The following is a 138,984-nucleotide window of genomic DNA, read 5'->3' on the forward strand; positions in this document are numbered from 1 at the left end:
CCCCCCGACCCCAGTTCTCTCCCCAGGAGGAGCTGCGACCTCTCTGACTGGTGAATTGGGGGCAGTGACTGGCAGGTGCAGCCCCATCTTCCTTGGTGGGAGGAGGGGCCAATCTGCTCTCTGTCCAGGGTTCCATGCATCTCCCAGGGCCCCAGTGCACTGGTTCTCAGTGAGCAGGTCTGCCCAGCTCCGGAGCTGACTCCTGTCTGGGGAGATCTCATTTTTCTGGAGCTGTCTCATGTATGGATCCATCTTGGTTTTTTTTTTTTTTTTTTTTTTTTTTCCTGGAACTGTCTCATTCGGCTTTCACTGTAGGGTTCATCTTCAGCGGGAGTCTCCCAGGACAGGTAGTGATCTGACCTCCCTCCTGGCATTTCTCTGCCTCGTTTCTCAACTGGTTCTTGATACACACCTGCTCCAGGCTCAGGAAGACAAAAAGCCAGCACAGGGAGACTGCAGGGGACGATGTCGCCAACGCAGAAGAGGACTGGGGGAGAGATAACCCGTGGAGAAGGAGCGCCAGGCCGGTTCCAGGCTTCTCGGCTACACTGGACGCTCGGGGTCAGCAGAGCCAGTTCTGGAGGGAAGCAGCTTCATGGCCGTCTGCTGCTCCCCTTGATCTATTACTCTGCCGGGGGAAGAACCGAGCCCGTTCAGACGTGCAGAAGCTCCAGTGTTCGCTGCTGACCCTCTCTCCGCGAGATGCCACCAGGGCACCTTCCCCTCGAAGAGAAGAGGCGCACTCAGCAGAGAGCCAGCCCTGAACTCCAGGAGACAGAGTGCGCCTTGCAGGAGCCCGGTGCCCCCTCCAGGGCTGAGGGGGTGGAGCCTGGGTGAGGTGCAGGGGAGGGCTCTGGGGGGAGGTCCCAGGACAGCAGGAAGTGGAAGAAGAGGTGGACAGCTGAGATGGTGGAGTCTCAGAGACAGTCACTGCTGGGGTCTCTGTAGACTGTTGGCTTCCAGAGGAGGAAATGCAACACTGGCTCACCGTGCAGCTGTGTAGCACACGTGTGTGCATATGTGTGTGTGTGTGTTCTGTATCTCTGTGTAGTGCTGGGGGTGCTTAGCTTTTGGATGCGACATTTTTTAAAAAAAGATTTTATTTATTTATTTGAGAGGCAGAGTTACAGAGAGAGAGAGAGAGAGAGAGAGAGGTCTTTCATCTACTGGTTCACTCCCCAGATGCTCACAATAGCCAGAGCTGGGCTGATCCAAAGCCAGGAGCCAGGAGCTACTTCCAGGTCTTCCACGTGGGTGCAGGTGCCCAAGGACTTGGGCCATCTTCTACTGCTTTCTCAGGCCACAGCAGAGAGCTGGATCAGAAGAGGAGCAGCTGGGACACGAACCAGTGCCCATATGTGATGCCGGCACTGCAGGAAGAGGCTTAGCCCACTAATGCCACAGCGCCGGCCCCTAGATGCAACTTCTGGATCATTTACCCAACGTGGAAACAGCATCGAAGATGAGATTAGTGGTAACCCATTTTTAAAGCTTAGGGAATAAGAGTCGTGATTCCACCAGAGTGAGGTTGGTGGATGGAGGCAAGGCGCAGAGCCGCGATGAGGGCCCGGGGTCCTCTCCCAGGAGAACGGCTCTGAGGCGGGGCCCGGTGAGACGCCGGCTGCTTCCAGAACCTTCTCTCTAGGAACTCAGCCCCTTCTGTCCCGGGAGCTTTCTCCCTTTATTCCTTCCGCTGTCCCCTCTCCTCTTAAACACCTCCATCGGTGGTCCTGTCTCCCCCTCCACGGTCAGCTCCTTTTTTTTTGTTCCACATTTTTTGGAGATTTTCGCAACTTTGCCGCCTGTCCCTTTGCTATTGCTATTTTGTCTTGATCTTTGTGTGTTTTAATGAAAACATTCACAATAGCCTCATCTTGTCGCATCACCAGAGTGTAAGCCACAGTTTCTCTACTTCTATCTTGAACTCCGGTCCTGCCCTCCCAGCCCCCGTTTGCCGATTGGCCTTGGTCTCTGACTTTTGTGTTGGGCTCTCAGGTGAGGGAGGGAGTAAAGGCCCCTAAATATGAGGGATGCGGGTTTCACGGCAGGTGACCGGGCAGCCCACTGGCTTGGTTGCCAGTCCCTGTGGTGTTTAAAAAATTATTTATATGAGAGAGAGCGAGAGAAATTTTCCATCTTCTGGTTCGCTCCCTAAGTGCTTGCAGTGGCTGTGTGGGGCTGGGCTAAGCCCTGGAGCCGGGACTCAATCCAGGTCCCCATGTGGGCGGCGGGAAGCTGCCTCGTTTGAGCCATCACCGCCGCCCCCCAGGGTCTGCATTAGCAGGGAGCTGAAGTTGGAAGCGGAGCTGGGGATCCCACCTGGCACTGGGTGTGGGACTTGGGAGTCTTAACAGCCAGGCCAAACACCTGGTCCTGGGCAGATCTGGTTCTCTGTAAAGACCCTGCAAGGGCCTGCTTGGCCGGGGCGGGGCCGCCGCCATTCCTGGCTGGGGGGCGGGGCCCGAGGCCTTGCCAGTCCACTGCTTCCACTTGCTGGTGTTGGGGGGGCCAAATCTCCGCCTGCTGTCCTGGCAGCTTTGCTTTCTCTGGGTCACTTTCTCCAGGAAGTGAGTCTCCTGCCTCCAGGAGCAGTGGGTGATGAGGCCACAGCCCTGCTCTCTTCCCAGTAACCCCGCCCTGGCCCCCGGGGTGCGTGTGTGTGTGTGTGTGTGTGTGTGTGTCCTGCAGTCCCAGGGGACAGGCAGTCGGCTTCCTCCCTGCCCCTCCCACGGGGCCTCGGGCTCCAGCTCTGTGTTTCCCCTGCTTCTCCCACCTCCTGCTCCACAAGGTGGGAGACTGGGTTGTCACTCTCCAGGTGTCATCCAAGGCGATGTTTGGGGTCCCCTTTGCTTAAAGGTGATTTTTGAGAGACGGTGGGAATGGAACAGTCTCTGCTCCAAGACCCGAAAACAGAAACTCCCCACGCATTTTTTTAATTAAAAATTTAAAACTAAAATATTTCACAGTGTAATTCCCTGTGCTCCTTCCTGCTCATGCCAACCTGGCCCCAAAGTCCCAAGACAGGAGGTCCTTTCTCCCCCCAGTCCAGGCAGGAGTTCTGGGGCCACGACTCACTGGGGTGGGTCTGTGAGGCCTCGATCAGTGCGTGTCAGCCTGGCTGGCCGGCACACAGCGCCGGGGGGTGGCAGCCTGTGGGTCCACTCCCACAGCGACCTTGCAAGTGGTCTTGGGAGGCGGGCAGCCTCCCCGGGCTTGCAGCTCAGGGTCGCTCCGTGGAGTGGCCCTTCTCAGGTGCATGCCCCGGAACTGTCGGCCCTGGGGCTGCCCAAAGGGATGGGATCAGGTGTCTGCTTGTCCCCAGCCCACTGTCCCCCTTGTCCCAACCCTCCCTACTACCAAGTTGAGCCGCTGTCCCCATGGTGGAACGCCCACGAGTGCCTTTCTCAGGTGGTCCCGGGAGCTGCGGTGACAAATCAATCCCCGGCTGCAGGAACTCAGTGTGTCCCAGACACTGGGCAGTGAAGCCCTGGCTTTTGTTCCTAGCTCCTGGCTGCAGCACCAGCCCAGTCCTGGTCTCTGTGGGCATTTGGGGAGTGAACCAGTGGGTGGGAACTTGTTCTCCACGCACTCTCTGTCTCCAAACACATTAAAAAAATCCATAACTTAATCACACCTGCAAACATTCTTTTTCTAAATAGGCTCCCATTCTGAGGTTCAGGCCTTGGAAGAGGGGCCATCTCTTTGGGGCTGAAACCATTTTGCTTATTACTATTTCTTGAAATTAATAAGCTGTGTGCATTCTTGACACAAATTCAGAGAAGAATTCTGAATACTGGTCCAAATAGCCCAGGCAGCATGGTAAGTTTTAAGGATTTTATTCAGTGAGAGAAACGCATAGGAGAGTGAGGGCTCTATCGAAGGGAGACAGGGAAGTCTAGGAGGGCTCTATCGAAGGGAGACAGGGAAGTCTAGGAGGGCTCTATTAAGGGAGACAGGGAAGTCTAGGAGGGCTCTGTTAAGGGAGACAGGGAAGTCTAGCTCCATACGCGCAGAGCGGCCAGGAGCCAGGCGTGTCGAGCGTTAGGTCAGGAGCCGCTACAAGCATCTTAGCACTGGCAGCTAAGCGAGCAGAGAGCGACTGTGTGGCGCTCCTCGGTTTTTATCTGCTTCCCAAAGGGGCGTGGCTACATGGTCTGGTGGGCAGGTGGGCCTTCAGGTGAGATCAGGCAGGGGCAAGAGATCGCACAGGGGTGTGGTGGAGGGTGTGGTCTCCAGCTTACAGACCCGATAGGTTTTATTCTCTCTGCTTGCCTCTATCAGGGCCACCGTCCAACCCACCACCCACAAACTCATCCCTTTCCCACCTGAACCCTCGCGGAGTGCGGGCCTTGCAGAGCCTTCCGGGGCCACAGCCGCCTGCGGGGTCTCCAGGGGGCTTCCTGCTCCACCACACTGACCGGAGAGAGAAGCAATCTAGGAAAGAGGAGGAACTTTTTGTCTGTGACCCGCGGCTTAGGATTTTTGTACTTCGTGATGGTGTAAGAACGTAGGCTCCCGGGAGAAGCCACCACAGCCCTGGAGCTTCCATGGGCTTCTCGCCCCCTGTGCGGTGCTGAGACGCGGGGCAGGGACAGAGAGCCCGGGTCCTGGTCAGGCCCATGGCCCCGAGGGGAAGCACCCCACGTTGGGTGGGCACCCTGCACTTTCCGTTCACGATGTTTTCAGCCCACGGTGGGTGTCTCTGGACGGGCCGCCATGGTGATGTCTAGGCCCCTCTGTGTTTTCCTCTGTGAGCCCCGGCGGGGTCCTGGAGGGGCATCTGGGCCTTCCTCTGGTGCCTGAAGCAGTCTCCAGGCTCACAGACCCGCTGCTGGGCCGTGGCCTTGCCCCGTCCTGGGCCACTGCTCCTCCGTGGTAGACCAGCTGTCTGGCCATCGCCGCTGTCCCTGTGAACTCCTTAAGGGCTGATCCATGAGCTACTGCTGCCCGCACAGGCCGGCTGATCAAGCGTGGATTCCGGCAGCGTGATAACAGTAGGCAACTGGTGAGTCAGAAGGGAGAGTTCTGAGGGGGTGGGTGTTGCTCAGATCACGCTAATAAAAATATATATAAACACTGAGGAGGACGAGTAAAAATAGACGAGAAGAGGGAGCAGGAGCTGCGTAGAGGACGTGGGTGGGGGCCAGGGCCCCAGAGGCTCCCCATCTGTCCCCAGAAGCTAAGGTTTTCTGTTGGGGCCGGTTGCCTAGCAACCTTCCACAACCCGGCGCCACTCCTGCCGCCGGCAGGCTGGTCCCCAAACCTCCCGGCCAGCGGCTGCGCTATTTTCAGATATGGGTCAATGGAAAACACTTGCAAATCTGGTCCTTGGTTCACAGCGCCACTGGCCAGGCCCTGGTTTGAACAGCAGCATGTATAATTCAGTTAATGCCCTAATAAAATCGCACCAAGAGGCAGTGAGAGAATCGAAGTCGGGGGTTTTTATTTTTTTGGGTTAAGAGAGGAGCGACTTCAGGAGGGAGGCGGCTGCTCCCGCAGCGCACGGTGTCCCTCGGCGGTGAGCAGGTGGCAGGACCGGGACCCCTCCTCCGGGGTCCCCGCCTTGTGCCTCGTCAGGGGGTCTCACCCCCGCAAGCCGGCAGCTCTGGCCCGATGGGCTGGGTGCTCCCCTCAGATCTCTGCAGACATGGGGTGGGGGCTGGAGAGGGGCGGGGCGGCCCCCCGCCAGGAGGCACACGGAGCAGTCTCGGGCCCTGCACGGGCGTCCAGGTCAACAGGAGCCAGCGTGTGCGGCATGCACCTGCCTGGTCACGCCCCTGGGACATCGTGGCCACCTCGGCCTGTGTTTGCACATTTGGCGATGTTCACACAGGGCCGGCCCTGCCATGTCCCCATTGTGCAAGGATGCGTGACTCTGTGTGTGAGCACACACGCCACCCAGTCCAGGTGTGCGCGTGTGCATGTGTGTGCACGTGTGCACGTGTGCATATGCATGTATATGTGTGTGCATGTATGTGCGCATGTGCGTGTGTGTGTGGTGCATTGCTGGAAGGAGCCACTGGGGAAGCCATGCCAGCCTGGCGGCCTGGGCCGGGTCTCATCACCTTGTGATGGGGAGGGCGGCAGTTGACAGCCTCAGCCCGCTGTGCCAGGCTCTGAGGCCTCGGGGAGGGAGGGGGGACGTGGTCAGATCCGAGCTGCTGGCCTCGGGTGAGAGCCCAGGCACGCACCTCACAGCTCTAGAGGAAGCACCCCGGGACACGGCTTAGGGTTGCGAGCTGAGCATCTGCGTCCTGCATCCGCGTGTGTGACACGGGTGACTTTCTCCCTGGGGCTGGGGGAGGTGCCTTACAGTCTGCATTTCATCAACTTTCACCAGAATAAGGCACAAGGAGACGTCAGGGAAATGTGTCCGAGGTGGGGCTGGGTCCGCAGAGGGCGTTACTTTGTTTATTTGTGGGGAGTTAGGAGCAGGGGGAGTTGCCGTCTGGCTTCCGGACTAGATTCTTGGGGGTAGCGGTCCTGCGGGAGGTGTTTGGGGCAGGGGGACCCTGCCACCGGGATGTCACATCACCCCACCAGACAGTGTCTGCATCAGAGTGCCAGCTCCACTGCCCCTCCCAGCTCGCTGCTAACGGGCACCCTGGGGGGCAGCAGGTGATGGCCCAAGGCCGGGTCCCTGTTACCCACTGGGAAACCTGGATTGAGTTCCTGGCTCCTGGCTTTGGCTCGGTCCAGCCCTGGGTGTTGTGAATGGTTGGGGAGTGACTCAGAATGGGCGCTCTCTGTCTGTCTCTCTGCCTTTCAAATAAGTAAAATAAAAGAATAATTTTTTTTAAAAGAAAGACAAAGCGGCCTTTGCTCTGCCTCCGAAGAGTCTGGGGGTGGAGTCAGTTTTCTGGGGCCAAGCCCAGGGAACTCCTTCAGTCTTGGGGCCTGGGGGCCAGGGGCACCCATGACACCCCTTAGGGGCACCCCGCAATCACCGGGTCCTGGATGATGTTTCAAAATCCCATCCACCTGCTGGCGACTTAACCGGGATTCCTCAAAGCGTGCACATTTCATCCCACGCCATCACTGGCATCAAGGGTTTGCTACCAGCCCCGAGGCACTTCCGACAGGCCAGGTGTGTGTCCCAGCCACCTCGGTGTGTTAACACATGCGTGTGATCGCATGACACCTTGCGGGCTAGGACAGTTACCATCTTTACTTCACAGAGCAGCCTGGTCCCTAGGTGGGGTGGAGGGGAGTACCTGGCTCGGTGACTCAGCGCAGCTGGGATTGCAGCCAGAGCTCTGGGCTCACACCTGGCTTAGGCCTGGCTCCCTGGAAGCAGAGCCTGAGATGTGTTTTCCCGCAAGCGACTGACCCACAGAGCCCCTGGAGTCGCTGGTAGTGGAGGGGTGGGGAGCAGGCGAGGACAGGTCAGGGAGGCAGGGGACTGGGGAGAAGTGCGGCAGAGTGGGCTCTCCTTCAGCTTGGTGCACCTGTGAGTCTGCCCTGCACCCTGCCCCTGCCGGTCTCTATGGGGGACGTAGCTCCTGGCCCATCTTAGGAGGCGGCCACAGTGGGAGCCTGAATCGGGGCACCTGCCACACCCAGACATGGCCCTCCCAGCCCCAAGAAGTGACCCCAGGGTCTGGTGGGGTCTGGCTATCAGACCCCTCATCTGGGGCTGCGACACCAAGATGCCACCCATCCCCACGGGGCAGTCCTGAAGGGAGTGCTCTACAACCTTGGTGGCCATGGGTGGGGTGTTGGTGGGCGTCTCTCCCGGCGATTGCTAGAGAGGATCCTTTCAGTGCAAGTCTGAAGGCGACAAGAGGGCACAGAGGGTGTCCCCAGCGTCCCGCGCCCTCCCTCCGCTCAGAGCCGCGTGCACCTGTCCATGTGGCGCCTGCAGCTCCTGCTAGCTCTCAGTGATGGCTGGGTTGAATGTGCGGGTGAAGAATGAACGAGTGATGCATGAAGCCGCCAGGTGCCCGTCTCCGGGGTACCAGGCCTGCGGCCCCTCCCATCCCCCGAAGGACGTGGATGCAGAGTCCACGTGGGCCTGGTGTCCTCTGAAGCATTTGTGTGCTCACCGCCACCGTGTGGGTGAGAAGTGACGCTCCCCGGCTGGGGAGGGGGCAGCGGAGGGGAGGGCGAGGTGGGGACGTTCACACATGGTTACCGTTGCTGTTTACGGCGTCTCGGCCCTTCATGGCCGCAGCCAGTGGAAAAACGGCTTCACGCTGCCTGTAAAGGGTGACTCAGGGCCGCCCCGGCTAACGGCTTCCGCGGTGAGTGTCCCATTCACGCTGCGGGGCGGCGGGAACAAGGTGTGCCTGTGCCAGGGCTCGGATGCCTCACCAGCCCCTCATCTGCTCGGCGCCCCCACCCCTCCCGCTCTGTGGCTGGGTGGGGCGGGCTCCACTGCTTTCTTACTCACCGCGGTGTCACTGACCAGGCGCCACCACCCACCTGCGGACGGTCTCCTGGGCCCGGGACAGCCTCCACGGCCCGCCCGTCCACTCCTGGGAGCCACTGCCTCCAGAGAAGGCCTGGAGGGGCTCACTGCCCACCCCAGGCCTGCCGGTCAGGAGCGGATGGGCCCAGAGACGGGAGAGCTCGTGTCCTGTCTGCGGGGGAGTGCGGGGTCACCCCCACGCGTGGGAGTGACGACACAGGGGACGCAGCGGCATCCCAGCAGTGTCTGGGGTGCCAAGGATGGACGACAGAGGAAGCCATCGTTGGAGAAGATGGGAGAGGACGTGCCAGGCAGAGGAGACAGCTGGAAGGGCTACACTCTTCATGTGCTACCTGCTAGAACATTCTGTGGCCTTCAAATCTCAGCCGCTGTGGGGGACTTCTGGCTGCACCACAGGGAAAGTGGGCTCTCAGCTGAGCGGCTGGTTCCAGGCGCCCTGGCTGCCACTGGGAGAGTGATGTCCACAGTCCAAGTCCCCAGCCCGGCCCTTTCCTGTCCCCCGTCTCATCTCACCTGGTCCCCAAAGCCCCGGCTTCAGGAACTGCTGCTTCCGTTTGTCTCTCTGGATTTGCCTTTTCGAACGTCCCTTATACGTGGACTCACAGAACGTGTGCTCCACAGTCTGCCTCCTGCCACTTCGCACGGGGATTCCAAGGTCCGCCCAAGCCGCAGCTGCACCAGTACATCACCGTTTCCATGGGTATTGGGTTGTCCATCCACAGTTGGTTTACCTGTTTGTCAGGTGCTGGGCATTTGGCCTGCTTTTTTCTCACAGTACTGCTAGGAACACGGGTGCACACGGGTGAGGACGCGTGTTTCTGACTGTGGGTGTCTGGGGAGTAGAACTGCTGATCCCAGCGGGGTCCCATGCTCAACCCTCTGAGGACATCCAAACTGCGGTCTGAAGCCGCTGCACCGTTTCACGGTCCCACGCCGAGGGAATGAGGTGCCTGCTCTTACCAAGACGTGTGACACCCGCAGCCTCTAGTGGATGCACAGTGCTGCCCCCGTGGGTCCGGTTTGTCTTTCCTTGATGGTCGACCCTGTCGGGCATTGTTTGTGCCCATTTGATAGATTATGTGCGTGTCTTCTTTAGAGAAACGTCTATTTAGGCGCTTTGCCTTGTAAAGAATTGGATTGCCTTTTCATTACTGACCTGCAAGAGTTCATGCTATATTCTAGGTAAAGTTCCTTCTCAGATAATTTGCAAATATTTCCTCCCAGGCTGTGGGATGTTTTCATTTTTTTTTAAAAGTACCTTCTGAAATACAGCAGCTTTAAAATTGGATGAAATCAAATTTATTTATCTTTTGTTGCTTTTTGGGGTGTCATATCTAAGTAACCATTGATAATCCAAGAATATATAGATTTATCCTTGTTTTTTATTTGCTAAGCACGTTATAGTTTCAGCTCTCACATTTATGTCTGGTTTTGAGTCTATTTTTGTGGCTGAGGGGAGGAGAGCGGTTCCTTCGGTGTGGATCCAGTCGTCCCAACACTGATGATCGAGGGAACCAGTCTTCCCCTCGTTGAAAACCAGAGCGAAGGTGTTCTATCAGCTGAACATAGACGTACAGGTCCATTTCTAGGCCCTGCTCCATCTGCCTCACTAATCTACGTGCCTACGCTTATCACTCTCACACTATTTTGAGTTCTGTTCCTCTGTATTAATTTTGTTTTTAAAAAATTTGTTATTTTTTATTTTTTTAAGATTTATTCATTTTTTTGAAAGTCAGAGTTACATGGAGAGAGAAGGAGAGGTAGAGAGAGAGAGAGAGAGAGGGAAAGAGAGAGAGAGGTCTTCCAACCGCTGGTTCACTCCCCACTTGGCTGCAACAGCCGGAACTGTGCTGATCTGGAGCCAGGAGCCAGGAGCTTCTTCCAGGTCTCCCACGTGGGTGCAGGGGCCCAAGGACTTGGCCATCTTCTGTTGCTTTCCCAGGTGCATTAGCAGGGAGCTGGATCAGAAGTGGAGCAGCCAGGACATGAACCAGTACCCATATTAATTGCTGGCACTGCAGGTCACAGCTTTACCAGCTACACCACAGTGCCGGCCCCTCCCAGAGTCTTTGCCCATCTTCCCCACTTGGGAGGGTATGCAGGGCTCAGCGGCCTGGGTTCAAGTCTCAGCTCCACCACCTGTTAGAAGGGTGGTGTGGAAAAACCTTGTAACTGCTCCAGGCTTCAGTTTCTCGTCCATGGGTGGCCATCACGGCGTCATAATCCCATGGGGTTGTTGGGAGGGGACGTGAGGCACATGGTGCTGTGAGCACTGGGCTGCACTTGGTGTCGGTCACTGTCACTCGAGGTGGCACAGTGCTCCCAGCCTATGGCAAAGGAGGTCCCCAGGCCTTGGGGTCCTCTTCCCAACACCAAGCCCCTGTGCAGGGGCTCAGAGACTGGAGGAGCAGCCGAGAGGTTGAACTTGTTCAATTTTATCAGCAGTGACAGCAGCCCGTTCTGACTTTTTGTGGCCGCTGTATATATTTGTGAAAATGAGAAATTAAATCAGAAGCGACCTGCGCTGTGTTGTGACCTGTGGACCTGGGGCGGCGTCATTACTCGGTTAAAGTTTAGGTGAGCCAGAACTCCTGGACCCCTGCAAACTGAGGCTGACCCTTTAACGTCGCTAGCTACGCCCACCTTCCCAGGATGTACCTGTCACAGCCGGGACCAGTGCACATGCTAAGAAACCCACCCTGTTTGCCTATCCAGCTGTGGTACCACCTCCTCCCCTAAAAACAGAGGCGAGTGTGGGGCGCACTCCCGTTCTGCTACAGAGGGCGCCTGGGGGAGCCTGCCCTGCTCTGGACGCACCTCCCCCACCACGGGTGCCATCTCCAGCTTTGCTCTGCTCCCTGGCGCGTGGGCAGCTCCTTGGGTCACTCCCGTTGGTCTGTCCGTATGGGGTGGCTCGGGAATGGATGTTCATCCCCTCACTGCTACGTCTACTCTGTTCCTGTTTGCACACGGCACCAGTCTCCCATCACCATTTCTATCTCCACAGGGAGCAGAAACCCAGATTAAAGATTAATACATTCTCCGTCCTCGTAAGGTTCTTCCGAGACTCGCCAGTGATACGCGAGGTACTACGGTGGATAACTTCTTCTAGTGAGTCAGTGTGTTTGGTAGAACTTTTCCAGAACTCAACCCAGATTCTGGGGTGCAGGTTAACACTCAAGTGTAGGATGGGGTCCTGAGAAGCGTGAGACTGGACGTGTTTTAGGGGAAGGGAGGGCATGGCCAGGCAAGACGGCCACAGTCTGTCCTCTCTGAACTTACGGGGGCGCGCACTTGTTCTAATCGCACTGCCGCCCTAATCTACCCGTCCGTTCTGCTGTGATAACAAAAGTCCCCCAACTTGGCGGCTCCCAGCGTTTGACACTGACTTCTCTGCATTCTACAAAAGCGAGGTTGTAGGTCGGCTGCAGCCGTCCTGTGGCTCCTGTGGCCGGGAGAAGCAGCTCCTGTTTGCGAGACGCTGGTTTTGTGGCCCGAAGAGGAGACAGCGAGAGCTGCAGAAATCTGTGATGTGATTCTTTTACGAGGGGACTTCAGACAGCGTTTATTCTGGTGAAAAATATTTTGAAATCCAGGCACATTTCCATAAGATGCATTTATGAACTTTTTGAGACCCTTTATATGCATGAATCACGCAAGTTTTGAAGTGCCCCGGTGTTATCACATCGTCTTCCACCAGTCCGAGCCGGTCACGTGATGGAGGGTGGTGGTGGGGTGGAGGACTGAGATCAGCAATGGCTGGGGGGCTGCATCTCCCGCTGGGGTACAGGAGGAAGGCAGAGGCACCGACACAGTCCCCACAGCCTGGCGGCGCTCCACTCTTCCTTAAAATCAGGGTGGAGCTTCCGGCTGACTTTGCGGGTGCGTGGCCATTCACACACAGCATCCCTGTGATTCGTACGGGACCTACTGCCTTCCAGGGTTTGTGAGAGTTAAAGAATCACAGGATGCAGGTGTGGTGATCATGTGTCATGTGCTGTTTTGCGAGTGTTATCGCGTGTATTCTAAAAACCAAAGCTGGAGGTCCGCAGTGCAGTGAGTTCAGCTGCTGCCCGCGACTCTGGCCTCCCATGTGGGCGGCGGTTTGAGTCCCGGCTGCTCCACTTCCGATCCAGCTCTCTGCTATGTTCTGGGAAAGCAACAGAAGATGCCCCAAGTGCTTGGGCCCCTGCACCCTCATGGGAGACCCAGATGAAGCTCCTGGCTCCTGGATTTGGCCTGACCCAGGCCTGATCATTGCAACCATTTGGGGAGTGAACCACTGGATAAATCTCTCGCTTTCTTTCTCTTTATAGCTCTGGCTTTCAAATAAATAAATAAATAAATAAATAAGTCTTTAAAAAACAAAAACAGACATAAAAACACAAAGGCTGCAGTGAATTTCATTGACAAAATCTGGCGTCTTTGGGGAACGACTCAGTTATTTTTCAGACTTCTTCTCTATGCAGAAAAACATTCCTGGCAATGCAGACTGGCAGTTCATTCAGAAGGGATGAAAAGCAGATATTTGCTGCAATGTTTAGAAGTTTTTGGAAGTCTTGCTTCAATAAGCTCTTTGTCTTAGAAGAATGATTAAAAGCACCCTTTTTTTTTTGTAGGCAGCAGGGCGTGGCGCGGTTGATATGTTCAGTACATGTATGTGTCGGGAATGATGTATGAACAGCACGGGTCTCCCTGGCATGCAAACACACACCCCATGTAGTAACCCCCACCACCCCAGGACATCCCCGCAAATCGCCAAGGACGAGGCTCACCTGTTGGTTTGTGACAAGGTTGGAGTCTACTGTGGAAAACAGAGTATGTTTCTTTTTTTTTTGTTTTGTTTTGAACATTTGTTAATTTGAAAGGCAGAGTTGCAGGAAGAATGAGAGACAGAGGGAAAGAGAGAAAGCAAAGGAGAGCAAGAGAGAGAGAGAGAGAGAGAGAGAGAGAGTTCTTCCATCCACCTGTTCACTCCCCAAACGGCTGCAAAGGCCAGGGCTGGGCCAAGGTGAAGCCAGGAGCCAGGAGCTTCTTCTGGGTCACCTATGTGGGTGCAGGGGCCCAAGTCCTGGGCCAGCTTCTGCTGCTTTCCCGGGTGCAATGGCAGGGAGCTGGGTCAGAGTGGAGCAGCCGGGCTGCCAACATCGCAGCAGCCGCTTTACCCGCTGTGCCACGGTGCCAGCCCCACAAGACACGCAAAGCCTGCAGCCAGCAGGGTGAACAGCCTCTGGCAGGTTGGGAGCAAGCATTTACAAGCAGCTTATCTGACAAAGGACTAAAATCCAGAATATATCTGCAACTCAAGAAGTCCACAACAAAAAACCAACCAGTTCGGTTAATGAATGGGCAGAAGACCAGTGTGGACAGTTCTGAAAAGAAGAGATACAAATGGCCAACAAATGTACAAAAATACATGAAAAAGTTCTGGAGACCACAAGTCACCAGGCACAATGAGATATCACTCCACCCTCGCTAGAACGGCTGTTATCAGGGAGACAAACTAACCAGTGCTGCCCAAGATGTAGAGAAAGGAGAACCCTCGAACGCTGTAGGTGGGAATATAAATTAGCACAGATGCTACGGAAAATGATATGGAGATTCCTTAAAAAGCCAAGAGTAGAGGGGCCAGCACTGTGGCATAGAGGGCAAAACCGCAGCCTGCAGTGCCGGCATCCCATACTGGCGACGGTTCGAGTCCCGGCTGCTCCACTTCTGATCCAGCTCTCTGCTAAGGCCTGGGAAAGCAGTGGAAGATGGACCAAGTCCTTGGACCCTGTACCCACGTGGGAGACCCAAAGGAAGCTCCTGGCTTCAGATTGGTTTAGCTCCAGCCATTGTGGCCATCTGGGAAGTGAACCATCAGATGGAATTCCTCTCTCTCCCTCTCCTTCTCTCTCTTCGTAACTCTGACTTTCAAGTAAATAAATAGATCTTGAAAAAAAAAAAAAAGCTAAGAGCAGAACCTCCCTGTGACCCAGCAGTCCTGCTATGGGGCATTTACCGCATAGAAATGAAATCATTTGTCAAAGAGGTGTCAGTTCTTGTGTGCTCATTGCAACACCACTACTCCCAGTGGCCAAGATACAGGTGCCCACCAACAGGGGAGTGGGTAAGGAAACGCGGTGTATACAGGCGGAACTCTACTCGGCCACGGAAAGAGCAGACTGCTGTCCTTGGCAGGAAGTGGGGCGAGGTGAGATCAGCCAGACAGATACCGCGTGTGCGTGGAGTTTGAGACCCAGGAAGCCCCGTGTGAACAGAGATCGGGGAGCTGGGAGGGAATCTGGATGATGGGCGGGCGCTAGGAGTCGGTGAAGGGATCGCTTCCAGGGTCACACAGCACGGTGGGGTGGGCGTGGCTTACCCTGACCTCACTTACCTCTTATGAGAAAGTAGAAGAAGCAGGCTCCATGCCTCCGATCTTACAATCAAGCCGCAGAAGGGGAACTATCCACGGCCGGGATTCGGTCAGCACACAGCGTGCGTGTGTTCAAAGGTTGCACGGAGTCCGTCCACACATACAACTGTTGTCAAAAAATTCATACAAAGCTGTCTGTTTTCCCTGGGCCTGCAGAGACGCCACCGCACACAGGAGTGCATGAGGACAATGGGTGCTGCACGCGGGCTCCGCGCTTCAGCTGCAGCAGGGCGGCGCTTTGGACCGGGGAGTCCAGACACCAGCTCGCTGGGTTCCTGCTCCACGTCCCCCCTGGGGCTGTCCTGGGGGGGCACTGTGGACCTCACGCGAGCGCCAGCGCTTTCCATTTTGCTTTCTTTTAAATCATGAGCACAGAACGGCCGTGTGCACGCAAGTTTCTGTCTGGAAGTTGTAAGCTTCCAGCAGAACCTCCATCTCTCCAGACAGACAGAGCAGCTTTAGATGCTGCTGCTGGAGACCCGGCCGTGCTCCACCCTCCCATCACCTTCAGAACCTGGAAGCGGAACGTGGATTGGGAGCTACATTATTTGACTTTTATCCTGAGTCTACTTTTCTTTCTTTCTTTCTTTCTTTCTTTCTTTCTTTCTTTCTTTCTTTCTTTCTTTCTTTCTTTCTTTCTTTTTCTTTCTTTTTTTTTTTTTTGACAGGCAGAGTAGACAGTGACAGTGAGAGAGAGAGAGAGACAGAGAGAAAGGTCTTCCTTTACCGTTGGTTCACCCCCCCCCCCCCATGGCCGCTGCGGCCGGCACACTGCGCTGATCCGAAGCCAGGAGCCAGGTGCTTCTCCAGGTCTCCCATGGGGTGCAGGGCCCAAGCACTTGGGCCATCCTCCACTGCGCTCCCGGGCCACAGCAGAGAGCTGGCCTGGAAGAGGGGCAACCGGGACAGAATCCGGTGCCGCGACCGGGACTAGAACCCGGTGTGCCGGCGCCGCAAGGCAGAGGATTAGCCTAGTGAGCCGCGGCGCCAGCCTATTTTACTTCTTTTTTTTTAAAAAAGGGATTCCTTCCTTCCTTCTTTTCCTTCCTTCCTTCCTTCCTTCCTTCTTTCCTTCCTTTCTCTCTCTCTCTCTCTCTCTCTCTCTCTTTTTCTTTCTTGAGATTTATTTATTTATGTGAAAGTCAGAGTTATGCACAGAGAGAGGAGAGGCAGAGAGAGAGGTCTTCCATCCGATGGTTCACTCCCCAGTTGGCCACAATAGCCAGAGCTGTGCCGCTCCGAAGCCAGGAGCCAGGAGCCAGGAGCTTCTTCTTAGTCTCCCACTTGGGTACAGGGACCCAAGGACTTGGGCCATCTTCTACTGCTTTCCCAGGCCATAGCAGAGAGCTGGATCAGAAGAGGAGCAGCCGGGACTCGAACTGGTGCCCAAATGGGATGCCAGCACTGCAGGTGGCGGCTTTACCAGCTGTTCCACAGTGCTGGCCCATCCCCTAACCTATTTTAAAAAGAAACAGTTTCCATCTTTAAAAAAATCATTTGTTTCTGTATGAGAGAGAATGAGAGAATGAGTGAACGAGTGAATGAGTGAATGTGTGTGTGTGTGTGTGTGTGTGAGAGAGACAGAGAGAGAGAGAGAGAATATGAGTGAACTCTGACCCACTGATTCACTGCCCAGGAGCCTTCAATGGCTGGGGCTGGGCCAGGCTGAAGCTGGGAGCCAGGACCTCCATGCAGGCCTCCCAGGTGGGTGTTAGGAACCCAACAACTTGAGCCCTGACGGCTGCGCCTGGGCTCCGCGTCAGAGGGAAGCTGGAATCCGGCAGCAGAGGCCGCATCAAACCCAGGCCTCCAAGGCGGGGCGGGCGTCCTAACCCACAGCCTGGCCACTGGGCCACTCGCTGCCCCCCGGGTGGACTCTGCGCGATGAGACACCTGACGACTCTGCGAGTTCTGCCCGGGGGTCTTTGTGTCTTTTACGTCTGATTGGCAGCTGCTCCGGTGGAGACATCTGGGCTTCTTCCCACCCCCGAGGCCCCGCCCCCGGGTCTGGGGCTTTTCTCACGCTGATCCCTGGGATAAACCCTCCGCGGTCCGGCTTTCAACCTCCTGTCTGTGCTTTGCCCCTTGCTCAGGCGTCCTGGCGGAGACGCCTCGTTCACTCTTTCACTGTGCGATCGGAAGGTGCTCCCAGCTCTGGGGCATTTTCTCAGATTTCGTCATTTCCTCCCTGTTATTGTGTTGTTTTCCGTGTCACTTCCGTCTCGTCTATGCTAGCCCTCCTGGACGAGCGTCTAAGTTTCTGGTCTTTCCTGGTTTATTATCTCTATCTTTTAAAAAAAGGTTTATTTATCTTGTTTGAAAGGCAGAATGACAGAGAGACAGAGAGACCGAGGGAGCTTCTATCTGCTGGTTCACTCCCCAGCTGTCTGCCGCAGTCAGCACTGAGCCAGGCCAAAGCCGGGAGCCAGGGACCAGGAGCTCCATCCGGGTCTCCCGCGTGGGTGTCAGTGTCCGGGCTGAGCCAGGCCAAAGCCGGGAGCCAGGGACCGGGAGCTCCATCCGGGTCTCCCGCGTGGGTGCCAGGGCCATCACCTGTTGCCTCCCCGGCAACTTCAGAGCATCCGGGACTCAAACCCGCACTCTGACATGGGTGTGGGCGTCCCGGGCAGTGGCTTCCGCACTGTGCCACAGCTGCCGCTCCTGTTAACTGCCTTTGATTCTCTGCTTTCTCAGGGGTTTTCTCACACCAACGTTCCAAGAAGCTCTACTGGTTCTGGTTTAGTTACGGTGTTCTTAACCGCTGAGAGCTTCCACTCTGTCAATGTCCTCATAAAAGGCGACGTCCTTGTCCCCCGAGTGCAGCATCCTTTCTCGGATCCGGGAGCATTCATGATCACTCTGCAGACACACTTCTCTTCTCCTCGGTTCTTTCTTTCCCCCAAGTTCCTTGCTTGATTCCTCCTTCTTATTTATTTATTTTTTTGAAAGTCGGTGTTACACAGAGAGAGAAGGAGAGGCAGAGAGAGAGAGAGAGAGAGAGAGCGAGAGAGAGGTCTCCCATCTGCTGGTTCACTCCCCAAATGGCCACAACGGCCGGAGCTGCGCTGATCTGAAGCCAGGAGCCAGGAGCTTCTTCCAGGTTTCCCATACGGGTGCAGAGGCCCAAGCACTTGGACCATCTTCAACTGCTTTCCCAGGCCATAGCAGAGAGCTGGATCGGAAGTGGAGCAGCAGGGACTCGAACTGGCGCCTATATGGGATGCTGGCACTGCAGGCGGCGGCTTTACCCACTATGCCACAGCGCCGGCCCCAATATTCTTTCTTCTTTACTCCTGTGGTTGACATGTCTGGCAGTCACTCAGGAATTTCCGTAGGGGGTTCGATTGACGGTTCCTGTGTAAGCCGAGGCACTCGAACGCGAGTTGGAAGCTTTAGGGATGGGATGCGCTGTTCCCCCTCAGGGGAGCCATGGCCCAGGCCATTTCTGCATGTAGGGCTTCCTCCTTCTGCTGGGACAGTGTTGTGGGTTGAGTTGTGTCTCCCTGCGAGGGCAGCCTGGGCCTTGACCCCCAGTTCTCAGAATGTGACCTCACTTGGAAATAGGGCTGCTGCAGAGTGAACTACCCGGGGCTCGCTGTGGCCAGGTGAGCCTGTGGGAAGGTGGAGGCTCAGGGAAGCCCTACAGAGACGCTGGGGAGAGGGGGCGCAGGCACCGCGGGTGGGGAACGCCGGAGCCCCAGAAACTGCGGGAGCGAGAAGGGGCCTTCCCCCGGCCGGTGAGTCCCTGCCTGCCTCTCGGTGTCCGGCTTCGGCCCTGGGACAGCGAGAGCACCTGCTCCAGCAAGGGGGGGGGGTGGCGCCCTGTGTGTGGCCTGTGGTGGGGGCGGCCCTAGCAGACATGAGGGAGGTGTGAGCTGCCTGCAGCTCCCGCGGGGTGCACCGGGGTCAGGACGCGGAGGGGAGCCCCCCTCTGTGGCACGGCCATACCTCCCCCCACCTCTGCTCCCATCTCACCAGGCCCTCTGCAGTACCAAGGTGCCTGGGCGTGCAGCTCCCGCGGGGTGAACTGGGGTCAGGTTCTCCTGTTTAATTGTCTGGAGATGAGCGGTGGGCGGAGCAGCTGGCTTTCCTCCCGACTCCCAGCCCCGGCGCTGTCAGCCTGCCCTCTCTGCCCCTAAGTCTGTGTGCCCTGTTACAGCCACAGGTCACAGTGTCTGCAAATTCCCCCAGGAGCACGTGAGGGCGCCCTCTTCTGGCCTCGCCACGCGTGTGCTCGGGCCTCGGGCCGGGCCTCTCCCTGCGCAGTCTAAGACCCTGGGGAGCTTCCTTCCGCAAGGCCTCTTGGCCGCCTCCACGCAAGGGACCCCTCAGTGGACGTGAGCTGAGCGCAGGGAGCAGCGATGGGCCTGAGGCGCCTTGAAGCTGAAACGAGGAGGCGTCGGCTTCAGGCCCAAGAAGGCTCAGCCCTGAGGCTGTGGAGAGGAGGGACCCACCCTTCCTCTACAAGTGGAAATTTGTGTTTCCAACCGAGAAAACGACTCGGAACTCGGCCTGCCGCTCGGCGCTATAATTACAAAACCACGCCTGCCCCTGCGAAGGCTTTCGAGTTCCCATCGAGGCCGGGGCTGGTTGGGCCGTTCACCTTTGGGGCTGACGCCCTCAGAGCTGAGCAGCTGGGCGTGACTTGCAGCTCACCCAATTCTAGGAGGAATGCGGTATTTTTAACCGGTTTTCCTAGAGCTGTTTCAGTGCTGACGCATTTCTCTGCTCAATGCAGTCTCCTGTCCAGTTCCCCCCCCCACCGGGCCGGGCTGCCTCCTGTACCCCTCGTCCTCCCCGGAGTCACTCATTCTAGACGCGCATGGGGTCCCTGCCCGGCCTTGTCTGCGAGGATGTGTGTTGTTTCGAGGGGCGTCTCAGGTACCGAAGTCAAAGCCCTACCTTAGGGCCCTGGTCCTGCTCTGGGTCTGGCTGAGTGGACGCTGTCGTGGACATGTGTGACACCTGTTCACGTATCGGGCTTTTGTACCAGGCCATGACCAGCACATCTCTCCCTGCCTGTTCTGATGAGAAAAATGGTTTCTCAAGGCAACTCAGGACGGCCTGTTTTTACTGTGGCAGAGGGACTGGTGGAGCGACCTGGGGACCCAGGGCGTCTTCCGGAGGAGTGGGCTCTCTGGACAGTGTCGCCAGAGCTCCAGGTGCAGCTTCCTCCCCGTGAGAGAGGGGCCTCACTCCGGGCGTAGCGGGCGCAGCATCTCTGGCAGACATCACCAAAGGGAGCAGGGATGCCGGGCGGCCGGCCCAGCCCCTGGGCCGTCTGTGCTCCGCAGTCCCCAGGAGTTTCTCCCTCTGTCCTGTCCACCTCTCTGCTTCACTCCCCTGGCGGGCGTCCTCCAAACAGCGGCAAATATGGCGGCTCCTGCTCTCATCTCAGGGAGTGCCCAGGGCCGGCCGGCTCGAGGCACAAGCTGGAAACCGAGCAAGGGCTCTGCCTGGACCGCCTCCGCCTGTGCCCATCCCTGGGTGCCCGGTGGAGGTGATGCCGGAGCCCCTGCAGGAATACGGCCGCTCTCGTTTGTACCACTGAAGAAGGGGGCGGTACGGGCGTTTCCCCAAGTAAGGGACGTGCTGGTCTGGACACGGCCCCGCCACGGGTCCGCCACGGCTCTCGCTGTTTTCCCCATAGCTGTGGGGTCTCGATGGTGCCCAGGGAACTGTCCTTTGGTTGTCGACTCTCAGAAATGACTGAAATGGTCTTCACCGTGCAGCAGAATGATGTGGCGGGATACGGCCATCGACACGCGACACGCGACACGCGACACGTGACACATGTGTACAAAGGCTTGTGGGTGGGGTGAGGCAGCGGTCCCTGAGATTGGCAGGGGTGGATCTACGGGGCAGAGTGGGGGGGCGGCAGACGGGGAGGGAAGGCGGCAGGTGGTTGGCGCTGGATTGCGCCCTGGGCTGCCGAGTGGGCTGTCAATCACGTCGGGGACGAGGAAGCTGAGCCTTGGGACGCTCTGCTGACCCCCCCCCCCCGTCCCCAGGGTTGCTTGGGAGCAAAGACAGCAGGGGGGGCCTCGTGCCCAGACAGGCAGTCAGCTTTCCATGGCACTGCCCGGGAGGAGGGGGAGCTTACAACCGGCCCGGAGTCACCCGACTGTGCGGCCAGGGGAGACCCCAGGTCCTGCTCACTGGCGGGGCCGCAGTCCTTTCTTGAAACAGTGGAGGTGACTCTCAGAGCCGCCTTTGAATCTCACGCGTGCCTCTTCCATGGGGTGAGCCCTGAGCCGGGCCTCCCAGCGGGCAAACTGACAAGCAGAGCTGCTGATGCGGCCGCCAGCTGCGCGCCGGGTGCCGGGCTGAGCCTTCCCTGGAACCTGATTTTTATTTTGCAGAGAGAAAGGCACAGCCATCTCCCGTTCTTTCGCAGTCTTTCCTGAGCCTCGCAAGCACAGAAGAGAATGCACGGGGTCGTCTACACGGGCACGCATGGGGTCGTCCACACGGGCGCAGGGGCTCCACGCTTCCAGCAAAGGAGCGCTGCTCCGGCACCGTTTCGATAGGACGCACTCTCGGACCGAGTGCCCCGGCTCCAGAACCTGCCCCCATCGCACCCCAGGAAGATGCCACCATTTGCTGGTGACCTTGTGAGGGGCAGCGTGAGGCTTACGGTGATGCGCGCCTCTTGTTTTAGGAAGATCGGTGTGGGGTGTGAGCTGGGCTCCTCCTGGCCCTCTCCATAGAGCCATCGTCTTCATACCCGCGTGGATTTGCTCCATCTGCCGGCTTCTGGTGTTGAGCCGTGTCCGTGGGGCTCAGGGGTGAGGTGCTGGCAGCCCCCTACTCCCATGGTGCCTGTCAGCAACGTCTCTTTCCTTTGTAAAGAGAAATTTGTTTTCTAAATTTTCATTTGTTTATTGAGAGGGAGGGAGGGAGGAGAAGAAGAAGACGAAGACGAAGACGAAGACGAAGAAGAAGAAGAAGAAGAAGAAGAGAGAGAGAGAGAGATCTTTCATCTGCTGGTTTACTACTCAAATCCTGCAACAGCCAGGGCTGGGCCAGGCCGAAGCTGGGAGCTCAATCCAGGTCTCCCATGTTGGTGACAGGGACGCAGCTGCTGGGGCCCCACCCCTGCCTCCCAGGGTGTGCATTAACCAGGAGCATAGCTGGGACTGAACTCGGGACTCTGGTGTGAGAGGCAGGTGTCTAAATCACTGCTGCACCGAACACTGGCCTTGGGGTTCCCACCAGCTCCCGAGTGTCCCCCTCAGCTGACCCCGCCTGCAATCCCAGGGCCCCTGAGGACTAATCAGCCGTGTTATCTGCATTTCCTTCTCCGTCAGTGGGGACTTACCCGTTGAAGCAAAATAAAGAAATGGTATTTGAGGAGAAATAATATCACATTTCTTTTAAGAGTGAATTCAGGGGCTGGTGCTGTGGCGTGGCTGGTAAAGCCGCTACCTTCAGTGCCAGCATTTCATATGGGCACTGGTTCAAGTCCCAGCTGCTCTACTTCTGATCCAGCTCTCTGCTATGGCCTGGGAGAGGGGTAGAAGATGGCCCAGGTCCTTGGGCCCCTGTACCCGTGTGGGAGACCCGGAAGAAGCTCCTGGCTCCTGGCTTCAGATGGGCCTATCTCTGCCACTGCAGCCATTTGGGGAGTGACCCAGCAGATGGAAGATCTCTCTCTCTCTCTCTCTCTCTCTCTCCCTGCCTCTGCCTCTCCGTAACCCTGACTTTCAAATGAATAAATAAACCTTTAAAAAAAGAGTGAATTAAAATCCCACGTAAGTGTATTTCTCACATTATGTTATGATATAGAAGGATATTTGCAATTCACTTGGACAGTCTATCTGTATAGCTTGGCTCCTGTGTAGCTAGTTTTATGTGCACTGCAAACACCAGGTGGAATTTCTCAGAAGAAAAGATGAGAGAGAAGTACAAGAGGAACCAGACAGGGACTGACGTTTTAGGAGGACAGACTCTGCAGAAAACCTGTTTGTGGCGTGCTAGGCATGGCTGAGTCCCGAGCTGCACCTGCTGGCCCACTGTGTCTCCTGCTGGGGGTTAACTGAGTGCCGAATCGCAGCTACCGGCCCACGGGAACTCCTCCTGCCCGCTTTGTGTCGGTCACATGAGGATTAGAGCATTGATGATTAGAACCAAGTGGATGGGATGCACCTGCACTTGCCCAGGAGTTCTCTTACCTGTTGGGAGCAGAGAGGGGTTCCCCGCTGGGGAAGCGATGGGAGAGGCTTTGAGCCTCAGGACTTCCCAGCACCGACCCTCTGTCTCAGTCTGGAAGGTGGGGAGGCAGGAAGCTGCACTGGGGAGACCGAGTTTAGGGCTGAGGAGCACGGTGAAGAGCTGCAGCCAGTGTTGTGGGCGCTCGTGGGATACCCAAGGAAGACAGTGTTAGAGAGCGGGCTTTGCTTTGGCTCCTGGTTCTGGGGGTGGCCTTCTTGCTGGCAGAGTCCTGGGCCATGCCGGGCGTGGCATGGCAGGAAACGGGAAGTGTGGCACACGTGTGTCCTGTGGTCTCTCTCATGGTCTAAACCAGCAGGCCTCCGTCACGGGGGCTCCAGCGACGACCTCGTCTACCCCGCATCACCTCCGGAAGACTCCGCCTCCGAGTTGCAGCTCGTGAAGCTGAGGGGACGCAGCTGCGCTCTGCCTCCCCAGGGAGTGGGGGGCCCGGGCACCCTCCACAGCCGCCTGGGCAGGGGGACGGCAGCCCCACCGCTGCCTCCGCCTCACAATGTCCCTCCCACGAGCCGATAACGGGACTGGGATTCTGAGCACCCACCACCCCCACCCACCACTGCGTCCTAGCACCCAGGGGGCCAGAGTCCCATGCCACCCGTCCGGCCACTCTGGGGCTGTCTCTGTCCCCTGGAAGCCGAGCCTGGGGCGGCAGCCAGTGTGGAGGTAGAGCTCCCAGGGGAGACAGCGAGGGGTGGGGTAGGGGGAGGAGGACAGGAGAAGCCACGTGGGGCGGGCTCTGGGGAAGCCTCCCTGATCCAGGGTGAAGCACGTGGGGCATTGTCTGGCCTGGAGACAATGCTCGCAGTGCGGTCTCCGTGGCGGCTGGTCCCAGGCTGTGGTTGGTGCCGGGCTGTGGCTGGCCCTGGGCTGTGGCTGGTCCCGGGCTGTGGCTGGTCCTGGGCTGTGGCCGGTCCCGGGCTGTGGGCCAGTCCAGGGCTATGGCTGGTCCTGGACTGTGGGCCGGTCCCTGGCTGTGGCTAGTCCCGGGCTGTGGCCGGTCCTGGGCTGTGGCCGGTCCCAGGCTGTGGGCCAGTCCTGGGCTGTGGCTGGTCCCGGGCTGTGGCTGGTCCCGGGCTGTGGCTGGACACGGGCTGTGGTTGGTCCCGGGCTGTGGCTGGACACGGGCTGTGGCCAGTCCCAGGCTGTGGGCCAGTCCTGGGCTGTGGCTGGTCCCGGGCTGTGCACCGGCCCTGGGAGAGCGGGAGCCTCCTTGCTACGTCTCCGGCTGCCCCACACCCAGCGCTCGCCACAGCAGACTCCTCCTGAGTCAGGAGCTTGGGCTGGCGTGGTGGGGTCTCCTACTCAGGCCTCGGACCTCTGTGTTCCCTTCTGAGACCCCGGGGTCTCTGGCGGCTCCGGCAGCTGCTGGCGGGGTCCAGAGCCTCGTGGCTGTGGGACTGAGCTCCCTGCCTCCTGGGCTGTCGGTCAGGCAGCTGTCAGCCCGTGGGGGCGCCCGTGTCATTTCGCTGGGTGGGCTCTCGTGATGTGGCAGTGGCTCAGTGGCTTGGGCTGCAGACAGACTGACTTCCAGCCCGGGACGTGGTGGTGGTGGGGGAAGCATGGGTTTAGGTGTGAATATGGAGGGTGTGAGAACTAGGAAACAAGATTCTCTCTCTGGACGGCACAAGGGGAGTCTACTGACAGCTTCCAGAAGTTTCTGGAGCCACAGGCAGTGTTGGAAGCAGGCTGGATGATCCGTGATTAGTGACAGCTGGATAGGCAGGGGTATGGTTGCTTCCTGAGTGGGGTTTTCGGAATTTCTTTAAGTTTGGTTCTAAATGATTAGCCACCCTTGCCATCTATAGTAGTGACTTGTGAGACTCCTTGTATCGTCCCTGAAATAAGGAACCATGGAGTGGGAGCAGGTGCATGGGGCTGGTCCACTCACCCCCCGTGAGCCAGCTGCCTGGGGAGCAAGTGGGCAAGGCGCCAAGAGGCACTGCTGTCCCTGTGCTGGGCCTGCGGACGCTGGCCGAGGGAGTGGCCGTGAGCACCCTAGCACCCAGCAGAAGTGAGCAGGAGGGAGAAGCCGACACCCATGCCTGGACTCTCCTCTTCCCACACATCCTGAAGGCAGTGGGGTTCTGGAGCCCGGGCCTCTTCTCGAATCTCCCTCACCTGGCGGTGGTGTGGGGGCCAGATCTGTACCCCGGGGTGCTGTACCCCTGGGCCCCTCTACGGGTGAGTGGGGATGGGGGAGTGTGCCTTCTCTTGGACTGGAACACACTGTCCACGGAGAGACGCTCGCGGTCCCTTCACTCTTCCAACTTGGCTTTGCGCGGATCTCGGGGTCAGAATGTCCTGTGGGTCACGCTTGGGGTTTGGCATTGCCCGCTGCTCACCTGAGCCATGGCGGGGAGAGCCAGGGCGAGCCTGGGGATGTCCAAGGCCAGGCTTCCCATCTGAGCTCAGCCGCCAACCCAGGTGGGGCAAAGATGACGTCGCGTACGCTCTGAGCATTGTTGTCCTCATCGGTCAACTGGGACATGATGTTGCCTCACAGAAGGGGGCAGATGCCTACGGAAAAGAGCTTAGGACGGTGATGTCTGCAACACAGGTTCTTCTTCGAGAATTTCCTTAACCTCTGAGCGAGGAACCCATTCTCACCCACCTCGTGAGCCTCGCAGGCAGAAGCATTCTATACAGAACTTAAAAAAACGCAGTCTCCTTTTTGTGTGCCTTTTCAGTGGCAAACAGCGCCGGGAGTGGGAAGGCCAGGCTGGTTCATTGCTGGTTTTTATATTTGAAAGGGGAGATTAATAGGAGAAGTCTCAATTCAGAAACTTCAAGAAGCGGAGGGTGTGGTGAGGGTGGAGAGGGGGGATTGCATTTCCTGTTTTCCCTTGCGATGGTGCAGGCCAGCACGGAGAAAACCATGGAGACCCACGGAGAAATTCCAAAATCCGTCTGTCTGCCCGGCCCGAAAGGTGACGCGTGGAAGTGGAGGGTTTGTCTCGGGGGCTGGGGCTTGCAGGGTGAAGCCAGCGTTCACGGGGTGACATCAGGCTGCGAGGGAGGCCAGCGGCAGGAGAGCCAGGAGTCTGGTTTCCATTTACAGTTGGGTCCGTCCCGCGGTGGGGAGGAGGAGGAAGGGCGGGAGGAGGGGGAGGAGGAGGAGCCGGAGGGAGCCCTGACTGTATCCCTGGACCCACTCCAGTGCCGAGCTCAGTGTTCTGGGCTGCAGCCTCTGCGAGGGCTGCAGGAGGAGTCGCCTCCGGAGTCCCCGACGTGGGAGGAGAAGGCCACGGGCAGCGAGCGGGAACAGGATGCGCCCTGGTCCGGCATAACGGAATCTCGAAGCCCGGGGACATAGCCGTCTTGGGGTTTGCTCAGGGTAAGTGGGGGTCCTCCGGGGGCTCCCCGGCTTTGCGGGCAGGGGCAACACGCCGCTCCTGCGTGGCTTGGTGGCTCTGCGGGCACTGAGCTCATCTCACTCGCTGTCTGTGCGTGTGGGAGAGGCTGTGGGGTTTCCTTCTCCCCGGGGGGTGGCCGGGTTTCCTCAACTCAAGGCTGTAGCTGGGTTCCAGCCCCGCGTGCGCCCTGTTTGTCTCGGCTCTGATTTGTCTGTGGTTGTCGCCACCTTCCCAAGTGCAGCCGGGGCTGTGTTTGCAGAACGGGCTTTGCCCAGGGGTTCGGAGCCAGCCGTAGAGCGGCTCCCCCGGGGGGTGCTCCCTGCCCTGTCCGAGAGGAAGCCCAAGTGGATTTTGTGCCCTCGTATGGCAGGGGAGACGCTGACGCCTGGGCTCAGGGCCAAATTCAGAGTTCCTCGGTCATGGCCATCGGGGCTCCGTCTTTTCAGGAATCTGAAGTCCCCGTTGGACACTTTGCCCGTGGGGATTACCGAGAGGAGCTGCAGGGCTCAGAGGGCGAGAAGGCACTGGGGCTTGGGTGTGCCCAGGGGATACGGCAGGGCTCCTGGGACCCCAAGCTGGCCGCTCTGGCCCAGAAGTGAGACCGCTGCCGCAGGGCTGCCCCCTGGCCGGGTGGACGCAGGCTGGGGCTCAGGTCCTCTCTTCCGCCCGGAATGGAAATTGTTGGCTGATTGTGGCCCATTTCAGGAGCTTACTGTTAGAGGATCGACTGGGATGGAGACGGGGTGGGGTCCCTGGAATGGTTCCAAGGAGCCTTGGGTGTGGTTGGAGAAAAAGCAGCATTTCACAGAGGGCCCCCACAGAGACTTAGAGGCTGCCTGGGCCCCGAGAATGGATTCAGAGTGAGGAGGAGCATCCTAACCCCTTCCCCGGCGTGGGGACGCTGGGCGCCGACCTCTGCCACCCAGCTCCTGTCCCTGCACATGGCAGGCTGCAGGGGAGACCCGCGGGCTCCCAGAGCCCATTGGAGAGATTAGTCTTAGCCTGGGGCCCCCACTTCCAGGGCACCCCTCTTCACCGCAAAGCACTGGACAGAAATGGCTATAAAACCCGGTTGTGTCGGGGAGCTGGTTTGCGGCTGAGGACATTGCTGGAACCGGCAGCTCTTTGCCGGACTAGAGATAAGGAAGAGTTTCTCAGTTGGAAGCCCCTATGCAGCGGCTTTGGGTTCTGATATGAGGCCCCGGAGGTCCTGAGAGGTTAAATTACTGATCAGTGGCTGCAGGGCCCCTCACCACCGCAGGGCAGCCGCAGCCCATGAGCCCAGCCTGCGAGGGCCCCCAGCTCACCTACATCTCACCTCGGAAGGAAGGTGTGTGCCCAGAAGAGAATGCGGCCGAGTCTGCAGCAACCCCTGAGCTGTTTAAAAACACCTAACCCAGGGCACCGGTGCTTCCCTGCGCATAGATGGGGCCGGCAGCACTGTCACCGTGCCTTGGGCATGCATGGGGCGATCCCACTGCACCCTGTGAACACATACACATGGCGCGTGCTGATAATGCGGACTGGGGCGATGCGGATCTTCAGCTGCTGGGGAGAGAGGGGAGGCGGCACCGGCTCGGCCGGGAATGCCGGGGTGGGCACCCCTCATCCGGGCCCTCTCAGAGGGACCTGAGCTTTGCGTCAGTGCCGTGTGGGCTCGTTGCTTGGGGTGAAGGTGTCGGTGCGGGGAAAGCCAGGACAGAGGAATGGTCACACGTCTGGACAGCTTCTTGGTGTGGGCCAGAGCTGGGCTCCTCTGAGATGAAGTAGTCCCTTTTCCTCACTCGGGGAAAAAAAAAGCAAGAAGCCACTAAGCCGGCCGTGGGTGGGGAAGAGGACCCGGACCCCAAGGCAGGGTGGTGAAGTGTGGCTCTCCTGGGCTCCCCTATCTGGGACTGGAGGGTGTGGCCACAGCACTGTCGCGGGAGTGAGCGCAGCTGGAAGCTGCTGGAATGTCCTCCTTGGCCTGGGTTTCCTGCTCAGGAGGGTGTGCCCCCCCCAGGCTCCCAGGCGGTGGCTGGGCAGCAGCTGGCCCCTGCTGGGGTCTCCACGGCGTTTGTGATGTTGCTTCCCGTGAGTGCTGGTGGTGATTTTATGCTTTGGGACTTACCACATCCTTGATGGGAGACTCAGAAGAAACCCATCTATTCCACTGCTCATTGAGGATTTGTGGTTCAAACGAGGCTTTGAATCCTCCTGGCGTGGGGCGTGGAGCCCCGATAGGCCCCCACCCCCCACTCTGGGAGGGGGTAGGGTCTTTGTCCTGCTCCTGCTCCTGGATAAGGCGTGGTCTTTCTCAGGGCCAGGGCGTGGCGGGGGGAGTCTCTGTCACCGCCCTCTTTGATGTGAAATTCCTCACTCAGCATTTAAAATTCACGGCAGGACACCCGGTCTGTCTGTCCCGTGAGGTTTCTTGCTCGCAGGCCAACAGCTTTAGCAGAACAGTCGGCTTGGAAATCAGTTTTTGTCACTGTTCTTTTAGAAGACGCTGGCCATCTGGTGTCTTTGGGCAGGAGGGCTGCGGGTTTCTCCCTCTGGGTGAGCCGCTGTGCACACTGACCCGTGGGGGCGAGGTTCCGTGGTGTCCTGGCTGGGGCAGGCAGGCGGGAGAAGCCCACTGCTGCTGTATCCCTGGCCGGCGACTCCGGGGGTGGCCTGCGTTGAAACAAAAAACACAAAACGCTACTAGGAGCTCCAGCTACAGAAAGGAGAGCCCAGGGGTTGGAGCTTTAAAGCAGGGGCGCCCTAGAAGGCACAGGGGGGATGGGGGCCGGCTCTCCCCCATCCCGTGTCCAGCAGTCTGTCTCCGCCATGCAGCTCCGGCACAAGCCTGTTTATTCCTGAAATACAGGAGCCGGCTGGCCGCTCCGGCTGGGGAAGCAGCGTCTCACTCTCAGGGCACACCCGCGTCCCGGCTTTTCCAAGAGGGGGTCTCTTTAAGAATCCACTCTCTTCCATTTTTAATGCCTTCCGGCTTCTCAGGTCAGTTTACAAATGTGGAGTCAGCACACTCCCGCAGAACAGCCTTCCTGCAAGTGTAGTTTGGTTGCCTTCCTCTAGAGGGCAGCATACCCTCGGCGCACCGGGCCGATCTTCCAGGGCGGGGTTCCTGGCTCGGCAGGCCAGGCGGGATGCTCAGAGCTGTGGTCAACCTTAGGACTGACCTAGAGGTCGGCTCTTCACGTGGCTATTGTTTCGAAGGTGGCCCTTGAGGGCATCTGAAGCGGACATAAATTTGGAGTTTTGATTTTCTCCTATGCTCAGGTGTGAGTGTATGGAGAAAAAACAGTCAGGCGTCTGGAGGAAGCATTCCGCACTCATGGCCATGACGAGGGCGTGAAACAAATGTGGACTCTTGAAGGAAGCCCCTTACCCGCATCTGAGCGCAAAGGTTTAAGAGCGCAGCCAGGTGCCTGTGGACCGGAGCCCGTTTGTGTCTCCTCCATGCCAGGCTTTGTCCACGCTGAAATTTTGAATTTTAGAACTGGGAGGGATGTCCAGATGAACTCACCCTGGAACCCCAAACTGGTCACCCAGAGACCAACGTTGTGGGGCAGTGGGTTAAGCTGCAGCCTGAGACACTGGCATCCCATATGGGTGCCGGTTCAAGTCCCCACTGCTTCACTTCCAATCAGCTCCCGGCTAATGGCCTGGGGAAGCAGCGGAAGTGGCCCACATGCCTGGGCCCCTGCACCCAGGGGGAGACTCATATGAAGCTCCTGGCTTTGGCCTGGCCCAGCTGTGGCTGTTGGGGCCGTTTTGGGAGTGAACCAGCGGAAGGCAGCTCACTTGCTCTCTGTCTCTCCCTCTCTCTTCAACCCTGCCTTTCAATAAGTGAGCAAATCTTAGGACTTGCACACACACTACAATTAAGATGTCCCATTTGTGTGGTTGTTAGTAAGAAGGCGTTGCGGATCCCCCGACTCTGATTAGCCCAAGGCAGCTGCTGTGAGGACGGTTCCAGCTCAGAGCAAAACCTTGGCTTGCAGTGGTCTGTGCGTCCTCACTGTCCTCTGAGCTTAGCGAGCCCCTCGTGCTCCACGGAGGGAACGCCGCAGCCCTGCTCTCTGGCTCCTGCAGTGCCGGGAGAGGGGGTGAAAGACAAGTTTCCAGGGCGCAGAAGTTCCCTGAGGTCCGTGCACAGGCAGGACCTTCGGTGTCATGAGAATCCGTCTGCATTTCGGGATGAGCTTCCGGAATTGTCTGCAGATGGGGTTTCTGTTTGAGAACTTGAAATGCCAGACGGTTCTTGCCCCGTGGCTGCTTCTCCACCCACCGTGCACTGGAGCTCGGGAAACTGGGTTCCTGGTTGGAGGCCACGCGCTGGCGGGAGCAGCAAAGCCAGCGTTTTCCCAGTGCCCTGCCTGCGCCCGATGCATGCGGCGGGTGGATGTCGGGACCCGGGGTGTGGTGGGGGGAGAAGGGCCCTCTTCTTGTTTTCCCGTCTTCTTTAGAGTTGCATCTTTTAAGTTGAGTTAGCAGAGGAGTAACTGCTGTTAAAAAATCTGGAAAGAAAAAGAGAAGAGAAATAAAAAAAAAAAGTACAAGAAGTTCTGCCAACCCCCCTCCCAAAGGCAAATTGTTAGCGCTCGGTAGAGGTCTGACTGCACCGCACACAGCGCAGTCCGGCTGCTCTCCTGAGTCTACGACCCAGGGACTATGGAGAAACGCTGTGAGGTGGGAGCAGCCGGAGAAAGGACAATGGGGGATGTTTTTGTCACCCCGCCCCAGGGAGCCCCATGCATTCAATGTCCATGGACCCAGAGCCTTGGGGATCGGCTTCTGGAAGGGAGAGTTGGATCGGTTTAATTGCAAAATTTAAGACGGAACAGCTGCTGCAGCTGACTCAGGTCTCGGGGGACCATTCCAGGAAACGGTGTCTCCCTCTGGAATCCTCATGGTTGATCCGCAGCCCGGTGCTGGCGCTCGGAGCTGCAGCCAGCTCAGCTCGCCCCACGGAGTCACGCACCGGGACTCTCTTGCCCTAATGTGGGTGCTGGAAGACCCAGCACCACCGCTGCCTAGGGTACCCTGGAAGAGGGATGTCTGGGGACTGTTGCCTGCTTGAACGTGGGGCAATTGATTGCTTGGCTTTATTTTTTTTCTTATCAAAGGTTTATTTATTTATTTGTAAGTCAGAGTTATGGAGAGAGGGGGAGATCTTCCATCCGCTGGTTCATTCCCCAAATGGCTGCAACGGCCACAGTTGGGCCAGACCGAAAGCAAGAGCTGGGAGCTTCGTTCTAGTCTCCCACGTAGGTGGCAGGGGCCCAAGTTCTTGGGCCATCTTCTGCTGCTTGCCCAGGCTCATTATCAGGAAGCTGGATGGGAAGTGGAGCAGCTGGGATTCAAACCGGCGCCCATATGGGATGCCAGCATCACAGGGGGCGGCTCAACCCGCTATGCCACAGCCCCGATCGGCCCTTGTCTTACATGGAGAAGTGAGGCTGTGAGACAGGAAGTAGAATTCCCCAGGCTAGCATAAATCCAGTGTTGATGAGATCTGATCAGACACTCCCACTTCATTGTTTGAAAGGGTCTCCGTTTTAAAGAATGGTTTGATTGTGAACGGTTACCCTGTCCACAGGAAGGGAGAACACTTCAGCCGCAGGGCTGTGTGGTTTCAGAGAGGCCGGTAGCACCGATGCCCGGCCCAGGCAGGAAGAGGCAGCCAGCGAAGTCGAGGTTGCTGGGTGTCCAAGAGCTCCAGGTGCCCGGGGGCTGCAGGGGAGCCGGCGTTTGCACAATGGCTTCGGAAGCATTTTCTCACGCACCCTCACTTTCACAGTGAGCCGGCCTCTGCCGAGCGGTTAAGACGAGCAGTGTGATGGAGACGGAGTCTTGTCTGGCTGCCATCTGCACCATGGCCGCTGGCCTTTCAGCAGATACGGAGCTTCCCTGGTCACGGTTTTCATCGGGAAGCAAGGTCTCTATCTGGGAGCGAGGTCTCTATCTGGGAGCGAGGTCTCTATCTTTCTGTGTAGTGGGCGATACCGCTGCCTTGGAGCAGGCAGGACACTGGCCTTGGGGAGCGAGGGTGGGGTGCCCCCTGCACGGCGGAGGGGGCTCAGTGCTGGGGTGCCCTCCCCACTCTCTGCATCGCGTCACGGGAATTCAGGGGCAGCTGAGCAGACCTGGCTTCGTCTGGGCTTTGCCAGGCAGACTGGAGGTTCTCAAGTCAGCCGCTGCCGGCCTCGCGAGGACACCGGCCGCTGACCAGGAGGCTGTCACCGCACGTGACCAGCAGAGTTCGGATGTCATTCGTGAGGGAGACAGCAGGCTGAGCCGGCAGACTGTGGTCTGGGTGTTCTCACAGCACAGAAATGCGCGCTTGGCCTTGGAAGAGAAACAGCGTGGACCCGGTGCTGATGTGGCCCTCGGAGGTTTTCTTGGGGTCGCTCCTGGTCAGTTGCTTTGAGGGTTCCAGGCAAGGCCGCTCACCTGCCTCCCAAGCAGGAGGACCCACGATCCTCTCCGAGCTCCCTCCCTGGGGCCGGGAGTGAGGGCTCCTTTCCTGGGATTCAGGCAACGAAGTGGAGAAAGATTGAGAAAAAGCTGCGGACAGGCCTCCGCCCGCCCCCACCGCTGTCCTCTTGGTCCGGGTGGCCGGGAGCGCGAGGTCGAGGAGCACCCACATTTCCTGGGTTTCCTTCTCGCATCACGGGGCACACACGGCTCTCGCCGGAGTCCACGGGACACTCGGGGTTAAAGGCGTCCTGAGCCCGACGGGAGGAGCAGCCTGGTCTTAAAAAGCAGTGCTTGGCGAACACCAAATAAATGACTTCAAAATGGGAGCTCTGGATGTGTTTAAGAGTTTGTCTCGAAATTATTTCCTCGTGTGCATGTGTGCATTTTTTCTTAAAACAGATTTCCAGACGTGGGAAATGAAAAGCTTTTGAGTAAGCTTAATGAAAGCTAATTTCACAGAATTGCAAAATGGCTTGGGAAAATCTTCGGGATGTGACCGAATGTTATTTCAAGTTCAAGGGCCGTGCGGGACAACCTTTCCAAGGCGCAACTTTTTGAATCTCACACGTGGACGGCAACTCAGCGCAGAGGGGCGTCTCGAGTCCCTTCAGAGAGAGGCAGGGTGGACATGAAGCGATGGATGGAGCTCAGCAGAGAGATGAGGGTGAAAAGTAACTTGTCTCCCTCTGACTCTGCCACCTGCAGTGGGCAGAAGCTCTGACATAGGAGCCCCCGCCTGCAAGGCTGTGCTAGCAAGAACAGCAACAGACAGTGAGACCCCGTGGGCATGCTCTGGGTTCACCAGCAAAGTCATGGGCTTCCTAGCGTCCTCCCAGGGGCTTTGGAAACGGAGACGTGGGTTAGGATTCTGGTCCTATCTGGTTTTCCGAGTCACTTGGCCTCATCTGTTTTCAGTTTCTCCACTGTAAAATGGGTGGAAGTTGCCACTGGGCTCCTAGGAGGAGGGCAAGGAACCCCGCGTCCGAGGTAGATGCCCAGGGAGCGTCCATCCTGGAGCTGTCCTCTGTCTCCGTCTGGGGCTGGCAGGGGAGAGCTGGTGGGAGGGGAATGAGGCTGGGCAGGGCGCTGGCCGCCTTGCTCCCCTCGGCTAGAACGGGCACGCCGTGTGACCATCCAGGACATCTTTTACTAATCTAAATGAGAAAACCCTCCAGGATTTGCAGCCAGGAAATTCAGTTTTAAAAATCGAGACTCCAAGACACGAGAAACAAAAGAACAGATTTAATTGCAAGCAAAAGCCTTAGCAACCACTCAAGGGCTGCCTAGGAGCCCCGAGCCCTGGGAGCGGCTCCCAGGCGCGACGGCGGGAAGAAGTGTGGGGCCCAAGGCGGCGTCCCACCCAGGAACGCAGCCAGCCAGACCGCGTGGGCGGTTAGTCATCGGTGGAGACTGGACGGCCTGTTACCCCCTCCCCCTCCCCTTGCTCTCTCCTCGTTCAATACCTGCAGAGAATCCCGAGCACCGCACGTTTATTTCCTTCCTTTGTGTCCTCGCGGGAAGCACTCAGTGCTGAAGAGGAGGACCTTGGGAATGAAGATCTTGCCGTGACCACGATTCGCTTCCTCCAGGGAGGGCAGGGGCGGCCTGGTGAGGCTGCGCAGATTCACCCCGTGCCGCTCAGGACTCAGCTCAGCAAGACGACTGGACAGACCTCTGGACTGCTCCGTGTGACCCCACTCGACTCACTGTAGGGCGGACGGGACTGGTGGGTGAAGGGTGTCTCCGGGTGAGGGGGTGAGGTGTGGCGGTGGTTGACAAACCTCAGCCAAAACCTCCCAGCAGGCAGGCCCCTGCCCCGCACCCCGCGCCCCCAGAGTCTGAGCTTTTCAACCCCGTCTCAATGGTGGGTGCTAAGGTGTCCTGCGGGGTCCCGTCTTTGCCCATTTGAATTCCCAGTATCTCCGTGCTTTGTAACGAGGCCCTGGCGATCAGCAACGCTGCCTGGAGTTGTGCATCTCCTGTGTTAGGTACTTGGGGGGCACAGACCCTTGAACTCTGAGTCTCACATTAAGAAACAATTGGTCCAATTACAACATCAGAGGTTGTTTGGGGAAGCACAGGCTGTATCCCTGGAAGGATTCTTGATCAAAAATCTGGTGTTCAGGTTTTTTTTTTTAATGAATTAATTTATTTGAAAGTCAGAGTTACACAGAGAGAGAGGAGAGAGAGAGAGGTCTTCCATCCGCTGGTTCACTCCCCAGATGGCCGCAACGGCCAGAGCTGGGACGATCCAAAGCCAGGAGCCAGGAGCTTTTTTTGGGTCTCCCACGTGGGTGCAGGGGCCCAAGGACTTGGGCATCTTCTACTGCTTTCCCAGGCCACAGCAGAGAGCTGGATGGGAAGAGGAGAAGCCGGGTCTTGAACTGGTGCCCATGTGGGATGCGGTGCTTCAGGCCAGGGCGTTCACCACCACAGCACCGGCCCCGGATATTCGGTTCTAATAGGAAGAATCAAACTGACACACATGCGACGCATTTTTATATCATTTTATAGTGCGTCACGCGTATTTGAGGACACATGAAAATCACACACGTGGCACTTGGTTTATCCTGCTAAAGACTCAGGAATGAGAGCGTAGGAAGGTGGAGTTTGCTGGGAAGTCCTGGAGGCTGTCCAGGGTGGATTCCTGGAGAGCCCAGGGGCGGTGCTGGGGCCTTGGGAGCGCGGGCGTCGTCCACAGCGGGGGGTGCAGCCCAGCAGCTGAGCGGCGAGTTCCCACAATGCGCGTGGGGCAGGCCCGGAGCCCCAGTGTGGCCGGATCTGGACCGGAACCTGGGAACATTGTCCACCCGAGCCTGGGGGCGTGCTCTTCTCTGTGGTTTCTGTCGGCACGGCCGACCGTCACGGGCTGCACCACGTTGTCCCTGTCACGGCTCACTGCTGCCCCTATGCTGCAGGTGTAACGCGTTGTGGCGGTGCCCGGCTCCCTGAGGGTCTTTGGGACAGCACTCCCGCTCCTGACCGATACGGCTCCCAGGGAAAGGGGCCTGGACAGGTGGTTCTGCTTTAGCTGCTGAGCTCATGTCTTCAGCTTCTCAGAATCTGGGCACGGGGAGCGTGGTTTCATTATAGGTGATACTTTTTGCTGACTTTCCTTGGAAAGCCAGAGCCACCGTGGGCGTTGGAATGTCTTCTCTTTCTCCATCCGCCACGCCTGGCAGGCGGAGCGTAGGGGCCACACGTGGCGTCCTGCTTTTCTCAGAGCTGGGTCATTCACGGACTCCAGCTCTGCCCTCTGTGCCCGTGCTCAGTCCCAACAGCAAATCTGTGCCCCTCTCTCCTGTGGGGCCCACCCTGCCACCCGACCAAGGGGCCCGTGTGGGCACAAGTCCCCTGCTGCCTCCACGGCAGAGCCACACACTCACCAGCCAGCCAGACTTTTCTCTGTGGCAAGCTGAGAACTGTAGAGCACGCTTGGTCCTGGGTTCTTGAGCCCTGAGTAGAAAATGGAATCCTTGCGTCAGACAGCAGAGGACTCTGGGTGGAACCATGGGCCCCCGCGGCTGCTGGGGCAGGGAGGGCAAGCCAGAGCCCAGCAGCTCGGGCCTTAGGAGAAGCACTTGCCGGCTCACCGGGACCCCTCAGGGAAGCCACTGCACCTGCTCTGAATGTCCCCTCATTCTTGTCCACTGTCATCAGGCTCAGGTCTCTGCTCCAGACCCCAACACTTTGCTACCATATACACTCTCTTTCCTTCTTCTTCTTTCTTTCAAAATATTATTTAGGAGTGAGGATATCTATATATCTTCCTATCTCTCCATCATCTGTCTCTATGCATGTATCCACCATCCTCTCTCTGCCTATCTCTCATCTAGCTAGCCAGCTCCACCGTCCTACATCTACAGTGTTGTTTGAGTACTGGGGCATAAACACACAGTTTATTTCTACCTCTTAGCCTTTTTAAAAAAAAAGATGTATTTATTTGAAAGACAGTGTGTGTGTGTGTGTGTGTGTGTGTGGGAGAGAGAGGGAGGTCTTTCGTCTGCTGATTCATTCCCTAAAAGGCCGCAACAGCTGGGGCTGGGCCAGGCCACAGCCAGGAGCCGGGAGCTCCACCCAGCTCTCCCACGTGGCTAGAGTGCAGCATCAGCTGCTTTCCCAGGTGCATCAGCAGGGAGCCGGGATGGAGGCAGAGCAGCCGGGACTCACCCTGTGCTGTGGTCTGGGGCTGCTGGTGGCACAGGGGGGTGCGCTACAGAGCCGGCCCCACCTCCACCCCCTGAATCTTACCACGCTACTCACAGCGTCGCTGTTAAGTCATGGCTACGCCGTGGGGTCAGCCAGTCTGTTAAACGCCGGCAGGTGGTCTTTCCCCTCCTCTTTCCTGTTTCTGTTCACGTGACTGTGGTTACAACCATGACGTAGAATTTACCACCTTAACCGTCGGAAGTGCAGGTCTGCATGTGAGCTCTGTGTACCTGGCTGTGTGGTAGATCACCAGGACTTTCTGATCCGGCGGAACTGAAACTCTTGGCGGGTGCACAGTGCCCCTCCCTCCCCCTCCCTCCTCCTTCCCCTTCCCCCTCCCCCTCTCTCCTCCCCCTTCCTCCTTCCTCCCTCCTCCCCCTTCCTACCTCCTCCCTCCTCCTCCTCCTCCTCTCTCCTCCCTCTTCTCTCCTCCTTCCTCCCTCCTCCCTTCTCTCCTTTCTCCTCCTCCCTCCTTCCTCCTCCTCCTCCCTCCTCCTCTTCTCTCCTCCTCCTCTCTCCTCCCTCCTCCTTCCTCCCTCTTCCCTTTCCTCCTCCCTCCTCTCTTCCCTCCTCCCTCTCTCTCCTCTCTCCTCCTCTCTCCTCCTCCCTCCTCCTCTTCTCTCCTCCCTACTCCCTCCTCCTCCTCCCTCCTCCTTTCTCTCCTCTCTTTCCTCTCTCCTCCCTCCTTCCTCCTCCTCCTCCCTCCTCCTTCCAGCCCCAGGGAGCCACGTCTGCTGGCTGCTCTGAGAATGAGTGCTCACACAGCCCGTGGGAGTGGGTCCGGGGCATCTGCGCTTGGTGACTGGCTAATTTCACTTCCAGTTTCATCCGTGTTGCAGCGCACGAAGGATTTCTTCCTTCTTAGGCCTAACGACTGTTCCATTGTGTGTGCACAGCCTGGTTACCTGCTTATGGCCATGGCAGCCATTGCCGCCTCTTGGATATAGGGATGGCGCTGGCATCTCACCGAGGTCTTGTTAGAGGAGACCGCTGGGCCGCGCGGTTTCTGAGGAACCTCTGTGTTACATGGAAGTCCCGCCATTTCTGGCGATCTTGCCATCTGGAAGAGGAGAGAACTTCGCGTCTTCCTCTCTGAGTTGGAAGCATTTCGCTCCCATTCTCTTGCCCCAGCGAGTACGACGCCCGCTGCGGGTTTACACGTGGGCTCTTGGTTCTGTCGACGTGAGTTCCCTCTTCCTGGTTTGTTGAGGGTTTTTTTTTAAATCATGAGAACCACCCTTGCGTTGTAGAATAAATCCACTTGGTTATGGCATATAATTCTTTTGGTGTGGATTTTGCATCAATGTGCATTAGGGACTTGGGTCTGTAATGTCCTTTTCTTGCGATATCTTCATTGGGTTTGGGTTTCAAAGTAGTGTTGGCCTCATGAAGTGAATGTGGAAGTGTTCCTGTCTCTTCACTGTTTTTGGAGGAGTTAAGGGAGGCTCAGTGTTAATTCTCTTCTAAACGCTTTGTAGAATTCGCCAGAGAAGCCACCTGGGCCTGAGCTTTTTTTTTAATTGGGAAGTTTTTGCTCAGTGAATCAGACTCCAAAGCAGTTATCCGTCTGCTCAGAGGTTTTATTTGTTTGTGACTCAGCTTGGTGGGATGCACCTTCCAGAAGTTTACCCTTTTCCCCTGTTAAGCCTCATTCCTTCCAGGGCTCGTGGAGTCTTGCCCGTCCTCCCAGCTTCTCAGTAGCAGGGATGTTAGACGAACCACTTCGCAAGCCTGGTTCTCTCTCCTTCTCCCTTGCATCCCTCGGGGAAGGGTAAAACCATCCCTAGGGCAGGGCTATCAAGCCAGCTGGTCCTGAAAACAGTGCCGTACTTGAAAATCCGACATGGACTTGAACCCGAGGGAGGTGCTTTCACTGGTACTGACGCCTTTCGTTTGTCATTTGCTTCAAGTTCTTGTTTTTAGCCTTTGCGCCTTCACAATGAGATATAAGTGATGATAACCAGATCTCCTTAGGTTAAATTTATTCCCGTTTCTTAAACCAAATGGAATCTCCTGCTTACTGTAGTCTATGTTACATAATTTCCAGTGAAATAGAACTTCCTGAAACTTGGGACGGGCACAAACGTGTTATTAACGTGCTACGAAGGCCCCTTGCCCAGGCCTCCTTGCAGAAGGAGGTGGGCCCCACATCCCTGCCTCCTCAGTGGCCACTGAGCAGTGTCGAGTTCCACTCTGCAAGGACATGGGTCCTACTTGCAGCTTACAGGCTCCCAGACCCAGGGACCTGAGGCCAGTGGAGTCACACGCAGGTGGAGGTGCCCGTGGCCCGGGCTTTAGGGGGCAAGGGCTTAGCCGAGTCAACCCGGAAGTGAGCTGCTCTGGGTTCCCGCAGCTTGCTTCATGGGAAAGCCCTGGGTTTGGGTACAGAGTCGCGGACATCCATGGAACCATCAGGAAAGCCCTGGGTTTGGGTACAGAGCCCCAGACGTCCATGGAACCATCAGGAAAGCCCTGGGTTTGGGTACAGAGCCCCAGACGTCCATGGGACCATCAGGAAAGCCCTGGGTTTGGGTACAGAGTCGTGGACATCCATGGAACCATCAGGAAAGCCCTGGGTTTGGGTACAGAGCCCCAGACGTCCATGGAGCCATCAGGAAAGTCCTGGGTTTGGGTACAGAGCCCCAGACGTCCATGGAACCATCATGAAAGTCCTGGGTTTGGGTACAGAGCCCCAGACGTCCATGGAACCATCAGGAAAGCCCTGGGTTTGGGTACAGAGCTGTGGACGTCCATGGAACCATCAGGAAAGCCCTGGGTTTGGGTACAGAGCTGTGGACGTCCATGGAACCATCAGGAAAGCCCTGGGTTTGGGTACAGAGCCGTGGACGTCCACGGAACCATCAGGAAAGCCCTGGGTTTGGGTACAGAGCCCCAGACGTCCATGGAACCATCAGGAAAGCCCTGGGTTTGGGTACAGAGCTGTGGACGTCCATGGAACCATCAGGAAAGCCCTGGGTTTGGGTACAGAGCCGTGGACGTCCACGGAACCATCAGGAAAGCCCTGGGTTTGGGTACAGAGCCGTGGACGTCCATGGAACCATCAGGAAAGCCCTGGGTTTGGGTACAGAGCCGTGGACGTCCATGGAGCCATCAGGAAAGCCCTGGGTTTGGGTACAGAGCCCCAGACGTCCATGGAGCCATCAGGAAAGCCCTGGGTTTGGGTACAGAGCCGCAGATGCCTTTGCTGCCTCCTCAGAGCTGCTGTGTGATGCTGTGTGCTGCTTCCGGCGAGCGGCTCGGTGGCCCACGAACATCTTCGTTTTCCCCTTGGAACGTTTCACGGAATGAATGGTCCAGGGGATGCCCTTAGTGAATGCTGACGAACTCTGCCTTGTAGGAGAGCGGTGGCTGGGGCTGAGTGGCTGTGCATCCCGCCCGGGGCCTTGAAGGGCTCACGGAAGTCCGCCACAGAGGGGCTGTCGCTGGGCTGTTAGACAAGAGGAGACCAGGGCTGGAGCCGTTATGCGCGTGCCCGAGGCAGGCTGTGCTGGGTGCAGGGTTCGGTAACTCCCAGCACCCTGCCGTTCTCCGGCATCTCCGCTGCTTTTCTGATCCCCAGTAAGCTCAGGTTCACGGAACGCGACTGAGTTGTCGCAGACCGGAGGTTGTCGCGGGAAGCGAGACTGCTTCTCCCCTGTCCGCTCCTCCTGCTGGCCGCCGGCGCGGCAGGGGCTGTCCAGCACTGTGGTGCCTCTTATCAGGTGTGAGCGTGTGCTCCTCACTCTCTGAGCCCCAGTTTCTTTCCGGAAGCATGGCAATCAGTGTCGACCGAGAGGGACCACGTGAACAGAAGTGAGGTGAACTGTGGCACAGGCACGCGGTCCGTGTTGCCCAGGAATCGTGGTTCTGAGCTGCCGATGTGGCCGAGGTCCTTCTTTCTCAGTACTGCTCCCCAAACTGTTGGCCGTCGGGGCACCGCTCCCCAGCGTGGGTAGGAAGACTCACTGACACGAAGACCCACAGCTGGGACCAGCCGTGTGAGTCAAACGAGGGACCCTCCACTCAGGTGCTGATTCCAAGACGGCCAAAGCAGAGCCCATGTGCAAGACCCCTCTGTACCCCTGGTTGTAGCCCAAGAAAAAGTCAAGGGGAAGTAGAGCCGTGCACCGCGGCAGGCATAGGAGAAAGGTGTCGTCCTGGGAAGGCAGAAAGGCCTGGTCCGGCTCTCTGGGGGGTAAGGCAGCCCCCAGCCCCCAGGCTGATCTCCGTGGCTTGGAGATGAGAGGGTGAGGAGGCTGGCGTGGAAGCCTGAAGTAGGAAAAGGAGGTGCCGACAGACAAGTTTCCGAGGACACGGGCTGCTGAGCGCACGTGAACTGGGGCGTGGCTGGCTGGCAGTGCCGTCTGTAGCCACCTGCTGGTGCGCAGAGCGGGAGACTGTGCTACAGGTCTGCTAATGGATCTCTGTGGCTTGTTCCTTGTGAGGCTGGAGGTTGGTGTCAGGCAGGCTTGGACAGGGGCTACTGAGTGTCCCTAAGAAAGGGCGAGGTTGCAGCAGCCTGCACTCGCCGGCGTCTGGGCACAGCCCCTGCTCTCCCTGAACAGGACGTTCCCCGGCGCAGACTGCAGCGCGTGGCCCCCGCCGGCCGCCCTCCGTGCCCGCGAGCGCCCTCGCTCCTGGCCCCTTTCCTTTCTGCTGCTTGCTCCAAGTTCCGCCTGCCTCGGTTGGAAGGGCAGAAGGCGTGGTCGTGCAGTTTGTAACTGGTCAAAGGAAGGCAGTCAGGAGAGCCCAAGATTCTTGTTTGTATGTGCAATCGAAACACCTTTCGTGAAAGGGAGAAGTCTTGTTGGTTCATGTGTACTTTGGTTACAGGTTGTGGAGCAACACGGTGCATGTCCACTTAAGGAGGATGTAGCCTGTGTGCAGATGCCTGGCCAGGACAGTGAGGGGCTCCATGCTGGGCGGTCTGCCTCCTGCTGTGCACAGGAGGCAGGCCTCTTGGGTGCTATCATTTGCCCCTCTCTCTCTCTCTTAGTCCTCTCTCCCTCTTTCCCTATGTATGAGTACGGACACAGATGTGTGTGTGTGTGTGTGTGTGTGTGTGTGTGTGTCTGCATCTATTTTTGTCCATCTATCATCATCTGTCATCGTCTGTCATCTGTCTATCCATCCATCATCTTTCTGTCCATGCATTCATCCATCTATCATCAATCTATCTATCAGCTATTCATTTGTTGTTGGCCCAAGGAATGAATAAGGCTTCAAGTCCCCTTGGAAGTGCTCAGAGGACACTGACCACGTGGGGTTTCAAGGGATCTGCAGCACAAGACTCAAATGCTAATGGTGCCCCTCTGCCCCATTTTACCTTTCAGGTTCATATTTGGTGCTTAGACAAAGGCAAAATGAGGAAACATCGACATTTGCCCTTTGTGGCCTTGTGCGTCTTCCTCTCAGGCTTTTTGGCGACTCACGGCCAACAGCAGCAGCAAGCAGGTAAGACCCGAAACGTCCCTGGGTTTGTGGCAAGGAGTCTGCTCTTGGACTTGACCCTAGACATCTGGAGTCTGCTACAGAGCTTAGGCCTGCTCTTAGGAGACGCTAGCCCACCTGTATTCCCACAGTCATTGATGAAGAGCCACGGAGAGTATCCAGAGAGAGTTGAGTCATCTTCCCTAAACCACGGCCTTGCCATCTGGAGTGTGAACCACGGTGGCTTGTTTCTGCACGGGGCACAGGCAGGAAGCTGTGTCTTAAGCATTTCACCCCTTGAGGGGCTTTTCTCTGCTTCTGCCATGGATGGGTTCCTGAGCACACAAAGTCAGGCCCAGACAGCTGCTGGGGGCAGAAGTGGCTCTCCCCCCACAGAGCCAAGGTCACCTTCTCTATAACCCTGGACACAGAAAGACGTTTTTCCTCTCGAACCATTGGGTCTATAGAAAAGCTGTTGCCCAAAGCTGTTTTTTAAGAGCCCCCAGTGAAGCCTACGGAGAGTTTCCTTGGACAGGTGAGAAGCTTGAAAAACGCTTCACCCAGTGCAAGCAGGGAGGGGGGACTTGGGGCTGGCTCTCCGGGCTGGACAGCGGGGCCTTGGGGGGGATTCTGCGGCCGGGCCAGGCCAGGCCTCGCTTCAGTGGAGAAGGAATGAGGGTTGAGGCTTTAGGTCAGCACCAGGTAAGTAGAGGCCATGGCCCAGCCTGGCCTGCGGCTGCTGGAGAACACCTGTCCGTCCACTTGAGGGGGACTGAATTCCCCTGCCAATGGGCTACATGCTGACATCTACATGGATGTCTCTGGCTCTAGACACGTACAGTAACTAGCTAGAAGACCTTTCTTCGTGCCAAAAGTCTGGGAAGATGTGAATTTTCCCTTCTCTACCTAGACACAGGTTTCCCTCACTCAAAGCAGACGCGTTCACTACATTTATTTTTTCATGTGAATTACCCCAAGCGCTGGGGGTTAGTGCAGGTAGAACCCTGGTGGTTTTCACGTCTCCTTGTTGTCTGGACCCCGCCCCGTGTCCGAAACTGAAGAACGAGTTTATAAGGCAATGGCTGCTTAGCTGTGACCAGACGTCCCTCTGGCTGGTCAGCTGGGTCTAGCTGGGGCTCAAACGGCCACAAAGACCCATGCTTGGGTTCCGAGGCACCCAGGATTGTCTTTTGCATCCCCTGCTGTGGTCACCGAGTGTGGAACTCGGCTGTGACTGGGCACCAGCCGCTGCCGAGCCCAGGCTCCAGGTCCCCGCCTCTCAGGTAAGTCAGCGCACCTGCCGCGTGGCGGCTGAGGTGCGGATGATTTAGCGACAGCGTAGTGGAAGCTGACTTTGCCTAGGAAGGTTTGCGCTGATAGGAAGCAGTCGCTTGAACTGTAGAAAAACCTAAACCAATGTCTTCTTTTAAAGATGTCAAAAATGGTGCCGCTGCCGATATAATATTTCTAGTGGATTCCTCTTGGAGCCTTGGAAAGGAGCGTTTCCCACTCGTTCGACAGTTCCTATATGATGTGATAGAATCCTTGGCGGTGGGGGACAGTGATTTCCATTTTGCTCTGGTCCAGCTCAACGGAAGCGTACATACCGAGTTCCTGTTAAATACGTATCGTACTAGCCAAGAAGTGCTCTCTCACGTCTCCAACATGTCTTACCCCGGGGTGAGCAATGAGACCGGACAAGGATTAGCCTATATAATACAGGAGCACCTCACCACGGCTGCCGGGAGCCGGGCTGCGGCCGGGGTCCCTCAGGTTATCGTAGTCTTAACCGCTGGACGCTCGGAGGACGGCCTTGCCTTGCCCTCAGCCGAACTTAAGTCTGCTGACGTTAATGTGTTTGCCATTGGAGTTGAGGATGCAGACGAAGGCGCGTTGAGAGAAATGGCCAGCGAGCCGCTCAGCACGCATGTTTTCAACCTAGAGAATCTCACCTCACTTCCTGACATAGTGGGGCGCCTGGTGTCCTGTGTGCACTCCTCCCTGAGTCCAGGAGGGGCCGGGGACACGGAAACTGTTAAAGACATCACAGGTAACGGCGATGTCGCCACGCTGCTCCCTGCCCTGCTGGTCTTTGGCAATGAGCTTGGGAAGTGCTGGCCTTAAAGCAACGCGAGGCTCAGAGGCAGCGGGGGTACCGGCAGGGGATGGCTGCTTGAAGGGGTAAAAACAAAGGTTTGCAATCGTCCCTCACCCCAGGCTCCATCTCACACAGAGCACTCCCCACGTCCTCGCTTGGAACAACTACCGGTTCACTCTGAGAGACTGCGTCTGGGTAGGAGCCCACTTCCCTCAGAGAAGAGGCGTTCCAGAAAGATCCCTCCCACCTGCTAAGGGAACGGGGGCTGGTGTCCTTTCGACAGAGCCCTGTGTCAGGTGGGGCTGAGGCCAGCGGGAGGCGTCCCCTGCTGCATCTGGTGCAAGAGCAGAGAGCCCCTCTCCTGTGCTCTGTGGAGTTTGTGTCCAGGGACTGGTGGGTTAGAGCAGTCAGAAACCGTGGGTGTGACCCCGTCTGAATCTGTTTGGAACAAGTCGAGTCCTGGGGGCACGTGACACACAGTTGGCGAAGGAGCCAGAGGCGGAGGCCCTGGGTGTGGCGTCTCACGTGGCTTCTGTGCCATTAGCCGTGGCTGTGTCCACAGAGACTTCCGATTCTCGTGTCCCCAGCAGGGCCACCTGCAAAGCTGATTCCGTGCGAGCTGATACCGCCGTGCCATTGCACAGCGACACGTGCGGAGCTAATTCCGCCAGCCAAGCCCATTAGCTCTCCTCTCAGTGCTGGGGCCTGGAGATCCACAGAGAAGGAATTTGACAAGAATTTCAGAATGTACTCGCAGCAACAGTTCAGACAGAGGCCTGGGCCCAGTGGAGGGCGGGGTGGAGGGACTGCCCTGGCTTAGAACACGAGTTCCTGCAGTTGTGACAGCGAGTCGCTCTGGGCAAAATGCACCCAGATGTAGGGAGGAAGAGGGAGAGGAGAGACTGCCCCGGAGAGGAGGGACACGCGTCCTCCGAGGGGAGGCCCGGGCAGAGAGAGGGGCTGTGCGGTGGGGAGGGGAGGTGCAGACAGCTCACGTCCGCCAGCCTCCGTCTTCTCACCAGAGTGCGTGGCGGGGAGGCGGGGTCCGGGGCTTGGAGGCATCGGGGTTATTTTTGAGCAGATGTTGCAGGGTGTGATGGGATCATGGGAGGTTCAGGAAGCAGCCATGGGCCTGCAGTGACGCCCAGTGGTGTCCGAGATCAGGAGCCGGGGGCTGTCCCCCCCGGGTGGACCCCTGGCTCCGCGGGCGTCTCAGGCGCAGAGGAGTCGCCTGGCTTGGAGCCTTCAGAGAGGGAAGCACAGTTCCCCTGGGAGGGACTGAGGCGTGAGAGGGTACAGTCCTGAATGCCCCGCCCCGTGCTCCAGGCCGGGCACCGAGGGCCAGGCTCGGCAAAGAGCCGGAGGGCGAGAGGCAGGTGGGCTTCTGAGGGTGGCCCCAGGGGGCCGTGCTTCGGGGTGCAGAGGAGGCACTTCCCGGGGGAGGCTCATTTGTGCCTGCACGTGCAGGCGCCGAGGACAGAGGCCCCCGGGGATGGGGAAGCTGGAGGGCTGGGAGCCTTGTGCTCCGAGAGCCATGCAGACTTCAGAGGCTCTGAGCTGACCACGGGGCATGCAGTGTGGACGCAGACAGGACAGAATCAGAGGGAGCAGGGTGTGTGGGCGTCTCGCTCTTAAGCATTTGGAAGTGGTTACCCCCGTGGGGCTGTGGAGACGGGAGGCAGGGGCCAGGTGACTCGCAGGGCCGGTCTCCGTTAGTCCTAGAAGCTGGATGGAGCCGGAAGAAGGAAGAGTTGAGGCTTTGGGGCATCAACCAAGCACGGTCATGGGCTGCGTGGGAGGGACGTAGGGGACAGCAGACTGAGCGGAAGAAAGCTCAGAGCCCCCCGGACCGTGCTGCGGCTCAGGGGCAGCTAAGGACACAGAACCAGACCTGGAGAGAGGACCACACGGCACCAGCAAGGAGCCCGCTGCACTGGGCAGATCCTGGTTAGGAGAGGGGTTTCAGAGCTAACTAACCCAAGGCATTCCGGAAGGTTCACAACATGGTTCCCGCTGGTCCCCCGTGGCGTAAGCCTTGGGAGGCGTGGGAGTGCCCCCGCCCTTGCTGCGAGCCCACTTCCCCACAGGAAGCGTGAGAGGCAGTCTGGATCCCTTGTCTTTAACCCTGAGAAGTCTTCCCTCATTCCTTCCACTCGTGCCTCACCTCCGGCATCACGGGCAAGTACGGATCCCTCCAGATTACAGGAGGGGGAGGTGGGCACCCCCAAGAGCACCCCGAAGCAGAGCCTCGAGCTACCAGGCGATGGCACGAGGCCTGCGCTACCGAGGCCCTCTGTCCCAGAGGAGTCGTGGTCTGCACAGTTCCCTGATCCGTCACGTCTCCGTGCAAGGGAGCACACCAGAGACAGGTGCGGAAACAGTGGCAGAGAGCCGTGGGGAGGGGACATCCCCGTGGCGGGAGCTCCCGGAACAGGGTGCACGAGTTCGCCTTTATGTTTAGCCGTTGTGCAAGTGAGCAAACACTGGGGTTACCATGGCAACAGTTACCCAAACCTACCCACGCAGATGACAAAACCTTTGTTTTTACGCCCAGAAAGCATCCCTGTTTTCTAGCGTCCCAGCCCCAGCAGCGCCAGGGTGGAGGATTCGTCCGTTTCTGTCGTCTTTTCTAATCAATGTTCCGCTGCCAGCCCTCCGGTTCCACGTCCCCCTGCATGTTCTACCCAGAGACGTCCCTGCTTACAGATTTGGGGCAAGGCAGGTGGGCAGGCGCTAGAGAGGTTGCTAAAAAGTTGGGGGCTTTCCTTCTCGCTCCCTGTCTAGCGGGCAGCGCCTCCTCTGGGAGGACATAGAACCAGACCTGGAGAGAGGACCACACGGCACCAGCAAGGGGCCCGCTGCACTGGGCAGATCCTGGTTAGGAGAGGGGTTTCAGAGCTAACTAACCCAGAGTTTGCCTGATCACCAAGCAAGAGCACCTCACTCACAAAACGGTCACGGTCACGGCTACTGTGCATGAGCTCCATCCGACGGCTCAGTCCCTCGCGGTTGCACTTAGGTCACCCCGCTTCGGCCACCGAGAGACAGGACCCTGGTTCTGGAGTGAAAGCTGAGAGCAGTGAGCCTTTCAGAGCGAGCTTTCTCTGTAGAACAGAAGACCTGAGAAACCCGTGAGGCAGATGCGCAGTCTGCGCTGTGCATAGGAAGGAAGGGTGGGATCTCTTTTTTGGAAGGAAAGGAGAGCTAGGGGAGGCCTTGTGCCCCCAGCGTGTGCCCAGGAGAGCAGCCTCCCCAGGGCTGCCGAAGGAGCCTGCGATGTTCCCCTGGAGGCCGTGAAACTGTTCCATACAAAAGGTCTCAGGGAGATGCCCGAGCCAAAGGAGCAGAAACGCAGGCGACTTCGAAACCGAGCACTGTAGCTAGGAGGACAGCTCTCAGAGCTACCACTGGCCGCTGGTCTGCCTTGCTGTGCGCGAGCGCCCGTGGCTCCTGTGTCTCCCCGAGCCTCTGCTCTCCCGGATGCCCACGCATGCTCCTGTGTGTCCCGGTGTCGTGTGTGTAAGAGGACAATGTTGTTATTCAGTGATGACAAATTATCCAACGTTTTTATGGCCCGCTGCTGGAGGTGTTCGGCCACTTAGAGGAGGATGTGCAAGGACTTCCCCTTGGTTACATCACTCCAGATCGCAGCCAGCGAGGAGGTGAAGAAATGGGGAAGACGTGGCGTCACTTACGACGTGCCCTGCTGATCAGTTAACGCTTCTTGTGGATGTCTTGGCGTGCGGAGTGGCAAATCCTTTTATGTCTCTCCCAGAGTCCCCTCTGCAGTCTCGTATCCTGGCAGAGGAGCAGCTAATACCTTCAAGGCCTAAGAAAAAGCGTACCTTATTGGCTACTTTCGTGTGGCTGTGAGGAGCAACACGGAGACCTTCACCGCGGTAGAAAATGCTCCCTCCTCACGAAATCGTGCAGGAAGCACTGTGGCAGCAGTGTTTCCGGGGGACGCCTTGCCCTATGCGCAGAACGATCTGCCCAGGGGGTGTCCGTGCACGGCAGGGCAGGGGCAGAGCGGCTCCAACTCTCGCGATCCCCAGAGAGAGCTCACCTTGGGACGTCATTTCCCCAGAGACAAATGCTTCGATTTTATAAGCCAAGATCTGTGCTCTTCTCCACAGTGAGAATAAAAACAGTGTCACTGGAACAAGGAAAAATTCAATTTAATATAAATTGTTCACTGGCATTAAAAGATCAGAACGAATGCTCTTACGTGTGATGTTACAGTTACACCCCAAATGTAGCTGTCCCCGAATCTGAACACCCACGCTCACATGAAGTCTCTCGCTGTCGTGAGCACAAACTTGTTATTAAAAACAGCTGCAAGAGTAAAGCTGCTTTTTCCCGGGGTTAAATTTGTCTGATTTAGATGCCCTAGATGAGGCTGCCCTGCTCCAGACACTTTCTGACCATGATTCCTCGCTCGCTGCGTGTCTGTAACTCATGGCAGGTTGATTGTTGCAGGTCGGGCAGGGCTGACTAGATGCTCCGGTCCCGCTGGGTAATCCTTTAGGGTGTCATAAAAATGCAGTTGGATAATGATGTCATGGCTGGTTCCATATCACTCTGCTTAATATTGTTCTGCATTGCGTGACTGGATACAGAGGCAACGGTGCCCAGCCCTGCACCTGCGTTTGAGTTCTGCACACATTCACCAAAACATTTTAAAAACTGAAATCTTAAATGTACTTTGAGCTGTGATTCACAGAGGTGCAAGGATTCAGCCATTTTTGTGTTTCGAGAAAAAAAAAAGAAGAGTTTTGCTGAAGGAGTCAAAACACCTTAGGATGATGAGTCAAAAATCTGTGAGTCTGAGACTCTGTTTTGTGGCCGTGGATTGGCACGAAAAGTGCTTGAGGAAGCAGGAGAAATGGCCGGCCTTTGGAGGCCGTCCTGGATTTCTGTTCATGGACTCCTCTGTTTTCTCTGTAGCTTTGGGAATGCACAATTCCACGCAACCGCATTGCCTCCAAATTTAGCGGAAACTTGCAGAACAGGCACTCCAGCTCTCTCCCCGGGGAATTCAGTTGCAAAGACGGGGCAGACTGGCCCGGCTGCTTGCCCCTTGCTTTTACAGCGTGGCTTCTGAGAAGCTGCCTCGTATCCATTCAGAATGCAGAACCCCAGTCACCAGTGTTTCATTTGTCTGTATTTCGTGTTTCCTATCGGTTCCCTAAGAAACACGTCAGAACTCTGAATGACGCATGTGTCACCGGTCCTAACGCTTTCACATTTTTTGCATTTCTTTCTTTTAAAGCACAAGACTCCGCTGATGTTATTTTCCTAATTGATGGATCAGACCACACCGGAAGTGCCCATTTCGCAGTCATTCGCGACTTCCTTGTTAATGTCCTTGAGAGACTGTCGGTCGGAGCTCAGCAGATCCGAGTGGGGGTGGTCCAGTATAGCGAGGAGCCCAGAACCATGTTCTCCTTGGACACCTACTCCTCCAAGGCCCAGGTTCTGGACGCGGTGAAAGCCCTCGGGTTCGCTGGTGGGGAGTTGGCCAACCTCGGCCTGGCCCTCGAGTTCGTGGTGGAGAAGCACTTCACCCGGGCCGGGGGCAGCCGCGTGGAGGAGGGGGTTCCCCAGGTGCTGGTCCTCATAAGTGGTGGGCCGTCCAGTGACGAGATCCGCGACGGGGCGCTCGCCCTGAAGCAGGCTAGCGTGTTCTCGTTCGGCCTCGGCGCCCAGGCCGCCCCCCGGGCAGAGCTCCAGCACATAGCTACCGATGACAACCTGGTGTTTACGGTCCCGGAGTTCCGTAGCTTGGGGGACCTCCAGGACCAGTTACTGCCCTACATTGTGGGCGTGGCCCAAAGGCACATTGTCTTGCAACCGCCAACCATTGTCACGCAAGGTACGTATGTTCTTCTCGCCATCCGTGTGTGGGAGGGGGGAGGCGGTGTGTGGCTTTGGCGGCGGTGAGGTGGGTGCCCGAGTGGCTCGCCTCTGGAGGACCTGTAAGTACACGCGCTCAGGCCTTGTGGGACGAGCTGACTCCTGGATGTGGTGCTGAGCGTCTGACGGAACGGAAGACCCACCAGTGAGTCGGGGGCTCCTACACAGAGCGTGAGTGGCTGAGAGAGGGTGTTCAGGACGCGTGCCGCAGACCTCTGAGGGATTACTAAGCACCACTCTAGTGTAAGTTTCTAACCCCAAAACGGCAAGTGCGGGCCCCCGCAGTCCGGGGAAAGGCCTCCAGGCCGTGGCGCTGAGCTCTGGCGGTCGGCGCGCTCGTGGCCGGAGCCTCTTCGTCCAGGCCCTGGGGTGCTGGGGCACTGAGGGGTGCACTTCTGAAGGTAAGACGCCCAGACGAGTCGGCCGACGGTGTGCTCACCGGTGCTTCCTTGTGCTTGTCCCGCTCAGTCCATTACTTTGAGCGACAAGGTCAGGCTAGACACTCACGGGGAGGGTCTGGGCCACACGGTCAACGGGAGTCTCCTGAGAAACCTGAAAGCTACCAAGTCACGTATGGGACACTCATTCGGCAGGCACGGGAGAGGGTGTGGGCAGTGGGGACACGGATCTCCTCTCCTGAGGAACCATTTTCTGGACCACCAGTTACTCCCAGGTGCTGTGCGTGTCAGGAGGTGGCCAGGCCAGTAGGGAGCTGTTGGGTGAATGTGGGACGCGATGACCTCACTGGCCTCCAGAAACGCCCAGCTCACCCCCTAGTGTTGGCTGCACCCCGCGCCCTCTAACAAGATTTGCGCTAAAACGGAAGACTGCTTCATTGTCCCAAGTAGACTATGGGCTCCATGCGAATTGGCAAAGAAATGCTGAGTCGTAGAAGGCTCTGGCCGTCTGCAGCCAGGGCCTCCCGCTGTCTTGTGTGGAATAGCCCATTCACAGCTTTTGTTTGCTGATTTTGTATGGAACAGGTCCACCGTGCATCTGCAAAATAAATGCTATAATAAGATACTGCTTTACCTACTGAACCAACGGGCTTCCAGGGAGGTTTCCCTTAGAAAAAAAGAGTGACGGTAACTTACCAGTAAGCATTTTTGGGGGACAGCGTTGCATGAAATTTGGAGTGGAGCATTCTAGAGTCTTACCGGGGAGCATCCTTACTGCCTCCTGCGTGGAGCTGGCGTCTGCTTGGTGGCCCTTTGCCAGCCATGAGTCCTGGCATTGCATACACGAGAAGCTGGCATCATTGCCTTGGCAGGGTTGGGCAATGCCAGTGGAGTTGGCCCAAATCCTTGCAGGTGGCTCTCCAACGGGACCCGGGGCGTAGGGACGACGGTCGGTGGGAAGCTCCGGCCGGGGCAGCGTCTCTACTTAGTCTGGACACTGGAACTGTGTCCTGGTGACGTCGTTAGAAAAGCACCTGTGAACACCCCCCTCCAGGAGACCCTCCCCTGACATTTAAGTCCCAAAGGCCAAGGCAGTGTCTTCCGTTTGACTCCTCCAGGTTTCCAGCTTTTCAGAACTGACCGAAATCCTGCCCTGACCCAATAGGGAGGCCAGGCCGAGCGGAACGTTCCCGGCAGAAACAGACCCAGCCCTTCCTGGTGTTGCCTAAACACAGAGCTTAGGGAGAGCGAGGGGCTGCAGGGCCCAGGACCTGCCCGCCCGGTGCTCTGGGCCGCTCATGCTCATTCCATCTTGGCGCCACTTTGTGGCCCTGGCAGTTGGGGAGATAACAAGCCAAGGTTTACAGCCCTCCGAATTCTCTGGGCTTGCACACTTCCAGAAGCGCACAGCTTCCGTGCCTTCTGAGCGCCGGGACGGATGGCGGCTGTGGTCGGGGGCCCGGCCTCAGGTCCTTGGTCCTGTGCTGACCAGCTGCACCGTCCTGGGACGGTCACAATGCCTCCCTGGTCTTGTGTTTCTTGGACACTTCTGTCCCAGGAGTTTTGAGTTCTTTGTGACAATGGGCGGCAGGCTGCCCCCATTGCAGATCTCCCGAGCTAGCTGGAGTTTTAACTGCTCGTTGCAAGCATCGTCTTGAAGGTTGGAGACTCACCGGACATCCCTCACCGTCTGGGGGGCGCCAGTGGCTGCACCGAGCAGCGGAGGCACGGTGCTGGTCAACCAGACGCTTGGGGCTGGTCTGTCTGTGCCATGGGGAGGCGGAGGTTCTCAAAGTGACCACTCAGGGGAAGACGCTCTGCAGCGCTATGGCGGAAGGAATGAGGGAAGGGGGCTTTGCAGTCTGTGTGAGAGGCTCAGATGCACGGCGGCCAAGCAAATAAGAGCAGAGGGGCGGCTCCAGCAGAAGGGGCGGCAGTGGGGGCCCTGTGCTGCCCAGGAGCTGGGCTCCTCCCAGAACTCTCTGAAGCCAGGGGCGGCTGGAGCGCCCGGGGCACACGGCGGTGCCCGGAGCCCGGCTCCCTTGGAACCTGGGAGGATGGAGAGGCAAGGGGCTCATGTTGGAGGTGAGCCCAAGGCCTGGGTGGGCTGAGCAGAGGCCCGAGAGAGAGCTGTGTGGCTGAGACGAGGCCCCGTGTCACAGGCCTGAGCAATGGCAGGGGTACAGCTAGGGGAAGGGCGGCCGAGCCCTGGGCAGCAGTCTGAGGGGGAGCATCCGTGACGTAGACGTGCGGGAGTGTGGGGCGACAGGTGGCGAGACAGGGGGCCACGTGCCGAGAGGCCCAGTGGAGCGATGACACCCATGTCCCCTGCATGGGCCACGTGGGAGAACCGGTGACCTTGGAGTGGCAATGTCCTTAGGCCAGTCTTGTAGGGGCGAAGGGTGGCAGGCAGGAGGAGGTGGGCTGGGGAGAAGCGAGGGAGCGGCTGTGTCCTGGGCGACGCCTGGGGGGCCTTGCAGGGCAGTGGCAGAGAGCAGAGGTGGACAGGGTCACCATGGAGAGCAGGAAGCAAACTTCCAGGAGCTGCAGGGCAGGAAGGCGGCTGGCAGACCGCCCACGTGTGGATGGGTGCAGGCATCCCGTGTGTGGGTTTCCCAGGAATGCCCCCTTGCCTGGGAGACACGTGGAGCAGAGAGAGAGCCGGCACGCAGGGGCTGGTGGGGACAAGGGAAGCCAGGACATTCCAGTGAGAGAGCCCCGGAGGTGGTCACAGAGCGAGGGGCGTGAGCCACAAAGGGGCGGACTGAGGGCGAGGAAGGCATGAAGGCCATGGCTGGGGGAGGGAGGAGGCTGGCTACAGGGGCACTAAGCCCTGTGGAACCCCCGAGGCCAGGCGAGCCCTCAGAGGCAGGTGCTGGAGGTGAGGAGGCAGCTGTCAGGCCCGAGTGCTGGAGCGTGGCAGACAGGTGGGCGGGAAGACAGACCCGAGGGAGGGGACGCAGCTCGCACATGCGAGGGGCGCGGTAGTGTGGAAGAGGGTCGCCCGTGCCCCCTCCTGGCCTGCTGGGATGCAGGGCAGAGGCTGAAGACAGCTGAGCCTTGTGGCCGGCCCTTCCAGCTCACTTTGCAGGGGTGTGACAGACGCGGGGGTTCCCGGGGCTTGGCCCACAGTGGGCAGAAGGAATGCCAATGCCTCCTACCCGTGGCTCCCAGGAGAGCCGCTCTGAGATTCCCAAAGTTTCATAACCGGGGCGGAGGACATCCACGCATCAGGCCTTTACCACCGTAGGGGACGCCAGAGCTCTGCAGAGCGGCGGCCAGGTGACGCTCACGCGGCACACGCGTGCGTCCCAGTCCTCCCTGAGCGGCTCCATACTTCTCATGCTTCCTGCTTCCGGCTAACACAGTGCTGGCTGTGTCACCTGCAGGAACTCCCAGGCCTTCGACACACATCAACCCGAGTGACCTCTTACCCCATGCGAGGGGGCCTGGGAGACCCTGAGGTTTCCTGGTTCACCAGATATGGACGTGGGTCCTTCCCACCGCCCACTGGCGGTGATGCAACAGAGCCCTGTTAAATGTGGCACGGGGAGAGTGAGACGGTTCCCTCTACGCCCTGCTGCTGTCCCACCGCTGATCCTCACGAAGAATAAATGACCATCTGGGGCTGAAGGCTTCCCGGTCATTCCAGGAATGTCTGTCTGTCTGTCTGCCCTTGGTGGCAGTACATGGTGTTTGATATCTGGAATAGATATTACACACATACACGCATGCGTGTATCATCTCAAATGGTACGAAGTTTGAAAAGTCCAGTGGACGTCAACATATACAGGTTTACATTAAAGACATTTATTTATTTACTTTTTAAAAAATGTATTTATGCATTTGAGAGACACAGTTACAGAGAGACAGGGAGAGACAGAGAGAGAAAGATCTTCTATCTGTTGGTTCACGCCTTAGATGGCTGCAATGGACAGAGTAAGCCAAAGCCAGGAGCCAGGAGCCTCCTCTGGGTCTCCCATGTGGGTATAGGTCCAAGCACTTGGGCCATCTTCTGCTGCTTTCCCAGTCTGTCACCAGGGAGCTGGATTGGAAGTGGAGCTGCAGGGACATGAGCTGGTACCCATATGGGATGCCAGTGTTACAAGTGGTGGCTTTACCCACTGCAACACAACGTGGTCCCCAGCGAAGATATTTTTTTTCTCCAAGCCCTTTAATATTCACTTAAACAGCTTAGGCACAAGCAATAATAAACTGCAATTTTTACATCACAAGAGAATTTTGTATGGTATCTGCATGATATACCGATTTCCCCATCATCTCTTCTACAATAACATTTTATTAATTCTCTGGTCTACAGGTTGATTCAGTAAAGTCAGAATGGCAGGCAGGAAGGTGGTAAAAATATCAACCATACTGAGGGGTACAAGGAACAAACATTTACTGGCTGCCTACTGCCCACAGTATGTTTTATACAATTAAATGTGAAGTTCCAGTTATCTGTCAATAGAATAGCATCACTACCACCATTCTATGCCTGTTTTAACTGCTGTCACTGGAAGTACAAATTGTGAGATCAAACAATACATTTTTGCCCAAAGCAGCATGTCAACATGCACTAATGGATACTTGCCATTTCTAAGATCTTACAAAAGTGTGCTACATTAGCACACAGAATCACAAAAGCTGTTATTACTCCACTTAAATCTAGGGTTTTCATCCTGGGCACCATTTGGCCAGCATCATGACTCCCTGGTTCCATCACTGGGCAAAACTGACCCAGCAAAGATATTTTAAACCCAAACCGAAGGGGTAGCTGAGAGACACAGCAGGTTCTAAACCAAAGGAAAAAGAAAGAGAAAGCAAAGGAAGGAAGGAGAGCCCAGATGGATGTCGGTGACAATGACCATGCCAGACCCTGCGTCACAAAGCCCCTGCCTTCGGCTCCCTGGCGACAGAGACAGGCACTCCAGCAGACACACACCTCCCAGGGTCCGCCGTGCCTTTGTGTCTTGGGGACTCCCAGGCTCCTGGGTCAGGGGCTGTGGTCTCATTGGGTTCTCTGCCTGTGACACAGCGGCTAAGTGGACGTCCTCGCTCTCTGGGCGGGGCTGGGTGGGGGTCATGTGGAGGCGAGTTTTGCTCTCTGGTTTGTGTTTGATCGCTGTGTTCCTATGTCATTTAGGACCTTTGGAGCACAGGTCTCTGGGGTGGAAACCTTGGGCTACTTTCTGGCTTCAGTGTTGATTTCGTTTTTCCAAGTTTTCTGGTGCTAAGCATTTTTTGCAGTGGGGAGGGGGCTGAGAAATGACGACAGGGAATTCAGAACTGAACACAGCAGGGAGGTTGTGCTCATTTGGCTTCTGCACTTAGCGCTGTGCTTTTTGAAAGTCAAGTTTGGGAAGCGAAGGGTTTTCTGCGCAGCTGACCCACCACAAATAATTTCTTTAATTACCCAAGTGCTGGTTTCATTCTGGCCAAACTGTATGTCTGTGGCAAGACAGAACTTACTAGCTTCTTATTGACAGCGTGCTAACACAGGTGGCTACTAAAACCATAGTTGCTTTTGTGCAGCCATTTTGTAGAATGTGGCTAAGAGTGGGCAGGGTGGGAGGAGAGCCAACCTGCCTTCTTAGAGGGAGGACTGTGCCTGGGGCTCGCATGGACCTTGCGCCAAGTCCCTGGGGCATCGCCCAGTGCAAATGGGAGTGCCCTTTAAGTGGGGTTAGCGTTGCAGAAAGTCGTCGCTGGGTGCAAGAGCATCCTACTCACCCTGTGCTGTTGCTACCTACAGTCATTGAAGTCAACAAGAGAGACATAGTCTTCCTGGTGGACGGCTCCTCCAAACTGGGACCGGCCAACTTCAACGCCATCCGAGACTTCATCATCAAAGTCCTGCAGAGGCTGGAAATCGGGCAGGACCTGATCCAGGTGGCAGTGGCCCAGTACGCGGACACGGTCAGGCCCGAGTTCTATTTCAATACCTACCCCACCAAGAGGGAGGTCATAACCGCCGTGCGGAGAATGAAGCCCCTGGACGGGGCGGCCCTGAACACGGGCTCCGCCCTGGACTTCGTTCGCAACAACCTGTTCACGAGCTCCGCCGGCTACCGGGCCGCCGAGGGCGTGCCCAGGCTCTTGGTGCTGGTCACGGGCGGTAAGTCCATGGATGACGTCAGCCAGCCGGCCCAGGAGCTGAAGAGGAGCAGCATCCTGGCCTTCGCCATCGGGAACAACGTGGCCGACCAGGCGGAGCTGGAGGAGATCGCGTTCGACCCCACCCTGGTGTTCACCGCCGCCGAGTTCCGGGCGGCCCCGTTGCAGGCCATGCTGGGCAGCGTGCTGGCGCCCCTGAGGACACTCTCTGGAACCACGGAAGGTATGGTGGCCACGGCTCCAGACACCCCGAGGGCGCTCTGCGGGCAGGGTCTTTGAGAGCGAGACACAGTGGAGCTTCGTGCTTAGCTGATTTGTCTAAGTGGTCAGGGAGGGAACGACTCCTTCCAGGCTTCCCTTCACCTGGCTGGAGTTGTGGGGTTGACAACGTCACGCAGCAGGACTCGTGTGGCCCAAGCTGGGGGGCCCAGGGCCACCTCTCTCGGAGGCTCTGGCCGAGGAGGTTGATTCTCATCGCCGTGCCCAGCTGGGTCCCGGTTGTTTTGTGTTTCTGCCGGTGACCCGGGCCACCCTCCTCCACCTCACCGCCAGGGAGGAGCCTGGCTCCGCCCCTTTCTGGACTGATGTCGGGTCAGTAGTGTCAGGAGCTCCTAACTGCCTCTCCCCTCTCCACTCCTTACGAGGAGAGCACGAGTGGTGGTGTGAGGCCCAGATCCCTCGTTTAGCAGGGTTGTCCAGGGAACGTTTCCAGGACAGAACCAAGGCTTCGAGCTCACGCAGTGGATAAACACGATGCGCCGTTCCTCACGGAGGGAAGATGATTATCACGGACTCCGACTTCGCACCTCCCTGGCCCCCGCACTGTGGGACCGCTCTGCCCACACGCATGCTCTCTCACACCCCCGCTCTCCTGAGAACCCCCTCTCTCTCCCTCTCTCTCCCTCTCTCTCCCTCTCTCTCCCTCTCTCTCTCTCTTTTCTGAAAAACCTTCTTAAAACGCCTAGTCCGTAGCCCGGGTGGGGCTGGGATAACATTAGCTGTTAGGTCCACAGTGAGGCATCAGGGAAGAAACGGGACACAAAGCTTTGAAAGCAGAAGCTGGACGTGTTGGGGGACTGCTGGTGTGAGACTGACGCTTGCTCCTGTTCCTGGATAGGAGCTTGGCCAGGGAGAGCAAACAGTCTCTCTGCCTTTTTCTGTCACCCACGATGTGGTCATCTCACCACCGGCTGATTCCCCGGACACTGGCTGTATTGTTGCCTGGCAACGCAATGACTCCCAGTAGGAGAGATCAGCAGAGAATGACCCACGGGACACCCAGGGACCCTCAGATTGACAGCTGCAGGTTAATGTGGGCTAACTGCTCCTAGGCCGTCGGCAGAGGGCTCCTGGGTGAGTGTAGACGGGTGAGCCCCAACCTGGCTGGCTGGACTCTGAGTGATGCCGACAGGCACAGCCCTATACAGGGTCCCCTCCAGGGCAGGAGGCTCTGAGCACAGGATCCCGTGGGCTTGGCGGGCTGCGGACGCCCTCACTTTGCTGCCATTTCTCTCTGAGCCAGCTCGGTTCTGCACACTTGCCACAGGTTCACCTCACAAGCACCGGCCACCACTCGAGGACCGCAGCAGCCGCCTGTTGTGTGTCTGACGCACTCTGCCACGCTGGCTGCCTCTCTCTGTCCTGAGTGTCGGCATGTGTGCAGGGGGCTGTGCACACATGAGGAGCGTCCTGGGGGCGCGTGCGTGCACCTCTCTCTGTCCTGAGTGTCGGCATGTGTGCACAGGGGCTGTGCACACATGAGGAGCGCCCCGGGGGCGCGTGCGTGCACCTCTCTCTGTCCTGAGTGTCGGCATGTGTGCAGGGGGCTGTGCACACATGAGGAGCGCCCCAGGGGTGCGTGCGTGCACCTCTCTCTGTCCTGAGTGTCGGCATGCGTGCACGGGGGCTGTGCACACATGAGGAGCGTCCCAGGGGCGCGTGCGTGCACCTCTCTCTGTCCTGAGTGTCGGCATGCGTGCACGGGGGCTGTGCACACATGAGGAGCGTCCCAGGGGCGCGTGCGTGCACCTCTCTCTGTCCTGAGTGTCGGCATGCGTGCACAGGGGCTGTGCACACATGAGGAGCGCCCCGGGGGCGCGTGTGTGCACCTCTCTCTGTCCTGAGTGTCGGCATGCGTGCACGGGGGCTGTGCACACATGAAGAGCGTCCCGGGGGTGCGTGCGTGCACCTCTCTCTGTCCTGAGTGTCGGCATGTGTGCACAGGGGCTGTGCACACATGAAGAGCGTCCCGGGGCGTGTGCGTCTCACCTTGTTTTCTGTGCTTCACTGCAGTTCACGCAAACAAAAGGGATATCATGTTCCTTCTGGACGGCTCGGTCAACGTCGGACAGACCAATTTCCCTTACGTGCGGGACTTTGTCGTGAGCCTAGTTAACAGCCTCGATGTCGGAAGCGACAACATCCGTGTGGGTTTAGTGCAATTCAGCGACTCTCCGGTCACGGAGTTCTCGCTTGACACGTACCAGACCAAGCCCGAGCTGCTGGCTCACCTGCGGCAGCTGCAGCTCCAGGGCGGGTCGGGCCTCAACACGGGCTCGGCCCTGAGCTATGTCCATGCCAACCACTTCTCCGAAGCCGGCGGCAGCAGGATCCGGGAACACGTGCCGCAGCTCCTGCTCCTGCTCACGGCCGGGCCGGCTCAGGACTCCTACCTGCCAGCTGCCAATGCCCTGGCCCGCGCGGGCATCCTGACCTTTTGTGTGGGGGCCAACCGGGCCAATAAGGCTGAGCTTGAGCAGATTGCTTTTAACCCCAGCCTGGTGTATCTCATGGACGATTTCAGCTCCCTGCCAGCTTTGCCGCAGCAGCTGATTCAGCCCCTAACCACTTATGTTAGCGGAGGCGTGCAGGAGGTTCCGCTCGCCCAGCCAGGTAACGGCCCACCCACCGGCCCGGGACGCCTCTTTCGCGGGTTCGCGGCCAGCCCGAGCTCAGGAGCGCTGTGAGCCGTGGGGAGACAGTGGGCTCACTTCGGGCGGTGCGTTTGGAATGGGGGCTTGAGACACTGTACCAGCAAATTTAGGTTCTTGGTTCGAAGGTGTCTGTGAACAACAGTCTAGAAGTCCAGCGCACGCTCCATCCAGACTCCTCTCACCTGCTCTTCCTAATGAGGTCCTGGAGTGGAGGAAATCAGATGGGGACCAAGGGACAGGGGGCGACGCTCGAGGGGCCATGGGCTGTCAGAAAACTGTGCTTATTGTCTTTATTACGTTCAAGCTTTTATTATTGAGTTTCATGGCATTTGAGAGACAGAGAGAGCAAGAGAGTGAGCTGCCATTTGCTGGTTCACTCTCCAAAGGCCTGTGGCAGCCAGGGCCAGGCCGAGTGAAAGCCAGGGGCCCTCCATCCAGCTCTCCCACACGGGTGCAGAAGCCCAAGCACTTGACCTTCACCTGCTGCCTCCCAGGGTCTGCATCGGCAGGAAGCTCGAGTTGGGAGCAGCACAGGGGCTCGGTCCCGGGCACCTGAGTGTGGTGTGGGCAGTTTACTACATTTTTATGTTCAAAATCAGCTGGATCTTGAAAATCATTTGTGAGTCTTGGTGCAATGGTAGAATGGCTTCCAGATGACAGCTGGATAATTCTTATTTCAAAATTTTTTTAAAGATTTATTATTTATTTGTGAGGCAGAGGCAGAAAGAGAGAGAGAGAGAGAGGCCTTCATTATGCTGGTTCACTCCCCAAATGGTCGCAGTGGCCAGAGCTGGGCCAATCTGACGCCAGGAGCCTGGAAATTATTCCAGGTCTCCCACGTGGGTGCAGGGGCCCATAGGTTTGGGCCATCTTCTACTGACTTCCCAGGCCACAGCAGAGACCTGGATGGAAAGTGGAGCATCCGGGACTCGAACCGGTGCCCATATGGGATGCCGGCACTGCAGGAGGTGGCGTTACCTGCTACGCCAAAGCGCCGGCCCCTTATTTCAAATCCTTACGGCGATGACATTTGGATGCGTTTGATCTGCCAGCTTGCTGACGTCACACAGACGATGGCAAGACCGAATAAACGGAAACGCAGTTGTAATGGTTCTGGAACCGTTTGAACTGTGCATCCATGCTTGCTGGGGCTGGATTACTATGGGCTGGAAAGCTCAGGCAGAGCCACGGTGGGCACGCTTTTGAGCCTCAACTTGAATGAAAAGACACCCACTTAGAGCAGACGAGTAGCGACTCGGAGGGCTGACCTCCTCAGCCTGTCTGTCTGGAACATGGGCCAATGTTTGAAGCCAAAGTTCCTTAAAGACCACATTTTAACTCATTTTGCTTACGGCACCTGGAAAGTGCTGTCTGTTCCCCAGGGCTGATGCCACGCAGTGTGGGGACAGCCCCAGTGGGGCTCTGTCCTGGAAGCGTGACGCTGGACTCGGTAGACTGACCGGTGCTACTGTTGTTTCACACGTATGCCTGGCTTTGCAGAAGAAGGGTGTTCTCATGACGCGTGTGTGGGGTTTTCCGTCTTGCTGGTACAGTGGTCGTCAGATGCATGGTCGCGTGCTGGCGGTGCCGGGCTGACGGCAGCGTGGCGCCCGTCGGCCCTCTTTCCTCACCGCGTCCCGATCCGCTTTCTTTGCAGAGAGCAAGCGAGACATCCTGTTCCTCTTGGACGGCTCCGCCAATCTCGTGGGCCAGTTCCCTGCCGTCCGCGACTTCCTGTACAGGATCATTGAGGAGCTGGACGTGCAGCCGGAGGGGACGCGGGTGGCCGTGGCTCAGTACAGCGATGACGTCAGGGTGGAGTCGCGTTTCGACGAGCACCAGAACAAGCCGGACATCCTGAGCCTGGTGAAGAGGATGAAGATCAAGACGGGCAAAGCCCTGAACCTGGGCTACGCGCTGGACTACGCGCAGAGGTATGTGTTCGTGAAGTCGGCGGGCAGCCGCGTCGAGGACGGCGTGCTGCAGTTCCTGGTGCTGCTGGTGGCCGGCCGGTCCTCCGACCGCGTGGACGGCCCGGCGGACAACCTGAAGAGGAGCAGCGTCGTGCCCTTCATCCTGCAAGCCAAGAACGCAGACCCCAGCGAGCTGGAGAAGATCGTGCCCTCCCCTGCGTTCATCCTGGTCGCCGAGTCGCTGCCCAAGATCGGGGACCTGCAGCCTCAGATTGTGAACCTCCTCAAATCCGTGCAGAACGGGGCCCCAGCGCCAGGTACGGGCAGACGCGCCCCAGCGGGCGCTGAGCACAGGCCGCGGGCGTCAGCTCCTCCACAGACGCCTGGCTGAGCTGCAGGGAGGGCGGGACATGGATAGGGGAGCAAACCTCTGCAGGGCGCTGCAGTATGGGTTCTGTTTCTGCTCTTTCTGACCGCGCTCTAGGGCGAACCAGGATTATTTTTAGGTCGGTAGACTATTTCGTAGTAAGATGCATTAGAAAGATTTAGATATCAGTAGTTGAAAACCTTTTTTTTTTTTTTTAAGAAACCCAGTGTTTTTACCATATGCATAATGAAAGCCACAGAACGTGGTCCCAGCAGAGCTAAGAGTCCCCACCGTCCCCTCCCTTTGGTGCCCTTACGTTAGGTGGGTGTCGCTGTGCCATCATTCCTTCCCTGGGCCCATCAAGAATCACAGGCACTAGGGGAGGTGGACAAACTCCGTCATACACACCGCCGAAATTCCCAGCTGCTAATCTGCTTCTCCACTCGGCGCTCGGTGACAAAATGCAGCGGGAAGAGTAATTTCACTTCCCCAGTGGGGCCTCTGGGGCCTCCACACTGGCCGCCAGCCCGGTCACTGTGGGCCTTGGGTGGAGCTCCGGCATCTGGGTCGTGTGTCTGTTTCCCCATTGGTCCGCTTGAGGCTGGAGCAGAGCGCTGGAAACCTCCCGTCTCTGACGCCAGCCCCGCCGACCCAGAGCTCTCCCCGACATCCGGGTTTTCTTTAGTATATTGCTTAAAGGCAGAGTGAGAGAGAAAGCAGAGAGGAGAGAGAGAGAGAGGTGGGGGTGGGTGGGGAGAGATGTTCCCTTTGCTGGTTTGTTCTGATGAGCACAGCAGCCAGGGCTGGGCCAGGCTGAAGCCAGGAGCCAGGAGCTCCGTCTGGGCCTCCCTCATGGGTGCAGGGGCCCAAGCACTGGGCAGCACCTCCCAGGGGCATTGGCAGGGAGCTGGAGTCGGGAGTGGAGCTGGGGCTTGAACTCAGGTGCTCTGCAGTGGGGTGTGGGGTCCCAGGTGGGGTCCCAGCTGAAGGTCCCACAACACTGCCTCCTGCGCACACGGGGCAGTTACTGCTGTGTGCGTTTCCAGCTCACGGAAGTGCCTGCCTCAGTGGGCTCCTGGCCCATTCCTGCATCCTCGGAGCTGAGTATTCTCTCTCTCTCTCTCTCTCTCTCTCTCTCTGACACTTGGTGACATTGGGCAATCCAGAATGATGTCCTCATTCCCTGAGTCCTTTACCTAATCACACCTGAGAGCCCTGTGCACGGGTTCCGAGATTTGGCCTTGGACTTCCTGGGGGAGCCCCCCACGTGGGTGGGAAGTCGCCCGCTGTGTGCTGTGGGCTCACCGGGCTGTCTCCTCCCAGTCTCAGGTGAGAAGGACGTGGTGTTCCTGATCGACGGCTCCGAGGGCGTCCGCAGCGGCTTCCCTCTGCTGAAGGAGTTTGTGCAGAGAGTGGTGGAGAGCCTGGACGTGGGCCCGGACCGCGTCCGCGTGGCCCTGGTGCAGTACAGCGACCGCACCAGGCCCGAGTTCTACCTCAACTCCTACATGGACCGGCAGGGCGTCCTCGGCGCCATCGGCAGACTGGCCCCGCTGGGCGGGCCGACCCCCAACACGGGGGCCGCCCTGGACTTCGTCCTGAGGAATATCCTGGTCAGCTCGGCGGGCAGCAGGATGGCAGAGGGCGTCCCGCAGCTGCTCATCGTGCTGACGGCCGACAGGTCTGGGGACGACGTGCGGGGCCCCTCGGTGGTGCTGAAGAGGGGCGGGGCTGTGCCCATCGGCATTGGCATCGGCAACGCCGACATCTCAGAGATGCAGACCATCTCTTTCATCCCCGACTTCGCCGTGGCCATCCCCACCTTCCGGGAGCTGGGGACGGTGCAGCAGGTCATCTCGGAGCGGGTGACCCAGCTCAATCGGGAGGAGCTCAGCAGGCTGCAGCCGATCTTCCTGCCTCCCCCGAGCCCGGGTAAGGAGGGGCTTTGTGGCAGGGTCCTTGTGCGGGCTGTGGGCTACCCCGAGTTTTCAGGCTCACTTCCTCTGCTATGGAGAGGGGAAAATGGAGACATGTGAGAGATGAGGAGCCAGGTGCCTTTTGGCCTTCGTGGCCAGAAATGGCCTTGGTTTGAGCAAAGAATGGCCACGTTGAAGTCTCTAAGAGGGTCGGATGCTTAGCTTGGGGTCCAGACCCCCTGATTCCGCACAGCGGCTTCTGTGTGGACATCCAAAGGGAGGGTCCGGCCCCTCGGGTCCACGCCCACTCCACGCCAGTCTGAGCAGCCCCCCTGGGGTAAGCCAGCAGCCAGGTCTGGTCAGAAGGGAGCTGACTGCAGGCACGTGGTCAGCAGAGGCAGCCTCTGAAATACCGGAGTCTCCAGGGCCGGCCTGGCGTGGTCACGTTCCGACGTTCCCAGTGCTCAGCAGGGTCTCCCGGCCAGGGAGGCCCCCGGGTCTCAGGCCGTAGCTGCTTCCTCCCCTGCCCCTCTGTGGCTCCTACAATGAGCCAGGAAGTGTGGGGACTCCTGCTTCTGAGTGGGAAGGAGGCAATGTGGCTGCCACCGCTCTATGAACGCCGTCGGTGCGGGAAGGGGCAGTCAGTGCTGGGGAGGTCCACGTCCTTTATGTCCTTTCTCTTTAGTGGCTTGAAGGGGGAGGGGGTGAGGGACCAGGGGGTGGAGGTGAAAGAAAAAATTGGGTGCAGGGGGCAGTATCCTCTAGGTAGTGATGGGAGGGTCTGGCTCACTGGGTGCAATTGAGAGGGGTCAGTTTCTCCTCGCTGGTGCCCAGGACAGAGCAGCACACCCAATGTGGCTTCCATAGAATGTTCTAGAAGGTTCACGATCGGATGAATTTGGGAATCAGTGGGGTAGGCAGGATGAGAGAGGATTTGCTTCCTCCATGATAGAAGTGCCCTGGGGTCTTCAGCTCAGCTCCCTCCAACAGGGTGGCAGGAGGGGCCGCCAGGGAGGTGTGCGGCTCCTCCAATAGCAGCGTGGCTCCCGGTGCCCCCCTCCCGCCCTGCAGAGGCCCGACCTTCTGCCCTTGGCCTCTCCTGCTTCCCACCCTACGCTGCCCCTTCCTCCACCGAGCTCCGTCCCACTGGAAGGACGGCAGAGAACTTGACGCTCCGCTCCCTCTGCAGCAAGGGGGTCCTGTCTCAGTCTACCTGCTGCTGGGGTGCCTGTCTCTGCCTCCCAGGCCCCCCCCACTCCTATGCCCCACTCAGCGGCATGCCCCCCCGCCCCGTGGCATCCTGTTGGTCCCTCTCATCTGCTCAGTGGCGCCCTCTGCAGCTCTCTCCCGGCAGCATCCTCTACTGCCCACTCTGGAGGATCCCGTTCACCATGGCAATGCCTGGCTTTCTCTGTGGGCGCCCACTTCCCCTCCACGGGTACCCAGGTCCTTTCAAAGTCTTACCCAGACTCCTCCTCTGCTCTCTGAGTCACCCCGATCTGTCTTTCCTTCTTGCTGCTCCGCAGAGTGCTCTAGTCCAGCTCCCACCGTGAGGCCAAGCCCAGGGACCCGTCTCAGGCGCCATCTTGGCATCTGCCTGGGTGGGGTTCCCGCCGTCGTCCTGAGACACGGTCCGCTGTGCTCACCCTCGGCTGGATTCCCTCCTCCCTCTCACCATTCGTGGCTCAGTCCTCGGCCCGTGCTCTGTCTCTGGTGGTTGGCATTAGGCTCCCTTGCTGGGGGCGGTGAGGGCGTGGCTCACGCCAACGTAGGTGAAGCCTGGTGGTCCTGTGTGGTTCACAGGTGCGGGCAGCAAGAGGGACGTGGTCTTTCTCATCGACGGGTCGCAGAACGCCGGCCCCGAGTTTCAGTACATCCGCACCCTCATCGAGAGGCTGGTGGAGTACCTGGACGTGGGCTTTGACACCACCCGCGTGGCCGTCATCCAGTTCAGCGAGGACCCCAAGGTGGAGTTTCTGCTGAATGCCCACTCCAGCAAGGACGAGGTGCAGAGCGCCGTGCGGCGGCTGCGGCCCAAGGGCGGGCGGCAGCTCAACGTCGGCGGGGCCCTGGAGTACGTGTCCAGGAACATCTTCAAGAGGCCGCTGGGCAGCCGGATCGAGGAGGGCGTGCCGCAGTTCCTGGTGCTCGTCTCGTCGGGGAAGCCGGACGACGAGGTGGACGACTCCGCGGCCGAGCTCAAGCAGTTCGGCGTGGCCCCGTTCGTCGTGGCCAGGAGCCCCGAGCGTGAGGAGCTGCTCAAGATCTCGCTGAGCCCCGAGTACGTGTTCTCCGTGAGCACCTTCCGGGAGCTGCCCAGCCTGGAGCAGAAGCTGCTGACGCCCATCACGACCCTGACCGCCGAGCAGATCCAGCGGATTCTGTCCGCCACCAGCTACCCGCCCCCAGGTACGACTGCCAGCCTGGGGCTTGCTTTCCCCGGCGATTTTTGATATAGAAATGGCGCTCTCTGCAGCCATGCTATTCATAAGCTAAATGAGAATGAAGGCAGTGTCCCTTGACCGATGCCCATCCCCCCCAGGTCCACTGAGACCCCCGAGTTGGGTCCATGGTTCTTGGAAGTGCCCGAGGGGTGTTGGTGGACTCTGCTAGGGTTTGAGCTGTGCCAGAGGAATTTGGGGAGATGTGCACACTGTCAAGTAGAAGTAGTTCTGAGAGGAGACGGAGAGACAGGGAGGCGGGGATCTTCCATCCACTGGTTCACTCCAAAAATGGTCTCGACGGCCAGGGCTGGGCCCAGCTGAGGCCAGGAGCCAGGAACTCCACGGTGTCTCCCATGTGGGAGGCAGTGGTCCAAGCCCTTGGCCACCTTCCACCGCCTCCCAGTCTGCATTAGCAGGGAGCTGGAGTGGAAGTGGAGCGGCTGGGATGCACCCTCACTCTCTGGTGTCACAAGTGGCTTTCCTCGCAATGCCACACCACCAGCCCCTGGAACTGGCCCCTTGTAACGCTTACCTACCCTGTGTGGGTAGGTGGGGTGCGTGGGTCATTTTGGGTTCGTGGTGTGCTCTCCTTTTGTCCGTGGCGGGATGTCACTCTGGAGTGGCTGGCTTCGGTCTTGCTCCAGCATGGTCACGGCGTGGCCTTGTCTGATGCTGACATTCTGTGAAGTCCTCTGTGCCCAGCAGAGACCCCAGGGCTGTGAGGGGCGGGGCCGGCCCCCCAGGGTCAGAGGTTGCCCCGTCTGTCTCAGAGGGAGTGGCTCGGGGATGTGGCCCGCTCAGCTGTCAGTGTCCACGCAGGAGAGGCAGGTGGAGACGCGTGGAGTGGCAGCAGAGCAGCTAGCGTCCTCCCAGAGAGAAGTGAGTCCTCTTCCCAGAATTCTGAGTCACTTCAGCAGTCGTCTATCCCTTACCCAAGATGCTTGGGGCCAGAAGGACCACAGACTTTTGATGTAATATTTTCACAAACATAATGAGAGATCTTGGGGAGGGGACTGAATTTAAACATGAGGTTCTTTCGTGTTTCATTCCTCATCTACCGAAGATCATCTTATATTTGTGCAGGAAACAGGTGTTTTTTTTTTTTTTTTTGACAGGCAGAGTTAGTGAGAGAGAGAGACAGAGAGAAAGGTCTTCCTTCCGTTGGTTCACCCCTCAAATGGCCGCTACCCGGCATGCTGTGCCGATCAGAAGCCAGGAGCCAGGTGCTTCTCCTGGTCTCCCATGGGGTGCAGGGCCCAAGCACTTGGGCCATCCTCCACTGCCTTCCCGGGCCACAGCAGAGAGCTGGCCTGGATGAGGGGCAACCGGGACAGAATCCGGTGCCCCAACCGGGACTAGAACCCGGTGTGCCGGCCTATTGAGCCGCGGCGCCGGCCAAGAAAAAAAGTTCTGTGGAGTGGAATTTTTCCAGTGTGCCATCAGATGAGCACCACAAAGCTTCAGATGTTGGAGCATTTTGGGTTTCAGATCGTCCAGGCAGGGATGTGGTCAAAATGAAATGCACCTGCTGTGTACGAGCTAGGGACGCGGGAGCAGGAAGAAGCAAGGGGAGGCCCGGGGAGTGGGCGTGTGGCTCCGCACAGTGTCGTCCATCGCACCGTGCGTGCTGTGTGCCCGCTGTGCTGGGGGTGGCAGCCCTGCAGGCTGGGCGCCGCTGCGGCTCTGCTGCGGTGGAATCGGGAATGTCCGGGGCCATCACTGGGTGAGGATTTCTGGCCTCCGCTGTCTCTCTTCTTGTCCAACAAAGATGTCCCCGCTGATTGCCCTCTCGTCTGGGTTATGGTAGAATCCAACCTGAGCGCTCAGGGTGCTCCCATTCCTTAAGTTAGTGGTAACTGGACAGCAAAGCCAAAACAAAAATGGCATCAGCTGGAAAGGCAAAGTTTGGGCGTGCTGAACACGTTCCAAGGAGCCAGAAAATGTGTCCGTGATAAAAATGGCTGAATTTTTCACAACTAATTTATTTCTTTCTTTTTAAAGATTTTTTTTTATTTGAAAGAGTTACAGAGAGAGGTAGAGCCAGAAAGAGAGGTCTTCCATTCCGCTGGTTCACTGCCCAATTGGTTGCAACAGCTGGAGCTGAGCCGATCCAAAGCCAGGAGCCAGGGGCTTCTTCTGGGTCTCCCATGTGGGTGCAGGGGCCCAAGGACCTGGGCCATCTTCCAAAGCTTTCCCAGGCCATAGCAGAGAGCTGGATCAGAAGTGAAGCAGCCGGGACTCAAACCAGTGCCAATATGGGATGCTGGTGCTGCTGGCAGTGGCTTTAACCTGCTGCGCCACAGCGCCGGTCCCCACAATTAGACAAACCACACATGCTTATCAAGAGATAATTTGATACGATTAAGGATATGACCCTGCAGCACAGGGCACAGTTCAGGGACAACAGCCGACGAGGCCGGCGCCGTACTGAACCTGTCTCCTCTTGTCTCTTTTGTCCGAAGCTGTTGAGAGCGACGCGGCCGACATCGTGTTTCTCATCGACAGCTCTGACAGCGTCAGACCCGACGGCCTGGCACACATTCGAGACTTTGTCAGCAGGATCGTGGGCAGACTCCACATCGGCCCCAGTAAAGTGAGGATCGGGGTTGTGCAGTTCAGCAACGAGGTCTTCCCAGAGTTCTACCTGAAGACCTACAAGTCTCAGGGCCCCGTGCTCGAAGCCATCCGGCGCCTGAGGTTCAAGGGGGGGTCTCCGCTGAACACCGGCAAAGCCCTGGAGTTTGTGGCGAGAAATCTCTTTGTGAAGTCAGCTGGGAGCCGGATCGAGGACGGGGTGCCCCAGCACCTGGTGCTGTTCCTTGGGGGAAGGTCCCAGGACGACGTCTCGAGGTTTGCGCAGGTGCTGCGTTCCTCGGGGATCGTGAGCTTGGGCGTGGGAGACCGAAACGTCGACAGGGCGGAGGTACAGAGCATCGCCAACGACCCCAGGCTGGTGTTCACCGTGCGGGAGTTCACCGACCTCCCCAGCATAGAGGATAGCGTCGTGAGCTCCTTCGGACCCTCCGGGGCCACCCCTGTGCCGCCGGGCGTGGACGTGCTTCCTCCTTCTCGGCCAGGTACGAGCCGTGTGACCGTGGCGGCAGAGTGGGACACCGGGGTTTGCATAGAATTAGAGGAGTAGTTCACATTCGTGGTGATAATTCCTTCTTTCCGGGCTGTCCCTGCAGACGATTAGAAGCAGAGTGGTAGGGAAAGTACCAGCTGAAGCTGCAGAGGGAAGGGTATCCCAGAAAGACAGGTGCACGGTCACGGGTCTCCTGTCACTCCCCGGGAGAGCTGCGGCCCCTAGGCAGGTGCCTGGTCACGGGTCTCCTGTCACTCCCCGGGAGAGCTGTGGCCCCTAGGCAGGTGCACGGTCACGGGTCTCCTGTCACTCCCCGGGAGAGCTGCGGGCCCTAGGCAGGTGCACGGTCACGGGTCTCCTGTCACTCCCCGGGAGAGCTACGGGCCCTAGGCAGGTGCAGGGTCACGGGTCTCCTGTCACTCCCCGGGAGAGCTGCAGGCCCTAGGCAGGTGCAGGGTCACGGGTCTCCTGTCACTCCCCGGGAGAGCTGCGGGCCCTAGGCAGGTGCACGGTGGGTCTCTGAAGTCATTCGGCTCACGCCCAGTTGGCCACAGCTTTGAAGTCAGCCGGATCCTGGGGCGATGTGGTCGGGGGCCTCCATAGTTCAGACACAGCTGCTTCCTTGGAGTGTTGTGGCCAGAGGCTGTCCACCTACAGCCCATCCCCCAGCTCCTGGTCCTCAGCTCCTGCCTTTGCTTGCCCCTCCGCCCAGTGACTGCCACTGGGACCCTCAGAGCAGACGAGGAGCGCTGGCTTTCCAGGGACAGCTGCAGTCCTCTCTCGCGCTCTCACAGCTGCCCCAGGGCTGGCCATGGCACCTCCCACGCCTCCCACAGGGCTCCGGTTTCTCCTGCTCTCCACGCTGGTCTCAACTGCCTAACTATAATCCGGAAACCACCCTCCCTTGGCACGGCTTTTCAACAGAGAAGCTCTCGGAAAATCCTTCGAAGGCTTTGCGTTTCCAGTGTTTTCCCAGCCCTTCCTGGCCCCGCCTCTACCATGCTCAGCCCTCCCTGAGCTGCCCCAATCCTGCGGACACTGCCTCCTCCCCCTCCTCCCCCTCCCTCCCCTCCTCCTCTTCCCCTCCTACCCTCCTCTTCCCCCATTTCTCTCCTCCTCCTCTTCCCCTTCCTCCTCCCCCTGTCCCCCATTTCTCTCCTCCTCCTTCCCCATCCTCTTCCCCTCCCCTTCCCCCTCCTACTCCCCCCACTCCCCACCTTTGCCCCTACTCCTCCCCTCCTCTTCCCCTCCCTCTCCTCTTTCCCCTCCCCCATCCCCCATTTCTCTTCTCCTCTTCCTCCCTCTCCTCCCCCTCCCCTCCTCCTCTTTCCCCTTCCTCCTCCCCCTCCTCTTCTCTTCCTTCCCTCTTTTCCCCTACTCCTCTCCCTCCTCTTCCCCTTCCTCTTCCCCCATTTCTCTCCTCCTCTTCTTCCCCCTCCCCTCCCCCCTCGTCCCCCATTTCTCTCCTCCTCCTATCCCCTCTTCCCCTCCCCCTCTCCCTCCCCCTCTTATTTTCCCAGAATGTCTCTAGTGGCACTTCCCAGAGCACCTGGGGCCACAGGCTGTCACACGCAGCTCCCTAGCTGAATTCCTTGAGCTTGGCAGAGCTGCCCTTTGCAAGCGCCTCCTTTTCTCTAGGTGATTCATCCTCTGCGTTCTTGCTGCCCGCACACCCTGGGGACCGAGGTCAGGAAGCAGGGAGCGGTGGGGTGAGGGAGGGTTTCCACTGGGAATCAACTGTGAAGACGGTTGTGTTTCAAGCCTCTGCTTACATCGCGTGTATTTGCGTTCTGGGCGCGGAAACCTAAGCTCCCCTCGCTCCCACCACTCGCAGAGAAGAAGAAGGCGGACATCGTGTTCCTGCTGGACGGGTCCATCAATTTCCGGAGGGACAGCTTCCAGGAAGTGCTGCGGTTCGTGGCGGAGATCGTGGACACGGTGTACGAAGAGGGCGACTCCATCCAGGTGGGGCTGGTGCAGTACAACTCCGACCCCACCGACGAGTTCTTCCTGAAGGACTTTTCCACCAAGAGGCAGATCCTCGACGCCATCAACAAGGTGGTCTACAAGGGGGGCAGGCACGCCAACACCAGGGTGGGCATCGAGCACCTGCGGACGAACCACTTCGTGCCCGACGCCGGCAGCCGCCTGGACCAGAGGGTGCCTCAGATCGCCTTCGTGATCACCGGGGGCAAGTCGGTGGAGGACGCCCAGGACGTGAGCCTGGCGCTCACCCAGAAAGGCGTCAAAGTGTTTGCCGTGGGCGTGAGGAACATCGACTCCGAGGAGGTGGCGAAGATCGCGTCCAACAGCGCCACCGCCTTCCGCGTGGGCAACGTGCAGGAGCTGTCGGAGCTCAGCGAGCAAGTGCTGGAGACCCTGCACGACGCCATGCACGAGACCCTGTGCCCCGGCGGGTCTGACGTCTCCAGAGGTAGGCCCCTCCGTGTGCACGTTCCGGTCCTGCGCGGTCCTTGTTGGCCAGTTCTGGGGCCCCTGGGCTGGTCCATGGATCCCTGAAGCATTTGACTACTTCAAACATTTGCCAGGGCGGGGGGGGGGGGGTGTCCTGGCTCTCACCTGGCCTCAACCACAGGAAGTTCTTCCTGATCCTTATTACCCATAATGTTACTTCCTGGCCGGCGCCGTGGCTCACTAGGCTAATCCTCCGCCTTGCGGCGCCGGCACACCAGGTTCTAGTCCCGGTCGGGGCACCGGATTCTGTCCCGGTTGCCCCTCTTCCAGGCCAGCTCCCTGCTGTGGCCCGGGAGTGCAGTGGAGGATGGCCCAAGTGCTTGGGCCCTGCACCCCATTTGAGACCAGGAGAAGCACCTGGCTCCTGCCATCGGATCAGTGCGGTGCGCCGACCGCAGCGCACCGGCCGCGGCAGCCGTTGGAGGGTGAACCAATGGCAAAGGAAGACCTTTCTCTCTGTCTCTCTCTCTCACTGTCCACTCTGCCTGTCAAAAAAAAAGTTACTTCCTCCCCCTCTGAAATTCCCCCAATAACTCAGATTTATTGATTACTGTTCCTGAGCAGAGGCTTGCCAGACCAGCTGCTGGCTATCAGAGAATCTGCATCCTCAAGAGAACCACTCTCGCAGCTACTGTCACTTGTCTCTGGGAGGGAGGCAGGAGCAGCCACTCCTCAAAGCTCAGACCAAGGTGGCGTCTTGCCTGGAGCCGAGGTCCCAGCACCTGGCCCGGGTGGCACCTGTCGCAGGCCCTCGGCTCATCGCTGGTGTCTCTCCTTTCAGCCTGCAACCTGGAGGTGATTCTGGGCTTTGACGGCTCCAGAGACCAGAACATCTTTGTGGCCCAGAAGGGGCTCGAGTCCAAGGTGGACACCATCTTGAATAGGATCAGCCAGATGCAAAGGATCAGCTGCAGCGGCAGCCAGACGCCCACCGTGCGGGTGTCCGTGGTGGCCAACACGCCCACCGGCCCGGTGGAGGCCTTCGACTTTGACGAGTACCGGCCCGAGCTGTTTGAGAAGTTCCGCGGGATGCGCAGCCAGCACCCGTATGTGCTCACGGCCGACACGCTCCGGCTGTACCAGAACAAGTTCCAGCAGGCCTCGCCCGACAGCGTGAAGGTGAGCGGGGTGCACGTGCTAGCGGCCGGGGACGGCCGGATGTCCCCGGGGGTCCTGTGGGAACACTCCCTGTGTGCGCGTGCCGAGTGCCCATCTTCTCCGTGTTTTCTTTTTCCTAAAGAGTTATTTATTTATTTGAGAGGCAGAGTTATAGATACAGAGATGGAGAGACAGAGAGAGAGTCTTCCATCCGCTGGTTCACTCCCCAAATGGCCACAATGGCCGGAGCTGGGCTGATCTGAGGCCAGGAGCCAGGAGCTTCTTCCAGGTCTCCCATGCAGGTGCAGGGGCCCAAGTTCTTGGATCATCTCCTACTGCTTTCCCAGGCTATCAGCAGGAAGCTAGATCGGAAGTGGAGCAGCCAGGACACGAACTGGAGCCCATATGGAATGCCAATGCCACAGGCGGAGGCTTAGGCCACCACACCACAGAGCCAGCCCTCTCTCCGTGTTAACCGACTGGAATTCCATGTAATATCTTGTGCATTTGGCCCATTTTACTTACACTGCAAGGAAAATCCTGGAACCAGTACTTAGGCTTGAATTCAGGTTTAATTACACACTTGCTCAGTGAATGAGCCGTGTTCCCTCCTCACAGCTCTCATTGCATACACGGACACACGCAGGTGCACACACACACATACATGCACACATACACACAGGTGTACACACATACACACAGGTGCACACAAATACACACATATATACACACAGGTGCACACACATACACACGCAGGCGCACACACACATACACACATGCAGGCACACACATACATACACACAGGTGCACACATACACATACACACAGGTGTACACACATACACACAGGTGCACACACATATACACACACAGGTGCACACACACAGGTGTACACACATACACACAGGTGCACACACATACATGCACAGGTGCACACATACACATACATACACAGGTCACACACATACAGGTGCACATGTACATATAGACACAGGCAGGTGCACAAGTACACATAGACACAGGCAGGTACACACACATACACACATATACATACACAGGTGTACACATACACATACACACACAGGTGTACACACATACACACATATACACACAGGTGCACACATACACACAGGTGCACACACACACATGCAGGTGCACACACATACATACACAGGTGTACACATACACATACATACACAGGTGTACACACATACACACAGGTGTACACACATACACACACGCAGGTGCACACACACATACATACACAGGTGCACACACATACACACAGGTGCACACACACATATACACACAGGTGCACGCATACACATACACACAGGTGCACACATACATACACACATATATACACATACACAGGTGCACACATACATACACACAGGTGCACACACATACATGCACAGGTGCACACACATACATGCACAGGTGCACACATACACATACATACACAGGTGCACACATATACAGGTGCACATGTACATATAGACACAGGCAGGTGCACAGGTAGAGTGACCCTTGGTGACCCCGGCCCTGGGTCAGCACTGCAGGCCGGGCTCTCGGTCCCTCCCGATCTCTGGTTTCCTTGGGGCCGGGCTGGGGTCCGACTTCTCCTCTGTCTGCAGGTGGTCATTCACTTCACTGACGGGGTGGACGGAGACCTGGCGGACTTGCACAGAGCTTCCGAGGAGCTCCGGCAGCAAGGTAGGTTCCGGGGCTTTCTGAGTCGGGGAAGCACACCCGGGGGAGGCAGGTGCCTTGCTCTCCTGGGCAGAGACCTTTGTGTTGCCGGTGTTGTCCGAGGGAGTGGCCTGCGCTGGGGGACTCTCTCCCGGGCTCCTGCCCTTCCATGCCCGTTGGCGTCACAGTGCGGGGAGGCCAACAAGGAGCCATTGCCTTCCATGGGCACTTTCTCACCAAGTCCCAGCATGGCCCTGCTGGCCCCACGACCCATCCAGCTGGGAGGGCGTGTGGAACACGTGGAGGGCTGACTGTGTGACTCCGTTATGTCAACCAGGCATTGACTGACTGGCAAAAACCTTTGCAATGGTTTCGGTTTCCAGTCACCACAGCTCCGAAGCACTCCAACAATTAAATAAAAATATGTATAATTAACATACAGTAAATAGTGTAGGCCTCCCTGCTGGTAAGCCACCAGGTCCATGGGCAGATGCGGTATTTGAACGTTCGTTTGCTTTGGAGTTTGGAGACCAAAAATGGATGCCAACCCCCAACATGAAGGAGACTTCTTTTTTTTTAAAGATTTATTTGAAAGTCAGAGTTACACAGAGAGAGAAGGAGAGGCAGAGAGAGAGAGAGAGAGAGAGAGAGAGAGAGTCTTCTATCCACTGGTTCACTCCTCAGCTGGCCATGATAGCTGGAGCTATGCTGATCTGAAGCCAGGAGCTAGGAGCTCCTTCCGGGTCTCCCACATGAGTGCAGGGACCCAAGCACTTGGGCCATCTTCTGCTGCTTTCCCAGGCCACAGCAGAGAGCTGGATGGGAAGTGGAGCAACTGGGTCTTGAACTGGTGTCCATACGGGATGCCGGTTCTGCAGGTTGCAGCCTTACCCGCTATGCCACAGCGCCGGCCCCCGGAGGGGACTCTTTGGCAGCACGGTTTGTGACGAGCGCTCTGCTAGTGCCGACTTTCCCAGCGGCAGAGAAGAGACTGCGCCCCCTGAGCCGGAGCCAGGGTTTCTCTTCCCCCACTGCACCCTGCTGGGGCAGCACGCCAGCGCCCGAGGGCTTACGTGTGGATGACCACAGCAGACCACTTCCTGTGTTCATACTCCCAGCAATACATTTAGTTAGTGGTGAGCTAGAGGGATCATTCAATGGAACCCAGAGTGTCAATATTGCGACTGCTCAGAGCAGCTGGTTAGCGTGACGAAGGCTGCTCAGGTTAAAGGTCAGAGTTCATGCTGGGATTTTCTCAAAAAGCGAGAACGGCGGAGAGAAGCCGTTACAGCTGTGCAGCGCCGGGCGCTCACGGAGCACGCGTGTTTCCCCCCAGGTGTCCGAGCCCTGATCCTGGTGGGCCTGGAACGCGTGGCCAACCTGGAGCAGCTGACCCAGCTGGAGTTCGGGCGGGGCTTCATGTATGACAGGCCCCTGCGGCTTAACCTGCTCGACCTGGATTACGAACTCGCCGAGCAGCTGGTGAGCGCCGCGGCTTCCACACAGGCCCGCGTCTCAGGAGAATGGAGTCCGTTACGGCCCGGGGCTGGGCAGGGTGTCTGGGGTGGGGGGTAACGCAGGTCATCTGATTCCCCTGGGACCTGCCTTGTGGCCGTCACCCGTGTGAATGCTGGAAGTGGAGCTGGCATGTGGCCGGAGAGGCGGCCAGCGGGCACCGGGCTGCAGGCGTCCACATAGAGGCCCGTGGACCCCATGTGTCCTTTAGCCTCTTTGAATATTTTTCATTCACAAGATGGCAGGAAATGCCAATCAGGGCGATGGCCCGCCCCAGGCAGAATGCACTGTCCATTGATCCGAGAGCCGGCAGGACGGGGTCAAGAGCAGGCCTGCCTGGCCGGAGGAGTCTTTTCATTGCCTCTCCCTCCAGCTGCCTTTGGCCAAAGGAAGGGGCCTCCAGGGTGCTTCCTGGTCCTCACCCAGCCCAGCCTTTCTCTGGGGCTGGCCGCTGGAGGGGCTGCCACCGGGCTTGGGCGGGGGGTGCAGTGACAGCTCTGGGAAGTGCGTGGGGGCAGGGTGCCTGGGGGCAACACGGCCATGAGTTTGGCCCAGGGACCTGTAGGTGGGATGTGTCCTTCCCACATAAGGGCAGGGGCCAGGGTGAGATGGCAAGGCCAGGTGGTCTGCCAGGTGCTGGGGGCACTGTTGACCTGGGGTTGTGGCCCTTGTGGCTCAGAGGCCAGCGCCCCTGGGGCCTGCCCTGCCCCACGCCGTGGTGCAGCCGTGCTCTGTGACTCTGACCAAGCTCTGAGCAAGGGCGCGGCACGCATCTCTCTGTGGGAGCCCATTCCAGCCCCAGCCAGCTGCAGTTTTGGGTGAGTGGAGTTTAAACACATGGAAGTGGTTCTTATAATTTGAAAGTTGAAAATCTGCGTTGGAGAATTCAGGAAAGACCAAGCCCATGGATAAAATGGGTCTTACCTTGGTCGCTGTTTCTCCCCCTCACCCTGACTGCCAGCGGCTGGACCTCAGCCCGGCTCCTCCTTAGAGCGGATGCCGTCTGGAGTGACTTCCTCTCGCCCGTGAAATCCACCTGCATCTGATTTTTACCTTTAAAAGCCTATTTGTCACTTTTTTAGGAACTCGTTGACAGTTGAACATTTCTTTCCGTTTGCTAGGACAACATCGCCGAGAAAGCTTGCTGTGGGGTTCCCTGCAAATGCTCGGGAGAGAGGGGGGACCGAGGCCCCATCGGCAGCATCGGGCCAAAGGTAGGGCCCTCTTCTCGCGTGGCCTTGGCTGGGGAACCTCCCCAGGGTCACGGCCCAGAGGCGGGAGAGGGAAAGGAGAGTTCCCGAGTGTGGAGCAGGTGCCTGGCCAGGGCCCCCACCCTGGAGATGGCCCAGGGAGGTCCCGCATCTGCCCTGGTTTCTCCTCCCACGGGTGAAGGAAGCTACTCTTCAGCACATTGGTTCTTGGCTTCATCAAAGAGCGTGAGAACCAGGGGCATCACTGGCGTGCGGCCGGGCGTGCCGCTTTGCCCTAACGTAGTAGGAACCGGCAGCCTTTCTCGGCACAGCGGCAGCCGGCAGGGAACCCCGGGACCCGTCAGGTCCTAGGCAGCAGCCACAGGGGGGCGGGGTTTTCCCAGGGCCGCGTGGAGGGGCTCGCGGGGCTGCTGCGGGCTCCGACAGACGCACCTGCTTCCTTTGTTCAGGGTGTTTCTGGAGAAGACGGATACCGAGGCTATCCTGGAGACGAGGGTGGACCTGTAAGTGCAAATCCGTCTTACTCCTTCCGTCTTTTCCCCGTGTGCGGGGGCGGGGCGGGTGTGGAGTTCGCAAGCTGTCCTGTTGCCAGATGCGCTTCCCATTGGGAGGAAACTTCCAATGCCCTTAGCGACTTTCCTCGGCTCTCTACCCTGCCGTCACAGTCAGGTGACCTGAGGGCCACAGGCGCGGGCTGTGCTCGCTCTCTGAGGGAGGGATCAGGTGGGCCGAGACAGGGAGCTCCGTAGCCGGCATCCACACCCCATCGCCGGCGTCCACAAACAAGACTAAGATGCAGGCAGACGTGGAAGTGAGCTGGGGCGGGGGCTGGCGAACCGAGCCAGGGCTGTAGGGCTACCCGTCAGGGTGGCCGCCTGGGGGTGTGGCTGACCCGGGCGTCAGCACCCAAGAGGTCGAGTTAAGGGGGTGGGGATGAGCCTGGGACAGATGCAGCTTGGCCAGGCTTTGAGGTGCCAGAGTAAGGTCTCAGCTTAGGACAGGAGTGGTGGGGCCCCTGCTGGGGGGTTGGGGGTCAGGGCTGGACCTGGCTCTGCTGAAGAGCTGGGAGCCACAGCTGTGCTGGGGTGCAGCCAGGCTAGCAGAGTCCCCCCAGGGGCCACTGGCTGCCCTCTGTGCTGTGACCCCCACGGCTCCGTGCCCTCTGGGACCTGCAGGTTCAGGGGCGCTGAGGGGCTCCGTTCACTGACACAGACCCCGTGAGGACGCGGGGACGGGGACCGGGAGCGCCCGCGTGCGATGCCTTTCTCTCCCGCCACAGGGTGAGCGCGGTCCGCCTGGCGTGAATGGCACACAAGGATTCCAGGGCTGCCCGGGCCAGCGAGGCGTGAAGGTGCGGTGTGGGGGATGGGCGGTGTGGGGGATGAGGGATGGGGGATGAGGGATGGGGGATGGGCCCTCCCTGGTCCCGGCGGGAGGGCAGGCTCAGTGTGCAGGCCGGAGTGACCCAGTTTCTCCAAGTTTTCCTAGGAGAAGGGCCGCTCCGCCCACTTTTGCTGATCACGGTCAGCAGTGACCTCTTCCCGGCAGTGTTGGGCAAGGCCAGGCTGGAAGGGGCCCGGGCGTGGAGGGATAGGGAACACAAGCCTCCAGCATTTTTAAAGATCTGTTTGAAAGGCAGACTTACACAGAGAGGTCTTCCATCTGCTGGCTCACTCCCCACATGGCCCCAACGACTGGAGCTGGGCCAACCCAGAGCCAGGAGCCAGGAGCTTCTTCCGGGTCTCCCGTGCGGGTGCAGGGGCCCAAGGACTTGGGCCATCTTCCACTGCTTTCCCAGGCCATAGCAGAGAGTTGGATGGGAAGTGGAGCATCCCAGACTTGAACTGGCGCCAACATGGGATGCGGGTACTGCAGGCGGTGGCTTTAACCCACTGAGCTTTCCAGTGCCCCGCAGGACGCCTGGGGAAGAAGCCACAGGAGCCAGGCTCTGCTCCTGAATTTCCAAACGCAGAAACACTCGCGAGGGTGGGAATGGGAGCACCGCGGATGCTCCTGCCCAGGGACCAGCCACCTAGTGGGGCTAATCTACCTCCCCCTGCCCCCTTGCCTTCCAGGGCTCCCGAGGATTCCCCGGGGAGAAGGTAAGCCTGCTTTTGTTTCTTTGGGGGTGCCTGACCCGTAGCTCTCAGCTCTCCCATCTGCCACGGCAGCTGTGTGGACTCACGTGTCTGTGCTGTTCCCCTCAGGGCGAGCTGGGCGAGATCGGGCTGGACGGGCTGGACGGTGAAGAAGTGAGTGATTCCCCCTCTGCCCTTGGCTGCCGGGACCCCACAGAGCCCCGGGACTGACAGCTCGGCTGCCGCAGAGCCGGTGCCGGGCCTGACCTGTGCTGCTTGTCTTTGGCAGGGAGACAAAGGGCTGCCCGGGACCTCGGGAGAAAAAGGGAGTCCCGGGAGAAGGGTGAGTGGACGTCCAGGGCGGCGCCCTGACCGCGAGGGTGCTAACTGCTGACGTCTCCATGGGGACGGCTGCTTCCTTCACTCTGTGTGTGTGTGTGTGTGTGTGTGTGTGTGGATGTACTTGTTTATTTGAAAGGTGGAGTTACAGAGAGGAGACAGGGAGAGGGATGGGAGGGAGGGGGGGAAATCTTCCACCTGCTGGGTCACTCCCCAAACGGCTGCAATGGCCAGGATTGGATGAGGCTGAAGCTGGCAGCCTGGAACTCCATCCAGATCTCCCACGAGGTGCAGGAGCCCAAGCGCTTGGGTCATCTTCCTCTGCTTTCCCAGGTGCATTAGCAGGGGGCTGGATTGGAAGTGGAGCAGCCGGGACTCAAACTGGTGCTCATATGGGATGCTGGTGTCACAGGTGGTGGCTTAACCTCCTGCACCACAATGCCAGCCCCTACTGGTGTGTTTTAAGCCCACCTCCTCCAAGTAGCCCTCCTGACCACCCCTGGTGCTGTGTCTGTGATGTCCTGGGCAGACACAGGACATTGGAGAGAGGTTGTGAAGGTGAGAGCTGAGTACAAATAAACCCTCAGTGGGTGGCTCAGAGCGGTGCTCCACACGCACGCGTGGATTGGCTGAGCGGAGCGGAGCCCCCTGTGCCTTGGTGAATGAGTGGATGGTGAACGCTGTTCTGTGTGAGGTGTACAAATTGAAGAGCGATTTTCAGAAAATTGAAAAACCGACGAGCAGCACGAGGAGTGCAGTCAGTGCAGTTGTGTGTGTGACGGCTCTGGGCGTGGTAAGTAGGTTTCAGCCGCTCGTGCCACTGAAGTGGGACAACCCCGAGAGATGATGCACCAGTTAGCCTGCTGGTGCTGTGTGCTGTCCTGTCGTGAGTCTCAGATACGCACGGTGGGACTCACTGGGAGATGCAGAAGCACCGGAGTTTTAGCTTCCGCTTGTGTTTTTCACCTAGGGGGATAAAGGGCCGAAAGGTGACAAGGGAGAACGGGGCGACGTCGGCATCCGCGGGGACCCGGTGAGCGTGGGCCTGTGCCGGGGCTTGGGCCAGGGCTGTGGGGGGCAGGGAGGGTTTTAGGGTGGGTGTTGCTTTAAGAGGCACTACACCCTGTGTGGCTCACCCCCTATCCTTGGTGTTTCCAGGGTGACTCGGGACGGGACAGCCAGCAGAGAGGACCCAAAGGAGAGACAGGTGACCTTGGCCCCATGGTAAGTGCTCCGTGTTCCTAGCCCCTCTCTGGGCTGAGGGTCACAGGGACGACACTGACGTGGGCTCATCCGCAGCCAGGGGCGTGGACGTGGCCTTGGGAGCTGCAGGGCCACGAGAGATTAGGGAGAGTCCCGCAGAGCCGGCCCCGTGTGCAAAGAAGGGCAGCCCCTGGGGACCCGAGCAGCCTTCACATGGCGGGCTGTGTCTCAGCAGAGTTTGCCTCCCTCAGGTGTTTTGGGAACGTGCTCGCTGCCTGGTGGCTTGCGGTGGCAGCGGCGGCACCACGGGCGCAGTGCTCCTGCCAGTGCCGTCCCTCTGCAGCCGGGCCGCTGTGTCCAGTGCCTCGTGCAGTGTGCAGGACGTGACGGCCATTGCCAATGAGAAGCTCATGCCGCTTTTCTCTCCTGCACCAGGGTCTCCCCGGGAGAGATGGCGTTTCCGGAAGTCCCGGAGAAACTGGGAAGGATGTGAGTGTCCTCCGGGCCCTGGGGGGCTCTGCAGGGGGTTCTTCGGGCGAGCGCCCCAGGATCTTTGCATTGTCAGCCTGCAATGCTTTAGTTGGGGAATTTAAGGGCTCTTAAAACCCCTTCCTTGTCTTGGTCTATTGCATGTTGTGGTAACAGCAGTGCAGGCTGGGGTTTGTAGTGACCAGAAATTTGGCTGGGTCGTGGTTCTGGGGGCTGGTGCGTGGGGAGGGCCCGTGCCCGGCACCCTCTCTTGGTGGAAGGCAGCCGGGCAGGAGAGGCAGACTGGAAAGATTTGGATGTTACCCACGCCCTGCTGCATACAGAAATTTTTCCTTCCTGAAACTATTCTGTGCTCTATCACTTCTCTTTCCCTACTCCTGTTTCCGTCCCCTACAGAAAAACATCCAAAAGATGCTGTTAAGAGTGATACCTTCAGTGCTTCTGAATCCCACTAAATATTAAACAATCCAAATAGAAATATTGATCCTGGGGGAGTGGGAGAATAAGAGGCAGGAGGGTGGAAGGGGGTGTACGTTTGTTGTTTTCATTATTTGTGTGTGTGTTGCTGCTATGGAAACAATGGAACTAGACTCAATTTTTTTCTAATGTAATTTTTTTTTAAAAAAAGATGTATTTATTTATTTTAAAGGTGAAGTTACAGGGGCAGAAAGAGAGAGAGAGAGAAAGAAAGGTCTTCTATCCACTGGTTCACTCCTCAAATGGCCACAGTGGCTGAAGCTGGGCCAATCCAAAGCCAGGAGCCAGGAGCTTCTTCCAGGTCTCCCACGTGGGTGCAGGGGCCCAAGCACTTGGGCCATCTTCCACTGCTTTCCCAGGCCACAGCAGGGAGCTAGATCGGAAGTGGAGCAGCCAGGACTTGAACCAGTGCCCATATGGGATGCCGGCACTGTAGGCAGTGGGTTTACCCACTACGCCACAGCACAGGCTCCTCTATTGCGTCTTGCAGCTGCTTTTTGGAGATAGTTCAGGAAGGGATGAGCAGAAGAGCCCTTTGCTTGCCTAATACGTCAGTCCTGGGGGAGAAAGGCTGACGCCAGCGTGATTTAGATGACGTGCACGAAGCCATGTGAGAGCTGCCAGGGTCCCCCAGAGCAGGCCCCTGGAGCTGGAGAGGACGGTCCCTGTGTGGGGGATGGCCAGTCCTCGGGGAAAGTTCTGGAAGCTGGTGGGTGCCTACCTGAATGAGCCATTACAATCTGGTCTCTGGGCAGAACGAGCCAGCGTTGGCTTCGTGAAGTGACTGGGGATTCCGTGGGACGTGGAGTTCGTTTTATCCATGCGTGAGGTAGAGGCCCGAGTTTGGATTTCATTATGGTCTGGGGCCCTCGTGGACTCAGTCCTCTGCCTGGCCGTGGGGCATCCTGCCCCTCCCTCAGGCTTTGTCGTGGAGGAGGAGAGGGTCCCCCACCCACCCGACACTGTCCATGGTGCCATTATCTGTGGTACGGGGATGGAATGGTCACCCAGAGATCCCCGGGCTGGTGCCCTGGGCGTGGACAAAGAGGTTCCTAGGTGGATTAAGCAGATATGGCACAGGGCGGTCCCCGAAATACGCACCCTTAACCCTGAATGCATAATTCAGGAATTCAGCAAGCCCACCGCGGAGGACACCCAGGAGGCAGGAATCAGGCTCACCCGGGCAGTGAGCCCACAGGTCTGAGCCGTGGCCCCCGCCACGGCGTATCCAGGAAGACTTGCCAAGCTGTGAGATGAATGAGTTCCCAATGTTTCAGTTCACGTGTGTGCGCTCGGGACACTTGGCTCTGCTGCGCGTGTGTTGGGTGTGGCCGGGAAGACTCCCACTCTACTGATGCATTCCATGACAGCCCACTGCAGCGAGGATGACGGCAGGGAAGCAGGCCGCCATGCCTGTCACATTCCTCATCTGCGCTTGGCTGGGCTGTGCAGCCAGAAGCCGTTACTTTGCTTGGCAGAGCCGGGGGGATTCTTGGCACTTCCACTTGGGTGCCTGACAGAGGCCGTGTGGCTGGGTACCACGAGGCGCGCCTCTGGTCTGTGGCAGCAGGGGTGCCGGCCGTGGGTGAACACACAGGCTAAGTCCCAGGGAGCCTCCGGCTCCATGCCCGAAGTCCCCGGGCCCCCCCTCACTGCCCCTGTGACTTCTTCCTCCACAGGGTGGCCTTGGCCGGAGGGGACCTGCAGGAGCTAAGGTGAGCCGTGAGGCCGGTGCCTCTATTTAGTCCCCGTACGTGGCTCAGCAAGTGCCCCTGGGAGACGGTCCCTCACGGGGCCCACGTGCGGTCCAGCGGGCACTGAAGCATCCTCCCTGCCTCCCGGGGCTGGCGCAGCTCCCACAGCTCTGGCCACAGCTGCCGTCTCTTCTACCATCTCCATGCACCACTTCCACAGTGACTTGTGGAGTGGTCCCCAGCGGGGACATGGGGGCGAGAGGCAGAGGAAGTGTCTGAGGATAGGGCGGCCTGGCCAGCACCCCTGCCTCTCCTGCCCCTGCTCTGGCCATCAGCCGGCCACAGCTCTGTGGGGTGTCAGTGCTCTCACCTTTGCGAGACAGGTGCAAACCATCCTCGTGTCACAAAGCTGAGACCTGACAGTGAAAACAGAGAGCGCCAGAGACGATTGCTCTGAGCACCCAGCGTCTCGCCCTGAGGGTGGCCCCGGCATCGTCTGGAATCCTGGGAGGGCTGTGTGTCCCCTGGTTTAGAAATGAAGGTAGAATGGGAGCTGCCGTCACTGTCAATCACTCTGACTCCTCCCCATCTTCTGTGTCTCCCAGGGCAACAGGGGTAGTCCCGGCCAGCAGGGCTTCGCGGGAGAGCAGGGCACCAGAGGTGCACAGGTCAGTGCCCGCTCCGTGGTCGCGTGCCTAGGGACGCTCTGTGGGGACACTCGCCAGGTGGTAAACTAGGTGGTGTTAAACTCGTCGTTTGAAAGTGGCCCATGGTGTGTTCTCGGAGTGCAGCCCTCCCTCATCTCACCTGGGGATGCTTTTCCCAGCCCCGAGGGACGCCCTGTACCCATTGCACAGTTGGTCCTCGTCATCCCGCACCCGAGCCCTTGCCACCGCCCCTCTCCTTCCTGGGTCTATGGACTTGCCTGTTCTGGACATTGCCCGTGGACAGACCAGTGACATGGGCAGCCTTCCGGGTTCCCGGGGCCGTCTGTGTTGTAGCGTGTGTGGGGATTTCGTTCCTTGCCATGGCTGTGGCCTGTCCCGCTGCACAGGTGCAGGTCGATCTAGCAGGGAGTGGGTCCGGGGGCTGTTAAGAACAGATGCCACTCAGACGCTCCTGGTAGACACTGACGGTGGCCGCTTCCCTCCCCAGGGCCCGCCTGGTCCCACAGGGCCTCCAGGGCTGATTGGTGAACAAGGCATTCCGGGACCTCGGGTAAGTGTGTCTCACGGGGACCCCCTGCATGTAGCGAGGTGGCGCTGCATTGCCCGGGCAGGCAGAGGGGTCCAGGGCCGACCAGTGGCCCTTCAGCCCTGCTCTTTGACAACACTGCCCCTGGGTGTACCCTCTGTCCTCGCAGCAACTGCCTGCCTGACCCCAGCAAGTGAGAGACCCCACTTCCTATAGTTCAAAGCCTTCCTAGTGTGCAAAGCCCCTGGGCAGCAGGCAAAGGGAGGGCGGCCCCTCGGGTCTGAAGCCCTGGGCTGGAGCTGTGAGTGTTCTGCACGGCGTTTCCCCCTCGGCCCCCAGAGCCGGGCTCCGGGTCAGGCGATCACGGGAGGCCACGTGAGCCGCAACACAGAGCCCGCGCCTTACGTGCGCTGTGATGGCAGATGCCACACCCGTCCCAGCCCGGACGATGCTGGACAGAAATGTGTTGCTGTTGCTGACCCAGGCGCAGGTGCCGGACCACTCCCAGTTCTGGCTTCTCTTGGGCGAGCGGTGACGCTGAGGCCGCCACCCAGTCGTCTGTTGCAGGAGACGGCAGCGCCTGGTACACTGGGCCTGAGCCGCGTGGACGCACCGCGCAGGCAGGCGCGGGCTCGGCCAACGCTCGCTTACAAAGTCCTTGTCTGGCTGGAGGACTGATGCCTGTCCGGCAAGCTTCTGCCTGGCCAGTGGGCCCAGAAACATCAGTCACCAGCTGTTGGGGGCACGTTTCTGGGCTGAGTGAGCTGCACCCTCCTGGAGGGGCTATTTGCCGATGTACTCGTTCAGCCAATAGGCGTTCCCGTGCCCTGTGGGGACGTGGAACAGGAGTGCAAAGACAGCCACGCGAGGCCGGGCTTGTGTCCAGCCAGGAACTCCAGGCCGTGCCCATTCTCAGTGCGACTCGCATTTGTCCGGGGACACGGGCATCGAGGGACCACTCGTGTTCCCACTGGCGAGGACTCCGGCACGTTTGTGTGTCGCCGGCCCCAGTGCCGCGTGCGCACGCCTGAGAGCTGGGCTTGGCGGCGGCGGCACAGGACCCCTGCCCTGGGCGGGCTCCGAGCTCCATGTGGCAGGAGGCCCTCCTGGGCGGCCAGCAGGACACTTCCTGATGATCCTTTCTTGTGTTCCAGGGAAGCGGGGGAGCTGCAGGGTCTCCGGGAGAACGCGGCAGGATCGGGCCCCTGGGGAGAAAGGTTTGTGGGGAGGAAGCAGACATTTCCCGGGACGGGGACCCCGCCCTGCTCGCTCCCTCTCCTGTGCTGTCTGTCTGTCCATCCATCCATCCACCGGCTGAGTTTGCACGTCCCTGCGGCCCACCACTGCTCATTCCCACTCTGGTCTCCCCTGGGCGGAGGGGCTCCGTGGCCGCCCTCTGCCCACCATCGTCACGGCCGCCCTCTGCACTCCTGGAGCTGGCCTCCTCCTACCCAGAAGTTGTCATCAGCTGGGGGCCACCCCGTCTGTCCTGGCCTCGGTGGGTGCCGACCGTGAGCCTGCGCTGGGCCCTCGTGTTCCACGCTGCGGACACGGGCAGTGTGTACACCCCGGCTCTGCCAGCTAGCTGGGAGCATCCACGGGACCAGAGTCCTTCGACTGGGGCCAGCAGCAAGGCTGATACGAAGGCTCCCTGAGAACTTGCTTCTGTCCATCTTGAGAGAGTCCGGTTGATCGTAACCGTCAGTGAAGGCCTGTGTCCACGCGAGCCCTCTGTGGTCTGCTGAGTTTCGTGGCTGAAGTCAGCGTGGCACGGCTCTCTGCCACCCTGTCTCTGCTCTCTCTCCCTCTTCCCGTCAGCCTGTCCCAGTGCTTTTCCAGGAGTCCACACGTGCACGTGGCCTTGGGCGCTTAGTTTCAATGCCGTCATTGTGCGCCTTCGTGGGCTGTCCCGGGGTATTCCCACAGGCGTGCACAGCGTGTCACCAGGCCAGGGCGATTGCACTGCTGTGTGTTGGGAACAACTGCGCTTCTCTCTTCTAGTTATCTTGAGAGACGTGTCATAAATTGCTGTGAATATAGCTGCCCCCTGCGCTGGGGCACGTCACGACGGACGCTTCCGTCCCGCTGTGCTTTTATCCTTCTGTTCAGCTGTATGCGGCTCCTCCTGTCCGACTGCACTCCATTCCTCCTGTCTGGCTGTGCTTTTATCCTTCTGTCCAACTGTACGTGGCTCCTCCTGTCCCACTGTACTCCATTCCTCCTGTCCGGCTGTACCCTATGCCTCCTGTCTGACTGTACTCGCCCCCTCCTTTCCGACTGTACGCTCTTCCTCTTGTCCCGCTGTACTCTTCCTCCTGTCTGACTGTTCTCTGGTCCTCCTGTCTGACTGTACTCTGCCCCTCCTGTCCTGTACTCCACCCCTCCTGTCTGATTGTACTCCATCCCTCCTGTCCGGCTGCACTTACTCTGCCCCTCTTGTCCGGCTGTATTCTGACCCCCCTCTCCAGCTGTACTCTGCCTCTCCTGTCCAACTGTTCTCTGGTCCTCCTGTCTGGCTGTACTCCACCCCTCCTGTCTGATTGTACTCCATCCCTCCTGTCCGGCTGCACTTACTCTGCCCCTCTTGTCCGGCTGTATTCTGACCCCCCTCTCCAGCTGTACTCTGCCTCTCCTGTCCAACTGTTCTCTGGTCCTCCTGTCTGGCTGTACTCCATCCCTCCTGTCCAGCTGTACTTACTCCACCCCTCCTGTCTGGCTGTACTCCGCCCCTCCTGTTCTATACTCCGCCCCTCCTGTCCTGTACTCTGCCTCTCCTGTCCAACTGTTCTCTGGTCCTCCTGTCCGACTGTATTTCAGCATGTGTTATCCAAGCGCCCTGTGTCCCCTCTATTCCCAGCCCCTAGTCACCACTCTCCCACTCTCGGCTACTATGAGCTCAGACGTCTCTTAGCGGCATTTGAGTGAGAATATGCAGTATTTGTTTTTATTTGCCTGCTTCCTGCAGTTAACACTCATTTCATCAAAACCTAAAAAGTGAAGTAAGCAGCTGGCAGCAGTACCCCCCACCCTGCCCCCGCTCCCGGCAGTCCCCCAGGACGGGGCTGGACTCGGGCTGGGCGCAGCCTCTCAGCCGTGTTCTCTGTCTAGGGTGAGCCTGGAGAGCCGGGACCAAAGGGAGGCGTCGGCAGCCGCGGCCCTCGCGGGGAGACGGTGAGCAGTCCCAGTCGCTCGGGTGGGAGTCGCTGACCCTGCTGGGCAGTGCAGGAAGCTGGGGGCCGGCTCCAGGTGCACATGGTTGAGTGTGGCTCTTGCGTCCTTGGGCTCTGATGGCAAACTCCAGGTCTGCGGCTTGCAAACAGACAATCAGTTTCAAAATGAGTTTTCTTTCCGTGATGGTGGGGGTGGGGAAGTGGGTACAGACGTTTCGTCCCTGCTGAGTGAACGCGGTGGTGCCTGAAGCTCGGAGCCCCCGCACAGTGGGTCCTGCAGGTGCTCTGTGCATCTTTGCCCTGAAGTCAGAGGGGGCTCGGAGTCGCTGAGCCCCCACCCAGACCGCACAGCAAAGGCGGCATCCTAGGAAGAGCAAGTCTCCCCTCAGCAGCTCAAGTTCAAAAAGATTTACGGAGAGCCACTGCAATCGCTCCCCCAGTAACTGTGGAACAAGCGGGTCTGTGTCGGACGGGGCATTGTCCTGTCCCCTGGAGACTTGTCAACCACGGGTGATTTCCCTGCATGTTTTAGGGCTCGTAATGCGTGTGTCCTACCGTTCCTCTGACATAATCCACAGGGTCCAGTTCTGAATGCTGCACGTGGGAGAGTGACAGGGACAGAGCTGGTCGGAAGGGAGGGGTGGGGCAGGTAGTGAGAGCGGGGCACACAAGAGGCAGGAGGGGCCGGCGTGGGGGGTGGAGATTGAGCTCCGTGTTCTTGTTTCGGGGAAGCATCAGAGGTCCCGGTGGCCATCAGGTGGCCATTGAAGGCTGAGGTTCCCCGGCTGTGTCTCGGACCCTATGTTGATGGCCATGTGGAAGTTCATGGTTTCCAGTCCTTATTTGGGATGTCAGCACTCGGGTGTACTTGGGGTCCACCAGCCCACGTGGCTGGAGGAGTGTGTGTACCCGTGCCTGCAGACAGGGTCCTGTTACCCCGGGAGGGTGACACAGGAGCGGGACGCTTTCCTGCTCCGGCACCTCGGTCTGGAAACAGCCCGGGGCTCAAGGGCCCCTGCTCAGGGCAGCAGCAGGGTGGCTGTGGTGGCTGTGGTGGCCATGGGGGGCGTGGTGGCTGTGGCAGGTGTGGTGGCTGTGGTGGCCGTGGTGGCCATGGGGGGCGTGGTGGCCATGGCGGGCGTGGTGGCCGTGGTGGCTGTGGTGGCCGTGGTGGCTGTGGTGGCCATGGCGGGTGTGGCGTGCGTGGTGGCCATGGCACGCCCTGCACAGCAGCCTACAGTTGTGGTCTCTTCCCCACTCCTAGGGCGACGATGGGCGAGATGGAGTTGGCAGTGAGGGACGCAGAGGCAAGAAAGTAGGTACCCGCGAGGGCGCCCGCGCCGCCTGTCCTGGGGCATTGCTAAAGAAGCCTTTTCTCACTGTGCTTGAGTGATTATTTTTTTGGATGACTATCAAAAATTCCCTCTCTCTCTCTCTCTCTTTCTTTCTTTCTTTCAGCAGCAGTTTGTTTTAGATGATTTAATTTGGGACCCAATAGTGAGTCCTGTGCTTGTCTTTTGTAGGGAGAACGAGGATTTCCCGGGTACCCAGGACCGAAGGTAAATCAATATTCCCCTGGTGGTGGACGTCCCCACTGCTTCCCGGGGGCCTGTCTGTCCTTGAACTGAGACGTGGGGAGTTTGGCTCTGGCCTTGGATCAGCCACTGAGTGACCGGGCTGCTCCGGAACACTCGGCCCCACTCGGGGGCCCCTCCCGTGTTGGGGGGTCACGGTGTTTGTGAGATTCAGGTCACGAGGTGCCACTCTGCAGGTTGTTTGTAAGCCGTGAAATGTGATAAGCTGCGTGGTGTTACCATCACCGAGTAAATCGCCCGCGGCCGGCTGGGTGCCGCAGCTGCACCATGGACAGGACAGCAGGTCACCGGCCACTGTTCGGCTGGCGTGGAGAGTGCATTCCACGCTTCAGGGGCTCCAGCATTGGCTCCACAGCGTGACCGTGTTCTTCTTGGCTCTTTCCAGGGTACCCCCGGTGAGCCCGGGGCAGACGGAGCACCGGGACCCAAAGGCGTGAGAGGCCGGAGGGTGAGTTGGCCTGTGGGCAGGGGTGACAGCGCAGGCGGTGTGGTTGGCTACCGAGGCATTGGAATGACTCCTCCTTACTTGCAACCTGGCCAGTGGTCACTCAGGATGATAGGGGATCCCAACCCTCAGAATGTGGGTGTGGACGGTGGCTGTCACACTGAGAGCCCCTCCCTCGGCACCTCACACTCACATGCCCGGCACAGCACCAGGGAGCCCCAGGCCGCCAGACAGGAGGGTGAGGCCCAACACCTGTGCAGCCTCACTGGCCGTGCCCACATAGACAATGTGCAGAAGCTTCACACACCCACCCACACACACACACACACACGGAGAGGGGAGGGAGAAAGTGTGTCACATCCTCTGATTGGCTCTCTGGATGCCTTTTTCGCACACGGGTGGCAGGGACCTCATTGCTGGCGCCAACACGCATTGCCTGCGAGGGTCTGCATTAGCAGGAAGCCGGGGTCAGCGTTCCAGAGCCAGGAACGGAACCCAGGCGCTCCAGTGGGGGACGTGGGCACCTTAGAGTGGGCCCCACACCTGCCTCTGCAACAGAGCTGAGACGCAGGTGCCCCGTGGGCTGAGTCCTGGCTGGCAGACAAGCCGGCCTGGGCCCTGGGCTCCTCGGCCCTGGCCAGGGAGACTCCTGCACGTCTCGAAGCTGCTGCTGGTTCTGGATGGCTCTCCAGGGGGTGTTTGGTCACCCCCCCTAAGATTGTAGTGGGTCTTGAGTTTGCAAACTGTGCTCAACTGTGGTGAGAGACACAGTTGAAGCACAGCCCTGAGTATGCAGCTGGCCCAATCAGTGAGCGCGGTCAGGTGGAGTCCTAAACACTGGATGGTCTACACGGAGTGGTGAGCTCATTTGTCGGGTACCGTTTCTCCCCAACATCCCCAGATAAGTCTACTGATGGCTCTGGGGCAAGCGTTGGTCTTGCCTTAACCTGCCACAGAACATGCTCGCGGCTGTGCCGATGGCCCTCACGTAAGCTTTGTCAATATCCCTTCGCCCTACTCCTCCATTTTGGAGGTGCTTAAGCTCTTTTCAAGTGAGAGATTTCTCGTGGTCCTGGGGGGCGTCGGATCAGATGCCCCCCCACCGCCCCCAGCTGCAGGAGCCGAGGCAGTTCCGTCTCCTGCCACACTCGAGCCGTGCCTGTTCTGTCCCCTCTAGGGGAATTCGGGACCTCCAGGGACTGTTGGGCAGAAGGGAGACCCCGGCTACCCAGGACCCTCTGTGAGTACCCACCCCGCTCCTCTCCAGCTGCTGGGGCCCTGTACCGCTCCTCTCTTTATTGGTAATGTCTTTGTTTCCCTGTTTGAATGTCCCCCTGTGTAAAAATTGGTGTGGGTCCCAGAGGAAGGGGGACGGTAACTGGACAGTCCCTCCTGGGACGGGCAGTGAAAAACGGGTGTGGCCAGATGGTGAGAGAAAGGCCGAGGCAGGAGGCTCTGATGGCGGCTTTCTCCGCAAGGGAAGTGTCACTGGGGTCACTAAGCCAGTGAGGGAAAAGTGGCCTTTGGGACGCTGGTCCGCTGGGCTGCGAGAAGACAGCGGCGAGGCATTGGGATGATGGGCTGAGGGCGGCTGGGGGTCTGTCCCGAGAGCTGCAGGAGGGAAGAATCCAGCTGGGGCACTTTAGGCTTGGAGGGGACAAGGACGGCTCAGCGGTGTCCCAGTGTCCCTGCTGTGGGGCAGGGCGTGTCAGGGCACACCGGAGGAAGCTCTTCCCTCGAGAGCGCGGCTGTGGATGGGTGGGGGGGGGAGGGCGGGCAGCTCCTGTGTGCGGATGGTGTTCAGGGTGTGGAGCTGTTTGCAAAGCCAAGCTCCCTCCCGGGGGGGGGGGGGGGGACGCATTGGCTCTGGGTCTTCTTTGTTTTGCCTCTTCAAGTTCTAAAGTAAACTTTGGAGGGAGAGGCTCTAGGTGGTCAAGGTCATCCGGCCGTGCTCCGTGGGCCCCGGCTGCGCTCTGTGGGTGCACAGAGCGGGGTGCCACGCTCTCAGCCTCTCCTTCCTCTTCGCAGGGCCACAAGGGCAACAGGGGCGACTCCATCGATGTAAGTTGCGGGGGGTTGGGGGGTGTTGCCTTGCGGGCTTTTGTCTGCTCTCCTCACACTCTCTTTCTCGCCCCCCCTCCCCACCGAAAGCAATGCGCCCTGGTCCAGTCCATCAAGGATAAGTGTCGTAAGTACATGGTTTTCTGCCATCCCGTCTGTCTGTGCGTCTGAGGCTCTCACGCTGCAGACACGGTGTTCACCCTCCTCTCTCTCTCTCTCTCTCTCTCTCTCTCTCGCAGCCTGCTGCTATGGTAAGTTGACCTCAACGATCTGCCTTTCTTCCGAGGGAAGCGAGGGCCCCCCCCGCGCCCCCATAGGCAGCGTTTGCCTGGAACCCCCCCCCGCGCCCCCATAGGCAGCGTTTGCCTGGAACCCCCCCCCGCGCCCCCATAGGCAGCGTTTGCCTGGACCCCCCCCCGCGCTGCTTTCCCAGGGCCCCTGGACCCCCCCGCGCCCCCATAGGCAGCGTTTGCCTGGAACCCCTCCCCCTGCGCTGCTTTCCCAGGGCCCCTGGACCCCCCCGCGCCCCCATAGGCAGCGTTTGCCTGGAACCCCCCCCCGCGCCCCCATAGGCAGCGTTTGCCTGGACCCCCCCCCCCCGCGCTGCTTTCCCAGGGCCCCTGGACCCCCCCGCGCCCCCATAGGCAGCGTTTGCCTGGAACCCCCCCCCCGCGCCCCCATAGGCAGCGTTTGCCTGGACCCCCCCCCCGCGCTGCTTTCCCAGGGCCCCTGGACCCCCCCGCGCCCCCATAGGCAGCGTTTGCCTGGAACCCCTCCCCCTGCGCTGCTTTCCCAGGGCCCCTGGACCCCCCCGCGCCCCCATAGGCAGCGTTTGCCTGGAACCCCCCCCCGCGCCCCCATAGGCAGCGTTTGCCTGGACCCCCCCCCCCGCGCTGCTTTCCCAGGGCCCCTGGACCCCCCCGCGCCCCCATAGGCAGCGTTTGCCTGGAACCCCTCCCCCTGCGCTGCTTTCCCAGGGCCCCTGGACCCCCCCGCGCCCCCATAGGCAGCGTTTGCCTGGAACCCCCCCCCGCGCCCCCATAGGCAGCGTTTGCCTGGACCCCCCCCCCCCCGCGCTGCTTTCCCAGGGCCCCTGGACCCCCCCGCGCCCCCATAGGCAGCGTTTGCCTGGAACCCCTCCCCCTGCGCTGCTTTCCCAGGGCCCCTGGAATGCCCCGTCTTCCCCACGGAGCTGGCCTTTGCCTTAGACACCTCGGAAGGTGTCACTCAAGATGCGTTCAACCGCATGAAAGACGTGCTCCTGAGTGTCGTGGGCAACCTGACCATCGCGGAGAGCAACTGCCCGCGCGGCGCCCGCGTGGCCGTGCTCAGCTACAACAACGAGGTGACCACGGAGATCCGCTTCGCCGACTCCAGGAAGAAGTCGGCCCTGCTGAACAAGATCAACAACCTGCAGGTGTCTCTGACGCGCAAGCAGCAGAGCCTGGATGCGGCCATGTCGTTCGTGGCCAGAAACACGTTCAAGCGCGTGCGCAGCGGCTTCCTGATGAGGAAGGTGGCCATCTTCTTCAGCAACAGGCCCACGCGCGTGTCCCCCCAGCTCAGGGAGGCCGTGCTGCAGCTCTCGGACGCGGGCATCACCCCCTTGTTCCTCACGAGCCAGGAGGACCGGCAGCTCATCAACGCCCTGCAGGTCAGTGCTCGGGCGCTGCTGGCCCCGCCTCTCTCCCAGGCACATCCCGGTCCCCCCCGGGACCGTGAGACCGAGAACTTCCAGGGATTCTCTTATGGCTCTGGCCCTGGGGGGCATCCACGTGGCTGTCATGCATCCCTCCAGGACACACGGTGACCCTGAGGCTCCGTGCTCTGTTTGGCCGTGGCTGATGCTCGCTGCCCCTGCTGGGGGTGCCACAGCTCGTTTGCTTTCTTCCTGGGGGCCTGGACGTTGGGGTCAGTCTGGCTCCTCATGAGAGGGCCCGGGTGCTCACTCTGAGCTGCGGGCTTGGGAATCCAGCGTGCCCCCCCCCCCCGGGGGGGGGCGTCGGCAGTGCCTGTGTGTGAAGTGCCCTTTATGTCTCTTCTCTTGTGTGGGTCCAGTGACCCAGCGCCACGAGCTATTGATTGAGCATTGACTCATTCACCAGTCATTCACTCCAATCAGTTAGGAGTTAAATGAAGACTGACGATTGTATGCCGGGCACCGTGGTGGGCAGGACTTTTCGCATGAGTCAGCACAGATTTTCTTACTTGCTCTGTCACTCACAAGACCTGAGAGGGCGGGGGATGGCTGGAGCTCACAGCTCCGGGCTGCTGCCACTGCTACAGTAATGCCAAGGCGTCCATCCTCACTGTTTGCTGCAGGAACCCATTGGTTCTCTGCTCTCTGTACATCGTCTCGTTGAATTCTCCCAACAGCCCCGTTAGGAGAGTACCACGTCTCCACCTTGCAGTCCCAAAGAGGCTGCGTAATTTTGATTTGTGGATGGGCATTCAGCCCAGTGGTTGAATGCTGGTTCAGCGTCCATGTCCCATATCAGAGGACTTGGGTTCAATCCCCGGCTCTGGCTCCTGACTGCAGCTCTCTGCTAAGGCAGACCCTGGGAGGCAGTGTGTGGCTCCAGGACTTGGGTGCCTGCCACCCACATGGGAGACCCAGGCGGAGTTCCCGGCTCCCAGGGCCAGCCTGCTGGGCACTTGCCACTGCAGGCATTTGGAGAGTGGACAAGTGGATTGAGAGGTCTCTGTTCTCTCTCTCTCTGTCTTCCTCATAAACAAATAAAAACATGAGTTCAGATCCAGCATAAAGTAAAGAAGTGGGTAGCTCCTCTTATTAGACTTCAGCCTATGTTTTCCTGTTGTACTCCAGATGAGAAGATATGGATGCGCCCTTGATTGATTCCTTAGCTTTATTTTCCGGTAGTTTCTCATCACGCAGGTGTCATCCAATTGTTTGCTCTTGTTTCAACCAGATCAACAACACGGCGGTGGGGCACGCCCTTGTCCTGCCCCCCAGGAGGGACCTGGCCGACTTCCTGCAGAATGTCCTCACCTGCCACGTCTGCCTGGGTAAGCCGCGTCCCTGCCCCGCTGCCGTGGCACACGGGTCTCTGCAGAGGGACGGCTGCGTGAAAAATCGTGATCACTAGAAAGAGCTTGAGTTACACCAACAGTCACAAACCCATACGTCTACCGCTGTGTGCACGTGGCGTGGGTTCCGTACGCAGAGGGGACCGTCCACAGCACAGTGTCTGGTGGGCAGGGGAATAGCTCTCTCCACAAGTGACACAGGAGAACGTGGGCTCTGCTCACATTTTGACCTTGGTCTCTAGCATCAAAACGTGGGTCTAGACTCTTCCTAGATCACGCGTCTTCAAAGAGTGGAAAACAGCTAAGATAATTCCTTTTGACTTTTCTTTTTTGAAGTGCCAGTACTGTGGTATACCGCAGGATTTTCGCTGATTGATTTCTTTAATCCAGTACATCTTTGGTGATGAAAACAGGATTCTGGCCACACTTGAGGCAGCCAGACACGAATGGGTTTGCATTTTATGTGACAGCTTTGATTTCCGGACTCCTGGCAGAGCGATGTGTGGTCGCACACAGCGGGAGTCACAGAATGATGGCTACTCTGCTTCTTTGTAGACATCTGCAACATCGACCCATCCTGTGGATTCGGCAACTGGAGGCCGTCCTTCAGGGACAGGCGGGCGGCGGGCAGTGATGTGGACATTGACGTGGCTTTCATCCTGGACAGCTCTGACACCACCACGCTGTTCCAGTTCAACGAGATGAAGAAGTACATCGGGTACCTGGTCAGACAGCTGGACATAAGCCCGGACCCCAAGGCCTCCCAGCACTTTGCCAGAGTGGCCGTAGTGCAGCACGCACCCTACGAGTCCCTGGACAACACCAGCGTGCCCCCCGTGAGGGTGGACGTCTCCCTGACGGACTATGGCTCCAAGGAGAAGCTGGTGGACTTCCTCAGCCTGAGGATGAAGCAGCTGCCGGGGACTCGGGCCCTGGGCAGCGCCATTGACTACACCATAGAGAGCGTCTTCGAAAGCGCCCCCAACCCGCGCAACCTGAAGGTCGTGGTCCTGATGCTGACGGGCGAGGTGCAGAAGCAGCAGCTGGCGGAGGCCCAGAGGGCCATCCTGCAGGCTAAGTGCAAGGGCTACTTCTTCGTGGTCCTGGGCATCGGCAGGAAGGTGAACGTCAAGGAGGTGTACAGCTTCGCCAGCGAGCCCAGCGACGTCTTCTTCAAGCTGGTGGACAAGTCCACGGAGCTCAACGAGGAACCCCTGATGCGTTTCGGGAGGCTGCTGCCCTCCTTCGTCGGCAGTAAGTCCTGCACCCCGAGCGGGAGCCTGGGCCTGGGTTTGTGCTGGCCGCACCCTTGGCTGGCCACACAGCGGGGCGGGGTGGGGGGCAGCCGTGGGAAAGACAGCTGATGTGAATTGTTTGTTCATTTGACAAATACCTATCGACACCTGCCACGTGCCAGAAACGCCTCTGGGAGCCGAGTCCGTGGGGGACACATGGCAGCAGTCCCTGCTGTTCACGCATTGATTCTGTGGGATTTGAGCAGGCACTGTTGCGTCACTAAGAGTTTACAACCATGTGGGCAGCTCCATGTCTGTCATGCATGGTGTGATAAGCTGGCGTGTTATAAGGGGAGTGTCTCCTCTTGGAGGGAAACTTCTAGAAGGGGCTGTACTGATGTGGGCTTAGCCACCCACTGCATTGTGCTTGAACACCTCTGGGTCGTTGCTGTCTGGGCTCCCCCTCCCCAGAACACTCTCCACCCCTGCTGTAGCAGAAAATCCACCTTTGGAGCTCTTCTCCCACTGCCCCTGCTCGCTGGGAGCGTGGTCTGCTCACGGTAAATCCAGACACACGTTCACAACGTCTATGACACGGCTGCGGCTGCACTTTACAGGTGTGTGGTCCCCAAGGGCCTGATGCCCCATGGTCTGTCAATCACCATCGCATTCCCCAGAGAGTGCAGGGTGCACAGCCGACGTCCCACAGGCAGGCACTGAACCAGTGAGGAAGCCGCAGGTACAGACAGACACGTGCGCACTCTAAGTTCCTTACTCAAGGGGAACGTAAGGTCAGTGACATCGCTGTGTTTGTGGAGGTCTGTCCCCGCAAAGACGCAGGGAAAAGATGTGAAGCCAAGAAAGCCAGTTTTACCAGGGGCCATTGTTCTGCCTTCAGAGCGTGGAAACCGAAAGCCTCGTTCAACAAAGCATTAAAAAAATACTAGAAGTAATTGGATTATAATTTGACGTTGGAGAACTTGGAACTCGTTAAACTCTTTCCACTTGGTTGCCCTTTCATTCCCGTCTTCTGTCTCACATTGAGTAAATATTATCCCTAACCTAATCACCCGAGTCTGGCCAAATAGGACATATTTTCTTAAGGTTTTTATGGATCAAGTACCGCCGTGCCTGATGTGTAAAGTCCCTGGGCTTAGCTTGTCTGGAGGAATTACTTAATTCAAATATTTACAGGTTAAATGCCATGTGATCCATTTAACTCACACGGGATTATCTTCCAGGTGCCTCGCGAGTAGTTCAGACGGTTTCTCTCTGTTCTCCCCTAGGTGACAATGCGTTTTACCTGCCCCCCGACATCAAGAAACAGTGTGACTGGTTCCAAGGGGACCAACCGGCAAAGAATTCCATGAAGTTTGGTCACAGACAAGTGTAAGTGATTTTCGCGAGGGTGTCGAAAGTCGTAGTGCGGAGGAACGCCGTGTTCCTCCAGCTGCTCCAGGCTTCGTGGACGAGCCCCCTGAAATCCAGAGTGTGTGGCCTCCGGAATGTTCCGAGCGGACACTCTGCAAAAGTGTCTGTCCCACCAGCTGGCTTGCGCTGCATAGCAAATTACCCGAGATCCCAGTGGCTTCAACCCAGAGCACTTTACTTACTTGTGGTTCTCTGGGTTAGCAGTTTCTGGCTAGACTCCTCCCCGGGGAGTCTTCTCTGCTCCACTGGTCCCTCAGGCTCTTGTGGGTAAGCAGAACCTGATCCCGCAGGGTGGTGACAGAGGGGAAGTGCCCAGCGCCTGTTCAGATCCGAGCTAGAGTTGCTACACTGTTACTTCTACCAGCAGAGAGTGAGGCGTGGGCAGGCAGACTTGATGGGAGGTCCTGCCACCTGTTCATCTCTGCGCAGCTGCAGGGAGCTGGTGCCAGGAAGCTCGGAGCTGTGTGCCCTGCCCCAACTCTAGGGCCAGAGAGGAAGGCAGTGGACACAGGCCCAGGTGGGGGCAGGGCTGCAGCCAGTGGGCCCTGCAGGGTCAGCAGTCTGTGCCCCTCAGGAGAATGCTACAGGTGCCCCTCTTTGGGGGAGGCAGGGGTTCTGACCTTTGTACTGGATAAGAGGGTTCAAATAGATCCTTGAGAAATGAATGCCTGGCTTAGCTCCAGGGTGGGGAGAGAGAGCGCCTCTTCCTTCTGCAAACCCGTCTCTCCGTGACCCCTGGCCTCCTCTGGGGGAGTGGCTCCAGATCTCAGTAGAGTAAGCTGACCCTCTCTGCCCGGGCAGCTGTGACCTTCGTCTGGGTGCTGGGGTGCTGGTTCTGCTTGGTGTAGCCTCAGAGTTCTGGGTTCCCAGCTGTTAGTTTCCATATTACTTCCGCGGAACATTCCCTACAAGTGGCTCATCTCTCTTATCTTGGGGAAAATAGAATGAGCAGAGTAACTTAACAGTTCAAGTTCTGTGACATCAGCTTGAAGATAGACTGCATGTGACGCGTAGCAAGATACCGCTAGAGAATAGAGGACTTTCACCAAGAGCAAGGAAGTGGCAGAGTGTGCGTCTGCTCAGCGCATGGCTTTCTTTTTAGGGTTTATAATAACTCCAGAATGATAACAGACCCACATACACAGGGACAGAGATTAAGGCCAGCAAACCGTACACACCCCCAACAGTGAGCTCTCTGGTAACTTTGCAGTTGTCTGGGAGCCTGGGAATTGTCCAGCTCAACATGGCTTGCTGTTGAGTGGATATTTTCCTTAGAGTGAAAGTAGCCGTTTGCTGATTTTAATTTTTGGTGTTTATGCTTCAATTCATTAATTTATAAAATTAGAACATTAAATATTATGATTTGTCATTCTCTCAGCTTTTCTCTGCCTTTATTTTAGAAATTAAAGCTATCAGATGTATTTATGGTACAATAGGTAACGATAGTACAATAATAATAGTACAGTCTTTAATGATTCTACTTTTATAAGCTGTTCAGTATCTTTTTAGTGGCACACATCCTAAAAAATAGGAATTTAATCTTTTTTAAAAGATTTATTTATTTATTTGAAAGATTTGAAAGGCAGAGTTGCAGAGAGGCAGAGGCAGAGAGAGAAGTCTCCATCCGCTGGTTCACTCCCCAAATGGCTGCAATGGCCGGAGCTGAGCTGATCTGAAGCCAGGAGCCAGGCGCTTCTTCCAGGTCTCCTACGAGGGTACAGGGGCCCAAGGACTTGGCCCATCTTCTGCTGCTTTCCCAGGCCACAGTAGAGAGCTGGATCAGAAAAGGAGCAGCCAGGACTTGAACCAGCATCCATATGGGATGCCAGCACCGCAGGTGGAGGCTTAGCCCACTATGCCACAGTACCAGCCCCAGGAATTTAATCTGAAGCATTATACATAATCCAAAATAAATAAATAAATAAACCTGCTGCATAGTTTTGCTAAAACAGCAGATTTCACATGCTTTATGGGATATGCTTTGTTAGTCCATGAAAGTATCAGTAGAGGTAATATTTAATCTGTTTTAACAGAAATGTTCCAAATAATGTTACTTCAAGTCCAACATCTAAACCAGTGACCACAACAAAACCAGTGACCACCACAACGAAACCAGTAACCATTGTCAACCTACCAGCTGCAAAGCCAGCCGCTGCGAAGCCTGTGGCGGCAAAGCCCGTGGCCGCAAAGCCCGTGGCCACCAACCCTGTGGCCACAAAACCTATGGCCGCCAACCCTGTGGCCGCAAAGCCCGTGGCCGCCAACCCTGTGGCCACAAAACCCGTGGCTGCCAACCCAGTAGCCGCAAAGCCCGTGGCCGCCAACCCCGTGGCCACAAAACCCGTGGCTGCCAACTCGGTGGCCGCAAAGCCTGTGGCTGCTAACTCCGTGGCTGTGAAACCAGTGGCTGCCAGCCCGGTGGCTGCCAAGACAGCCACGGTGAGACCTGCAGTGGCTGTGAAGCCAGCAGCAGCAAAGCCAGCAGCCGGAAGGCCCCCTGCCGCTGCTGCAAGACCAGTGGCCAGCAAGCCCGAGGCCCCCAAGCCACAAGCTGCCAAACCAGCCGCTGCCAAGCCTCTGGGTAAGAAATCCCTGATTAGGGCTGCTTGTTCCAGGCGGGGCCCGAGAAGCCTGCTTAAGCAGCAGTGGAAATGAGAGTCGTTGATCTGGGACCTGTCCATCTGGGCGGGGTATCTGGCCAGAGCACGGGAGATGTTGCCCTGTTCTGTATCGGGAAGTCGTCTCTCTTAGGACCCCTGGGAGGCTGCTGGGTTCCACACGGAGCACAGCTGAAGGGTCTGCTGCCTCGGCTGCCCACCCCGTGCCCGCCGTCTCGCCTTGGGGAGGGCTGGGAGCTCCCCATTCTCTCTGGGACCTCAGCGGGGCACAGTCCATCTTGCGTGAGAAGCCAGGTGTCTGAGGCTAAAGGGGCGCGGGCCTCAGGAGAAGCTGGGTTCAGACGCCGTCTGGGGGTGCGAGGGGAAGACAGCAGACGCCTGCTGCCGGCTTGCAGGAGCCACGCCACGTTCCCACGCCTGGTTTCTGGAGCTGCTTGGATACGAAGGCTTGGAAAGCCTCGCACAGGCCCCGTGAACTTGGTGAAGGGCCCTGTGTTTTCTGCGCGGGGCCTGTTCTGGACCCAGCGCTTTGGCTCCCATCAGCCTCTGCGTTACGGCAGATTCCCGCTAGGAGGACAGCAGGCCCTCACGCAGCTTGCTGAGGGAAAAAGAGGTTTCCGGAATGAATCCCACATTCCACGTCTGGGGGTGCCGAGGGCGGTGTGCACGGGAGCTGTCTGCCACCACAGGATGTCAGACGTCCCCCGTGCGAGCGTGTGAGCGTGCGTGTGTGTCCCAGTCCCTCGCCTCTCACTCTTCCCTCCACGCCCTGCCGTGCCGTGTCTTCCAGTGAAGCCGTCCCGGCTGCAGGTGGCCGAGATCACGGAGAGCAGTGCCAGGCTGCAGTGGGAGAGGCCTGAGCCCCCAGGGCCTTACTTTTATCATCTCACCGTCACCATGGCCCCAGACCAGGCCCCGGTCCTGAAACAGAACCTCACGGCCACGGAGCGCGTCGTCGGGGGGCTGCTGGCGGGGCAGACCTACCACGTGTCGGTGGTCTGCTACCTGAGGACGCAGGTCAGAGCCACCTACCAAGGAACCTTCAGCACCAGTAAGTGCACCCAAGACGACTTGGCAGCCGCTGTCCGCGTGGATCTGTGCCGAACAGGCAACCCAGCTTGAAAGCTAACTCATCCCACGAGCTCCGTTCCTCCAGGCTTTATAAAGCCTGATGGAGAACAGGTTTCCTGTGCAATGTGGTCCTGCTCTTGGGGTCCTGGCTGCTTTGTGCAGGAAACCAGACCCACTTGGCCCAGCTGCGGCCCAGTCAGGCCTGTAGCTGGGGCGAGACGGCCTTGTCACCTGGCGGGGGCTCTGCCCTGCCCACCCACCCCCGTCCCTGTTTCTGTGTGCACTGAGCAGTTGCTGGTTCCCCGGGGAGCACTGGTGGAGTCCACGATGCACTCATCCCCGGGGTGTGGGACGCCCGGGGCATCAGCAGGGAGGAGCCCACCTCCTCCTTCCTCGGTCCTGCTGTGCCCGGGCTCTGCCCTCTGCTGTCCCCCAGGGCTCCTCGGCATCCCTGAGGCCAGCCGCATGCCCCCCCATCCTGCCTCACTTGCTCCTTGTGAGATTCTTCTGCGCCCCCCCATTCGTCGTGACCCCACTGCCCCGTGGATGTGAAGGGGGGAGGCCCAGGACCCATGCTTGAGCCACCCCAGGTTAAGCCCACAGAGATATGAGTCCAAAGAGCCAGCCCGCCTAGGATTGAGACACTGGGAGATGAGAGGGTGTGTCCAGCGATTGCCCCCAGGCTTGTCAACAGAGACCCCACACGGCCTAGTGAGCTGGGAGTGTGGGTGCTGCTCAGAGCTCTGCTCCCGGGGCTCGCCCTGAGCTAGGACGGTCAGCTGCTTGCTAGCGCGTGTGCTTTCCTTTCCAGAGAGACCTCAGCCTGCAGCTCTGCAGCCCCCACGCTCAGCCTCCAGCGCGGCCATCAACCTCATGGTGAGCACAGAGCCGCTGGCGCCCACGGCGACAGGTGAGCTGTCAGGAGCGAGGGCCGTCCGCGGCACCCAGACGACTTCCATCCCCACTTGTTAGAGTCTTGTGCCAGGGCATCAGCCTGGGTTCTACTTCTCGGGCCGCGCACGGGCTCTGGGGGAAGTTCCAGACCAGTCTGTCCAGCCAAACATCGTTTCATTTGGCAGTTTCCCAGGTGTGGGTGGAGACCCCCCTTGTCTGTGCCCAGACTCAGCGGCTTCCCCAAGGCCTCACACAGGGGCCAGAGCTGATTCGGGGGCTGGTCCTCGTTCCCCAAGCACACGCCCCGTGCGTCTGAGCCAGGGTATGTGCTCATCTGCTGTCAAGTTAGCAACTTCTTAGACGTGGTTCGGGAGCTGACGGCTGCTGGTTCCGTGCTGGGTGTTGGGTCCCTGAGGGCCTGTAACTCCTCACGCCACACTGTGTGGTGGCTTGTCTGTCCGTGAGAAGCCAATGATTGCAAAGGCCCATCTGCTTCGCACCAGGCTGGTTAGCAGAAGATGTTGGTACTAATACGTGAAGTCATGGTTCCTGGGAAAGTTAAGGTGATGCGGCTTTAGAGACCCCAAAGCCAAAGGGGTTTTGCAATCTCTTACTTTGGTGCAGCTGTCAGTCACGAGGAGGGAAGTTCCGCCCACTGCAGTTCTCACTTCTACGACTGGTTATGAGACACGGCGTTTGTTGCCTGCTGTGCTGCGTGTCTGTCATGCTGGGCGTACAAGCAGCCATGGTGGCTGGGGAAGTTTTAGGCGTATGACAAGCGTTTACCAGGCATTGTCAGAATCGACCGCGTATTGTGTTTGAGCCATGGCGCGCGTATTCCTGTTTGCTCCTTCCACTCTGAGTGTTAAAAGGTGACGTTTGTTTCTCCATCTGACCCTCCCTGTAGTGTCTGTCTCACCTGTGTTTAGACGTGTGTAGACGAGTCTCTGCGTGTTCCGACCCACTTTGAGGCTGTTGGAGGAGCGGAGGCCTCTTGAGTCCCTTAGGTCATGAGCGTGCTTCCTGCCCCTGGTGGCCTTGCACGTCTATGGGAACCTGGATTTACAAGACGAGTGCATGCAGGTGCAAAACTCGAAATCCAGAATATGCATTCCCACCAACTTTTTGAAGACTCCTCATCCCTACGTATGTCTGTCTACCTCCCTGCCTCACCGTCAATCATGTGCCAGTGTCTATCATCATCTATCATTGTGTATTATCCGTCCTTTACCATCCACCTGTCTATGTGTCCTTTAGAAGGTCACATTCCAAAATGGTGTGGTGTCAGGAGCCACCGCAGAGAAGATGGCCACGGCAGTCCTATAGTTCTACAGCCACGCCAGTCCTATAGCTCTACAGCCACGTCAGTCCTATAGTTCTACAGCCACAGCAGTCCTATAGTTCTACAGCCACGTCAGTCCTATAGTTCTACAGCCACGGCAGTCCTATAGTTCTACAGCCACGCCAGTCCTATAGTTCTACAGCCACGGCAGTCCTATAGTTCTACAGCCACGCCAGTCCTATAGCTCTACAGCCACGTCAGTCCTATAGTTCTACAGCCACAGCAGTCCTATAGTTCTACAGCCACGTCAGTCCTATAGTTCTACAGCCACGGCAGTCCTATAGTTCTACAGCCACGCCAGTCCTATAGCTCTACAGCCACGGCAGTCCTATAGCTCTACAGCCACGTCAGTCCTATAGTTCTACAGCCACGCCAGTCCTATAGCTCTACAGCCACGGCAGTCCTATAGTTCTACAGCCACGTCAGTCCTATAGTTCTACAGCCACGGCAGTCCTATAGTTCTACAGCCACGGCAGTCCTATAGTTCTGCAGCCACGCCAGTCCTATAGTTCTACAGCCACGGCAGTCCTATAGTTCTACAGCCACGGCAGTCCTATAGTTCTGCAGCCACGCCAGTCCTATAGTTCTACAGCCACGTCAGTCCTATAGTTCTACAGCCACGTCAGTCCTGTAGTTCTACAGCCACGTCAGTCCTATAGTTCTACAGCCACGTCAGTCCTATAGTTCTACAGCCACGGCAGTCCTATAGTTCTGCAGCCACGGCAGTCCTATAGTTCTGCAGCCACGCCAGTCCTATAGTTCTATAGCCACATCAGTCCTGTAGTTCTACAGCCATGGCAGTCCTATAGTTCTACAGCCACGGCAGTCCTATAGTTCTACAGCCACAGCAGTCCTATAGTTCTACAGCCACGGCAGTCCTATAGTTCTACAGCCACGGCAGTCCTATAGTTCTGCAGCCACGTCAGTCCTATAGTTCTACAGCCACAGCAGTCCTATAGTTCTGCAGCCACGCCAGTCCTATAGTTCTATAGCCACATCAGTCCTGTAGTTCTACAGCCATGGCAGTCCTATAGTTCTACAGCCACGGCAGTCCTATAGTTCTACAGCCACAGCAGTCCTATAGTTCTACAGCCACGGCAGTCCTATAGTTCTACAGCCACGGCAGTCCTATAGTTCTGCAGCCACGGCAGTCCTATAGTTCTACAGCCCGGCCAGTTCGGGAGCCGTGGAGTTACTCTTCACATGGGTACCTCCGAGGTGGCCCACTTCCAGAGCTGGACAATCTTTTTTTTTTTTTTTTGACAGGCAGAGTGGACAGTGAGAGAGAGAGACAGAGAGAAAGGTCTTCCTTTGCCGTTGGTTCACCCTCCAATGGCTGCCGCAGCCGGCGTGCTGCGGCCGGCGCACCGCGCTGATCCGATGGCAGGAGCCAGGTGCTTCTCCTGGTCTCCCATGGGGTGCAGGGCCCAAGCACCTGGGCCATCCTCCACTGCACTCCCTGGCCACAGCAGAGAGCTGGCCTGGAAGAGGGGCAACCGGGACAGAATCCGGTGCCCCGACCGGGACTAGAACCCGGTGTGCCGGCGCCACAAGGCGGAGGATTAGCCTAGTGAGCCGCGGCGCCGGCCTGGACGATCTTTAAAATAGTCTGCCCTCGGAGACGAGTCTGGGGTGGTCTCTGTTGGAAACGCCCCCCGGTTTTCAAACTTCTCCAGCCTTCCCGAGGGGAAGACTCATAGCAAACCAGAACATTCTTTACTTGATCCCGACACTAGGAAAGGAGCTGGGACTCTATGGCGTGCTGGGTTAGCTTGTTAGAGATGGTACACAGAAGATTTTACAAAAACTGAAATCACACCCACTAACGGGAAGCAGTTCTGTGAGCTCGGGGTGGGCGAGGCGGGGAGAAGGGAATGCTCCCCTCCCTTTGATTCCTGCTCGTCCGTGGCCTTGTGAGGCCCACATGAAGGACTCATGGTCGGGCCATTGTCCCCCGTGCCAGTGCGACCCTGCAGCTGCCCCAGCCTGGTGCTCGAGCTCAAAGGGAAACCAGAGGGAACACAGCAGAGGCTGCAGGCTCCAGGCTCCGGGCTCCAGGCGCGGGTCAGGAGGACTCAGCCCTAACTTCAAAGCTGCCACCCTCTGCCTGTGGCTTCCACCTGCAGGCTGGCCCTCGGCTCCCACGGTGCTGCGGAGATGTGAGCCTTGCCACCCAGGCAGAGCCTCCTCCAGAGGCCAGGAGGCTCCCGCCTTGCTGTTCTCTGAGCGGCCGCAGGGGATGAGAACGTGTAAACAGCGCTGCTCTGTTTATACAAACAGCGGGGCTTCTAGCAGGGCCCTGCCGGGTGCTGGGCTCGGAGGGGCAGCCTCGGGGAAGGTTTTCGTCCAGGCCGGGGGCACGCAGGGTCCCTGTGCCCGTGCGATGAAGAGAAGAGCTTTAGCCATTGGGGCTTGTGTTTCTCCCAAGGCGAGAGCGGCAGGACGCAGACGGAGGGGTCTCCACACGGGTTGACCTCAGGTGCGCTGTTCTTGCTGGTCCCCGGGTCTGCATCGCCCACCCACTGTGGTGTGAGGACGCACATTGTGCTTTTCCCTAAGAACAGGGCGCTGTGTCAGTGACCTCTGTGACGCCCACAGAGACAGGACAGCACTTTCCTGGAGAAGGCCTCTAACCTCCATGGATATATAGTGTGCGTGTGTGCATGTGTGCGTGTGTGTGCACACGTAGATGCATGTGTGACCATGCATACATGTGCACTTGTATGCATATGTGTGTGCATGTGCGCTTGTATACATGTGTGTGCACTTGTGTGTTCATGTATGTGTGCATGTGTGTATGCATGTGTGTGGATGTATGCGTGTACATGTGTGGTTGTGCACATAGGTGTCCCACTTCTGAGAGTTCTTTTAAAAATACATTACTAAGTGAATGCTTGAGGAAACAAGTTTAAGACGCAACATGGAGAAACAGAACTAAGAGCTGACTGCTATCCTCCCCTTGCCCTCAAAACCTCCCCCCGGGAGTGGGTGCAGGGGCCCAAGCACTTGGGCCGTCCTCTGCTGCCTTCCAGGCATGTCAGCAGGGGGCTGGATTGGAAGCAGAGCAGCCGGGACTCGAACCAGCGCCCATAGGCAGTGCCGCTGTTGCAGGCGGCAGCTTTACCCGCCACGCCACAACTCCGGCCCCTGTTAAATAATTTTTAAAAATATTGTAACTGCTTTCTCAGCAGTGGCGTGGCATGGATATTTTGCATGCAAATGTCAGTTGCAACCATATGCATTGTTTCTCTAAAGATATTTTCTAGACAATTCAAACCCAAATTTTATAATTAGCACGTCTCTGTGGACACATGTGTCTCCTGACTCCTGTTATTTCTGCCAGTCCGTGAATTAGAAGCAGTTGTTGTCTGCACAGGCTACACAGACACGCCCCTTCCCTCACAGACACGCCCCTTCCCTCACAGACACGCCCCTTCCCTCACAGACACGCCCCTTCCCTCACAGACACGCCCCTTCCCTCACAGACACGCCCCGTCCCTCACAGACACGCCCCTTCCCTCGAGTTTGCTGCTTCTAGAAGCTCAGCTCTGTCTCAACACCCGTGGTTCGTCATCCGTTACCCCTGGCGCCTAGGGACCGTGCTGACCTGTGTTGGCCTCTGTGTAGAGATCTGTGGGCAAAGCCGCACAAGGCCCTGGGCTCCTGGATCTGTGGTCTCGCGCAGGGGGAGCAGAGGCGAGCACTCCGCCCTGGGTGTTCCCTTGCAGATGTTCACGTCAGCCTTTTTGAAGTGCACCTTTAAGGGAGGCGAATCTGTCGGGGATTCGACGCAGGCACGCGGTGCCAGGGCGGGAGGAGGTTCTGTGTCCCACTGGCGTGGAGGGCGGGGTGGGGGCAGGTGGAGGCTGACTCCATCCGGAGGGGCTGGGCAGGTGCCTCAGGTTGCAGGACTGCGTGACTCCTGCTAGGCGGCTCATCCCTGTGTCCTGGGGAAGCAAAGCCGGAGGAGCCCCTGAAACAGCGCCCCCGCCGTGCGCTCTGCTCAGCCTCCGGGAGAGACGCCCACTGGGGTCAGTGTGAGCCGCTGGCTGCCCACGGATGCGGTCAGCTGGTCTCTGCGTCGCAGCCCGGGTGCTTTGGCCGCAGCTTTGTCACTGCTGCTCTTGACTGTGCTGTGGCGTTGCTGATTTCCGCTTTGGGATTCTGTCACCATTCTCCCCCACTCCCTTCTTACTTTTGGAAGACTTGGATATTTATATGTGTTTATAACTAAACCTGACACTCTGCAGTTTCTAAACAACAAAATTGCAACTCAGAAAATCTACCTTTTGTGGCATTAAAAAATGGATCCTAGTCTTAACATACTCGGAGTGCTCAAGAAGAGATTCAATGCAGCCACTAGCCCAAACAACGAACAGAAAGAGAGAGAGAGAGAGAGAGAGAGAGAGAGGGGAGGGAGGGAGGGAGGGAGGAGGGAGGGAGAGAATCTTCATTCACCGGTTCACTCCCCAAATGGCTGCAATGGCCAGGGCTGGCCAGGCTGAAGCCAGGAGCCAGGAGCTCCGTCCAGGTCTCCCACGTGGGTGCAGGGGCCGGAGTATTTGCACCGTCTTCCGCTGCTTTCCCAGGCGCACTAGCAGGGAGCTGGATCAGAAGCAGAACAGCCGGGGCTCATTTGGGATGCCGGCCTGCAGGTGGTGGCTTAAACACTGCACCACAGTGCCAGCCTGCAACACTCTCAGTGCTCATTCTAGAAACGTGCAATGCGTAGAGCTGGCCCGTGTTGTCCGAGAAGGCATTTTTGGGTCAACTGCATAGCACCAATGTTCCTCTTATTTCACTGATTGTAGGACACGCTTTTTCCCACAGCAACGCTTCTGAGGTTCACGTGTGACTGACAGTGGTTTGCTGGCGGTGTTCCGTGTTCCGCAGGGGAACACAAAGAGTAGTCCACCACAGGAAAAAGCTGTCTCAGGGCTGGTGAGGTGTCTGGTTGGCTGTGTTCCCCTGTGAGTACATAGGATTGGTTGGCACACAATTGTGTAGTGGGGGAATACCTGATTATCTGTTAATAATAACTGTTTTTAGTACCTTGACTATCTGAGAGGCAGAGAGAGCTCCTGTCTGCTCCCATCACTGCCCAAACGCCCACAATGCCAGGGGCTGAGCTGGGAGCCAAGAAGTCCGTCCAGGTCTCCCGTGTAGGGGCCAGGAACCCAAGGCTGCCTCTGAGGGTCGCTTTAGCAGGACGCTGGAGCCCCGTGTGGGACACAGGCGTTTAAGCATTCAGCCAGGAGCCTACCCTTGTTAATAACAATTTATAGAGATGAACTCGATCCCCGTAAGCCGAGGTAAACTAAGTAGCTAAATGTTTACTCTACCGGGCTAGAGAAAGCGCTGTCTTTGAGGCTGGCTGCTTATCTCCAGGGGAGATGTGTCTGCAGCAGTCGCACTGTTTGGGGTAGAGGAGCCTCAATCTGGAAGTCATTTTTTTTCTGAAGTCTTGGAAACGCCTGCCGGTGAAGAACCGAACCACAGCCACTCACTGAGCCTCGGCTGCCGTCCCCCAGCGCCGGGCACACCTGACTGCCCAGTGCGCGTCCTCTGAGGTTTCCTCCAGGCACTGCGCTGGGTGTGGGCACGACTGTGCGCAACCCACAGGCTCATCACTCAAGCGGACGGTCTTCCTCCCGGGGCCTCGCACCCCCGTGTTTCTGGAAGCTTGTGTCGAGGGCAGTCGGGGTGGGCTGCCCGGCTCCCTGGAACAGGTGGGCCGCCCATAGCTGGGTTCTCATTCTGACTTTGCACCTGCCTTGGTCTCCTCTGCGTGGGAGCCTATCAGCAGCCTGCCAGCTGACCCTGGTGTGACTCAGTGACCCTTTGCGTCTCTCTTGGAGGAGACTCCTTTAGGTTTTCATGAGGCAAACGCGCCCTGAAGGGGTTACTGTAATTTCCACTCCTTCCCGTCCTTCAAGTTCTCTGCAGCAGGGAGAAGAAATGCTCGAGGGTGCAGCCAGAGACTCCAGGGTTGCGCCCAAAGGGAGCGCTTTGCGGAGGGACAACGCTGGCCTCCAGAAACGTCCTATGGCGGGATGTCCAGAGCAAGCTGGGGGAGGCGGAGCAGGGCCAGCCGCCCCTCCCCACTGCAGGACGTTTAAGGTCTTTTCTGTTTTGCTGTGAGACATTGTTTGGCGTGTGTCCACGCAGCTGAGGAGGCTGCAGCCACAGGCCGGGCCCCAGGCGTCACGCAGAGGGGAAGCCGGAAGCTCCCAGCCTCCTTGGGAACAGAAAGTCTCCTGCGGTGGTGCCTTGCAAGTGGGGAACCCCACGTTCTTGTCTGTGAGGCGTGGGGGCCCTCATCCCTGTGTTCCTCTCGGTTTTCCACATACCTGTTTGTCCACAAGTGCATCCTTCAGTGAGGCATTTCAGAAAGTCCAGGGAGGCCGGCGCCGCGGCTCACTAGGCTAATCCTCCGCCTAGCGGCGCCGGCACACCGGGTTCTAGTCCCGGTCGGGGCGCCGGATTCTGTCCCGGTTGCCCCTCTTCCAGGCCAGCCCTCTGCTGTGGCCCGGGAGTGCAATGGAGGATGGCCCAGGTGCTTGGGCCCTGCACCCCATGGGAGACCAGGAAAAGCACCTGGCTCCTGGCTCCTGCCATCGGATCAGCGCGGTGCGCCGGCCGCAGTGCGCCGGCCGCGGCAGCCATTGGAGGGTAAACCAACGGCAAAGGAAGACCTTTCTCTCTGTCTCTCTCTCTCACTGTCCACTCTGCCTGTCAAAAAAAAAAAAAAAAAAAAAAAAAAAAAAAAAAAAAAAAGAAAGTCCAGGGAAAGATAGACTGAAAAGAAAAAGTTTGTTGTCTGCAAACCCATGCGGAAACCCATGCTTTGTTTTAAGTGCTCTTGTTTTCCGTTGGTAAAGCGCACAGTGTGTTGTTTGTAGTGATTCTTGCTGGGATGAGGGGAGAACCTGCAAGTACAATGGCTTGACCCTGAACGGTGGGGGTGAGCATCCACTGGAAGGGCCAGCGATGGGTCAGGGGGCCGAGCGCCCACCACAGACCCTCCCCCAGGTGGAGTCCTTGTGCCTGGCTGAGGGACGCAGCAGAGTTGAACACAGATGGCCCGGGGGGGGGTGCACTTGTAGCACTTGGATAGAACCACATGGGTGTTAAAGGCCATGACCTTGGGGGTTAAAGGCCATGACCTTGGGGGTCAAAGGCCCTGTCCTTGGGGGTCCTTTTCATGACAAAGCGTCCCGTCCGTTGCTGACACGTCTGGGAGAGAGTCGTCTGTGTTTGTCCATCTTCCTGGGCCTCTCCGGGATGTTGTCGAGTGGAGCCTCAGCCCCCCTGCCTGGGTGGCAGCCCCCCCCCCCCCGCCCCAGCCGCCATAGCACATCCCAGAGAGGCTCCGAGCCTCCTGGTCCCATGGGTCTTTGCGTCTGGTCCATCGTGGGTGACCCCAGCTTTGAGTAACAACCTGTGGCTGGGGTTCCCTTTTGGGAGCAAGGGTGCAGCTGTTGGCGGGGTGGTGGGGAGGGGGTTCCGCAAGGTTCAGGCCTCTTAGTCACTCTGCAAACGCGTGGCGTTCTCGGCTCCAGGCAGTTCTGCTGAGAGAAGGCTCACGTTTTCCGAGCTTTCTGGTAACAGTGGACCCCAGCGCTGTTCTTTCCCAGCGCGGTCTGGAGTTGCCAGAAGCCCTGCAAACAGAAGCCTGGCCGTGGGGGACCTGGGGCTCCTCTGTCCTGGCTGGCAGGGGGCTCTGCTCTCACCTGGGCGCCTGGGCAGTGCATGTCCTGGCCTGGAAGGAGCCCCCTTGTGCGTCTGCAGCGTGGCTGTGCTGGGGGCCACTTTCCTGTCGCGTGTGTCGCGTCAGTGCTAGCTCTCCTCTTGGCTTGTGTGGGACGCCTGCTTCATGGTGAACAACATCCCGGCAACACCCCATGGCCGCGCTGGCGGAGTACAGACCCAGGATTCAAATCTGATTTCTTCTAGGGATTCCACGTCAAAGAAACTGGAGACTTAATTGACCCAGAGATTGGAGAGCAGGCAGAAAGCCCAGCTAATTTCATTTTATTTTTTACTTTTTTAAGATTTATTTTATTTATTTGAAAGACAGAATTACAGAGAGAGGTCTTCCATCCACTGTTTCACTCCCCAGTGGCCACAATGACCCAGGGCGGAGCCAGACCAAAGCCAGGAGTGAGGAGCTTCGTCCAGGTCTCTTGCATGGATGCAGGGCCCAAGCACCTGGGCCATCCTCCACTGCTTTCCCAGGCCACAGCAGAGAGCTGGGTCAGAAGTGGAACAGCCAGGACTAGAACCAGCGCCCATATGAGATGCCGGCACTGCAGGCTGGGGCTTTAACCCGCTATGCCACAGCACCAACCTGTTTCATTTTAAATTATCCAAAAGTGATAGCTGTTGTTTGGTATTCTGAGTAGTTTATTTAAAACATTTTTAAAAGATTTATTTATTTATTTGAAAGTCAGAGTCATATATATATATATATATATATATAGAGAGAGAGAGAGAGAGAGAGAGAGAATCTTCTATCTGCTGGTTCACTCCCCTAATGACCGCAATGCCTGTGGCTGAGCCAGACCATCTGGGTCTCCCTCGTGGGTGCAGGGGCCCAGGCAGCTGGGCCGTCTTCTGCTGCCGTCCCGGGCACATTAACAGGGAGCTGTGCCGCCAGGTCCTTCCCCTGGGTGATTTTATTTGCGCCTCCCAAGGCTGTGAGGATGGGGTCCCTGCGGCAGCAAGGACCGCGGGGCTCGGCAAGTTTCCCCGCACCGGGAGGTGGGACAACCGCGGCGGCTCTGTGCGGGGACCGCCAGCCCCGGTGCTGGGGGCAGCGTCCCTCGCAGGTCCTAACGCCTGTTCTCTCCTCGTCCTGTGGCCGCAGACATCTGTAAGCTGCTGAAGGACATGGGCACCTGCAGGGACTTCGTGGTGAGGTGGTACTACGACGCGAAGACGGGCAGCTGTGCGAGGTTCTGGTACGGAGGCTGCGGCGGGAATGAGAACAACTTTGGCTCCCAGGAAGAGTGCATGAAGCTGTGCGCTCCAGGTGAGCAGGGCTCCTTCGTGTTCGGGCTTTTGCAGGTTCGAGGCCCCGCTCAGTCATTCCCCTTTGAAAGAGATCTGAGCGCCGGCGACTGTGATACATACAAAAAAGAAGAGGACCTGTAGCCTCCGACAAAGCACATGGGATCCATTCCTTTGGAATTATTTTGCTCTTGCAAGCATCCTTTTGTGCGCTTGAGTCTGCAGTAGATGCACAGTTGTGGGAAACCTCAGAGATCAGAGTCCCGTTTGTTCATCCTTGAATAATGTGGCTTCCTATGGGTCACGCAGTTACTCTGGGCCATGAGCTATCTCCACTGTATCCGATTGGTCCTAAAAGCGACTTGGAACAGGGCCTGGGGTGGGTGGGTGCAGGGACGGGGAGGGCTCTGTGTGCAGGAGGCTGGGGGGCAGGAGTCAGCTTACAGAGGGTGCCACACACAGGGCGGGGCGGAGACGTGAGGTTAGCATCCGAGATGGCCAGGGACATGGCGTCCTTTCTGGTTCACGACATGGCTTCCTCCCCTCCCTCTCTGCCCGCCCCCTCCCACAGACTCTCCGCTCCCAAAGCCCGACGTGGAGGTCATCGGCGGGAAGCCGGAGGTCGAGGTTGAGCACGCGAAGCCCGAGGTGCAGGTCGTGCACGCGGTGGGAAGCTAAGCCGCGTGGCGGGCGGCACTTACCTCTAGCAGCGGGAGCAGCCCCTGTCGGAGCCCGGGCGGGGCTCCCGCGCACGGCGCCCTCCGTGCTCCGACTGCCACTCGGATGGGGGGCCCTCCTTCTGCCGCATGACCTGTCAGTATGGTGCTATGTGTCTGTGGACCCTCGCTGGCCGCTGCCGCGGCGCAGGTGAAATCCCCGCGGGAGTTGTGTGCCAGGCCCGTTCGGCGGAACGTAAGGTCTGGAAGAGAACCCAAAGCCACAGCTCCTCTCTGCTTTTGCTGGGCTCCTGTCCCTCTGACGAAGCGTAGCTTTAGGTGGAAGCCTGCGTGGCCGAGACAGGCCGGGCCGACCTCCCGTTTCCTCCCCCTCCCTGGACCAGCCTTCAAGCTCACGTTCTTTCTCCAACGCCCCCAGCAGCCACGTAGTTAGAAGGAAGCGAGACCCCTCACTCTCTCCGGCTCTCAACACCTCCGTGAAAGAACGAGAAGGGAAAGTCACCACACAGACTTCCGGCATTCCTCCAGTGTTATGTGATTTTTTATTTTGTGCAGGGGGGGTTAATTTTAATTTTTAAATGTTTAGGAAATTTATACAAAGGAACTTTTTAATAAAGTATATGGAAAGTGTCGTGGGCGTGGCGTTCCTGGCAGAACCAGATCCTCCGCTGGGGAAAGCCGGCCCCGCTCTGCTGGGGGCCCGGCCCAGCGACCGTGGTGCCCATGGCCGCGGGGACCCCTTCTGCGGGAGCCTGCACTCTCCCTGGCCCGATGGTGAGGCCGGCTGCCAGCCGCTCCTCTGGAGCCCCACTCCTCCTCCGGCGTTTGCTCTGTCCGGGCCGGCAGTGCCCGGGGAACAGGGCGGTCTCCCGGGGCTCCAGGGCCCTTCCTGGACGCTCAGAGAAGCAGCAGGAGGTCTTGGGTTGGGATTCATTTCCCCTGAAACACCTTTTCCTCCTGACGCCAGAAACACAGCAGGCAGCAAGGAACGGCAGGTCCGGAATTCCCGCCCGCTCAGGAAGGGAACTGCATCCACTAGGCCGACGCGTGTGCCCCACAAGGGAGGCGGGGCCCGGGTGTGGGCCACACTGCCCTGCAGGGGACTGCCCGGGGCCCTGCGGCAGCTCCCTGAGACTCCCACGCAGTCCCCCGCGGGAGCCGTCTCCCTTCTCAGAGCGAGCCCTGTAGCTCCCAGGCAAGGGGCTTTGCGGCCACCCAGCGGGGGAGAGAGGGAAGGGTGGCGTGGGCTGAGGGACCCTCTGCCCGGGATTCGCGGCACTCTGGGAGGGTGTGGGGTTCGTGGTCCATGGCGCCAGGATTTTCCTGCACCCTGTGGGGCCAGCAAGGGCTCCAGTGGCTCCAGGGGACTCCGCGTCATCGGCTGGGCCCTGGACCACCTCTGCTCCCAGGAGTCTCCTGGGGGGCTCCTCCCGGCCACAGCACAGCCCACCCCACCTCCCTCTGGTCATGCCCACCCCGTCTCTGAAGACCCCATGTAGCGTGAGGCCGACAGAGGCCCCATGGAGAGGGGGCGGGGACCGCCACGGACCCCTCCTAACACACATCCACGTGCCGGGGGCCCGTGCCCTGGGGCCCTTCTCAGCCATGGCGTCTCGGTCTGCAGCCGTGCCCCGCCTGCAGAGCCCACGCGAGACTCCCTGGCTGTGTGTGTTCAGAGCGGTGCTCTGCAGCGGGCCAAGGAAGGTGAGCCCGGGGCAGCGAGGGGTGGGGCCTGGAAGTGTGCCACCAACGCGGGCATGAAGACAGCCAGCCCGTTCTCACGGTTCCGAAAGTCCAAAGTCAAGGCTTGCAGGGCTGAGACCTGTGGGGGAGGCTCCTGCCTGGTCTCTCCCTCCACAAGCTGCGCCGTGTCGCTGCGGCCTCTGCCACCCATGCCTTGTCCCCGTGCGTCTGTCTTCACACGGTCATCATCTAAGGGCACCACCGTGACGTCATCTTAACCAGTTACATCTGCTTGGACCCTGTTTCCAAACAGGGACACGTCCCAAGGTCCTGGGGTTAGAACTCCACCCCCCCACCCCTCTCCAACCCCTTTGGTGGTGACACAGGTCAACCCACAGCACAACCCTAGCTTTTCCAAACCTGCCGCCAGCTCCGACCAGTTGCTGTGCTAGGCAGCAGCTCCGGCGCCGAGTGGCAGCTAACGGAGCGTTTCCTGGCCATTTCCACTTAGCGCAACGTCACTGTTGGGGCTGCAGGCTGCCCGTTCTAAGACTGAATCTCAGATTGTGTTCAGTACATTCTGTCCTCAACCCTGGTGCAGGCTGGACTCCTGGCTCCGGGTAGAGCCGGGCTTGGCCTCCGGCACCCCCTCCTTCCCCTCCCCCGCCCCCAGCCTGGAGGACTCGCTGCTGAGACCCCTCAGTGGCTCCCGAGGCAGGATTCCCAGGGGTGCTGCTCTCCCTCTCACCTGCCCTGCCCTTGGCCCCTGTCTGTGGCGGGTTCCCCTTGGCGACTTCCTTGTGAGGCATATATGGGTTCTCTGCAGGGTGGCGGGGGGAGCTGCGGGTCTCACGTGGGGCCTGGTTTTGTCAAATCCCCAGCTCCCCCGCTGCAGCCCCCCGTGTGGAAGTGCACCCACATGCCCTTGGTAGACGGCCTCTTGGGGTGTGGGAAAGGTGACTTGCTCTGGCCACCTTCCTGGGTCACTGCAGGCGTGGGAAACCCCACACGACCTTGCCACAGCTGCTGCCCTCCTGCTTCAGGCTCGGTGGAGGGGTGGGCAGGTGGCCCCTGAAGCGCTGGTGTTCAGCCCCTGACTCAGTGGGAGGGGGGAGGGACTCAGGAGCCTGCCCCTTTGCGGGTCTCTGCCAGGCCTCTCTGGGTGCTGGCTTCAGGCGAGGCGTTGGTTGGCCCGGTGTGGCGTCTGCAGAAGCATCGTGCATCCCCCCCGAGGCCCCTCCATCCCAGCAGCGATGGACGTGGGCTCAGCCTAGCGTGCTCAGAGCCGCACCCTGCGCCATCAGCTCTGGGAAAATGGGACCTGCCAGGCACCCGGCATCAGCCTCCGACGGGAGCTGCAGGGGCCGAGGCCCCGTGATGGGTGGGGGCCGCACTTCCCTAGTGGCCTCCCCGTCTGCCTGTGACGCGGACAGAAGACGGGCATGATGACCTGCTGCTGTGTTTGAGCTTGCTCCGCTGCAGCCCGGGGCCTGAGGACTTAGCTGCGCGTGCTTATGTGGGAGGGCCCCAGCCCTCACGCACCCTGGCCCGGGCCTGCTAAGTGCAGGTGGAAGCTCCTGGCACTCACAGGCCTAGAGTAGCAGGTGGTCAGGCCCAAGGCCTGCGGGCACGGCACCCGTGTCTGTAGCGTCCCTGGAGGGGCTGTCACGGCAGGCTGGGGTGGGCCCACCGTGGCAGGACTCAGTCTAACCACTCCAGAGACGGGGGCCTCTGTCACTCGCTGCCCCGTTGCCAGCACAACCACCCCCCTCCCACTGTGGCTCGTTCCGCCCACGTGTTGCTTCTCTGCGCCTGCCCCAGGCTGCTCAGAGTTGCTGGGAAAGCAGCACCCGGGCTCACCTGAGTCGGGAGAGTGGCGCCCACAGGGCAGGCGCGTGCTGGCAAACTTAGGGGAAGCAAGGCATTCGTAGGAGCTGGGCAGGGGTGCATGGAGCCCCCCACCAGCAGGTGCGGGTTGGCAGGATAGCTGAGCAGAGAGGGAGAGACACGGCGTGCTGGCACAGGGGGCTCGGGGGAACCATGCCCTGGTGAGCAGGAGGAGGGGTGGACAGAGCCGCCACTCCAGGGGCAGCCCTGGAAGCCGGAGCGGGAGCAGAGAAGGAGTTTGCAGAGGTGAGTGGGTCTGTGAGCCGTGAGAACCCAGCGAAGGCCCCTGTGGCTTCCGATTCTTCCCTGGAACGGGGCTGAGGGGGTTGGGGGCCAGGGCGGTGAGTCAGAAGGGCGGGCGGCGCGACTTGTGCACCTGCAGGTGGGAGAGTGGCTCCTGGGGACACCGGGGGCCAGGAGCGCCAGGTGAGGCTCGTCCTCCCTGCGGGAAGGTGCTCCCCCAGCTGCCCTGAGGCAGGCTCCAGGAAGGCAGCCCGGTGGCTCCCGTCAGCGCTGGGCTTTGCCCAGGTGGGTTTCATGGAGAGGGAGAGGGACGAGGCAAGCGTGAACTTGGAAGACTCGTTTCCACTGTCGATGCAGCCTGGGGTTACTGCAGGCGTGAGCCCCTGAGTCAGGACGGAGGTGAGGAGGTCTCAGGACCAAGAAGGCGCCGTGGGGTAGATCGGACCCGGGAGTGCGAGGCTCTGCAGGGGCGGCTGGTGCAGCAGGGCCACAGGGAGGTGGGCGGCTCCGAGAGCCTGGAGCTTTGCAGAGGGGAGGCAATGGCTTAGAAATAGGAATGGTCCCCAGGGGGACACGCGTCCCCATTCCTGCTCTATGGTGTGGGCAGTGGGAGAGGGCAGCCAGCTTCCCTGGAGAGGGCCACAGGCGTCGCCTGATGGGCGGGGGCTGGGGCAGGCGTGGGCAGGTGCCCACTGGCGACAGCCCTGGATGAGAGCTTGCGTCCCCCCCGGGGGCTGGTCACCGCCCGTCTCACCCTCATCCCTCCCAGCATGCTCTGCGGGGATTCCCTGTAAGTCCCTGGTGCCTGCCCCGTCCCCGCCTCCAGGGCTTTGCGCATCGTGGCCGCCCCTCTCCTGGGAGCACCCAGGCCACAGCCTCCTGCCTGCGAGAGGGGTCTTGTTGCTTCTCCCCCGAACACAACGGCTCTCTCCTGATTTGTGCCCATTATCCCTGCCCGGGGTCAGCGGCACATTTGTCCCCCAGCTGGATGGCAGAGCTCTGAGGAGGGCAGGGCTGGGGGCTCTGTTGGGGTCGTGGCTGGCAGGTGCAACCTCACCTGCCCACAGCCTCCCTGAAGGAAGAGCCAGCGCTGGGACACAGGGACGTTTTGCCAAAGACCTTTTGAGGGAAAGAGAAGCCGTCACACACGCCATGAATGCTTGCCTGCTCCAGAGCGTTCTCATTCTCTCCCAGCCACTTTGAAAACCAAGTGCTTGGCTAAATCGTCCGTCACAACCTCGGCTCAGGACGCCTCGGCCGTGGCGGGGTCTCCCCGGCCCCCTGTGGGGCTGCCTCTGGCTGGGCTCTGGAGGGGGCCCTGCCAATAACCCCAGCTGCACTGTGTTTTGTGACTAAGGAGGTTCTGTGGGGTACGGCGTGGAGGGCCTGGGCTTTTCAGCCGGTGTGAGCCCAATCACAAGTCACAGAGGCCCGGAGAGTGGGGGCCTGCCTGGGGGGCTTCACACACCTCGCCCCAGGGGGTGCTGCTGCCCCAGTCTTGGGGGTCAGAAGGGTTTGGCTCACACAGCTGGGACCTCACAGGGCCCCTAGCGTGCTGTCGGGATCCAGCTGCTCTCCTGGAGCCCCGGACGGTGCACCTGCGGGACCCTCTGTCACAGGCTGGGGTCCTCGAGCCGGTTCTGAATCGCATCCCTTCCAGAACCCGCCCCAAGGGCCTTGTCACTCTGGGGACAGAGGTCCCTATCCCCGCTCCTGCTTTTATTGAAGATCCTCCCCTCTCTTTCCCATGAGCCTGAGGGGGAGACCTGGGGAACAGGAGATGGTGGCCCCACGTCTGGGGCTTGGGCAGAGAGGGCCTGGGCTGGGGGAGGCTGCTGGGGCTCTGTGGCCCAGTCGCACGGTCCTCCCAGTCCTTCTGTGGGCATCTTTGCTGGGGTTTTGAATACAGATGCACAATTCCCTGCAGGCTGACAGAGGAATCCCCTCCCGTGTGCACGGGTGCCAGCCCCTCTGCGGGAAGCCACCCTCTGGCCCCGGGGGAGCACTTACGTTCCTTCCCATGTGGATGGGTTTCCGAGGGTGGTTCACATTTTCCTGCCAAATTCCCCCCGGCTGCCGGATTGACAGCTGGGCTCAGCCGTGTGTTCTTGGGACTCCCCCTGCCTGGGGAACAGTTTCTGAGATGTTGGAGCAGCCATTAGTGCCAAATCACCGGGCCCTGGGCGTCTCCCTCTGGTCTGACTCCACCGGGCTTGGTGTGCCGGCCTGAGCTTCAGCGCCTCCCGCCTTGCCTAGGAGCTGATGAGTGGCACTGAGCTCTTGCAGGCCCACAGGGTTCCCCGGGGGTCTGTCTGTCTGCTGGAGACCACATGCTCCAGACTTGGACCACCCCGCAGAGGGTGGGATCCTCTCCCATGCTACTCCTGATACTACAACCCACTCAGTGGGCAAAGCACCAGACCAGTAGTAGCGTCTTAAAACCCACTTGGGGGCCAGCGCCGCGGCTCACTAGGCTAATCCTCTGCCTGCGGCTCCGGCACCCCGGGTTCTAGTCCTGGTTGGGGCGCCAGATTCTGTCCCGGTTGCCCCTCTTCCAGGCCAGCTCTCTGCTGTGGCCAGGGAGGGGAGTGGAGGATGGCCCAAGTGCTTGGGCCCTGCACCCCATGGGAGACCAGCACCTGGCTCCTGCCTTCGGATCAGCGCAGTGCGCCGGCCACAGAGCGCCGGCCGCAGCAGCCACTTGGGGGGTGAACCAATGGAAAAGGAAGATCTCTCTCCCTCTCTCTCTCTCTCACTGTCCACTCTGCCTGTCAAAACAAACAAACAAACAAACAAACAAACCCAGTTGGGGGATTGACACTGTGGAGCAGCAGGTTAGGCTGCCGTGGGCAGCACCAGCATCCCATATGGGCTCCAGTTCGAGTCCCAGCTGCTCCACTTCTGATCCAGCTCCCTGCTACTGCACCTGGGAAAGCAGCAGGAGATGGCTCGAGTGCTTGGGCCCCTGCACCCGCGTGGGAGAGCTGGATGGACTACCAGGCTCCTGGCCGTGGCTTGGAACCGTCCCTGCTGTTGCGGCCATTTGAGGGTGTGAATCAGTGGTTGGAAAATCGCTTTGGAGTCTCTCCCTGTAACTCTGCCTTCCAAATAAACAAATAATAATTTCTTAAAAGAAATCCAGTTGTTGTAACCTGGAGACATTTGCTGGTGGGTGACCAGACTTAGGCAAGTATGAGAGGACCTTTCTGTTTAAAGAGGATGCCTTCCAAGGAACACCCAGGGTGGAAAATAGATACCGCTTTCCTGCCTTCCATCAGCGGTGCCGGCAAACGCCTGCTCCCAGAAGGCATTGAGGCCTCTGCAGAGGGAACCAGCCCCGCAGGCTTGATTTCCAGAGAGTGATGGATTTCTAGTATTTGCTTGGTTTTTCCAGGAGATGAAGCAGAAACAGCTCAATAAAAAGAAACTGGAGGAGCCCGTGTGGCCGAGAAAGCATATTTCAGATTCCAAAGACTCGAACTGGAGCAGCTGGGTTTCCTATGAATTCTGGTTCAGGGGGTTGACGGTCATTTGTGAACCAGACTGTGTGTGAGTGCCGGCAAAGCAGACCCTGTGCGAGCGTTGGTTGTAGGTGGTTTGCATGGGAAGGAAGTCGGGAAGCGCCAAGGAGATGACGGAGACGCAAGACAGAGAAGGCAGGAAGTCCCTCCAGTGAGGGCCGGGCTCAGTCCGCGGGAGAGAGCACCAAGAGGAACAGGAAGCCACGTGTGTACCCGCTGACTCCTCTCCCTGGTGTCTGGGGTTGGAGACCCCAGTGTGAAGTCCAGCATTCCCAGACTTCCCTGCACACATGGCTAAGACAAAATCCTCGGGAAGAGAAGAGGAGGAGTGTGGCCCCGGGGTGGAGGCTCCCCTGGAACCACCTGCCACAGCAGCGGGCGAGCTCGGAGCAGGGCAGAGGAGCTCGGCACAACCGGCAGCCGCAAGCAGCCCGTTTGCACCAGGCCTGTAGGAAGTGACGTGGAGACCGAGACAGGGCTGGAGCCCTCGGCAGGCCTCCCCATACCGGGAGCCACGGTGGACCGTGGTCTGAAAATGCTAAATGGAAAATCCCAGAAGTAAACAGGTTTTAACTTTTAAAATGCGCTCTGTCCTGAGCAGCATGAGAAAACATGACGCCATGCTGCTCCTCCTGGGACGTGGGCCCCGCTTTGTCCACGGATCCCCCTGGAATGCCCCACCTGCCCGTTAGCCACTAAGTGGCCACTTCTCTTACTGGGTCCACTATGGTGGTGTCACGGGGTGGGTGTCCAGGTAACCCTTACTTTACATAATGACGGGGTCCAAGCACGAAAGCAGCCGTGCAAGGGAGCAGCAGAGCCCGTCCAGGGAGGTTGACTGGCTCCAGGGTGGCAGCCCCACAGGGCAGGCCAGATCTGTGGCTCGGGCACTCCCGCTGTCCTCCCTGGGTCTGGGGGCAGCTGCTATGCATTGTCCACTCCTCCTTACTCTAGAGGGAGGCGCTGAGGGGCTCACTGATGGAGTATACATCCTGCAAACTCGCTGGAATCCGCTGAGAGCCCAGCGGGTCCTGGAAGAAGCTTTCGGAAAAGGACCCCAGTCCTGTCCGGTGGCCCACGGGCCCAGCAAGAGTGATGGAGCCCATGGCGCGCCCGGGCGGGATTTTATCTGTAGCTTCCGGCTTCCCAGTCATTTCTAGAACTCAGTCTAGATTTCCCGCACTGTTTCCATCTGTTTTTCTGTGAAACAAAAAAGAACTTTGGCCGTGGAGTGCTTAGCCCTTAACTACACACAATAAATTGTCTCAAACTTTCCCTCATCAAGGGAACGAACGCTGTTCATGGCAGGACTCAACTTTAGGAAAACAAAAACAAACACGGACCATGTCAGAAGTAGCGCCTTGCATGCATTTTTATATTATTCAGGCTAAAGGGAACTGAATTAGGATGTGTGGTTCTGCTCTGCTCTGCTCTGCTCTGCTCTGTTCTATTCTATTCTGTTCCATTCTATTCTGTTCTGTTCTATTCTGTTCTGTTCTATTCTATTCTATTCTGTTCCATTCTATTCTGTTCTATTCTGTTCTGTTCTGTTCTGTTCTATTCTATTCTATTCTATTCTATTCTATTCTGTTCTAGAATGTGTTCGGAACATGGCCTCTTGCTGGGAGGTGCCCTGGGGAGAGCTTGCACCGCGGATTGGGCCTGTTTAGCATCAAGCGCTGAACGGCCAAACAGCTTCGCTCTGTAAAGTCAGCCTCTGAAGGGAGTGTGTGAGAGGCTCGAGGGTCCCTGCCACGTGACTCACACAGGGGAGTCCCTGGCTTGGTTGCTTGTCCTTATTTGAGCTGTGCTGTAAAAATCCATTTTCGCTCACAGCGTGCTCATAGCAGGTCCTGGTGAGCTTGCTCATCCCCAGAGAGCTGTCCGGGTTGGGCAGGTCCCTGTGGGGCCCCTGCCCCCACCCCTACAGCCCCCTGCCCCCATCCCTACAGCCCCCTGCCCTACCCCTGCAGCCCCCCTGCCCTACCCCTGCAGCCCCCCTGCCCCCGCCCCTGCAGCCCCCCTGCCCCCGCCCCTGCAGCCCTCCTGCCCCCGCCCCTACAGCCCCCTGCCCCTGTCCCTACAGCCCCCCTGCCCCCACCCCTGCAGCCCCCTGCCCCCGCCCTGCAGCCCCCCTGCCCCCACCCCTGCAGCCCCCTGTCCCCGTCCCTATAGCCCCCTGCCCCCATCCCTACAGCCCCCCCGGCCCCGTCCCTACAGCCCCCCTGCCCCCGCCCCTGCAGCCCTCCTGCCCGACAGTCAGGCCTTGTATGGCAGCGCTCCGTGCCTCTGGAAGCGGTTCCGCGGCAGCGTTCCAGCCTGCGCACATGGAACCCATCGCCTGCCGTGAGCAGGGAGCTTCTGCCAGCGTGGCAGAGAGGGCTAAAAATAGCTGGCTGCCGCGGCCGGCTTTCGGCCACTGCGAGAGGTGGGAGCCGTCTGAGGGGCTTCGCGGGGGACGTAGAAGCTGTCACTGAAGCCCCACCCCGAGCCAGAGATGTGGCACCAGCACTCGCCTCTCAGGGCCACGTCCTTTCGCAGTCTCCCTGACCGCGAGGCTCGTGGCTCCTGGGGCCAGGAGCCCTCACCTTTCCCGCCAGGGGCTTCAACGTGGGCAGAGAGAACAGGAAACGTATCAGTAGCCAGAGCAGCTGCTCTGAGACCACCCTCGGTTCTCAGCCCACTGCGGTCCCTTTGGAACGCATCTAGGATACCTGGCTTAGGTGGGGAGACGGCTGTGAGTGCCTTCAAGGGCTGAGCAGTTGCTTACGGGTGGGTAAGCTCAGAGCGGGAGTGAGGCGGCGGGCACTGCTGTGGCCTGAGTTTAGTAGAAAGGCCAAGCACTTGTCTTCGAGGTGACCCTGTCCCGGGGGCCTGCTGTGTGTGACTGCACCCAGCTTTGCAGCTTTGGCCTGGGGATGGATCCTTGGCATAAGGATGGTTAAATGAGACACACACAGAAAGGCCGTGCGGCTGGCATGGGCTGCGGTTCTCATTGTCTGAGCCAAGCCCAAGAGCAGCTGAAGTTGTTCCAAGGCCCGACTGTGTTAGGCAAGGCTGTTTGCTCAATAAGGAGCGGCAGAGTGCCTGACCAGTACAGGGGACAGTTCTGGGTGCACCAGTGACCTCAGGGCCGCGTGGACAAGAGTAGATCAAAGCTGAGAAGCCTTCAGAGAGCAGAGGCCGAGGAGAGAAACTTCTAGAAGTGAAGCTGTGGGTCAGGTTGCTACGGGAAAATTGTTACCTCGGGTCTTTGTCTCGTGGAAGAAGAATTTCCAAGCAGACGGCAATGAGATTTAAAAGCATTTGTTAGCATCAAGAGCTCCAGCCAGAGCAGCGCGGAGGGGGCCCCCAGGAGAGAACCCCAGAGGGACTGGTGGCAGTGGGCTTGTTATGCACAATTTTGAAGGGAAAAAAATCATGACAACCCGATGGGCATTCAGTTCCCAGGCGGAGACATCCCCATCAAAAGGCCTGGTGTACAGTTCTCCGTCCATCTGGCCTGCTAAGGGTGGTGGGTGACCTGTTTTCTGGATGAGCTGTGAGCTCAGGAGGCGCTCCCTTGCCATTTTCATGGTAAAGCTGGAGATCCCGACGGAAGGCGGGCGGCCTGTGTTCTTGCTAAAGATAGCGCTTTAGCGAAGGAGGCAAGTATTTTACAGCCCAAATTCCACCGGGATCTCCCGACGACCTATTAACCCACCTGATGCCCCATAAGGTCTCTTCCCCAACCGACCGTGGGGATTTGGCCTCTCCTGGCCGTCATAACGTCTACTATACCAAGCCCGGGCAGCTGTAGGAACAAGCAGATGGCGCTAGCACACGGGGCTGTGTGAGTTTCAATGTCCAGGACGATGGACACTGCCGTGGGCTCTGCTGTTCTGCTGAGCTCCGCCCCCACGAGAATGCGCACATCATTGGCCTGGACGTGGCCTGGAAGCCGACGGCAAACTGTAGCTGCAGAGAGAGTGACGGGGCTTTGATGCGGAGACTACGCTGTCCAGCAACTCTTTCCAAGCCAGCATTCAGAAAATGAAAACCGTTGGCTTTTGACTTTTTTTTTAAAGATTTATTTTATTTATTTGAAAGAGTTACAGAGAGAGAGGTCTTTCATCTGCTGGTTCACTCCCCAGATGGCTGCAATAGCTGGAGCTGTGCTGATCGGAAGCCAGGGGCCAGGAGCTTCTTCCAGGTCTCCCATGTGGGTGCAGGGGCCCAAGCACTTGGGCCATCTTCTACTGCTTTCCCAGGGCACAGCAGAGAGCTGGATTGGAAGTGGAGCAGCTGGGACTCGAACCAGTGCCCATATGGGATGCCAGTGCTTCAGACCAGGGCTTTAACCCGCTGCACCACAGCGCTGGCCCCAGGCCTTTGCATTTATAGACAGAGGTACAGGCTTGTAAATTCAAGATAACAGCCCTTCCAGAGTGGTGTGTCTACCACGGCGGGCGTCACGGTGCCGCACAGATGAAGAGAGCAGACTCGACGTGGGAACCAGGGGTGTCCACTGCCGAGGAGGAGGCAGAGGCAGGGGCCCAGGTGTCTGGTTACTCCCAGTGTTTATTATCAACGGCGACGTGATCAGTTAATCCTGAAAAAGGTGCAGTTTCATGCAAATGTTAGCCGAGATCACAGTGGGTTCCTGTCTTTGCGCAAGAAAGATTTCAGGCTGAGACAGAGCAGCGAGAGGCAAAGGAGTGAGAGAACAAGCCCGGTGTGGAGGGGTCCCCGGCCCCTAAGGAGGTGAGCGTGAGGAAGAGTAGGAAGGGGCAGAGCCCGTTTCAGTGCGCCCGGCGGCACCACCTGAGCCCACAGCAGCAGGGCCGGCTCCGTCCAGGGCATCGTGGCCTGGACATGCGTGTGCTTGACAGCCCCACAGAAGGGCAGCGTCAGGGAACGTGAACTTGGTTACGGCTGACCCTTCCTGAGAGGGCGGGGCTGGGGCTGGACTGGTAGCCAGAGCGTGGTTCCTCCCGGGCCCTGCTTGGGCTGCAACAGGGTCTAAGACAGCAAAGAGGGAGGGGCAGTCAGAGATTCAGGCAAGCAGATGACGCGACTGCTCCAGGACGGCAGGAAATGCTGCTGTCCACCATGCAGCGCGCTGCCGGGTTCACGGCCAGTGGGGCAGGGAGGCTGAGCAGTCGGCCGAGACGATGAAGCTGCACTCAGGCACTGGGATGGAAAGCGGTGGACGGCTGAAGACACAGCAGGACCAGGAGAGGCCCCGGTGGTGTGTGAGAGGAGAGACGGCCCAATCAAGGCTTCCGGCCTCCGCTTTATGTACCTGGATGCACGGTGGAACATTCCTGGAATGGGAACAAGCATGTAGTAAGTTACAGAACGACCAAGAAGGGGCCGGCACCGTGGCGCAGTAGGCTAATCCTCCACCTGCGGTGCCGGCATCCCATGTGGGCGCTGGTTCTAGTCCCGGCTGCTCCTCTTCCTATCTAGCTCTCTGCTGTGGCCCGGGAAAGCAGTGGAAGATGGTGCAAGTCCTTGGGCCCCTGTACCCACATGGGAAACCAAGAAGAGGCACCTGGCTCCTGGCTTTGGATCGGTGCAGCTCCAGCCATTGCAGCCACTGGGGAGTGAACCAGCGGGTGGAAGACCTCTCTCTCTGTCTCTCCCTCTCACTGTCTGTAACTCTACCTCTCAAATAAATAAATAAAATCTTCTATTAAAAAAAAAAAAAAGAATGGCTGAGACAATGACTGAAGCCTGGTTCTGAGGCTCTGCAGGGGCCCGGAGCCAATCAGCAAGCAGCGAGAGCCGCCCGTCTGGAGGAGGGAGGGGCTCCGGTGAGAGAGATTTGGGGAGAACCCCTGGATGGCTGAAGCCCAGATGCAAATGTTGTGCAGAAGGAAGGAGCAAGAGCTGCCCCGGGGGCATCAGCACTCGGGGGAGACCCAGGGGCTCACAGGGGAGGGGAGAGGAGTGGACGAGGGGTGGGGGAGGAGGGAGTTACAGGCAGAGTTTGGCTGGTGGTTAGCACTCAGCGACAATGACACCGTGACTGGGTCTCTGGTTCCTGGTGATGAGTGGCGGGGGAATAGCCCTTCCGTTCTGCAGGCTGTCTTTCCACTCCGCGGCTTCCTTCCGTTGCTGGGCTGGCGCGTCCTAGCGTGATATAATCCCATGCGTCTGTTTCTGCTTTTGTTGCCTGGTCTTTGGGGTCTTATCCAACAATCGTTGCCCACACCCACGTCTCAAGCATTTCGCATTTTCCTGGAGCCGTTCCTTGGTTTCTGGTCCTACACTCAGGCTTTCGATCCACTCTGGGTTGATTTCTGTGCGTGGTAAGGGCACGAGTCATTCTTCCGCATATAGCTGTCCAGCTCCGCATGTAGAAGAGGCTGTCTTAGCGCCAAGATGTGTTTTAGAAAACTTTGTGAAAAACCGGTTGGCTGCTAACGGTGTGGATTTATTTCTGGATTCTCTGTTCTGCTCCACGGATGTGTGTGTCTGTTTTCACGCCAGTGGCATGCCATCTTCTTGACTACACAGCCTTGTAGCATGTCTAGAGATCTGGGGTGGTGATGTCCCCAGCTTTGTTCTTTCTGCTCGAGATGTCTTTGGCTCTTTGGAGTCTTTTGTGGTTCCATCTGAACCTTGGTAGCGATCACACTGAATCAGTCTTCAGTTTCTTTCATCTGTGTATTAAACTTTGTATAGTAGATGGTATTCACTGCTGAGTAACTTTATCTCTAGGCTATTTGGAACTATCCTGAACAGGATTGATTTCTTTCTCAGTGAGTTCATTTTTGGTATAGAAAGTCTCCATTAGGCCGGCGCCGCGGCTCAATGGGCTAATCCTCCGCCTTGCGGCGCCAGCACACCAGGTTCTAGTCCCGGTTGCCCCTCTTCCAGGCCAGCTCTCTGCTGTGGCCCGGGAGGGCAGTGGAGGATGGCCCAAGTGCTTGGGCCCTGCACCCCATGGGAGACCAGGAAAAGCACCTGACTCCTGCCATCAGGATCAGCGTGGTGCGCCGGCCACAGCGGCCATTGGAGGGTGAACCAACAGTAAAGGAAGACCTTTCTCCCTGTCTCTCTCTCTCACTATCTACTCTGCCTGTCAAAAAAAAAAAAAAAAAGTCTCCATTGACTTTGCTACGTTGATCTTGTATCCTGCGATGTTTTCTGAACTCATTTATAAGTTCCAACCGTCTTTGGATACATTTTCCACACAGAATCAGTGCTTGCAAGCATGGATACGGTTATTTCCTGCTCCTTCCTCTTCGGATACAGTTTATTTCATTTTCTTGCCTAATTTCTTTAGCTAAGATGTCCAAGACTATGCTGAATAAGAGTGGCAGTTGTGGGGGTCAGCGCCGTGGAGTAGAAGATAAAGCCACTGCCTGCAGTGCCGGCATCCCATATGGACGCTGGTTTGAGACCCAGCTGCTCCACTTCGGATCCAGCTCTCTGCTGTGGCCTGGGAAAGCAGTAGAAGATGCCCAAGTCCTTGGGCCCCTGCAGCCACGTGGGAGACCCAGAGGAAGCTCCTGGCTCCTGGCTTCAGATCAGGCAGCTCCGGCCATTGTGGCCAATTGGGGAGTGAACCAGTGGATGGAAAAGCCTCTCTCTCTCTCTCTCTTTCTGCCTCTCCTTTTCTCCCTGTGTAACTCTGACTTTCAAAGTAAATAAATACATTTTTTAAAAACAGTGGTGGTTGTGGGCATCCTTGTCTCAATCCAGATCTTGAGGAAAATACTTCCAGCCTTCCAGAGTTCACTGTGCTGCTGACTGTGCTTTGTAATTCGCAGCCTTTACTGTTGAGGCAGATTCCTTCTGCACTCGCTCCATTGAGGGGTTTAAATTATTTTTAAACAATTTTATTATTTTTTTATCATGTAGGGAAGTTCAGTTTCAATGAATTCTTTTTCCCGGCCTATTGAGATGGTCGTATGGTTTTTGCCTTTCGTTCTGTTGCGATGTGTTTATTGATTTGTTCACGTGTGTTCACCTCGCCTTGCACCACAGGAGTCAATCCCACTTGCACGCGGGGAATCACGCTCTGAGGGGCAGTCAGATTCAATCTGCCAGTATTTTGTTGCGGATTTTTGGTCTGTGTTCACGAGGGGTGTTGGTGCGTGCTGTCCTTTCGTTGTGTTGTCGTCTGGTTGTTACCATCTTTGGCTCTCACGGTAAGGCCTGTGGAATGGGCCTGGGAGAGACCTCCCTTTCCATGTTTGGCAACAGTTTGAGAAGAATTGGTGCTAGTTATTTACAAGTTTGGCAAAAATTCAGCAACGAATCCGTCCAGATCTTCTGTTTTTGTTGTTGTTGGAGACTTAATTTTGTTACTGTCGATAAGTTCAGGCACTCTGTGCCTTCACGGTTTAATGTTGGTAGGTTGTATATGTCCAGGAATTCCCTCATTTCCCAGGTTTTCTGACTTGTTGGCATATTGTCCATTTCTGCGATGCAATTGTGATGTCTCTTTTCAACTCTGGTTTTACTTGTTTGGGTCTTCTGTCTTTTTCTTGGTTAGTCCAGGTAAAGGCTTGTTGATTTTTTTTTTTCATTTTATTTGAAAGGCAGTTCAGAGAGAGATGGGGAGAGAGAGAGAGAGAGAGCTTCTATCTGCTAGTTCAACCCCTAGATTGCCACAATAGCCACCGCTGGGCCAGGCCAAAGCAGGAGCTTCTTCCAGGCCCCCCATGTGAGTGGCAGAGTTCCAAGCACTGGAGTCATTTTCCGCTGCTTTCCCAGGCACATTGGCAGGAAGCTGGATCAGAAATGGAGCAGCCTGGCCTTGACCTGGTGCCCACACTGGACGTTGGCATTGCAGGTGGTGGCTTAAGCTGTTATGCCACAGTGCTGCCCCAGGCTTGTTGATTTTTATCTTTTTTTAAACTTTTATTTAATAAATATAAATTCCAAAGTACAGCTTTTGGATTACAGTGACTTCCCCCCCCCATAACTTCCCTCCCACCCACAACCCTCCCATCTCCCGTTCCCCCTCCCATCCCATTCACATCAAGATTCATTTTCAATTATCTTTATATACAGAAGATCAATTTAGTATATACTAAGTAAAGATTTCAACAGAAACACAAAGTGTTTTCACAGAAACACAAAGTGTAAAGTACTGTTTGAGTACTAGCTATACTGTTAATTCACATTGTACAACACATTAAGGACAGAGATCCTACATGGGGAGTAAGTGCGTAGTGACTCCTGTTGTTGGCTTAACAAATTGACACTCTTGTTTATGGCATCAGCAATCACCCTAGGCTCTTGTTATGAGTTGCCAAGGCTATGGAAGCCTTTTGAGTTCACCTACTCTGATCATATTTAGACAAGGCCATAGTCAAAGTGGAAGTTCTCTCCTCCCTTCAGAGAAAGGTACCTCCTTCTTTGATGGCCTGTTCTTTCCACTGCGATCTCACTCACAGACATCTTTCACTTAGGGTTTTTTTTTTTTTTTTTTTTTTGCCACAGTGTCTGGGCTTTCAAAGGGATTGCATAAAGAAGACTAGTGTCTGCTAATACTAATTGATAGAATTAAAAAGGAAGAGAACGCTCCAACATCGGAAGTGGGATACACAGCAGACTTGTAGAATGGCAGATGTCTTAAACAGCACTCTGGCCTCAGAATCAGCCCTTAAGGCATTCAGATCCGGCTAAAAAGCCCATGAGAGTATTTCAGGCATGGATTTTTATCTTTTTTAAAATGACAAGTCTTTGTTTTGTTGGTTTTTGGTAATTTTTTAGTCATTATTTCATTTATTTCTCCTCTGTTATTTGTTATTTCTTTCCTTTTGCTCATTTTGAGTTTGGTGTGTGCTTGCTTTTGTGGTTCCTTCAGTTGCGTTATTAGCTTGTTTGCTTGATATCATTCTAATTTCTGATGTAGGCACTTCCTGTCATAAGCCTCCGTGTTAGTATTGATTTTCCTGTATCTCATTGGTTTTGGTATGTGTATTTTCATTTTTATTTATTTCAAAAATATTTTAGTTTTTTTTTTATATCTTTGTAAACTTCTTGTTCATTCCAGGGCATGTGGTTCAGTTCCCATGTGTCTCTGCAATTTCTAAAGTTGCTCTTGTTACTGATTTCTAGTTTTATCTCATGTGGTTGGAGAAAATACGTGGTACGCCTTCCACATTTTCAGGTTTGTTGAGACCTGTGCTGTGGCCTGGCGTGTGGTCTCTCCTGGAGAGTCTTCCATTTGCTGTTGGGAAGAATGTGTATCCTGCAGCTGTTGGATGGAATGTTTTGTAAATGTCTATTAAGCCCATTTTGCCTATAATATACTTTTTTTTGACAGGCAGAGAGGACAGTGAGAGAGAGAGACAGAGAGAAAGGTCTTCCTTTGCCGTTGGTTCACCCTCCAATGGCCGCCGCAGCTGGCGCACTGTGGCCGGCGCACTGCGCTGATCCGATGGCAGGAGCCAGGTGCTTCTCCTGGTCTCCCATGGGGTGCAGGGCCCAAGCACTTGGGCCATCCTCCACTGCACTCCCTGGCCACAGCAGAGAGCTGGCCTGGAAGAGGGGCAACCGGGACAGAATCCAGCACCCCGACCAGGACTAGAACCCGGTGTGCCGGCGCCGCAAGGCGGAGGATTAGCCTAGTGAGCTGCGGTGCCGGCTTTATAATATACTTTAATTCCAATATTTCTTTGTTGATTTTTTATGATAAAAGTGCTGTGTTGAAATAACCAACTACTGTATTGATGTGTTTCACTCTCTTTTCATCTGACACTGTTTGCTTTATATAATTGGGTATATTGATGTTGGGTGTGTGTATATTTTATAATAACTAGATCCTCTTGTTGAATTAGCAACTTAATTATCATATAGCAACATTCTTTGTCTATTTTTACATTTTTGACTTAAATTCTTTTTTTATCTGACACAACAGCTTGTTTGGATTCTGTTTGTGTGGAATGTCTGTCCTTCACTTTGGTCGATCTGTGTGTGTACCAGTGAGTCGAGTGTAGGTAGGGTCATGGGCCTACTTTTTCTATCCATTCAGCCAATTCATATCTTTTAATCTGGGAACTTAATCTATTTATAATCAAGGTTATTATTGAAATGCAAAGACTCCTTTCATTTTGTTAATTAGTTTTCTTGGTGTTTTGTGCGCTGTGTTCCTTTCCATTTATTTGTTGCTAACCTGTGTGGTGCTGTGGTTTTCTGTATTGACTTCTCTTTTTCATTTCTGCTGTACTGGTAGGTTTGACACGTTCATGTAGTTCTGTGTTGGTAATTATCTTCCTTTTACTTCTAAATGGAGGACTTTGTTAAATACATTTTTTGCAAGGCCCAGTCTGGTGGGGTTTAATTTCCTATTTTTGCCTCTCTTAGACTTTATTTCTCCTTCATGCCCAGGGGATAGTTTTGCTGGGTATACTATTCTCAGCTGGAAGCATTTTTCTATAACAATGTCACCCTGTTCTCTCCTGGCCTACAGGGTTTCTGATAGGAAAAATGCCATCTGTTAGCCTAGTGAGAGAAACGTAACTTGGTGCTTTTTTTGCTGTTCCTAGAAATCTCTCCTTGTCTTAAATTTTTGACAGTTTGACCATTTGCCTCAAAGGGGACCTTTATATCTCAAATCTATTTGGAGTCCTTTGAAATTTTCTTTATTATTTTGAAAATTTAGTCTACTCATAAACTACTCATAGCAGGATGACCCTGAGACGAAATTATTTTTTGGAATACTGGCTTTGGCTTACCTGGGGTCACAGAACACAACGCGCTGCTCTGGAGTCTGTGAGGTCGTTTAGAGGATGGTGTTTGCAAACTCCCACAGGATTTCACCATTCTTCCAAAGGCCTCTCTTAATCCCGTTATGAGTCACTGATAAAGTCGCCTGTTCACTTTTTCCTTTTGAGTATAACTGGTCTACCAGATTCTGTGACTCCAGCCTTCCTGCAAAACCCTATTTCCGATGCTACATGAAAACCCCACATCTGCTGGAAGAGCCTGCAGTTTATCCTCTCTGTACTCTGTCGAGGCTGGGAACTGACCAGATCACGCAAACAAGAGAGCAGGGCTCGGTGGACACGCACGGCTGACACAGCGGTGCTGGTCAGCGGGCGGAGCGCTGGGGCCACCTTGGCAGGTGGTCATTTCTTCAGCGACTCTTTTCTAGCCAGAAGCAAGTTTTTCCAAGCCATGAAATCCCGTTGCTGAGATCACGCTGATGCTGGCAACTGACGCTGAAATGGAGAAACCAGGTTTCTTTGGAAATGGCTACGACTGTTTATACCAGGAGAGATCCCACCACGTAACAACGTCCCTGGGTGTGTGAGTGGACAGGAGAAGTGTGGCATCTACAGGCAATGGACTGTAACTCAGCCTTAACAAGGCTGACCACGTGGCAACACGGATCAATTTTTTATTTTTATTTATTTTTTAAAGATTTATTTTATTTATTTGAAAGAGTTACATTGAGAGGCAGAGACAGAGTGATCTGTTGGTTCACTCCCCAGATGGCTACAACGGCTGGAGCTGTGCTGATCTGGAGCCAGGAGTCAGGAGCTTCCCCTGGGTCCCGAATGTGGGTGCAGGGGCCCAAGGACTTGGGCCATCTTCCACTGCTTTCCCAGGACACAGCAGAGAGCCGGATCGGAAGAGGAGCAGCTGGGACTAGAACTGGTGCACATACGGGACGCCAGTGCTTCAGGCCAGGGCTTTAACCCTGTGTGCCACAGCGCCGGTCCCAGGATTAATCTTGTAGGGAAGTGAAATGAGCCAGCCACAAAAGGGCAAATACGGCATGGCTCCTCCCAGAGTCTGCACTTACGGTAGTCAAACTGACAGAGACGGAAAGCAAAGTGGAGTTTCCTGGGGCTGGGGTGAGGGGCGGAGAGGGAGGAGGTGTCTGATGGAGGTGGAGTTTCCATCTGGGGAGATGGATGGAGGTGGTAGTTCACAGTGATGAGTGTGCTGAATGCCACTGGACTGTGAACTCAGGGTTAAAGGCTACATTTTATGTTACGTGTATTTAACACGCTGGGATCATGTGTGTGTGGGGGGGGACCTGTGCAATGAGGAAGCACTTGTGTATGTGCATGTGTGTGTGTGTGTGTAACCTGTGCAATGAGTAAGCACTTGGTGTGCGTGTGCACATATGTGTGTGTGTGAGAGAGACCTGTGCAATGAGGAAGCACTTGTGTGTGTGCGTGTGCGTGTGTGCATGTGCACGTGTGTGCATGCATGTTCACGTGTGTGTGTGTGTGTACTCGCGTGCTGTAACCTGTGGCAGTGAGGAGCCCTTCGTGGTGAATGCCAGCACAGAGGGCTCCGTTGACGGGGTGGGGGCCGGCAAGGGCCTCCCGGTGATCCAGGCTATATGAAAGCATTGCCTTTTGAGAACCCATTGTGAGCAGAACTATGAAAAGGACACTGGGATGGGTGCTAGCCTCACTGGGATGGGTGCTAACCTCACTGGGATGGGTGCTAGCCTAGTGGTCAGAATGCGCAGGTGCCGCATCGGAACCCCAGGTGCCAGTCCCTGCCCTGGCTCCTGACTCAGCTTCCTGCGACGCAGAGCCTGGGACAGGGGTGGCTCTGGTAACTGGGTTTCTGCCACCCACTTGGGAGACCTGGATGGTGTTCCTGGCTCCCGGCCTTGACCCTGGTCCAGGCTCCACCGCTGTGGACATTTGGGGAGTGGAGCAGTGGATGGCAGCTCTCTCTCTGTTCCCCCACTCCCACCTCCGTCTCCCTCTCTCCATCATGGCCATTGTCCATGAACTTTCCGAGGTCCCCGTGTGTGGCAGGAAGGAGCCACTGCCGTGGGCCATCCTCGGCTGTTTTTCCCAGGTGCGTTTGCAGGAAGCTGGATTGGAAGTGGAGCAGCTGGGACTTGAACCTGTGCTCCGCCTGGAATGCCTGTGTTGCAGGCGGAGACCTGCTACGTCACAACACCAGCCCTCATTTTTAAATTTTAAATCATGACTATTTGCCTGTGGTATTCTAGAGCACATATCCTCATTATCAAAAGGTGTTACAAATATTGGCGTGAAGCTGGAAGCGACGTGCACTTGTTCTGGGATGTCTTCGGCTGAAGCGGGAGGGGTCTCACTGCACGCGGCGTTTGAAGGATTTCTCAAGTCTGGGGACTTTGTCCTTGAGAATCCAGACCGTACAGCTCGCTGTTCTGAAGGGCTTGTGCATCGCATCGGGTTCAATTTTAACCGCAAGCAGGTCTGCCGGGGCTGTGGTGCTGGGGGCTCCGACAGCACCACAAGTGTGACGGCTGAGACCAAAGGCAACGTCTGGGGGCCCGTGGAGGCCTCCGCGTATGGATCAGCCATGGATCACCCCAGGAAAAGCCTTTGTTGCCGTGAACGTGGGGAGCTCTGTGGTCCAGCTTGGCTTCGGGGTTGGCAGTGCCGTATGTGTGGTCTCACCGAGTCCTTGCAGCAGTCCCACAGAGCGGGGCCCGGGGGTGAGGAGGGAACAGCGAGCCCACTGCAGAGCGAGGAGGTCGAGCTCTGGGACTTGAGCGGCTCAGGGCACGCAGTGGGTGAGCGCCGGGTGCCGGTCGCTCCTGCCTTGGGCCCTCACTGCTGCCTCCCAGGGTCCGCATTAGCAGGAAGCTGGCGTCAGGAAGTGGAGCTGGATACCAAAGCAGGCCCTGTCTCGTGGGTCCTGGGTTGCCCCTGCTGCACTAAATGTGCACCCCAAACCTATCTTCTATTTCACTTTTCCGTGAACTTTCGGAGTACTGTCCGCCACGGCTCTGCAGCGTGCGTCTGTTGCTTTCACAGCACAAGTTCATGAGCTGAAGCTAAACCGTCACTCACCAGAAGGCAGAGACAAGAGCAAACACTCCGTTCGTTGTGTGGCCGGGAAACCGAGGAAGGCCAGGGCTGTGTCCAGAGGCAGAGAAGCCAGGCCTGGTCGTGAGGCTCTCCTCGTCTTTCCAAGAGGGAGAAATCTGTGGCTTGTACAGGGGACTCGTCGGAAGCACTTCGCTCAGTGGGAGACGTGGGGCACAGAGCTGCCCTTGGGACGGCTGCCCTGCCCACAGACCTCACTTCCCTCTTTGGCAGCAGCCGCGTGGGAGCGTGGTTGGCACGGGGCAGCATCTGTTCTTCATCAGGGCGCTCGGCCAGCTCTTTCCGACCGGCCGTGGCCTTGCTGGGAAGCGCGGGGCGGAGGCGAGAGCAGTTAGCGGGTCAGCAAGCGCTCACGGTGTCCAAAGGAACCGACTCAGTGGCCCAAAGGGCTGGGTTTTTTTTTCCTTTTTTTGGTCTGCATTGCAGAACTCTGCCCCAATTCCAGACTGTCCCACATTTCTAACAGTGCTGTGGACAGAAACTTAGAAGGCACGATTTTCATGGCTACACGTGGCGGGAGAGTGACGGGACCTCGACCGAGGAGGCCGAGCCTGTAACAACACCGCTTTAGAGGAGTAAGGAGAAATACTTTCCTCAGCTCCACTCACTCCAGGTCCCACAAATGCATCCGAAACAGGATCCAGGACCGGTACCCAGCAGCCGCGCGGTGGAGGTCCCGGCATTGGCAAGACCACAGCTGAACAGGCTCCCACCCGAGCCGGGCGAGCACAGGTGTTTGTAGGCATAGGGCTCCAGGTGGCAGCCTGATTAGATCACCAGAAGGAATCGCCGCGGTTTTAGGGGCCCTCTGGGGACAGTGGAGATGTGCAGGAGGTCGTGGCCGGGAGGATGGTGAGAGGAGGCGGTGCTGGCGAAGGGGAGATGTGGGGAAGGCGCTCGCTGGTCCCTGTGTACCTGGGGAACCTCCTTGCGGGAGAAAGCTCGCGGCTGCTGTCTTTATGCTTCCAGGGCAGAAGGGCGCAAAGGAGGAGCTGGGCTCAGTTCTCCCTCCCGCACGCATTCGCGAGCAAACTGGACGAACCTCGGGGAGCAAGCTTGCTCAGCCACGTGACCTTGATGTCCACCAGGAGCACCGACCCGGGAAGTGTTCCACGGCAGAGAGGAGAGCCTGGACGGGCCGTGAGGAATGAGGAGCCTCTGTCGCCAGAAGGCTCCAGGTGTCTACTGGGGAGTTCCCTGGGGACCTAAGACCTAAGGTGCTGAAATGTCTCTTACGTGTAAGGAATGTACTGTGACGCTTGAGTGCTGGAAAGGTTGGAAAGTCACGATTTGGATTCCGCAGGCTCACGCGGGGAAACCACTCAGGCTTGGGCCGCTGCCGGGCTCTGTGTTCTAACTGGAATGACCCGAGGGCGGGCGCTGGGGGAAGAGTTCCCAGGGCGGATTCCTGGTGAGTTTGCTCTCCAGTGTTCCCTGCGTGGTGGCCTCTGCCCTCTCGGGCTACTTTCAAATCAAATTTGCTTGTGTGCACTTTCTCTGCATTGAGCTTGAACTTCTGAATTTCTACCGTGCTCTGGGCGTTGTTATAGACAATGTGACTGTTTCTTTCTTTTTCTATTTATTTTTAACAGACATGCAAATTATGTGCATTGATGGGGTAACGTGATTCTGCATACATGTACTGACTGAATAACGTCCAATTGTGGCAAACATCTCTCTCTCTTCAAACGTGGAACATCGCTCCATGATTAAAATACCCAAATTTTCTCCTCTAGTCTTTTTGAGGGAACTACGCAATTCATTATCATTTTCTGTAGTCAGCTACTGTGCAATACAACACCAGAACTCCTTCTCCTGTGTGACTGTATCTTAGTTCCTAGCACTCAGCATTTACCCTTCCCTCCCCTCCGCTCTCCCCAGCTCCGGGAGCCACCGTTCTGCCACTGACTCCTGTGAGAATCTGCACACTTCGCATGAGTGGGCTCATGTGATCCTTGATTCCTGTGCTTGGCCCACGTCACTCACAGTAAGGGTTTCATCCCCTGCGTGGCTGGGTGGTATTCCAGTGCACACCTGTGCCCCGTTTCCTTTATCCAGTCATTGGTGGATGAACACGTGGGTGGTTTCCACGGCCACGGCAGACGGATATACACACAGCAGAGGGGTGGCTGGAGCCTACGGCATTTCTATTTTTAGTTTTCTGAGGAACGTCTGCACCGTCTCCTACAGTGGCTGTGCTAATTTATGCCTCGCTCCGTGTCCTCGACAGCACTGGTTTGGCTGTTTGGCGAGAGCCGGTCTAACTAGAGTGAGCTGACAGCTCACTGTGCTTTCGATGTGCGTTTCCCTGGTTATTAGATGTGTTGAGTGTCTTTACATGCACCTGTGGGTATTTGAGTGATGTCTAGGTCTACTGTCCATGTTAACATTGGACTTATTCTTTTAGTTCCTTATGTATTCTGGTTACTAACCCCTTGTCAGATGTCTAACTTGTAATTATTTTCTACCATCCTGCAGATCGTCTCTTCACTCTGTCGATTGTTTGCTTTGTTTTTCAGAAGTTTTTTTTTTTTTTTTTTTTTTTTTTTTTTTTTAGTTTGGTTAAATCCCACTTGTCTAGTTTTGCTTTTGTTTCCTATGCTTTGGGGATCTGCTCCAAAAAATCCTTGCCATTAAAATGTTCCACAGTGTCTCTCCTAAGTCTTCTTCCGGAAGTTTCCAAGTTCCGGGTCTTACCTTTAGGTCTTGAATTATTTTAAAGTTGAGATGGATCCGGTTTTATCCCTCTGCATGTGCACGTGCAGTTTCCCCAGGACCACTTATTGAAAAGACTGACCTTTTTCCAATGCACATTCTTAGCACCTTTGTCAAACGTCAGTGGGCAGGGCTGGCACTGCGGCGTAGCGGGCTGTCCTCACCTGCAGCTCCAGCTTCTCATATGGGCGCTGTTGGTGTCCTGGCTGCTCCTCACCTGAGCCAGCGCTTGCCTTTGGCCTGGGGAAGCAGTGGAGGACGGTTCAAGTGCTTTGGCCCCAGACCTACGTGAGAGACCCAGAAGAAGCTCCTGGCTTCGGATTGTCTCAGCTCCGGCCGT

At 57.8% G+C, this 138,984-nt stretch overlaps 1 protein-coding gene and 1 long non-coding RNA gene across 2 annotated transcripts in view; both read left to right on the forward strand.

Moving 5' to 3' along the window:
• The first annotated feature begins 26,251 nt into the window (after nt 1-26,251).
• On the forward strand, nt 26,252-114,425 carry COL6A3 (collagen type VI alpha 3 chain). The gene is made up of 44 exons (XM_051838217.2): nt 26,252-26,418; nt 42,448-42,568; nt 43,977-44,594; nt 49,915-50,517; nt 56,712-57,296; nt 59,366-59,965; nt 61,664-62,236; nt 63,610-64,218; nt 66,006-66,611; nt 69,109-69,723; nt 71,566-72,165; nt 72,988-73,325; nt 74,941-75,019; nt 76,332-76,477; nt 77,632-77,724; nt 78,171-78,224; nt 79,001-79,072; nt 79,797-79,823; nt 79,929-79,973; nt 80,089-80,142; nt 81,109-81,171; nt 81,297-81,362; nt 81,777-81,830; nt 83,987-84,022; nt 84,607-84,669; nt 85,157-85,219; nt 86,350-86,412; nt 88,304-88,366; nt 89,630-89,680; nt 89,889-89,924; nt 90,346-90,408; nt 91,583-91,645; nt 92,434-92,466; nt 92,557-92,593; nt 92,706-92,717; nt 93,627-94,120; nt 95,397-95,493; nt 96,070-96,768; nt 98,036-98,138; nt 100,214-100,761; nt 101,589-101,849; nt 102,681-102,779; nt 112,975-113,139; nt 113,689-114,425. Exons 2-44 carry the CDS (start codon nt 42,478-42,480, stop codon nt 113,793-113,795), a joined length of 9,747 nt encoding a protein of 3,248 aa, XP_051694177.2. The 5' UTR covers nt 26,252-26,418; nt 42,448-42,477; the 3' UTR covers nt 113,796-114,425.
• Nucleotides 114,426-137,220: 22,795 nt separating this feature from the next.
• The window catches only part of LOC138849142 (uncharacterized), a 7,582-nt gene continuing 5,818 nt past the window's right edge, over nt 137,221-138,984 (forward strand). Inside the window, exon 1 of the long non-coding RNA XR_011387544.1 lies at nt 137,221-137,340. This is a non-coding gene — a long non-coding RNA (uncharacterized lncRNA). The remainder of the gene's footprint in view (nt 137,341-138,984) is intronic.

Source organism: Oryctolagus cuniculus, chromosome 3 (assembly GCF_964237555.1).
Source record: "Oryctolagus cuniculus chromosome 3, mOryCun1.1, whole genome shotgun sequence".
NCBI lineage: Eukaryota > Metazoa > Chordata > Mammalia > Lagomorpha > Leporidae > Oryctolagus > Oryctolagus cuniculus.

Excerpts from the sequence above, each read along its gene's own strand:
- COL6A3 (XM_051838217.2), top strand. The coding sequence starts at position 42,478 with ATGAGGAAACATCGACATTTGCCCTTTGTGGCCTTGTGCGTCTTCCTC. Across the intron at positions 92,467-92,556 it reads ACAGGGGCGACTCCATCGAT|CAATGCGCCCTGGTCCAGTC; the intron begins GTAAGTTGCGGG and ends CCCCACCGAAAG. Across the intron at positions 98,139-100,213 it reads AAGTTTGGTCACAGACAAGT|AAATGTTCCAAATAATGTTA; the intron begins GTAAGTGATTTT and ends CTGTTTTAACAG.